Source organism: Numenius arquata, chromosome 10 (genome assembly GCF_964106895.1).
Source record: "Numenius arquata chromosome 10, bNumArq3.hap1.1, whole genome shotgun sequence".
Lineage (NCBI taxonomy): Eukaryota > Metazoa > Chordata > Aves > Charadriiformes > Scolopacidae > Numenius > Numenius arquata.
Window position 1 is genome coordinate 45,927,583 of NC_133585.1, and position 112,831 is coordinate 46,040,413.

General features: G+C 43.5%; 2 protein-coding genes across 2 annotated transcripts; one reads left to right on the forward strand and one right to left on the reverse strand.

Annotated features, from left to right (window-relative positions):
* Positions 1-29,891: 29,891 nt before the first annotated feature.
* On the reverse strand, positions 29,892-57,316 carry CHIC2 (cysteine rich hydrophobic domain 2). Its single transcript, XM_074154823.1, has 6 exons — positions 57,198-57,316; positions 47,153-47,207; positions 46,858-47,013; positions 34,742-34,798; positions 34,516-34,575; positions 29,892-31,830 (listed from the first exon to the last, which is right to left on the reverse strand). Exons 1-6 carry the CDS (start codon positions 57,314-57,316, stop codon positions 31,780-31,782), a joined length of 498 nt encoding a protein of 165 aa, XP_074010924.1. The 3' UTR covers positions 29,892-31,779.
* Positions 57,317-75,216: 17,900 nt separating this feature from the next.
* Positions 75,217-76,221, forward strand: GSX2 (GS homeobox 2). The gene is made up of 2 exons (XM_074155092.1): positions 75,217-75,703; positions 75,881-76,221. Exons 1-2 carry the CDS (start codon positions 75,217-75,219, stop codon positions 76,219-76,221), a joined length of 828 nt encoding a protein of 275 aa, XP_074011193.1.
* The last annotated feature ends 36,610 nt before the right edge of the window (positions 76,222-112,831 follow it).

A 112,831-nucleotide genomic window follows, 5' to 3' on the forward strand; every position in this document is an offset into this window, starting at 1 on the left:
GCTTGTCCCCTAAAAACATTGGAGACAGTAACGGCAGCATCACATATTTCACTGAGGTCTCCATGAACTTTGAACTGCAGAACTCAGGACCAGCACCTCCATTTCACACATGAGCAAGACTGAAGCACACAGAGGTTTCAGCCCATGTTATTAAGCAGGTTTTATACTGACTCAAGATAAGCATGCAAGCTTGAGGTACCTAGGATCTCCTTGGCCTCATTTCATACCAAGATCAAAGTCCAGGCAGCCTCAAGTATATTTTTTTCCTAAGTGGTTTTTCAGCTCCTCCAAGAGCTTGACAAAACAAAATGGAAACAAACTCTCAAAAAAGTGAGCTTCAACTTCACATTTGAGCCACGAGCAGAGACACAAGCAGAGTTCAAAGTTTGTCCGCATGGTGAAAGAAAGGGATATGAACCAGGCTTCAGGGGTGAGAAGATTTCACTACACCATCACCATGCTCTTTAGGAACCAGCGAGCTACTATCAGACATCTTTCCTATCCAAAAATGAACTATGTTGCCTTGTGACCTTTGATCAGAAGGGTACCTTTGGAGGGGGTAGCCTGCTGCAGTGCTATTAGGAAGATGAAACCTGCCCCCCAGCCCATGCCAGACCCACATTTAGGAGGATGCAATGGACTGTGCCTTCAGGTGGTGTAAATTGGTATTGCTGCGTGGAAGCCAGGAGAGTCACCTTACACCACCCAAGGGTCTGACCTGTTCATTAAAAGGTGATTACACGCACTGCCAGTGTTTAGCAGAGCAGCTATACATGTTTTCTACTAAAAGCATGCTTGTTATTTTTCCCTAGAAGATCATTGCTTTCAACTTTAGACCTTCCTAATCCCTTGACAGATGCTTTAACCACAAGTTTGCTTTCATGCCGCAAGACATGCAAGTGACCACCAATTTCAGCTTCGTCCCCAGAGTTTACATTATGGGCTGTTTGCCCACATTGGAAAGAGCGCCTGACATCAGGATTAAATCAACTTCAAGGACTTCAGTAGCTGGCAAGTCAGCTGTGCTGACTGCTTCTCCACCAGTTTGTCAGATCTGGCTGAAACCCTACCCTCTCCCCCTTATGGATTGTATCCTGCCCAGAGGTATGCCTGCAAGGTGTCTGTTTTTTAAACCTTGAGCACTAGTTATCTAATGTTGGAAGACACGAAGTAAAGAATGGATTAGTCCTAAGCATTTGGATGAAGAAATCCCACATTGTTTAATTTTTTCTTAGCTTCCCAGGACAAAAAAAAAAAAAAAATCAAGTCCATGTTAGGGAAAGACAAGCTAATTCCATATGAAAATAGGCCTTCACTTCCAAAAGAGAGAACTGCTTTGCTACTGAGTAGCTACAGGGCTAACATCATTGCTTTACAGACTTTAGGTATTGCACAGCTATAGGTTACAATGATAGTGAATACCATCCAACCCATTATACTTAGAGGAGATCAGTAAATTGATAAGCAAGCACCAAAAGAGCTGATAAAAGGATAAACGCTGAGCAACTGTTCATCAGACGGTTTCCATTCCAATGCTCCAAGGGTACTTAAAGCAGTACTTTGGCCACGTGCAATCCTAAAAGTCAGGTGTTACACTGAAGCTCTGGAGATGGGCTGGACTTGGACATAACTTTGCAAAAACTCACCAGCTATAGCACAGGGAAAAAAATGCAACAGTACCTCACTTCAGTGCAAAAGAATATATTTAAATTTAGAGAGATAAATAAAAGCTAGAAGAACTGGGATGTGGAAACACATGTTTTGCAAATAAATCACACTTCCTTCACTTACAAGACTTTTGTTTGTGTCTGTGGATGAACTCAGAGATACAGACACTGCTTTTTTAATGAAAGGGTTTATTTGGGAAGAGATTTTGTAATCAAGATTAGCTATTTAAGATCCATAAATCAAAGGATTCCCCACAACATCAAGTCCAGAATGGCTAATTTCAGAGTATGTAGTCTTTTGAAATAGCATCTCCTCATAGCACTTAGCATCTAGACGTATCAAAGCATTAAACTGCTCTAGTTAACCTTGGGCACCTCCTGCTTCGCAATGGTGGCCCAAGAAGAGAGCTCAAGCCAGAATGATGACAGGTGGAGTATGTCCCAGAACAGTGTGTTCTGTGCCACTGTGGGCATTAATGTTAAATTCCATTATAGACAAAAAATCTGGGTTCTCTCAGGGGGCGCTGAGGGTTTTCAGCCTCATAGGAGAGATACCAAAGACTCCAACATGACACTAAGCCAAGCGATATCCAGAAAACTCAGCACCTCTTAGTTTTCAATCCCCAGGGTGACAAGATGACTGGGGCAGAGATGAAAAGCCAGAATCCAGAAGGGCCTGTTCATCATTGCACAGAGCCTTCTCTCAGATAAAAGTTGGTGGAAAAATTCAGCTGTATTGAAACAAATAGCACATCTCCCACAATTTCACTGCTGTTCTTCCACACAAACACATGGGCTCCTTACAAGCGTTTTGATCGCAAACTACTGCACGCTGCCTCCTTTGCAGCAGATAATTTGTACGTTTGTTCTCTAGAAATCCATCCTGGTTCTACATGAGCAACATTACCTGCTAAGAGCAGTTACCTGAATCAGTTTAGAGAACTGCAAAAAGCAGGTCTAGGAGAAAGTGCACATTGTCTACCATACTATCTCCTTTTTCTGTGGAGCTGAGAGGACAGCTGCCTGTCATTACAGTGCACCCCAGGTAGCGCTGAGCTGCCAAAGAGCCCAGAGCCAGCCAAGGATTAGCAGACAAACAGAATTCATGCACCTGGGAGTCATGCAGCTAGATGTGACATCTTTGCAGGATACGATACTTAAATCTCATTTGCAAGGAAACAAAAACAAACAGAAATTACTTAATGTCATTGTAATTATGATAAGTATTGGAATAATTTTGCAGTTTTGTGACTAGATTAAGTGGCAGTAGTTTTCATTTAATTGCAGTAATCTGTTGAAGGACTTATACAACTGTCATAAATGTAGTGCTCTCCATTGCATGCTTAAAGTGTTCCTGAATAATACAGGATCAATACCATGTTAAGCGACCGGAACCCTGATGGCTCCAGCTACGTATAATGTGGATGGCATATAGGACTTAATGATCTCGTGTGCCCTGTGTAATATAAAACATTAATTTCCTTCACTGATACCCTTCTAAAAGCAAAGTTTTTGCTAGAAAGCCCTTTCCTTCTCCCACCACTGCATTTGTGCCTCACAGGCATGCTCTCATGAGCTGCTGAAAGTTTCTCCACTCCTGGACCAGTGTGTGCTGGGGTGATGCCTGATGCCACCCCCTTCTGTCCCACCCTGTGTGGGGAGGAGGACTGGACAGCAGCCACCACAGGGAGCTGAGCTGTGCTCCAGGCAACTCCCTCACCCTATTCCCATAGACCCCATCGAGTTCCAACCCCCCTGCCACGGGCAGGGACACCTCCCACTAGACCAGGCTGCTCAAAGGCTCATCCAGCCTCACCTTGAACACCTCCAGGGATGGGGCATGCACAACTTCCCTGGGCAACCTGTTCCAGTGTCTCACCACCCTCACAGTCAAGAATTTCTTCCTGATATCTAATCTAAATCTCCCCTCTTTCAGTTTAAAACTGTTATCTCTCATCCTATCACTACACTCCCTGATAAAGAGTCCCTCCCCATCTCTCCTGTAGGCCCCCTTTAGGTACTGGAAGGGGCTATAAGGTCTCACTGGAGAGAGAGGAGAGGTGCGTATTTTCCTAAACATGACATCTGCCCTCCCATCCCCTTCTTACTCCATAACCTGACAGATGTCCCATCTGCTCACACCTATTTTATGTGATAGTTGAAAAGAGAAATATTCCAGAGAACACAGTTCTGGAGTTGAGTGGATCAGCTAAATCAGAGGCAACCACCTCCCTACTATGGGGGTGGGAGACCTTGAGGTCATATGCACATAGGGGGTAACAGCAGCAGAGGGCTGCAGCCCATTAAAAGTGCATTCACATCTATCGGCCTTCCCTGGAAACTCAAACAAGTAAAATGAGTGGTAGCAATTCACAAGGCTTCATCAGTCCCATAAGGATGTAACAAGCAGCCTCCTCTCTTCATGAATCCCTAGTGTTCCATCCGTTTCCAGTTTTCTTGCCCAGACAAAATACTGAAAAAACAGAAAACTTGAGTCTAAAAATAACTGTTTCCCAGTCTCTTAATCCTGCTAAGCAATTTCCCAACTGTAACCTCCTCTTCTTTATGCAGTGTAGCATGACTAAAGCAAATGCACGCCAGTGTTCACAGATAAAACAAACAAAACCCCCATACTTTTATTCTGAAGTCAGACTTAGTTTCAGTGTAACACAGTTACAGTGTACAACTTTCCCCATGTACCTTTTGCTTAGCTCTTAAAACCAGAAATAACCACAAATCAATGAAAGTAATCATTGCCTGAATGCTTTATAAAGTGAGTTTTTTCCCAATGAAATAATACAGAAGTCAAAATAGATGACTCTTCATTCTGAATAGAGATTGTACAATAAAACCACTGTATCAGTTTTTCTTTTCACCATTTTCAAAGTATAATCGCAAGCCATACCATCAATCGTTAGATAAAAGCCCTCACACACGTAGGCTTTCAGTAACTCCCCCCTTCCTCCCCCTCCCGCTTCCTTGGTTTCACTTTGTAAAATCTCTCTCAGGAAGCCTTGCGGGAGCAGAAGATTGACATAAATCTCAAACTCATTAGAAATCAGCTCAAGCAGTGATTATAGGGTGCTGATGTGCCCACTATCTTTCTATTCATTTTTCCATTTCCAGCAACCAGCCACCTCTTGCACGATGCCTTCGGGAAAGAGCTCCAGACTGCGCCAGTCACTCTGTTTGCATACAGCACTGATGAAGCCAAGATTCACCTTTTCTGAACCCATCACTCCTCTGCACTATTCCATCACAGAAACAATCTGGAGTAAAAGCTCCCTCTGGGAAAAAAAAAAAACAAACACCAAAACAAACCAAAAGCTGCACAGGCTTCTTTAAGTTAAGTAGTAAGTTTGATGGTAAATAAAGGATCGTCTTTCTGAAATTATTCATGCAATAAAATATAGAAACAGTTGTAAAAGTAGGCATGAAAATACAAGCCTTTTGCCCTCTCAGGACAAATGCACTTCTTGCCTCATTTCCTAACGTCTGAGGAATTCTGAATATTTTTCTGTGCATTCTGAGATGTTAGAGAGTGAATATATTGGAGGTGGCTTATGAACAGGCAACTGTGGCACTCTCCCGGCACGTGGGATACGCAGATTTCAACCTGTCCTATACATAAGGGGTTTGAAACTCTGTTTCCAGACACTTACTCGAGCTTGTAAGATGAAATTAGAAAGCTGTGATGATGCTATTAGAGCATCCTACAGGTGGGATATCAACAGCAGTCCAGAAGCAGTGCAAGTAGCCTTGGGAAAATGAGTAGCCTACAAAGGGAGGACATCATACAGAAGAAAACACGTAGCCAGAGGAGAGGTCACAGATGCCTTGCAGTTTGGAGAAATAGGTGGCAATTTGCATTATTCTCCCACCCATGCCTAGTTTCTTATATTGTTTCTGCGACCATAAAACTGCTTAGTGTGGATTTTCAAGGACTCTCAGTACACACCCGGTCAGGGAGAGACATGCGAGGCAGCCTGAAGTAAGCTGAGGTAGTGGCAGCTGACAAGCCACCACAATGCAACATCCTGATGGGACAGGTACCTGGGCCGCTGTGTTTAAACCCATAGTGCCCTCCTACAGCCCATGCCATGGTGGACACCTCCAAGGATTGACACTAACCAAGACCAAAACCTTCATTGACTTGGAGTCACTTCCTGCTGATTCCTGATCTGGTAACCCTTGTCTCCCCTCTCCCATCCTGCTTTTGTAATTGCATCCACAGTGGATGCTGGTCCCCTTCTAAAGCAGTTAAAAAGTCAAAATCTTTAGTCCTGAAGCTGTTTAGGAAGAATATCATGGCAACTGCAATCCTGGATGTCCTTCCACTAACTTTAGATGGCTTTCCAGCACACTAACTCGCTTCATGCTACTAGGCAGGAAACATCTGTTTCTCTTTGCTCAATCAAGTTTTCCTTATAAAGTGGCCCTGAATGTGCAGTCCTGGGTCAGTTTGGACATATAATAGCAGATGAGATATTTTTAATGTATTATATAAGTTGGAAGTGAATTATACTGGAATAACTTCAGGAGGTCCACCTAGAAATGGTTCTCCTAACACACATGGAAGTAATTTATTTCAAAAATAGGAGAATCTGAGTACATTTGCACGGTTTGTTGTTTTTTTTCTGAAGGGTCTTTTTCTGCCTAGTATTCCCAAGTAGGCGTTTACCTAAGAATTACTCACTGGTCAGATGCACACTGTGCTTGAGAGCACAACTACTCATGTTTTGATACTGGAGATTAATTCCCTTTTCTCCCCAGTGGAGAATTTGCCTAACATATACAGAGGCATACATCTGGAGAAAGGAAACCTTTTACTTCAAGCAATGTGGGTCACATAAATGCATGGACAGTAGACGACAAGTTGCACTAGGTATCCCTCTAGATTACTTTACCCTGTGCTTATAAGTAAGACTAATGTATAATCACTACTTTTCGCTGTGTTGACACTCATTGGGTAGTTTCAAAGAGTATAAAACAAGACCATTAAAACATACTTTAAAAAGTAACTTTTAGGACCTTAAACTAGCTAGAGTCTTTAAAAATTATCAACTAGAAGAGAAACTTGAGCGCTAAATTATGCTGTGACCTAGATATATATATATGTATCTATACACTGCAGTGAAATTTCCATTGGTTTGCATCAACTTAAATACATAAATGACCACCTTATGTTTAAATGATCCAGAACTGAAAGTGTTTCTTTCATAGATTTAATTCATAGATAACACCCATTTACCCACTGAAGAGTTCCTTTTCCTTTATCTTTTAAAAGCATCACAAAGCAGCGAGTTCACAGACAGCGACTAAAGATGCTACCAGACTCTGTTCACAATTATTGGGCAAAACAAAGACATATTTTTAGGGATGTGAAAGTCAAAAAGATGCCATCCTAAAATCAGTCAGTACATACTCCTTATTTCCCTCTAATAAAGGAAGCTGAGGCACCTGCCCACACAGCCAGTCAAAACATTTCTGGACCAACATACAAAATCAGATAGTTGCTATCATTTCCAGAAACACCTCAGCTTACACAAGTGCTGATCTCAAAAAAGTTTCTAGAACGAAAAGGTATCAATAAGCCAGTGCAACAAGTGTCAGGAGTTCAATACCAATTTTGTGTTCCATTGTGTAAAGAAGAGAAGACAAATTTCACAGTCAAAAGCTACTGAGAATTGAGGCATCTGCAGAAAATGTTTCTTTTTAAGGCCATATAAGTCCATGCACAGAAAACTGGCAGAAATCACTTAGAGTCAGTAGAATTATTTCTTACTATTCAGTATTTAAGGTAAAATACTCGTATGTAAGCAATCTTGTGACTTCCTGTACAAACATGCATTTTGCCCTTCTTTTTTTTTAGGGCAACCCACCAATACACAGAGGTATTAAGAGAAAAAAAAAAAAAAAAACACAAAAACAAACACCCACAAAACAAGAGACTCCAGGCATTTTAAGGAAAAAAAAATAAATTCTTTCTTCCCTTATTAGAATTTCTCAATAAACTCACTGCATTTCACTTTCAGGGTTAATTTTCCAAACTGGTGGAATTAGCAGTCAGCTGACCTTGTTGTGGTATTTGAACCCATGGCCATCTCCATACTATCAATGCCATAAAAGCTAACTGTATCGAAGACCTTTTAGTTAACACACAAATGGGGGCACCAGGTCTCTAATGCACCTTTCTGATTTCCTCTGATCCTTTTTGTTCATGACTGAGCATGGCATATGGGTCTTCCACAAAACTGCCCATGGCAGCTCTTTATTTTGGTATTCAGTAACTCCCCCAAACCAAAGCCATTTCTCAGGGCATGCTTAGCTCTGCTGTATTCACCCAAACACTGTGCCTCTAAGAACAGTTAACTCCTACAATTAAATGTGCCCTACTTAAAAAATAAAAAAGAAAACAAGGACAGGAGAAAACCAGAAGTCCAATATCAAAGGTGCACAGCTAATTCTCCCCTGCTTCACGCCGGTGAACCACAGGAGCTTTGCTCTTTGCAGTTCTCCCACTTCCCACCCCCAAGGCAGGCAGACACCACCTGCAAGAGGGCAGGCCTGCAGTTCTGTTGATTCAGAGGGCATCCAGGTGTAACAGCACCCTAACTGCACTTTGTTACCCCCAAAAAGCTCTACCCATGGCTCTTGCACAACAACCTCCCTGGGATCTAGGCTTCCGGGAGAGCTGGGAAGCCTGTCTACAGATGAACGTTAACTTATCTTTATTTTTACAAAGCTGAGCAGCCAAAGACAGCAGCTGCAGATGTACGTGTAGTTCTGGATAAGCAAAGATTCTTCACATAACCAGCTCCGCAGCATCCCCTGTCCTGGCCAAGATTTACGCTGAACTAGGACACAGAGCCACACAACAGATTTGTCCACACTCTAAATCAGCAGAGCACAAGCCATTTCTCATACAGAATCATTTAGAAGCTTTAACGTGCCCATTGCATTCAATCTGTATTTAGTGTCTTGAATTTTGATCCAGGGGACCCTAGCCTCCCTCCAGCGCATGGGACACGCTTTCTAGCAGTGCAGCAGAACCCCACGCTAAAAGCTGCTGTTGTGAGATAAGTGCAAGACCAAAGACAGTGTTAGAGTCAAAGCTACCAAATACTGCTGGCAACACTGGATTTTGTCTCTACTCTAAAGTCCTGACATGAAATAAGATTTCACACTGAACTGCTTAAAGTATTTTTAAAAAGTATTCTGAGTGAGGACAAAGTAGAAAATAAACAGTATGCAATCATAAATCACTAGAGAGCGCCACAGCAAGTGTGCAGTTGGAAGATAAATTACAGCCATACAGGCAATTTTAAGTCAATCTTCTGACTGCTTGGCTCTGCAGTTTTAATGTAGCTCTTTCAACTCACATTTACCACAACTTAAACCACATAAAATATATTGATAATCAAGCAGCAATTCTTCTAGTTTTATTCAGATAGACTTCAGTTGTGACCAAAAGCTTGCTAAATCAAGCTGAAGTAATAAAAACGTTTGCAAGTTACCCTCCTAAATGGATGTGCCATATGTGTCTGATTACTAGTTAGCATATACGCCTTACAATAAAACCCAGCCCTTAACCTGTACCTTTTCTGCTGCAGAGGTGATGAATCCCTTCCCGCTTTCTGAAAAAGAAGTGATGCTTTGGGCCAAGGTATTTTCACATCGCCCACATCAGTGAGACACTCATTGCTTTGCCAGTAGGTATCAGCATACAAGGTCAGAAACCAAGGCCAGAGGAGAATGCAAAGCCACCCCTACCACCAGCCATTTAAAACCTCAGCCCATCCCTGAAACAGCTGTAGAAATGCCGGTAATTACCTCAGAAACGAGAAGCAGCTGTGATCAGTTCCCCGATTCATCTTTACAAAGCAAACAAGAAGGACGGTCTTTGGGTTTTATATAGTGAAGTGGGGTTGGGGGGAGAGCAAGTGATGCTGGAGGAAGGTGTAGAGTTAAAAGGCTGTCAGTGTGATAGTTGGACAAACTGTCTAACTGAAGGGTCAGGGGAGAGTCTCCTCAGTTAAAAAAAAAAAAAAAAAGTCTGTTATCACAGCAGAAGATACTGAATTGGGTGTATGAGCCAGGCATGGTTTCTTTGGGAAACACCAGCAAGAGCCTGGTGATAGTCATGACTGCAGAAAGCCAGTCTGGAGGTGAATCTGCTTATTTTGTTTATTCTATCTGCTTCTTCCAGGGGCCCCTGCAGATGGGGGGGATAAGAAAAGATCAGAGGAATTTTTTCTACCTGCCCTTTATCTTCCCAGCACAGAGTCATATATCTGTAGCTGCCATGTGTATGGCTAATAATGGAGCTTAGAAGAAAGGGAATGGGTTGAGATGAAAAGAATCACTTAGCAAGGTATTATGAATGTTCATCATCTTCTTGGTCTGTTTCTTGGCTATGTGCGGGCAGTGACCTTGCCTGTATAATGACCTGTTTGCAAGTTTGTCACTGGAAAGATCGTTTGTACAGAGACCATTTATACATGTATACTTCTGTAGGGTGGCTGACCAGGTAATTGTAAAACCACTGCAAGCTCATGGCACTACGATCTATACAGAACCATATGATACTGTAGTCATATGTATGCAGATAACAGCAGAATTGCCCTTTAAAAAGTAAGAAGTACTTTTCCTTTTATTTTGTGGACTATTCTGCATGACCGTTATTCTTTGCTAGTGGTAGCTATGCTTTCAGCATCTTTATTGTGGCTACACTTTCACAAGGAGAATTAATCTTATGGAACCGTTTAACAAAGCAGATGACATGAAGGTGCTCTCTTAAGGGAGAAGACAAGTCATTTCCTGTTCCACATAAAATGAATAGGGGTAAAATAATACCATGGCCAAGAGACAGAAAGAATCAAGTCTCAGTTTGTATGCATGAGTCACGATTCGTTCTTAGGGTGATGAATGGAGCAGTACACTTCCCGATGTGTAAGTCTTCTCTCCATGTACTTGGTTTTGCATCATTTGTAGAGTCAAAACAATTAAAAAGTACTTCACCCTCATGCTCCCTGTAGGAATTCAGATGCTCAAGTAACTCTATCCTTTCTGGAACACATTAGTTTCACAACAGGTAAGCAGGAAGTGAAGACATGGAGTAATCCATGAAGCAATGCAACACTTCTCATTGCTGGATGGGATACATGGCCCTGGTTTGAAATAAAAATATTCCACCTTTCTGTCCAAAACTATTTTCTCAAATGTTGTAAATGTACACTTGCAAGAGTTAAAGGAGGCATCTCCAGAAAGAGTTTCAAACAGCTCACAGCAATTATGTAGTGCTTACTAGGAAGAGGAAGCTGAAGATCCTATGAACTGTTATGGGTAAATATCCCATCTTTCGTCTCCATAGAGTATTCCTCATTTCCACCAGGCAAAGAAAGAACATCCATCTGTAAATACATCCTATAAAATCATGCCATAATTGATGCTCTTTAACTACTATCAGCTGTAAAGACACAGGGAAGTACATGCGAATCTGACCGAGTGTCTTCATTTAAAACGGAACTGTCAGACCCAGGTCATTTGGTCCTTTATGGAAGAAGATGAACTTAGGAGATCTATTTTCCATTCTTTGGCCTGATACAGCTGTTAGTGCTGTTGCTAAAAGCCGGTATTCATCTTTGAAGATAAGCTGCCCACATGTCTTTCTGGGGTTAGCCAGATGGTCGCAGCGCACTCCTGCTGCACAACTGCAGTGTTAGTACAGGCTGAGTGGAACTAATGAGTGGAAGCGTGGGTGGGACGCTCAATGGCTTAAACATTTGTTTCTTTTCTCTTCTTTAGATGATACTGGTGGTCCATGCAGGCTAAGCAACCTTTAGCGTCAACTAAGGTTGTAGGTGTAGGATTCGCACATCTTTTTCTTAATGTGTGGATGCTAATGAGAGCTTGCCTCATTGCACATCACCATCAGACATGCCATATTCATAACCACAGCTAAAAGTATATTTTGTACTTCGCACAAAAGTAAAAGCATGCTAAGATTTCTCATACAGCTACTATTAACATGTTTACAAAGTTACTCTAGAGGTTAGATACTTTCCCAGACAGTATTCCAAAACACCATTTGACAAGGATATACTGAATATTGATTAAAAGTAGCCCTGCATTTAAAACTTAAAAGCTATATCTTATTGGTTAGCCTGCCAATGCAGTTAGACAAGAACCCTGCACTACTTGGAACATTACAGATTCATATCTGATTTTCGCTGTAATTGGTACTTCATCGCTACTTTTTATTGTGCTTAATGATGCTGTCAACAGCCTGAGAGACAGCAATAGTGAAGGGAACGCAAGAGCTCTCCCGGGAGGGCAAGAGCGCAGAACCCCAGCAGTGAAATAAGTGAACAAGAGCCCAAACAATCCAGTTGTTTTCTGTTGGAGGCAAGCTAAAACCGACACATCCAAAGAAAACAAACCCAAACTTTCTGTTCCTCCAGCAATCTGCCTTGTCTATTCGAAATCTGTTCACACTACACAAAGCTTCATAAAGAGAAAAAAAGTCTTCTTTAACCCCAATAGAGGTCCATTAATTCTATCAAAAAAAGTTGTCTCTTTCTGGGTGATTTTTAGACCTGTATAAATCACTATCTTAAACACTTTACAACTTTAGTCATCTTTTCACCCTAGCACTTCAAAACAGCATCCCACAAACTACCAACTTATATCAATATAGAAATACGTACTTAGGAGATACTTTGCAATCATTCATATTTCATTTATTATACTAAAAATTAAACTATAACTAAAATCATATGCCCTTCACTTTGCTAGGTATTTTGTACTCTTCCACTATTTCTCTTTTAAACTTTGTCAACACTAAGAAAAAATAAGGAGGCTTAGACTGATTTCCTAGGGAAATGAACCATGTACAGTCACAGCAGATCTACCTTGGCTTATAGCCTGAACCACAAGGGTTATTATATTCTTCATTGCCACTCATAACTTTCAGCTTATGTTCTCCAGAGTCAAATTCCTGAGCTAGACACCATAGTTCCTGCAGAAAATAACGTAACACATTGTAAAGGGAGAGTTAGGAGTGCCTGAATGGGACTTGCAACCACCAGCACGCTGGCTGGAGAGAAGCTGAAGAGAAGACCCTGGTAACACCAGAGAGAGGAGTATGGATGCAGTTCAGCTCTCTGAGACATGGGCTCTTCCTTGCAGCTTGAGTTCAGCTCCTCTCTCTGAGGCTGAGATTCTCAGCCTGGAAATCCTCCTCTAGACACTGGCACCTGGGCAACGTTTCTCATTTCAAGTCTGGCAGAAGAAAAGCAGTGGGATGCAGCTCTTCTTTCCTCCCCCAAGGACACAGATGCAGTCTTATGGCTTAAGTTGATTTCTGAGAAGTAGTTTTCCACTTCCATTCCACTCTCTCAGCATGCATGCTCACCTTCCATGTACAAAACCTGACTTATCAGAGCTGAGACTGTTTCCTAACATTCCTTCTTCCTTGCCACTACCCAAGCTCATGGAGCACAGAGTGAACCCATTTGCCTCGGTTACTTTTTGTTTCCTACGGCCCCGAAAAGGAACCTCATAAGTGTGTGTTGTCACCTTCAACTACTGTAGCAACAGCAGCATTCATTATCAGTACTGTTCATTAGTAAACTGCAAGTAATGTTAGTCTTTTGTCTGTTGCCAAACTCTTTTATTCAGCATGAAGAATATGGCAAAAGCCTGTCTTACATTTACATAAACAGCAACTCCATTTTACTCTTTGGTTGTTTTTTTTTTCTCTAGAGCCAAAATAACCTTCCAAACTGTTCCCATTGTTGACAGGAGGAGGAAAGTAACTCTTTAAACCTTCAAACCCAGTATTTTTCTAAGGTTTTCAGTCTTGAGTGAATAGTACTGAAATGTTTAGTATATAACAAAGCAATCACAAGTACAAAGACCAGCAGCTTCAAAAAAAATCAAATCTGTCTATATGAAACGTTTTTGTCTTAGTTTGGATAATGAAAACCAATCACAAGTCATTGCAGTGAAGCACCCATTCTTCAAATTCTTGGTAGGGTGTCAATATGGGAGACCAGAGAAGTCAGGGTGTCACCATAAAGCAGGAAGCATCTGCCTCCACTGTCTACCGGTATAAGGTTTCCTGATGACCGTGGAGGTCGGCAGGTCTGCTCATGAAGGCCTTGGAAGATACAGACCCTGTGGTCAGTAAAGCAGCACAGATTGAAAACCTGAGATACAGTAGTAGGTTTTTACATAGTTTCTTATGATTTCTGTTGAAGTTCCCAATTTTTAGAAGAAAACTTCAGTGAATTAGTCCTACTGGTATCATGTTGATATCAGAGGCTTTATAGCATGAATCATTTTGGGAGTTGGACTAGATGATCTTTATGGTCCCTTCCAACTCTAAAAAATTCAGTGAAATTCAGTGAAATTTCCATCCTGAGAAGCTAAGTAGTATTGAGTCTTAGTTATTCTAGGTACTAACAGCATTTATTAGTAGCTTGACATGCAGCTAGCTTAGAGTCTTGCTCATAAAATATCTGTAACCAACTATCAAGCTTATCTGTAGTCTGTTAAAACAAGCGAAATTAGATGCCTATAAAAACCCTCAGACATTATACGGTGTTTCCAAGCCACATTACTGATGATAATCAGCAGCTGTGATGCAGAAGGCATCTTTTTTGGCAATTACTCCTCAGACTGGACTCTGGAGTCAGCAGAGGCTCGAATGCGAATGATGAACCGCACAGCAGCCGCTTGTGTGCCTGGACCCCAGGGAAGGGCGGGCACAGCCCCGACTTTCAAACGAGGACATATAAACAGAGCCAAGATGCTGAAAGCCATCATTATGAAGCCCCGAGACAAAATGAAACAACAACAACAAACAGTTGGGTAACCTTTTTGAAGTGGATGTGCTCCTCTTTCACTGTTTTCTGAATCTGCTTAAATTTTGATTGGCTTTAGATTTGAAAGCAATTGGCAGGCGGTCAAAATTTAAAATTGATGAAGTACAATTGGTCTGTTCATGCAACGCTTGGAAAAGAAAATAATGATCTTTCAGACAAAAATGTTCTGAGGAAGCTAAGCCACCATGTCAACAGATAAGAAAGCAAACAGTGGTACTGAAATGGCTGGAGCAAATGGTATTTAAAAGAAGGATTTGTCCTGCAGGAGTTGTGGCAAATTCAGAGGGCTCTGTACTTGGTGATCTTTAGGATATCCTTTTATGCTTCCAGGACATGCTGGCAGCATAGCAAGGTCCAGGGGGTCATACCCAATTTGTATTAATTGCGTTAGTCCAGAGGGGTGACCTGAAAAACTGCAGTTCATAGCATGAAGGAATGACATGCCCCATATATTGATCCAAGAGCTAAAAAATGTCAGTCCCATGTAGCACAGTTTAGAAAGATGCCCCGAAACAACAACAACAAAAAAGCCCATAAAACACTGTTCAGGTACCTTTGACCTGCATACAAATTCAAGGTGGCATACAAAATATATGCAAGGTAGCCTCTCCTTGGCAAGATGTGGGGTGGTGCTGTATCATTTTGTGTCTATCACTTACTCTCCTCCCTGACCAAAAAACAGTGCACGTGAACAGGACGGAATGCTGGGTCCTGGCTCAGCAAAGTACCTGGTCTCTTAATGCCCCCCCGGCTCCCAAGACCAGCCCGTGAGATGTTAGGAGTCTGATGAGACTCCTGACTTCTGCAATTCTGGGACTTGGATGTGAATGTCGAGTTTGATCTACCTTTGCACCTGTATGTCTGGGTGACACGCCATTGTTTGTTGATTCAAGATCAGAGAAAAGTGTGAGACACAGAAAAACTGAGGGTTTGTAACAGTGTCAACTCAAACTGTGACCTACCTCAGGATTTGGAAAACTACTGCCTTCAACAAAAAGTCAACAAGATTTGGCAATCAGTGGGACCAGCAGGTAAATTTAGATTGGATATAAGGAAGAAACTCTTCACTGTGAGGGTGGTGAGACACTGGAACAGATTGCCCAGGGAAGCTGTGGATGCCCCATCCCTGAAGGTGTTCAAGGCCAGGCTGGATGGGGCTTTGAGCAACCTGGTCTAGGGGGAGATTGAAACTAGGTCATCTTCAAGGTCCCCTCCAACTCTAACCATTCTATGGTTCTGTGATTCTTTTCATGACGGCGAATTAATACTGCGGTACCTTAGGAAGAAGGGTTTGGGACATATGGTTCCATCTCTTCAGCAAATCTAGGCCTCTTTATTGGCATCTGTTAGATAACATATATGTAATTCCCAGAGTAAAAATGGCAATAATAGCTTCATTTCCCTTCCCTGCCAAGAAGTGCTGTTACAGGTAGAGAACTTAAATGTATAAGCCTACCCCAGAGGAATCAACCTTTCTTTTGGTCAGCCAAGCAGCAGCTCGCAGGGGCACCAGCTGGTGTGCTGAGGTAAAGACTGGCCTTTTTCTAGGCAGGAAAGTAGGAGCAGGGAGGGGATTAAGTAAAGGATCTATTCTTATGGGTTTACCAGTTGTCTGCTGGAGCCGTTTGAAGAAGTTGGGGCAGTAAAGGGAGGGCAGCAGGCAGTGTGTGGAGCTAGGGAGGTGATAGAAAAGCTGTAACTAATAGGCACCTTTTCATCTTTCTTGCTCTATTTTCTTTCCAGTGGTGCTCAGATAGGGGACAAATCTTCCCATAAACAGTAATCCTTTAGAAAATGCTCAAGTACGGCTATTACTTAACTTCCTGATTAGTAGCAGTCACCACCTGCTACTTCTGCTCCTCATTGTCCAGCATAATGGAAGTGTTCACTTCCCTGGCTGTGAAAAGGTAATGGGAGGGGAGTCCCTCTTCTCTGCGGTGGCAAAAAGAGCAGCATTCCCTCCTTTTCTCCTGTAACTAATCCCAGACCACATTTATCCAAGAAAACAAAATTCTATTTCTGCTGACAAATAGCTGGATAAGGCAGGTTATGAATCCTAAAAAAAAAACCCAAAAACCAAAAAACAAAACCAAACCCACAAAAGTAATCATTCTGATCTCTTTGAACTAAATGAAGAAGGGTTCCTGCTGCAGGGCATTTTTATTACCTGACCATGGCTTTGAGATCCCAGAAAGCACTAAGCAAAGGCAATATATTCAATATTTTTGACACCTCAAACATGCAGAGACTTCTGTTTTCTTCAAACCTTCCTAGCTGAAGCTGCCAAGAGAGCTGCACATGTTGCCTTGAAAGACAGCTGTTAAAATAGTCTCCTTTGATCAAAATTCTTCCATGTTTATAGCTAGTGCAAGATAAAGTATTATAGGATTTTCTTAGCATGGACTGAAAATCATAAAAAGAGTGAAACTTGCAAAACCCGAAAAGTGCATTTGTCATGAGCGGGCATAACTTTTGAAATGTCAGTTAAAAGGAGACAACCCATGAATAGACTATGAGGATTTTCAGACTTTCTATTTCCCTAAAGTCCTCTTTTGTTTTACACTGGGAGTGGTGGTGTCTCTTCCTAGGGAAGCACAGGCAGGCAGTAGATTAGTCCTTATTTAGATGGTAAGTTCCAGCCTATTTGAATTGTATTAAGCATTCTCCTTACTTCTGTGGGATTTGTCATAAATCTTGAGTAAATATACTTAGCGCAATCTCAAAGACTGAAGTTTTGATTTCTCAGAGGGCTCAAATCTTTAAGCCTTAAAACTTCTCTTGTTTAAGAGAGATAAAGCAAAAGAATCTACTTGTCAAAACAAACACGGGGCAAAAAACCCTCAGTACAACCCTAGACATTATCTCAATGGGAAGTGGCACTCATTCGGGGCTTTTCGGTAGCATTCTTTGCCCAGGAGTGAAATCTATTATAGGAATTAGTACTGCCCCTTAAAATGGTAGCATCACTAAGAAGCAAATGAATCCTACTCTCTTTCCCTCTGTTTTCCTATCCATTCTCCTTCTTCTAAACAGTATTCAAAGGTTTCTTCAAAGGTCTTCATCCTATCTTTGTTGCCATGGTCTCTCACGGAGTTGAAACAACATTTTCAAAACTAATGCCTGCTCTAAATGCATTGTTGTTGGGATGCTGAGTCAGTTCTCTGCTGGCCAGGGTGAAAGAAAAAGAATCTTTGAAAATCAGTTTTAACATTCAACTAACCTGAATGGGGAAAAGCAAGACATCTCTATACGCTGCTAGACAGACGCAAAACTTTTCAGGGGCGAGACGCCTTGTATTTTGGGAAGAAAACCAAATCATCTTGAGGTTTTTGTGTCAGCCATGCTGGTTTTACTCTTTCTTTTTATTCATACCAGACCTGAGAAAGACAATCCCTTCTCAGAAGGGGGAAAAAAAAAAAAAAGCCACAGAAGAATCCTGTTGATTAACACACACCTCCCCCCCAACTAAATCCTTGCTGGGGGGGTGACAGAGGATGCTTGGTATGCATTAGCAGTGACAGGCAGGGCTAGCTTTGGCACGGCTGAAACGAGTAGGGGGAAGTGATGAAGAAGCACCATTATTTCTAAGGGAACTAACAAGATATCTTGCTTGTATTCGGCTTTTCTGTTTGCCTCTCTTGTTTAACTACTTGCACCTTCTTTGGAACAAGGTCCGTCTCTAATACACATATTTGCACAGCACAGAGGAAAACAAGCTTACCATCCTAATTTGAACTTTTAAGCTTTACTATATAAATAAGAACATCTATTTGCTATGCAAATTAGAGCACCGCACACTTCATACATATATTCCAAGACAAGATCTTTGCCACAGACTTGGTTACATCAACTTTAAATTTATTTTGGCTGCCTGGCTTCAATTTTTTTATAGATCCTTTGAACATCTGTCCTTAGCCTGTGGTCTGGCATGGCATGCTAAATCCTGTATATTTGTTCATTATTCCTAGGGGAGATTTTTGCATGAAAATTCTGTTGGTATAATTGTATGCCTCAGCTAGAAAAACTCCATTCATCTGTCTGCAGCAAATTTTACCTTTATGAAACAGATGATGACTTTGCCAGAGACTTTCTGGACATTGTAGCAACTGAAGGCTTTACAGCCTACATTTGTAATATGGGTCATAAACTGAATTGAAGCGGGGAGGGGGGGGTAACTTAGATCATTACAGTGCTTTTGAAAACAACCCTTCAACTTCAGGAGAAAAAATACCAGTTTAATGGGGAAAGATGTTTGCAGCAGCTTATTAAGGGTAAAATGCAGCCTGCCCTGATACTTGTACCTCCCCATGTCAGGGAATTCAGGCTGTGAATGAAGAAAAGCTCAACAAGGATCTGAAAACACAGCTGAAGAGCATGTTGTGGGTCTCATCCTCTGAGATAGTTAGGGGACTGAATATTGGAAGTGTTTCGGGGTGGCAGGATGAAGAAAAGAAGAGTAAAATGGGGCAAGAGCTCTTCCTCTAGCTTAAAACCCACGCAAGTGTGAAAGTGTGTTGCTCAATGGGAGCGATAAGGAGCTTCCAATTTTTCATCCTATAGGATGACGATGGATACACTGAAACAGAGCTGGTGATTGTGGGGTTTAGCTGTTCCCAAAGCTGTCCACATTTTAGGTTTAAAGCTGCTCCTAAAGAGACTGTGCACAGTCTGTGCGTTGTGTGTATACTCCTGCTCCCTTTTTTGCCCTTTTCCCTGTGACCACCTCACCTTCTCTCCCCCCCCCCCCCCCCCCCCATTTTAATTCACATAACTCTCGCCTTTTCACCTCTAAATCCTTTCCCTCCTGGTCTTGGGAATTTCCTGTTTTACTTTTTTTTCTGTACTATTTGTCTTCCTTTGCTCATAATAGCCAAGAACAGACTAGAAAGGGGGAGCAAGAAACTTTTGGGAGGGTGGAATTTAGGAGAAAATGGAAAAATAATGTTTAGTGAAAATGAGCTCCACCCTCCCAAAGCTTTCTTGTTCCCCTTTTCTAGTCTGTTCTTGGCTTTGGTCTTTAACACTGTTTACACACTGTTGCTAGGGCTTCCATGGTCTTTCTAAGGTTTCCTCTACTTATTTCCATTCTCTGATCAGCTGTATCAACCCATCAATACTATAGCCTCATCTACCGTGCACCCTTCTTCCTAACCAATCTGCCTCATCATCTGAAATCCATTTCTCCAACTGACTCCTTTTTTGGATACCAGTGCTACACATCTGCATTTATCTTTTGACTTTCCACTGCTCGGATCCTTCCACGTTCATTTATTTTCTGTCCAATAAGCACCTCCTCTAACAAGTAAATTCTTGGAGCTCCTCGCTATATATTTCATTATCCTCATCATCTTCCTAAATGGGTTGCCCTTTTTTTTTTAGCTTTTTGGCCCACTTGACCAAAACCTCCCTCTTTTCCATACCCAATACAATGGCATCAGAGATCCCGATGACAAGAATGAAATGGAGAACGCTCTCCCTGCTTGCCAGCTTGGGCTTCCCCTGCCTCTTCCTTGTAGCCTGTGGACTTTCTATGGAAATTGTATTTTCCCTAGGGAGCAGTCAGTGGGATTCACACAGAGGAGAACAGAGGCTCTTGTGCTGCCTGCTGGATGCTCGGCAGCCACGGGCTCTCACTCCCAATGGGTCCCACCAGAGGAGGAAGAGCTCTCACCCTCATCCCCATTCGTACAACGCGGCTGGCTCCATCCTCCTCTTCTCTTCAAGCAGAAAGCAGGGCAGGATTTGGCCCCAAATCAAAGACCTCACCGGTGTGTCCTACGAGTTAGCTGGAGTGTCTGTCTCCGCTGGGGAAGGGCTAAGAGCTAGAATAGCAAGGGTATTTCAGGTCAGGCCTGAGGCGAATTAGCAGACAAGTTGTGAAGCTTACACAACATGTGGCCACATTATGTGTGGCTCCAGTCAGCGCTAATAGCCTGTCATTGAGCTCCATGTTTAAACAATTTGAGCAAACAGCAAACACAGAAGATGGGAGGAGGGAAGGAAAAAAAAAAAAAAGGCCTTCGAGGAATAAGAAAGATCAGGCTACTCAGTACATTTGGCAAGCAAATATTGCAGCGGTGGGGACAGCAGAGTATCTACTAGGTAGAGACGTGACCCAGTTCCTACTGTGCAAAAGTAACATAATACAAAACTAAAAATATACGACTTGTCCAATTTTAAAATTCACTCAGCCAGCAATTTTTAAGACCTACAACCTATTGTTGGTTTAGGCTGTGTCTGATCATGTGAATTATCTAAGAGGAAAAAAAAAAAAGCCATGGTTTTGGTTTAGCAGCAAGGAAACCAAAAAAAAAAAAGGGGGGGGGGGGAGGAGGAAAAAGAAAAGCAAATTTTAGTAACAACAGAGAGTAAAATTCAACCACATCCATATTAATAACGTTGATACTAGTGTTGGGAAGTAAATATAAAAACATTTTAAAATAGAAGAACTTTGAAACCATACTGCATTGTTTAGTATGAAAATAATAGCCTTCCGAGCCAGTACTATTAGAGAACGTATTTAATCCAGTGCAGAATTGGCTATGAAACCGTCCACTCTACCATGGGAATGCTTAGCTCAGTATCTGGTAGGTTGCCAGCCATTTAAAATGTTTTTGTGTTGGTTTAATGATTGTTCCCATGAGCACTGACGGTAAGGGTTGACATTAATTAAAATACTAAGTCATCAGAGCTTGCATTGTGGGGAGAAGGAGAATGGGCTGGATCCAATTGTCTTCAAGGTTTCTTTGGCCTTCCACATTTTTCTCTTAGATGCACCATACATGCCAAGTATCCTCATAGCCGAGGTATAACAATGTAAACAGACTGCCCCCACAAATATAAAGTAATCTTTTTAGGTTTTCCACACACTTTCATTTAACTGATTAGAGGACACTCATTAAAATCAGCTAATCATGTAATGTGGGTTGTGTTCTGAATGCTAAGCAAAATGCCTAAATGAAAGAGGATTTTAAAACACTGTCTGCCTCTCTTAATTTATTTCTACTGTATACTCAATGGCACACAATACAGTAGGAATTCTGGGCCTTATCCTCATTAACCTCAAAACTCATTATCTCATATAAAAACAGGCCCCTTCCGCAAAGTGTGTTGGAAAAAGTATGAAAAAAGCATATTAAAGATAATGTGTTTGGGCACATGCTCTCGAAACAGGATGGAGGATTTTTCTTAGAACTGTGGAGTTAATACAGAATAGCACAAAATCCTGGGTGAGACCCCGATCTAAAATGAGCTTTGCAAAATTTGGATAGGAGAGCTATCCTCACGCATTTCTCTCTTCTTTTATTAAGTAACTACTCAAGATTGAGGTCTTCAAAGGCACACAAATAGGAATAAGTCACGTAATACCTGGAGTCCTCAGAAGGTCATGGAGAGAACAAGTAGAGAGGCTGAGCTTTTCTACTCCAGCCCGAGTTCCCATCCCACTGGCAGGGATTAAGACTGCGGAGCGCGGCAGTGCCAGAAGGGAAGTTCATGCTATATATAATGTGACCAATAGCTTAAGAATGAAGACCTCTGGCTTGGACAACACGGAGAAGCAAGCCAAGCCTACACAAATGAGACATTTTTGCAGTAAGCAATACACCACATAAAGCAGACTGCCGGTCTGGATGCAAAAGGCAGAGCAACTCTTTTTATTTCAAAACCCATCTGCTCCTTCAGATCCCGAGTCAGGCGATGCTGAGACTTTGGGTCACCCTCCCCGTGTCAGGGGAAAGCCAAAACCTAGACGAGGTGCCTGAAGTGACTGCCCCAGCTGCTTCGCTAGCACGTGGCTCGCAGCGGGGGCTGTGTAAGAGCACTCCTCATCTCTCAATACCCGCAGCGCAACCACCAAGGTGCTCGGCAAGCACAGGCATCGCTCGGCAAAGGCCCCTTTACCTTGCTTGCAGATGCAGACACAGGCCTTCTCCGTGCCCTCCCCATGTCAAGCAGGTCCCGACGGCAGGGGTTCGGCTCACCACAGGCAGAAGATTTGTGTGCCGGCAAATGTCGGAAGATGGGAACGCTCTTCGGCTTTTTGGTGCGAATGTTCTTTGAGTAATCTTTTAATATAAAAAAAAAAAAATCTACGAGGTCTTTTGAGTCCTTCAGGAGCTCCTTTGTGTAAGTCGGAAGAGCGAGAGCAGCCAAGGGAGGTCCTTGCCCATGTACGTGAGGGCAGGAGGCCTGATGTCCTCCTGAGGCTTGTCTGTGAACACGGGGTTAAAAAGCCTGGGGTGTTTTTGAATTATTTCCTTTATTTTAAAGTGTTATTTTCTTTTTTTTGTTTGGTGGGGTCAGGGGGTTGGTTGGTTGGTTGTTTTTATAGCGCAGGCAGACCCAGGGGGAGCAGGCAGTGCCTGGGCAGCCCCACCACCCCCTCCTCAAGGGCACCATGAAGATGAAGCAGCCGAGCACGGGCTCTGGGCACAGCCTGGCCATGGCGGAACCTCGACAGAGCAGGTCACCCCGCATCACCCCAGGGTGCTGTGGAGGGGGTCCATGACTGTAAGACACAGGGACGGCCGACGGTGAGCCTCGGAGGTGGCACAGGCACTCAGGTCACCACGGTGGAGGCCGAGGCCACGTTTCTGCTGCTCTGCGGAGCTTTCCCTCCTGGTCCCCTGGGCTGAAAGGGGTAATCCGGGGAGCCGGAGTGGGTGGTCCGGGCGGACGGAGGCGCGGGCTATCCCCGCTGTCCCCACGCCAGCCCGGGCCCGCTCCCGCAGCTGGGCCCAAGGCGGCCCGCAGACCGCTCTCGGCACATTTCTTCATTTCTCACTTGAGTGCCCTTCTTTAGTTCCCTTTCAACTGCCCACTTTATATCGGCTTCATTACACCACCGCTCCATTTGTAATGTAAATCGGGAAACTCAGGGAAGTTTTTCTTTTGGCCTTGTCTGCGGAAGAATACCGAGAGGTATTCAAAACGTATTAACACAAATCAATGGCACCAATAAAAGCAAAATCTCCTTAGCAACATAATCTTGATTGCAAAAGGAGAACTGAGAGCATTTAGCAGAACAGTGGCCCACATGGAATACGCATTTGTCTAGAAGAATGCAGCACAAAGCCTAAAAGAGAGATGCTGAAAAAATCCAAAATTAACTCACACTGAACAGTTACTCTTTTTTTCAAAAGTACACAATTGGCTACATTAAATCTATCGTGCGCTTTTCTGCTCAGCAACATTGTATCATACCGCTTTTTGCAAGCCCAAATTACAACAGCCCCCCGAAGGCTTCACCGCCTGGACCAGCAGCACCCTCCCCTTCCCCACACGGGCACGTATAACACACACACACATATATATAGTTATATATTATACACACACACACACGTTATAAAGAGGCTGTTAATCTTTCCACGGAGCTGTAAGATGTTTCAGGCACAGGAGAGCAGCTGGCTGATGAGAATCGAGACCGTCCTGGGGGCGCAGGATGGGTTCCTGCTCCCCAAGTTCGGGTTATCCAAGCATCTCGCATCTGACCGCCTTAAAAACACACCCCTTACACAGACGGGAACCATTCCTGTCTGAATAAACGGAGTCTGCCCTCACTAGATGGAAAGTATTCCTTCTTTGAGAGCGCTAGTGTATAAAAAAAAAAAAAAAAAACCACACACAACCATACACAAACAGCTTCAACATTACTATTCAACCCTAGCGGTAATACATATAATAAATCCTACGACCATTAGGGCTTGAAAAGCCTAAAGAACTCCAAACGCGGACTTAACGAAAAGCCCATTTGAAACGCTTAAGGCAGGCAACACCTCTAACGTCGGTAACTCCAGTCTTAGTCCCACCTAAATTACCCCAAACCATTTTCTATTTTTTTATATATATATATTATTTTTTTTTCCTAATTTAGACAAAAAGTATCAACTAGAAGTTAGAAGAGACCACTGTATGGCAAGGCAAAAGTTTCTGGGGTTGTTCTTTCTTTTTCTTCCTCTCCCTGCCACCCTCCCCCCCCCCAACATATTGGATAGATGAAAAACGGTAAGGCTGAGTAGATCGGTTAACAATTATTTTATTAGTTTATAATACATACAACTTAAGAAATGCTTTAAAAAAATTTATATTGGAGTCCATTCCAATTCTGGGTCAGGTCAGGAAAAAACAATGCTGATGTATTAAATAATATTCTATAATTCAACAATAGATTAACTTCAGTAATTTAGCAGACATGGTTAAATACTCTTAAATATGCATATATACAATTGTGCAGCCTCAAAAAAGAAAGTCCTTTTCTTCCTATCTTCTCCTCCCAAAGCCATGCGCCCTGTGAACACAGTACTGGCCTCTCAGCTTTCAGTCTCTCACCCAGACTTCAAATATTTGAAGAGGAATGTTACAATAGTGGAAATCACAGCAACCCTATCTTCTAAACTCTGTATGAGAGGAGATGCCCAACAGGCAAAATTATCATCAAGCCTCTTTATAGCAGCTTCCTTAAAATCCAGTTCCAGCTTAAATTATTGCTTACGCGTTTTCTGCCTGAAATAGATTTATAACACAGTCCAAGAAATTTTATTTTTTTTTTTTTTTTTAACTTTGCCTTCTTGAAAGATAACATCCCTTCAGTGACTTATTTACCGTTACTGCTTGGTACGTTTAACAGGTTTTTCCTAAGCACACACAATCCGATGCAATTCTCTGCAAATTCTTTTAAAGCAACATGAATTACACAGGGCTAATTTAGCACACAGCATTTAGGCACTGTTTTGTAATTTACTGTTCTATTTAAAATTTATGTTTGGAACTAGTTTTGTATTCTGATTTGCCATATCCAGTCTTGTATGGAAACAAGAACCCGAGTGACACTTTTCAGATCAGGAACTACTCTGCATTCCTTATTATCTCACTGAACTCAACCGCTCATTGACAATATTGAGTATGCACAGAGCATATCCTAACAAGCTGGAAAGCCTGTTGCAAGCACAGAAGGATCAGAGATAACCATTTAGAGTGAACGAGTGAGATATTTCTATTGCTACGATGAAATCAGTTTAAACACAGCGCTACTAAAAATATCACTTATACTGCATCAGGATATCTGACTTTTTAAAAAATATCTAAACGTGATTTTAAAAAAATTAAAACTTTAAATACTGTAACAGAAAAAAAACTCTTCAGCTAACTAGTTTTCAACACAAGCAAAGTAACTTTCAATGACGAAGTTAAAAACAAGGAAGTGGTGAGAGAAGGAAAGCACATGTTTCAATGAACACTATAAAATCTACTATCTGCCCTCCAAAAGTGAGCATTTGTCAATGGTTCCCTTCTCCATAAAAGCTACAACTAACTACAGAAAGTCTATCTCACTTACCTGAACTTAAAATTATCCTAACTAGATCCCACTCCTGGGCCTTAGATATACTGTCACATAACAGGAGCTGCCTGGACAAGTCAAGAATTTTCTTTGGAAACAATGAGCCATGCATTACAGGCTCCAGCTTAGGAAAAGACTGTTCTGTACTCGCTGCAGAGCTCTCCTCAGCGATTCCGTTTTGGTCTGGATATTTTAAACTAGGAGATGCTGAGTTTAGAAGGAAGCTTAGCTCCAATCTGCATAATAGCAGAATTGTCTATTAATCAGGGTATAACCAAAACAAATTAACAACACATGTTTAAAAAAAAAGATGTAATAGAAATCAAGACAGTCTACATAATTACTGGATTGCTAGCTTTTACTCAACTTTCATTATTCAATACCATTTTATATAGTTCAAAACTATTTTCCATCACACTCGAATAATTCCAAACCTAATCCTCTCAATCTTTTGGGTGTTGCTTCTCCTAATTCCTATGTTTCATCCTTTGTCTCACAAAATCTTTCCTAATAGTCTGTTGCATTCTGAGGAGTCAAGCATTTATGAATCTTCTTTTAAGAAACTAAATTTTAACAAAATATTAATGAGTTAAAGCATGAGAATTTTTTTAATGCTATCTTCCATGAAAACAATAAAATTTCATTTCATGTATTACCTAGGTGTCATGTGGTGGAGATAAACACACCAGCACAACTGTCAACATAGGAAGTTTCATGCAAGGAGTCTTTTTTTTTATTTATTTATTTTTCAAAAATAGCCTCTAATTCAGCCCATGCTGTCTGAAACACCAGTGTGCAAAAAGATGGAAGTTCAAAAATTAATGAACTGTAAAATACCGTTACCAACAAAACAACCCAAATGTATATCTGTAACTAATGAAGAATAAATGCGTGGTGTTTTCAGCAGTGAAAGTTTTTGCTTCTAGAGCACTTCTCCCCTTGAGACTTTCCCACTTCCTTAAGAATGATACTGTTTTCTCATTACACCAGTACTCCCTGATTCACCCAACCTACAGAGAGAACTTCACAAAGAATAAACACAGGAATTAAGAAGGTAGCACCGCTAGAAATAATGACTCTATCCAAATCAGCAAAAAAATTAATTTATCCTTATCCAACATACTTTGACATTCAGCAGCCTAATAATACAGGGTAAAGGGAGCTCTCATAGCTGTATATTGATAACATTCATAATGGTCATGCATATTACAATCAAAAGTTTTCTAGGGTGCCGTTTGCAAAGTAAGCCTTCATGCAGATAGGCATTCAGCTCATTAACTCCATTTTCATATTTCCTATTAGTCCCTGAGAAGTTACTATTTCTACCTACAATATGGCTATTAAAGGCATTGTAACGATCATACACTTAGCTGTTTGTGATGGAAATGCAATGTGGCTTTACGGAGAAGCAGCACAGAAATTACAGCAAATTAGCGGTGATGAATACAGATCTTATTTCCAAAATGCTTTCTTTTCATAAGCAAGGTTGCTGAAGAGGAACATAAATGATTTTAGTCACGGATACAAAACTAGCCAGCGCCACTTACCCTTAATAAGTCGCTACTATGAATCCAAGACATTTGGGGCTCCACGACCTCTCTAATTGAGCATTTCCTTTACATAAAATCATCTGGATTTTGACCTAATGTAGGGTCATCATGATCCTTCTTTTAATTACTCAACAGCAGTGCTGGGAGAACTTAAAAGAACCAGGGATTTTCTTTGCTTAACAAGTCTTTTGCCTCTTCAATTAAAGTGATCTCTTTAAATTGTTCAGAATTCAAATGGGGTTTTTTGGTGGACAATTTGCATTATTGCCAGCTGCTCAAAAACCATAAGCTTGGGCTCCCAAAACAAGGGGACTGATTTAAAATTAAGACCTTGGGGTGGGGGGTGGAGAGAAGGGAATAAAGACAAGTGCTTTTTCTTTGCCTTCTGGCTTCTGAGCAGTTACAGATTGCATTTTAAAGCTCTTCTCTACAACCTTCAGGGCTAAATAATGACTTTTATAAAAAAAAAACACAGAAAAAACACACCTGACTTTTAAGTAAGGTTATATCTCAGAGAGAGAATGTTACATTTAAACACCAGAGAGAATGTTACATTTAAACACCATGGCCTTGAGATTTACCAAAATAAAGTATCATTTAACAAATTGGTTCAGAGATTATAATTTACATCTAAGTACTGTAAAAAGTTTTTACAATCTACTCGGTTTTGAGGACCATGGGAAATTGTAGATTTCCCATGGACATTTTTGGATTTGCATACATAATTTATTACAACGATTCTTACTGAGCTATTACAAAAAGTTTACTGACTTCGTGTTAACCTATCTCCACAAACATTTTAATTTCTGGAGAAGTTTGCCAATCTCAGAATAAGCTTCAAATCACAGCTGTTTAACAACAGATGAGCTCTACAGAATTCTTCGTGTAGGGTCAGACAGAAAGTCTTTTTCCCCTCAGGACTTATGTCTTCCTACCACTAAAAAGATTAAAAATAATTGATTTTGATTATATTACAGTAACAAAGAAATCTTTATTGGCCAGCTAAAGCCCACTACACCTAAAAATACTAATTAGCCTTCACAGGGAATCATGGGTGCATTTACCATTAGTTTTTCAGGCTAAAGGTGAAACAGACATAATTAGCATCATTTGTTAAATGATGACTATCAAGTGGGTACCTAACTCTTACTATTCGAGGCAAATTTAAAATAGATAAGATTACTTGTAGGAATTGCTGAGTTGCAAGAAGCTGAACAGATTAGTACAATGTAATATTTATTTTAACAAAGAGTAGGCTGTGTCCTGAAGTCTGATTAGAGTTTCTGGCCTGCTCAAACTATTGCAACTTTGCCAATTAGACAAAAAAGAGGCAACGTATGTCTTCTCACTAGCACACAAAATAAATAGATTCAGTATTTTAGAAACAACATCAAAGGAAAATCCTGATGACTGCTGCGGGCATTAAACAGTTGATTAAAGTTCCTGCCATGTTCAATTTCTATCATTATAATTAATGAATTGAAAGGGATTGCATGAAAATGTTTTATAACATTCTTACTAGGTTAGTGTACTACTTCATCAGGAGAATAACACTTTTGAGCAAGACTCATCTATATATAAAACCAGTTTTTCAAGCCTCCTAGTTGCATTTTAAATCAGAGATATTGTTTTAAAAAAAGATCAGAAATGCTTTAAGACGCAATTAGTCTGGCCTCCTTGCTAAGGGATTTAACTTTTTATTGCTCGCAGCTCTACTTTGGACCCTAATAGAATTCTGAGAGAGAAAGTCATAGTTAAAGTACAGAAATGCCTGCCAGCCAAGTAGATGACAGCCAATGCACCTGAAAGTAGACAAGATCTTAACTAGCACTACCACTTATGTGGAAGCCTTACTAATGAGATACTCTTTCTAAGCCCATGAGCCACGTGTTCTAGCACACATCACACTCAAATTAGCTCTACTGTAGGTAGGTTTGGGTGCTGCTGGCAAGGTAGTCGTGGTGTCACAGAATGTGGTGTGGGAAGTTTGGGTAGTAAACTAAGATAAATGGCTCACGCTGAATGCGGTGCTGCTATGAACTTAGCGCAAACCATATCCAAACCTATCCCTCCACACTAACGAACAACCGGTGGGAAACTGCATCCGTGACACGAACCTATCTATACAGTCAACTGAGAATTTTGATAGTAAAATCTAGGCCTTGTATGATTCAATATTAATTTCATTAAAACTGACATTTGAAGAAATCAACATATATTTCAGGTCATCAGTATTTATCACCAGTTACCATTTCTGTTCAGCTCCAACCTCTCCCCTGCACATCCAGCCTCCACAACTCAGCTGACATCAGTGTTGGCTTCTGGCTGCCCTCACAGCCTGAAACTGGTCTGAGATTACAACTAATACTTCTGAGTGACAGGGGGAGTGCTGCAGACCCAGATTTGTACTAAAGAAGAGGTTGAAATTGATTTTTTTTTTTTTTTTAAATTATAACCAGGTACTTTGGAGAGAAACTGTTGTGGGACCCAGAGGACTGGGGCAGCACAAAACTGGTATATGTTAATTAAAAAATCATATTCTGTCAAGTCAAAGAAACATGCTTGTAGGCTTGCATGAAAAGCATAGCTGAGCTATTTTCAAAATAAACAGCAGGAATCCACAGACAAAAGCTGAGCAAAGGATGAGTTTTGGGAACAGATACAGAAGGCTTAGATTTAAGAAAACTTAAAACTTTCTAGACCACTCCCACTATCAACAATTTAGGAATATAACAGAGAATATTTTACAGAGAATAAATATTTTGAAGACATAGAAAAATAGTTCACAGCATCAAGGTACCTGTATTATATTACCTTGAAATAAAACTTGTATTTAAAAGATTAGAAAGAAGATTATTCTTGTAGTGGTATCAACTTTTCATTCATACAAATATTAAGCAGAGTATATCTGTTTTTTTTTTCTTATATTCACATTATTGCTTGCTACCACAACTGTACAAGGAACATATTCTTAACTTACATTAATGTTCATGTACAGTAATTTTAGATACCTAAAGCAAATTTAAAAGTATGATTGAGTTGCAATTAAAAAAAAACCCAACAGCTATGTGTGAAGATATGTACAACTAAGATATAACTACAAGAAACAAAATACAACTGGCCTGACCCAAGCATAAATCATATCCAGTTAAAAAAAAAGTCTTATACTTGTGCAGAAAATAACCTTTGTAAACCAAAATGAGTAGAAGCAAGGGTGCAATAAATAATTACCTAACACATTTAAACTTACACTGTTGCCCAGTGTACCCTGCTTTAATTATTTTTAATACATGGTATCTGCATTTGCATCTGGAACTGTAATGTTCAAGATTTCTTCAGTAACTTTTTTCTGCTTATGTGGCTTTAAAACAAAACAAAAAACACAAAAAAAACCCTGATAGGTCCTCTTGGACAATAAGTTTTAGTAAAACAAGTCCTTCTGCACCCCTGTGTACAGGATCTGGTAAACAGTAGGAATAAAGCTGATACATGGCATTAGCCTGAATTAAAATAGCTACATTATAAACAGCAATACTAACATATTTTTGTGATCTTGAGTTCTACTAACCAGATGCATGCAATTCTCTCAGTGATTCTTCTAGTCTGAGTAAAATAATTCTATTTTGCTGCCTTTATTTTTTTAACCCTTAAATTAGAATGTTTTTCAGAACCAGCTGACAGGACTTCTTCATGAAAAGCACAGACTTCTACTAATGCAATGACATTTGGTTTCCAAGAAAGCACAGTTTCAAAAAGAACTTTATCTCCTTCTTTTGTTGGAAGAGGCTAGCCAATATCCCAAAAAGAAATAAAAATATTTACAATTGACTAGTCACTGACAAAAGTTTAGGAAGATCTTAGAAGGTACTTCAGCATGTAAATGAGTGATTAAAAGGACTTACACAACGTACAGTCAATCAGTTGTGTCATTTTGGGATAAAAAAATACCTGCTCACTTATAGACCATTTTCAGCTGTGTATTTATAGTAATATATATATGTACACACACGCGCGCACACATATAAAAGACTCTTTGAAAATCAAGATACATTAATAAACAGAAGTAGTAAAAGTAACAATAACTTAAGTAGTAGTTAACATTTGTGTGAAATGACTTCGTAGACTTTGACCAAATGCACTTAGAACATGCTCTTATTTAAAAAAAAAAGAAAAACAACATAACAAAACAACAAAAAAAAAAACCCGAACAAAAAAGAATGAAAACACCACAAGATTCTGTAGAACCAATGCTATGTCACCACCAGGAGAGCACCAAGCAAGGCACCATTGGAAAGACAACATACTTGAATAAGTCTCTATAAATAAATCAAATGCTAATCTGGTCGAAAAATCGGTGTCTTTGGTAAAAATTCTATAAGGATGACCTGTATAAAAAGAAAACAAATACATATTAAATGGAAGATGTTAGCAATTCTATTGTCTATCACAATGGTAATTCACATGTCTTTTTTTTTTTTTGTTTAAGTACATCAAATTGTGATAAAAAAAAAAAACCACAGTGCTTTTCTTTAGCAGGAGATCATTAGAAAAGTCATGTTTAATATAATGGTTTTAGGGTAGAAAACCAAAACTCTTAAAGAATCAAATTTAATTGGTTTGCCTACCAACACCTAACACATCTAAACAAAATGAAATAAGCTACTACGTAATTATTCTTGAACATAATTCATTTATTAGGAAAAAATACGAGTGATAAACGTATTCATTAAAAAACAAAACAGAAGGCACAATGTATGCAGCGTCAATTTTCAATTACACATGCAATTCTCTTTATTTCAAAATTGTTTCCACTTAATATGGGATTTTAAATCACTTTTATAATCCAAAACAACTTGTATAGAGAGGTGTGTCAACCTTTGTAAAGTTCCCATATCTAACAAATCTGCAAGCAGTTAACAGGAAACTTGACTAATGCTTTTGCATGTTTATTCTGAAGGTCCCAATTAAAATTTCTAATATGTGTTTCTGAGCTCTGTACAGAGGGTAGGGTACACTCCAGAATACAATCCAAGTACTTATCCTACTTTAAATAGAAAGCTTAAAGAAAATGTTCACTTGTGCACTTTATTTCTTCGGAGTGACAGTCATAATACAGCAGCATGATTGTATTCATAAACAAATGCACCTGGTAACACAACTATGGACTTTATGTGTAAGGAGAGCTTGCCTTTCTAAGTAGTTATTGCTCAAAATCCATTGATCACTGACATAAGTCAACCACTGGATGCTTCAGAGATACCAGGGCTTCTGATATTCAGGCAAAGTTTCAAAAAGGGAGCAAAAAAGTAAAGCTGGAACATTGTGTTTATGCCAAAGGTGTAAGACTATCTTGTCTTCATTTAATTTACTTATTTATTTAATTTAGCATCTACAGCAGTGGATTTAGAACCTCAAATTGGCAAAGAACCAAGTTTGGGGTACAAGAGTCTTTTAATTCACTTGTTTTGAAAAAAATTGAGAATAAATGTTTATTATTTAAAATTAAATCATTAAAATGACATTAAGGGTAGCTTTTAAGAGACTGGCAAATCAATTCACTGCAAATGAGAAAATGGTACAGAGAAGTTCTGTAAAAACGTTCACATTAAATATATCCAGAAATATATTAGATGTTTCACAAATTGAAAATAAAATATTCTATCTTTATCCTGTAAAACTAGACACCCATGCTTACACATTATTAACGCAAACAGGTCAAATGATTTTAAATTTTATTTAGAAGAATGAATGTTCATCTGTAAATGTTGCTGGCCAATGGTATTTACAAAACTAGCATTGTATGTGTTTGTATCAATTGAATCTGCAAAACATTGGACCTGACAATGTTTTCCTGTAGAAAAACAAAATTTTCACTGAAATAAAATCACCTTCATTTAGGTAAAGCTCAAATCTACTTTCTGAAATTTGTTTTATTCAATTTTCAATTACATCTTGTATATTTAGCCAAAAAAAAAAAAAAAAAAAAAGTAGAATAGATGTTACCAAAAGTCTACTTATTCAGTGAACTGAAAAGAGCCATTCTGTAAAAAATGCATTTTAAAGATCTTATGTTTCAGGCTAGAAATAAGATGTGATGTAGAAACAGGAAAAAGGGGAAGACTAAAGGAAAAAGAGCCTTTTAGTATGATTTCCAACTATTTAATCACTTTTAAAATTCTTTCATGCATGATAGCTTTTTTGTTTCAAAGAACAGACTAAGTACCATGTAATGAAAGATCACTGATAAGTTAGAACTAATAGAGTAGATATTTCTCAAAAGCTAATATTTATTTTTAAAAAGTTAACCTTTCCTAGAGCATTAAAAGAAGTTACGCAAATTCTATTGTTTCTTACATTTTAGCAGCTTAATTTCATCCTATTCTATGTGCCTCCAAGATATTTTGAAAATAAAAACAGTACCAAAAAAGAAGGTTGCAAGCTAAACAGATTGAAATCCCACACTGGACATCATTCATTTTAAATCACGTATAACTTCTCACTGTATATTTCCAAGAAGGATTTAGTTCAATCTTTGACTGAGATTCCGTAAGTTAAAACTCCAGAGACTGACTTAAAAATATTTTAGTGACACCAATTGCAGATAAAGATACTTTCAAGACAGTTGAGGTAAGGGGCAGTTAAAATCTAAAAAGGCTAAAGGTTTCTTAAGCTCCAACAGCTTAGTTGAAAGGTCTTCTTCCATACTTTTAGACTTGATTAGCATTATATAAAACAGCCATATCTGACTTGCTGCGTAACCAAAGTTGTGGTTATTCTTTATACAGCATCTAAAATTTCACACTCCATCAGCACATGTTCAAGCTATTTTATCTTGGCAATTAATTTATTATTTTTCAGAACACAGTGAAGCCTTGTTTTCAAGTCATTCATAACTTTATAAATCAGTCCTGCACATGAAACCATGCATCTGTGAACCGTAGAAAATCCTTGCACTCAGGCGATTAAGCTCCTGACACCTTTACTGATTAATAATCATGAAAAGAATAAGATCAGAAGCAAAATAAATGATCATTTAATAGAGAAACTCACAAAACAGCCCTTTAACTTACATATTCCATCATGTTATTCGTTTCACATTTCCTTTTGCTTAGTCTCCAATGCAAGCACAGCTAGACAAGGAGGAAAGAAAAAGAAGAAAAATGAGCTGTATTTTATTGCAGCACACAGACTAGCCCATTTGTCCACCTTTCATATTTTTCGTTCAACAAAAGCATCTGTTTCCATACTGTGCAATTCAAACTCCAACAGTACGAAGCTGCTCCCTGCGGCACTCACCTTGTGGTATAACCTATTGTTTTCCCATTCTAATAACTTCTCAATCGATCTTCGTGTCTGGAAGACAAATGAGAAAGAATTTTACTCTTGACTGGTTTTAGAAAAACTTTGTTTTGCAGCTGCTTTTGTGTGAAAAGGAGAGAGGTACAGGACAGTGACTGAGTACAGGGTGGTCTGTGGTACTATCAAAACTTCTCTGGTATTAAATAGTAACTCGAACAGAAACAACTTTTTTATGACACCCAAATAACTATCTTCAACCACTTTGGAACAAAAACTGTTTGGATATATGCTTTCGGGTTCTTATAGCAGTTATAAGTTTAAAACCACAGAAATTTTGAAGGGATTTAAGTATAAAAGCAGGAGCACTGCTCCCCCAGTACCAGTGCTCCAAACACACTGCTTCTAAGAAGGTCGGCATCTAAACTGACAAAGGTTGCGAATTATTTTGCAATGCTGTAGGTCAAGTACAAGTACACAATACTCTAAACGAGAGATAAATTTTTTGCTACTTTTATATCCAGATTTTAGAGACTGAAAAACAAATGCAGAAAGTTACAGTAAATTGCACAAGTGAATATTACTAAATCTGTGATTTGTATAAAGAGCAAACCCAATATTTGGCATTCTAAAGCAGTTTTACTGCCTATTTTTTCCACGCTTGATCCTTCAGATAGAGAATCCTAAAAGCTGTTCTGCCCAGCTTTTTACGATTATGCATGCTAGTATTAAAGGACATTCTGTGCTGTAAAGTTTCACAGCATTCTGAATATAATTATTCAGTTATATTTACATTTGAGAAATACATTCTGACGTTTATGGTCATTTGACTGCCAGAATATATACTGCTTAGCTCTAAATGGGATTTGCTACTGACTATGAATAAAAAGAGGATAATTCATGGTGCCAGGTGTTAAGATGAGACCAACAGAGCTGCAGGTGCAAAAGGATGGAGCAATGACAAGGATCAAATACAACCTAGTGCAGCTGCAGCTTCCTTACAAGGCAGAGAGGGGTGAGGGGAAGGGATGAGAAAGCATCTTGCTGTTATTACTACAAAATACAAATACTGTAAATGAACCTTAGCAAATCAAACTAAATGCTGTCACGAAAACAAGAATGTCTAGGAAAAAATAAAAATTCGACAACAAACTATTCCTTTCGCACCAAATACTAACATCTCGGCTTTCAAACATCGGTTTCTCTCTGCTTTAATACCGAAGCGCTTGTGGGGAAACACATCTAAGCATGTACCGTGGTCACATGATTAAAATTAGATCATTGCTATCTATGAGTAATCATTACACTGAATTTTTACCATGTTTTATTTTAAAAAGCACAAGTCAAAAAATTATCAGAAGGTGGATGTACCAGTGACTAATTTATCACATCAACTGGGAATTGAGTATTTTTGGGGTTATTGTTATTATTATGTTTTTAAAGACAGTGCCCTTTAACAATAATCAGTAGACCTCACTTGTTTCTTTGTAAAGATAGCCTTTTAGAGTCTGCTCTCCTTTTAAATGAAAATAGGGCAGCAGTTATGGTCACACTTTTGTTAATTTAGTTGCCAGTCAGCTCCAAATCAAAAGAAAATAAGGCTGCAGAGTGTAATTAACATTCAGTTCAGTCGTTTTGTCCCTTGTCTAGCCCCCAAGCTTTGTTAAAATTGCCATCTGAATGCTGAAGGCTGTAGGGAAATCGATTTGATTCTAATCGCACCATGAAAAGAACATGATCTAACTGCTTTCAGCCCTCCGTAAATCTGTACTAGGTCTTTAGCACAATGCAACTTCCAATTTAAAAAGCACTGAATGTCTCGTCAATGACTTTGTGAAGAAAAAAGAACAAGGAGCAGACATAAAAATTCCAATAGTTGTTTAAGCATTAAAGTTCATTTGCATCACAGCAAACCTGAAAAGGGCTGACCTCTCAAACCGCCTCTCAGGTCTATGAAGTTGTAGCCTTGACAAGCTCACATTGACAGAGCTCATTGACTCTGAAAGGCTACTCTATCAATGGTGAAAAATGGCAATAGGTTCTACTCTGAGCAGGCATCTGCCTGCCCACCCGCTGCTAAACCAATGGCAAAACCGATTCAAAACCTGAATCTACCTTGTAATCTTCCTTTTCCAGGACCTTTTAATAATAGATTAAGATCACTATACAATTTAATTTCATTGTTTGCCCCAAAGAGTGTGAAAAACATCCCAAGCTTTTCAAATTCCAATAAAATTACATATATATTACAATACATACACATAAATAAGAAATTGATAGGCAGTTATGCACTATTAATTGGTTTCTTTAAATAAGAAGCCAGTTTAAAGTCACTTGACTAGCGTGAGATAATAACACACGCAGCCTCGAGACCATGATTATTTATGTTGCCAGACCCTTAAATGCAATCCTTCCCGTAGTATAATTTGGGATAGTCATAGCTCCCAACTCACACCACGTTATTAATACAGAAATGTTAATGAAAAAAAGACTGTAAAATATTTCTGCAAACCTCAGAGCTGGGAATAAAAAGAAATGAATTAAACAGCATCACACAATTCACTATAGTAAGTTTTCTTCCTACTTGACAGGTGAAAAAAAGCACTTGCACGTGCAGCTTAATTAATCACTGCTCTTGACATCTCAATGATTTACAGTGAGGAGCAGGTGAGGATATACAAAACCAGAAAGGAACACTTGATTTGAGTGTAGCATTTCCAGCACACTAGGATGACAAGCTTATATATTCTATCAATGGTGTACAGAAAAACCCATACAGCAAATTATTTGTTAGCCACAACAAAAGCACAAATTAAGTGGAAGAGAGACTAGCTTATTAGGAAGATTTAATACTATCCAGCTTTTACATTTTTTTTTTTTTCTTAAAAAACCCAATCCAATATTCGAGCAAAGCTAAATCTGCAATTCAAGTACACTTTTAGCATACCAATGATAAGAAAGTATACTTTGTAACATACTCTGTGAAAAAAGCAGAATTTTGTGAAACAGATCTCTTCAACCAACTATCTAGATGCAATGTTTAATGAAACATTCCTCTAAGATAACTGATTTTTTAAAGATATTCATATTTGACAGTGTCTTTGAAAAATGAGACTACCAAATAAGCCCAGCTCTATGCTTTCACCAATGCTTATTGCTCCCAATTAAGTAAAATAAAGTTTTGCCCTTAAATGTGGAAGAAAAAAAAAATAGGAAGACCAAGTATGAACTTTTCATGCAGAAACAAGGCAATAGTGACTACAAATAGTGTGTTACTACCTGAGTTACCAACTGCAAGATCTGTTGTGTCTTTGCAGCACCTATGAAGTCAGGTTCCAATTCCAGATGGGGACGGGAAGGCTGTTGCAGCCACAGGGCTCTCTCTTGCAGTGCCTGACCCGGAACACGCAGGCTACGCTAAACCCTACTCGTGAATGGGCCAAAACCCCCTCAACCCCTGCTATAAATCAGTGAATGACTGCTACAATATTAAACAAAAGGATCTTGCATGACTCCCAAAACGGTGCTAATTTGAGTACCTCCCTTTGTCTTTATTTAAGCAGGGAAACAACATGGACAGTAACAACAGGATCCTCCGCTATCAATTTTATTCGTAGTTGTCTGGAAACAACAGAGGGATCCCCAACTTACATGCATTTGATCTTTGAATTCTCATCTGAAAACTCCAAAACATATGTAAATGTAGTGTAACATTAGTCCAGTAAATATTACGTGGAATTTTCAAATTACTTCATACAAAACTTTATCACAATCAAGTATTAATAATTTTGAGTATCGCCCTGAAAAAAAAAATACACTTTATGCTAAAATTTCAAAATACAAGTAGAGCAATTTAAGCAGATTTTCTTGATTCTCATTCGGTTAGAATTTGTATTATATCCAGAAAGGTGAAGGATCCTATCAGAAGTCTGAACTACACCATCTCACTCAAAGAGAGGAATGATAGAAGGAGACATTCCTGTTCATTCTCCAAACAAAAATATTCCTGACTACAAAATTTATACCCAAGTAATTTAGTTATCAATGCAAACAATGAAATACAAAGTTAGAAGATAACCGAGTCGCACAACTGCATGTTCACTTTCAACATGCCAGACCATCCCCCAAGACAATTTTGAGGCCCATGTTGGTGGCGTGAAAACGCCAAAGCTGTACTCAGAACATGCCTAACTGTATTACAGGTATCTTTATCTGTGCTGAGAGAGTCCCCACCTTGAACAGTGCATCACAAATAAACCCTTTAGGAACTGTAAATTGCTACTATTCCCATCTTACTGAGGAATTCTCTATTTGTGAAAGCCAAAGATGATCAAGGTGAAACTTGGGTTGATTTCAGATCCTGACATCCTGGAATACCTGCTTCAGCATGTACAGTAGTTTGGAAAGGGGTTTTTTCAACCACATAGGTGTATCTTGCATCATCTTTCCTACTAGTACCTAAGATATTTCTAGTTAGAGACTATTTTAAGGGTGCTCATCCCAGAAGCCACTGCAGCATCCATGCAAGAAAGTGAGTGAAACCCATACTATATGGTTTGAAGAATATCTGGAAATAAATGTAGCATTCTGGTGCTTTTCGTACGATCTTGAAATAACTGGCTTGTCCAATGTGATTACTGTTGCTGCAGCTCAGCAGTACAAATTATAAAGCATCAATTCCTTTCTGGGCAGAAAGTGAGCCCAGACCAAAGCACAGATCAAAGTTCCTGATCAGGCAAAGAGGAATATAATCAGCAGAATTCCAGAGCAGAAGAACTGAAAGCATCAAGTTGACCTCAGGTAATTTCACGTTCTAAAAGATAAGCCCAAGGATATTGTCCCCTATCCTCACATGATCCATAAACTGACCTAATTTGTATGGGTCTCAAGCCTGGGTTGGTATATCACAGAGAGATGAATTTAAAGCTTAATGAATCAAATCATTAAAAGCTTAATGAATCAAAATAATGAATGGAATTTGCATGCTTTCTGCAAAGGTCTCTTCCACCTCATTGTCTGCTGATATAAAGAGGAGAGCAACATTATCTGGCATTACTGCATGTAACAGGTTTTAACATCTAAGCCAAAGGCCATTCCTATGACACTCTGGTCATCTTGATTCTCAAACTCCCAGACTGTTTAAGAAAGCACTAAAGCTGTGAAACGTGGAAAATGGAGAAGGTGTACAGAAACATACACCCCCTGTACATTATCCAGGAGTACAATGGAGAACATCTTGTAGTATTATCAGTTAATATGTAGGTGATAGAAACATGTGGCAGAGAGAAATTATGAAATTCCTAAAAGTTGATTACAAAAGTCTTCTATAAATTTCCTCTCAAATATAGACAATCCAAAAGACTCAAGATGCTAACACCTCTGGATATTTCAGCTGTCCTCTAAGAGCTAAGTCACCAAAAAAGTGCAACTAGCTACTTCCCATAATGAGATGACAGCAACTAGAGCCAATCATTGTGGAAAAGTCATACTATGGAGAAGCCCTGTAGAAGAAATGGTCTTGACTTTGTTAAAATTAACACGCTTCCCTTGAGAAGGCCTAATTGGAGATGTGGCAAAACACACTTCACAGGCAGACAGATGTTGAACTGATCCACGAAGCATTAGGATTTTAACCAATGTTGTTACTTCAATTTGTAAATAAAGATTTTTCACTCTTTCATTCTAGGACTAAATTCTAGCTCTGATTCTCTGTCATTATAAGGAAACAAAAACCACGAAGCTCTGTTTCCTCCAAACAAATTATTCAAATCTGACCATGACAATCTAAAGCATCCACCTCCTGCTGAAAGACATTCTCACAGAAAGGGCCACAGAAAATGAACACGTAAAATGGAATTGACCGTAACAGGGACGAAAACAGGATTGAAACTCTACCAAATAACTCATCTGGTGTCATCCGCTGTGGGAAATTACAAACTGAATGTGGATTAAAACTCCACCTTCTCTTTTAAGGTTATAGAGATGTTAATTTGGGTCTCTGACATTTATTTCCAAAATATCCAGTAGTATGCCATGGAACATAGTTCCAGGCCAGTGCAGGTGGAGAAACTAAAGAATCTCAGGTTACATCTCTATTAGGAAATGAACCTGTGCCCAGAAACATTCCCATTCACTTGAAGCCAGCTGGCAGGGAACAGCTTACATCTCTATCAGTCAGTTTTCATAACCTCCGAACCACACGTAGTGCCTGGAGCATTCTGATAATGCCTAGGAATTGTTACACAATACAGACCCCGAGCCTGCCAGGGACCTCTCTCAGAGTACAAATTATAAAGCACCAACTCCTAGGAACACTCCCAGGTTTAATTTATTAGAATGTATGAAGCCTTTGACTCCTGCTGTTAGGAGTGCCTAAGGGCAGGGGCCAAGAACAGAAGAGGAGCTACATGGCCAGAAAGACCGAAAGGCAGCACATCTTAACAAAATCACTCTAGAAGGCTCTGATAAAATCCAAGGCTTCACTATTGTGAATGATGAAGAGAATGACACCCTCTGACAGGGACAGCTTCTGCAGTGCCTTGCCCAGCTAGGACTGAACTAGAAAATGACACAATCCCAAATAAGTTGATCCGGTAGCTAGTTAACCAATTTAGAAAAAATAAATCTGGCTACTTAAAATATTTTCCATCACCATCATGATTATTGTTCCAAATTCAGCAATTTATTCCAAAAGTCAGCAAAAAACCTTTATGTGGAAGAAAATGAAAAGTAACTGGTATGTTTGGTATGGGAAAAGACTTATCAACTCCTTTAGTCCCCTCTTTTGTAGAAGAGCTGCCCCTCTCGTCCTCCCAACTGTTTTGTCAGCAGTCATGTTTGGTTTTTTGTGAAATAACAAATTACTTGATTTATGTACAGTGCCTGAGTTACTGAGAGTGCTCTGCGCACATAGAAAATAATGTTTTACGCTGGTTTGCTTAATAAAGTGAAAAAGTGAATACATCCCAGAGCAAGACCACTTTGAAAAAAAGCAAGAGAAGAGGCACAGAAGTGTCACTACCTCACACTTGCCAGCAGCCCATTCTAGTTTTATGTTTGTTTTACTGTAACAAAGACAAGCAAGTTATTGTTCAGTTAAGTGCTTTCTACTTATTTTCATTTTATCATATGAATTTCAGATAATTTTGCATTCTAATTCTTTCCTCAACAGTATTTGCATATGCTCCCTATTTGGCATTATTTGCAAGTTGCTAAAGATTGAATCCTAAAAATGACCCTTCCTAACCCGATTTCCAAATCTGACAGCAAGCTAGACCATGCTTAGCATGCTTTCAAAGCAGCTCTATGCGAATTTCAACTAGTTCACATTTGTTTCTCCAGAAACCTGTCAAATTGGACATGAAAATCAATACAAAAAGCAATACTAAAACCAAACCACTGCATTGCCTATGGCTTCCTCTATATACCTTAGCCATCACAATGGAAAAGGCACTATAATACAGAAACATTAGTCCTACATGTATTATTTTGATTAATATTAGAATGTTCAGAGATGCCATTCCAAATACAAATGCAATTTGTAATTAAATTAAATTTTAAATGGCATTTAGAACATTCACCATGGAAACAAAATATATATGCTGCATTTAAGATCAATATAAAACCTATTATTAAGGATACATGAAAACACAAATTTAACTTTAGATTACATATTTTTAAAATACTAAAGTATTTGCATTTGGCCTATGAAGAAAAATATTTTGTGATTTACTTATATTTGTAAGTATTGTTCATGCCCATCTTCTTCCCTGCCTGCCCCAAGAAGGTTTGCAAATTAAAAGAGATGGCAGAACTATCTGCTCCCACACCTCGTTATGCACCAACTCACTACTCTACCCTTTAGGAAAGGGCATGAAAACCTGATAAACCTTTACAGGATGCTCTGAAGGAAACAAAATCTGATTTCAGAGATAGAAAAAAAAATAATTACAGAGCTATACATATGATGATTTCACATTTATAGTGCTCTCCAAGCTTTGCCACTTTTAAGTTCAGTATGTGGAGGACTTAATGACTCTTCTTACCAAAATTATAGTGAACAATTTTTAAAGAAAAATACACCAGGTCTGAATCTTCTGATTCTTTTAAAGTTCTCATTTCATAGCTAGTACTAAAACAAGGGATGATTTTGAAGATCTCTGAATATATTTTAAGACAATGGTCAAGAATTCATATTTGGTACATAGAAGCTCTACTTTAAGAAGTTTTCCTAAGCTGACTAGAGTCAATAGAGAGATCACACGTGTTCTGGTTAGGATAAACATAATAAATACATTACAATTTTAAAGATCTTTCCAAGCTGAATTACAGTGTAATTTGTCACAACAGAGGCTTCAAAAACAAGGCACCTTCAGTCATTGCCTTGAGGAACTGCTTGCAAAAGCATTATGTTATTAGAGTATCTCCAGTGCCAAGTCCCCGGCAGATAGGCAGAGGGGGAAAAAATACATATTTCCGTCTGTTTTGAAAATAAGTGTAACATGTTCATAGCTTCAATAAACTGAGCTAGTGTATTTTAACATCAGTATCATCCACTGACAAGCAAGACTACTGCATTTAAGGAAATTCATTCCAGCTCCTCCACCACATATTTAATTTAATCAATATCTTTGGAAGTTGTAATTAGCTTATGTTTATACAGCACTCTGAAGATGTAAACTGCTACATAAGTGACAACTAATGACAAGGCTTAAGCAGCATTCATCAGCTTTGTGTGAATTCACAAACAAACAAGTAGCTCTTGAAAGTATTAAGTACAGATCGCTCTTAAATATCTCATTCTATTCATTTTAAGAGATTGCCCATGAACCTTCTGAAACATGCAATTTACATGTACAATAGCAGCTTTTAAGAAATCCAGTGGTACTGCAATTCTATCATAGCTTTCATTGTTAATGTTTCTGTTGAAATTATTTATCCTATTTACACGTCAGGAACTACAGCATTTAGTTAATACTGAAAATGAGTGTCAATTCATTTGAAAGAGTGGCTTCAAATGGGCACCTCAGCCTGTAGTGCTTTTTGAATTATAATTCACTATGTCATTCTTTTTATTTAAAGAACAATAACTTACAGACTTAATGTTCATTTGTACAATCTGGAACTTGTCCCAGAAAGGATGGTACAATCTATGAGTAAAACTGCTGAAGATCACAGACGATACAGATCTGCAAATGAGGGACTGTATTTCCTGTAATTTTCTTGCAGCTTTTATTCATTAAAATCGAATCAAGACTACATAAAAGGAGAGAGGCAATAAGATATCGAATCAAATTAAACATTTATTCTACTAGTGAAGAGTAGCAGGCTTTTTCTCAAATACCTCAATGCAAAAGAAGAAAGGAAACAATACTGTACAAAGACTTCCAAAACTAGCACTGAACAAAGCACTGAAAAGAAAAATACAGTGAAGGGAAGCTTTCATTGCATGGAAATGCATTAAAGTGATATAATTAACAATTAAGCTCACAAATGTCTGTGATTTAATAAATTCCCAGTTTGAAGCACCTGCAGATTCAAGGAGGCAAACCAATAACTTATTTTTACACTGCACAAAAATAAGCATATATTCCCACTGCACACAAACTTTCACTAAGTGTCTGTAACTTCAAAAATCATATTTACATTTGTGGTAACATTCCGTTAGAATTAAAAAAGTGAATGAAAAGCAGTAAAAATAAAGAATACAGAGAAAGATTAAGAGAATTATTGTAACTTAACAAACTCTGAAGCTGCAGCTTTCATTTTGTCTAAATGAACCTTAAAAAAGCCTTCTCTGAAAAAGAGCTGCAAAGTATACCAGCAATTTAAGAGCATGGTAGATTGATTCAGCCTCATTAAAACAGGTATATCTTAATTGGTCACTGAGAAAAAAATTACTCTTCTGTATTAAAAGTAACTGTATAGTTGAAACTACTTTTTTATTTAATAAAAGGCCTAACATGAGAAACACTCTCACTTGTTAGCTCACTGTATATGCAATTCAACAACTCAAATTTGTTAGTCTTCTCTTTCAATAGAAAAGGGCAAAGATGAAGGCTGGTACATTTTTATTGTGTGATTAAAACATGTTCTACACAAATTTCAGTTCTACACAGGAGCACTCCCATTCCGCTTTAGGAAATCAAACTCTCTAATTACATGGTCTCGGGAGTCTTTTGTGATCACTGCAGCAAAGGATGCCAGTTCCCAGTAACTGTCCTTTCCCTAGGAATCACTTAGGACAGGGCTGAATTAGCAAAGCTCTCTGAACAACACTTCTCAGACACGTGCAGGTACTGTAAAAACCAGTAATTTTTTATTTATTGTCCACGTGTTGTACTTGTTTTACATTATGAGCATCAGTGGGAAAGAATCCATGGTATCAAAAAGCCGAAAGGAAGACACAGGCACATGTCATCCTGAACCCCTATTTCCTCAAGAAGTGAATCCTGGCTCTTGTGACTCTACCTATGGCTACAGCCTGGCCAGTGAAAGGAGATCTGAAGTAGTCAAAGTATAGAAGATCATTTGATCAACACAACCCTCTTCCAAGACACAGTACAGTCAGAGATGAGCAGTAAAAGAGTTCAAACGTGATTACTTCACACTGACGACATTAGTCTGCCTTGTATCAGCGAATCTGTGGCACCAGCAGCATCAGCCCCTACCACGTTGCATCCTGCTATCATTTCCTGCTACAACAGCACACTATGTGAGAAAAATGGGTCAGACTAAAGAGCATCAGAAGCTTTCTCCTTTAGAAGTTAAACATGAACATGAGCAATACAAGATTTCCTTGTGTTTGTAATGAACAGAGCTAGGCCTAGAACGGTGAAGGTATTCTCTGCAAGCTAGTTAAGCCACCAACTTATCTTTTGAAGCAACCAGCAAATTATGATTTCTTGGAACAGACTTTCAGGATATGGATATACAATCATGCTACAGGACGCTTACTACTTTGTGACAGCTTAAAGACAGAACACCTAGGGTTTGATATAATTCATGCTGACACCGACATTTTATTTGTTTTTCTCCATGGACTCCAACATTACCAGGAGACTTTTCTACCTTATTTTGTATACAATTAAAACAAGCCTTAAATTATTTCTCAAAGGGACTAAGCATTAAGATCTTAACACAGGAAGTTAGATGCTACAAAAATGCATACAGGTTTTGTTATGATCAGGGTTTATCCTATAAATATTTCTTTTAGAATACATTGATTTACTGAACCCGTAAAATGAGGACTTTGATAAAGGAAATAATGACGATATTCAGTGTACTGTAAATAATTTGTAGCATTAAGAGGTATTACACAAGAGAGAATATACACAAGCCTAGCCATAAAATGGAAAGGTGAACAGTAATAACAGTGAGGAGAGGATGGGGAGGCACACAGACTTCTTGCAAAGCAGTGAAATAGGACTAGCCAAAGAATTTTTAAGCACGTGAAAACAGAAGAGATGGGAAGGTAGCCTAACTAACTGCATTGAGGGAAGGGAAGTGAAAAATAGGCATATGCAATGAGCTTCTGTTGTGAACAATACACTAAATGCAAAGTTTACACAGACAAAACACTACTTTCTAGTTCTTAATGTAAAATATATATATATATATATCTTGCTCAACTACAGCTTGGAAGGAAAATCCAAAAATAAAATCAATTATCTTTTTAAAAACTGCTTTTTAAACAAAAACATAAGGTTATTTGGGCTACAGTGTAATCAGAAGCTCCACAAAACAAACTCCCACTCAGTCACTGCCAAATATTGATAATCCCAAACAGTGTATCACAGAGAAGATGCAGCTATTAAAAAAGTACGTTGAAAGTTACTTCAATAATAATAATAATAAGTGCTGTAGAGTACATGGTTCTAGCAGAGATGTTCAGCTATACTACCACTCAGTGAGTTATAAGCTCAAAGTTCTGACTGGTATCTGTTGCAAGTTTAACTAGTATGACAGGAAACGGCTATCAAAATGCATGAAATCAGACTGATTTAGGTAAATTCTAGTACATTTTTAAAAGGCAGGGGGTGGGGGGGAGGATAAAACAGACCAGAAAACAAACCTAGTACAACTCTATCAAAAATTATATGAATAGTTCAACTTACTCTTTTACTGAGGCAGATAACTGGCCACATACTACAACCTAAAGTGCAGCAGCAGCAAAGGCATCCACATAGTAGCCATCGTACATTAACTGGAAGGTTCTTCTTAAGACAACTGTTAACTCTACTGATGCTGGCTTTAAATTCTTCGGGTGCAACCTACAAGGGGAAAAACAACACAAAACAAACTACTACCACAGCAGTGAGATTTATTATTCTTACAATGGACTGCATGTGGAACTCATTTTTGTAATAAAATCTTAACTCTAATACCAGATTCCTATGCACAGATACTCACCTTTCCAGTTAAAGAGGAAGGAAATTCTGCTTCAAATTTGTTGCTTAGTCCAAACCTGAAAAAACAAAATGATACCAGAATTATAAATTGGAACCTCATAAAAAACACCTTGTAACATTCTGGTTCATAACAGAAAGGCATTACTTTCAGGGAAAAAAATAGTTGCTATTAAAAGTAATTCCTAAAGTTATCCTAACAGACAAAAGTAGATCGCTCTACACTGTTTGAAATCCACCCTGCTTATACACTCTTAAATTTCTGAGGATACTATTGAGTCTTCCACAAACTCAGCAAAATCTTTATAAGCAATAGCGCAAGTGTGAAAAGTGAAGAGAAGTACTTAAGGGGAGAGAGGAAGTAAGTTAATGCCACAGTCTGAAATACCACCATCCCCTTCCTCCACCAGTACAGATCCATCTTGAAGAAAAGCTCATCCAGTGCTATTCCCCTCAGGCTATGCTAAATAGCTGCTCTAAACATAATCAATACCAGCTTGTTTATTCAGAAAAAAGTACACTAGTAAGTTTCAGAACACAAAATGCTACTAACAAAACATGATTTAAATGCTAATTTGAAAGAAACATACCAATTGCAAACATAAAGCTATGAAGGCATTTGAGATGGGCTGGAGTTACTGATGATTCTGGGTTTCAGAAGATCTAAAGATTAGAAGAGTTTTGCCTTGTCTATAAAAAAAAATTGTTTTCTATCTTACAGTTGGCTGGTTGGGTTCAGGAATGGATGAACCTCAAAGAAAATCTGAATATTTTCTGGCATCCAGTCTGGGCAATAACTTCTAATAGGGACTATATGGTCTAACAAAAGCCATTAATAACTGGCTATGAATTCGGTAAACAGAAGTCAGGATAAAATTTCATTTGTCATTAATAATCTTATGAATATAAACCAAAGCAGTCCTACTATTGGATACTATAAACAACACAAATCAGAAGTTAAACTGCTCAAGACTTGAATATTGGCAGCAAGATCTATCACACAGAGCTCAGTTGAGTGCAGAAAAGCTTACCTGAGCCTTGACTGTTGAAGAATTTAGAGACATAATTTGCTTTGACAGTATGTTTATTGAGCAGCTAAGCATTTCTCAGTGTTGGTTTATTTTTTCTTACTGAACTGAATGATCTGCATGCCAATAGAGAACTCTGTCCAAGCAATCAAATGGGCAGTTAAGTGCTGTACCAATGGTGAGCCACTGTGGACAGACCTCACAATACGCAGTGGACAAAAGGTGGCAGATGAGCTTCTGTGTAGATAAATAAGAGGTGTTGAACCTTGGGAAAGCTAAGCTATGCTTATGTGAGACTCAACTACAGTTTGGCAACTACAGCTCACAAGAGAGATCTTTTATCGCCACTCATTATTTTCTTAAACACCAGCTCAACACAAGCAGCAGCTGCCAGAAACAGCAATAAAATGCTGGGCACCACTAGGAAGGTGATTAAGAACCAACACAGAGGGCACCATTTTCCTTCTCCATAAAACCCTCATATATCCCCATATTGAGTACTGGGTACAGTTCTGGCATCCCCATTTCATGGAGGACAGGGAAGGAGTTAAGAGAAATCAGAGAAAATGAAGAGTAATATAATTAAGGGGCTAAAGCAGCTGCTTTAGGCAAGTAATCAGGCTGACACTAACTTGGAAAAGTGGCTGAAGGAGGCAGATGATCAAAGTGCAAAGATTCAGGAAGGCTGTGGATAAGGTGAATGATTAACTGCTACTCACCAAAGCCCACAACAGAGGGCACTCACTGAAACTAGTAGGAGATTGGTTTAAAACAGATAAAAGAAAGCGCTTCTTTAAGCTGTAAGTAACAAACTTCTGGGTTTGTTTCCACTTGAGGTCAGTGACACAGACTACGCCAACAGATTTGAAGAAATATTGTGCTCTTTTTTAAAAAGATTAGGAAGGAGCACTCTGGCAACTACTGACCTGTCAGCCTCATCTCTGTGCCTGGGAAGATCATGGAACAGATCCTCCTAGAAGCTCTGCTAAGGCACATGAAGGACAGGGAGGTGATTCAAGACAGCCAGCACAGCTTCACCAAGGGCAAGTCCTGCCTGACCAAACTAGTGGCCTTCTATGACGGAGAGACTACATCAGGGGACAAAGGCAGAGCTGTGGATGTTGTCTATCTGGACCTCTAAGGTCTCTGCCATGGTCCCCCATAACATCCTTCTCTCTAAATTAGAGACATATGAGTTTGATAGGTGGACTGTCCAGTCGATGAGGAATTGGTTGGATTGTCACATCCAGAGAGTAGTGGTCAACGGCTCAATGTCCAGACGGAGTTCAGTGACAAGCAGTGTCCCTCAGGGGACCGCAGTGGGACCAGTACTGTTCAATATTTTCATCAATGACAGACAGTGGGATTGAGTGCATCCTCAGCAAGTTTGCAGATAACACAACTGAGAGACAGGATACCATCCAGCGGGACCTGGACAAGTTTGAGAAGTGGGCCCATGTGAACCTCATGAGGATCAACAAGGCTAAGTGCAGCGTCCTGCACCTGGGTCAGGGCAATCCCCAGTATCAATACAGGCTGGAGGATGAAGGGGTTGAGAGCAGCCCTGCCAAGAAGGACTTGGGCATACTGGTGGATGAGAAGCTCAGTATGAGCCAGCAATGTGTGCTCACAGCCTGGAAAGCCAACCTCATCCTGGGCTGCATCAAAATCAGCATGGCCAGCAGGTCAAGGGAGGCAATTCTGCCCCTCTACTCCACTCTGGTGAGACCCCACCTGGAGTACTGCATCCAGCTCTGAAGCCCTCAATGCAGGAAGGACACGGACCTGTTGGAGTGGATCCAGAGGAGGCCACAAAAATTATAAGAGAGCTGGAGCACCTCTCCTATGAGGAGAGGCTGAGAGAATTGGGGTTATTCAGCCTGAAGAAGTGAAGGCTCCAGCTAGACCTTATTGGGGCCTTTCAGTACTTAAAGGAGGCTCAAAAGAAAGATGGGGACAAACTTTTTAGCAGGGCCTGTAGTGATAGGAAAAGGGGTAACTGTTTTAAACTGAAAGAGGGTAGATTTAGACCTGATATAAGGAAGAAATTTTCTATACTGAGGATGGTCAAACCCTGGCCCAAGTTGCCCAGAGAGGTGGTAGATGCCCCATCTCTGGAAACATTCAAGGTCAGGTTGGACAGGGCTCTGAGCAACGTGATCTAGTTGAAGATGTCCCTGCACATTGCAGGGGGGATGGACTAGATGGTCTTTAAAAGGCCATTCCAACCGAAACTATTCTATAGCTCTAAGAGAGATTACACAAGTTCCCTGACAAACAGATGCTAAAGGGAAGACGATGTTGAAACGTACATCACCTCGCACAACCACAGATGCCAGAGTACAAGGAGAATGGACACCAGGAACAGCTAGACTTGCATGCAACCCATAAGTAGCAGTGCCTGTTGCCACAGTTTGCAACAGCACACTGGGCTAGATAGTTTATGAATTTGATGCTGTAGGTGATTTTTACATGTGGTCTTAAGGAAAAGTAAACAAGTCATCTCCCTATCATTGACTGCAGGCAGTAGAACCATAGAAACACACAATGATTTGCGTTGGAAAGGACTGTCAAAGATCACCTAGTCCAAACACCCTGACATGAGCAGGAACATCTTCCACTAGATCAGGCTGGTCAGTGCCCTTTCCAACCGGACCACACTTCCAATTCCAACGACATCCTGGCTTGTATTAGAAATAGCATAACCAGCAGAAGCAGGGAGGTGATTGTGCCCCTGTACTCAGCACTGGTGAGGCCACACCTGGAGTATTGTGTCCAGTTTTGGGCACTTCAATACAAGAGAGATATCGAGGTGCTGGAGCGAGTGCAGAGGAGGGCAACGAAGCTGGTGAAGGGCCTGGAAAACAAATCATATGAAGAGCGGTTGAAGGAGCTGGGACTGTTTAGTTTGAGGAAGAGGAGGCTGAGGGGAGACCTCATCACTCTCTACAACTACTTGAAAGGACACTGTAGAGAGGTTGGTGCTGGTCTCTTCACACAGGTAACTAATGACAGAACGAGAGGGAATGGCTTCAAGCTCCAACAGGGTAGGTTTAGACTGAACATTAGGAAAGAATGTTTCACAGAAAGAGTGGTCGGGCATTGGAATAGGCTGCCCAGGGAGGTGGTTGAGTCACCATCCCTGGATGTGTTTAAGAGACATTTAGATGTGGTGTTGAGGGATATGATATAGGGGAGAACTTTGTAGTGTAGGGTAGATGGTTGGACTCGATGATCCCAAGGGTCTCTTCCAACCTGGACGATTCTATGATTCAATAACGGGGCATCCACAACTTCTTTTGGGCAATCTGTTCCAGTGTTTCACCACTTTCATCATAAAAAATTCCTCCCTTATATCCACTCTAAATGTACTCCCTTTCTGTTTAAAACCACTGCCCCTTGTCCTGTCACTACAGGCCCTAGTAAAAAGTCATTCTTCATCTTTCTTATAAGCCTCCTTTATATATTGAAAGGCTGCAATAAGGTCCCCCCTATGGAGCTTACTTACACATAAGTTACCTAGCATAGTTAAGTATTTGTAATTAGAATAGTAGCTCTGCAACTCCTACAAATCCCTCAAAACTGGTGAAGTAACAAATGAAAATTGTTAACCAGAGAAATGTATGGCAAGTTTACCAGTTCAATACAGAACAAAGAACACCCATACTTATTGGAAACGTATTTCTACCATTGAAAAAATCTGTGGAATACTCCACGACAGGAGGACCATCCACCTTTCCCCCCAACTCCTGAGTAAAACCAAGTACTAAGGCAAAAGTTATGTAAATGTCAGAAAGAAGTGTCATGCCCTGACAGCTAAGCTACTTAAAATTGCCAGTAGGTTGAAGTGGGAACCAAAGCCTGAAAAAATCCCTTGCATCCTTATACATTTCATAAGCAGCCAAGCCTAGAGAAGGACTCCAAGCTCAAGACACACAGCTGCTATCAGAAGTCTCAAAAATAAAAGGTAACAATACCTTACTATATAATTAATTCATCAAATTAACACCAGAGACAGATGTCTAAAAGGGACATCTCTTCAAAGAATAATCTTTGTGTACTTGATGCTTCAACATCCTTAAGAGATTTACGACAAATAATGGAATTAAACATAAATTTGAGCAATAAGTGAGTGGCCAACTACAAGGCTAGTTCTGTCCAAAACAGCTCTTGGTGCAAGAGCTAAAACAAAGCTGAGCCCCAGACCAAGAGAATTTCAACTGTCCCTCTACCCAGAATACTAAGGAAGTCCTTCACTCTGAGGCATGAGCAGGTAAGGCAAAGGCAGAAGGAAGTCTCCCTGCTCTCAGTTAAGTCACAGAAAGATGTAAACAAAGAATCATAGAATTGCCTGGGTTAGAAGGGACCTTTCAGATCGAGTCCAACCATAACCTAACACTGGCAAAACCCATCACTAAACCATATTGCTAAGCACAATGTCTACCCGTCTTTTAAATACTGCCAGGGGTGCTGATTCTACCACTTCCCTGGGCAGCCTGTTCCAAATGCTTGATAACCCTTTTAGTGTAAAAATTTTTCCTAATACCCAATCTAAACCTCCCCTGGCACAACTTGAGGCCATTTCCTCTTGTCCTATCACCAGTTGCTTGGGAGAAGGGACTGACCCCCACCTCTCTACAACCTCCTTTCAGGTAGCTGTAGAGAGCGAGAAGGTCTCCCCTCAGCCTCCTCCTCTCCAGGCTGAACAACCCCAGCTCCCTCAGCCGCTCCTCATAATACTTATTCTCCAGACCCCTCACCAGCAGCTTCGCTGCCCTTCTCTGGACCCGCTCTAGCCCCTCAATGTCTTTCTTGTAGTGAGGGGCCCAAAACTGGTCACAGGACTTGAGGTGGGGCCTCACCGGTGCCTAAAACAGGGGGGAGATCACTGCCCTAGTCCTGCTAGCCACGCTATTCCTGATACAATATATAATATTGCTCACAATAATGAGTGTAATGCTCAGTCTCATGCTGAAGGTTGGCTGGGAAATCAGCAGGACAGAAATCCTGTGAATCCACGATCCAAAAGTATTCAAATGTTGACATCTGCATCAAACACAACAAATATTTATGGAGGCTGCAAAAGCCATGTCTGACAGATACCTGCAACAGCAAAGCTCTAGAGGTATCTGAATTTACAAACACACTGAGGCATAGTGAGGCACAGAAACTTCTGACCAATACAGTTGCACTTTGGTGAAGTTATAAGCAAATGAGACCGAGAGTCCCTACTCAAGGCTTGTGGCAATGTTCAATACGTGGTGGGGTAGCAAAACTGAAACATCAAAGCTAACTCAACCAACTACCAACATCATTCTGAACTTCCCATAATACAGTTTTGCCAGCATACACAGGTAGTAAAAAAGGGTGACTACATACATTAAAAGCTTTGGTACATAATTATGGGATCTCAGTATTATCACTCTTGACTGCATACTGCAATTTGGAAACTAAAAGATTAGAAACTCCACAGAACACTACTACACGTTCACTGTAAAGACACAACAGCTCTGACAAAAGCAGCAAGACGTGTCTTAAAAATCAAACACTGGAGATCAATATTTTGGAGATGCATTTCCTTAGACAGCTGTCCTCATAGAACACTAGATTTCCTTTGTACAATACTTCATCTTCAGTGACACGTACTCTTCTCTGCTTGCTCTATGCCTTTCCCATTCTACATCATGTCTTCAACAGATCCATGCTCACCTCATGCATGAGTACTTTCTTTAACCTTCCTGGCACCTGAAAAAATGTTTCTTGAACATGACCCTGCCTGAAAGGCTCGGCTGAGTTCCTGCCCTTGTGTACAGTGAGGAAAGAAACAGTGAGAGGTGGAAACTTCAAAGCATAGAAGTTTACAGTATAGGACACTGCCAACCTGCAACCTTTCCTCAGTCTGCAGCTCAGATCTTCCTAAAACATAGAACCGACACACACACACACACACTGTGCTCTTTCTCTTTGTCCTCTCATAGGGACACTAAACCATTTTTTCATTGCTCTCAACCGGGCTCTTTAGTTCCACATGTTCACAACCCTTACAAAGTAAATACGTATTCCACAAATCTTAAGGCTCTTCATCCATAATTCTTACCCAGCTGTTTTCACTCCTATGTCCTTGATACAGAGTAAGGTTCAAAAGCACATAAGCAGACTTAAGTTAATATTAAAAAAAAAATGAACTGGGTGAAAATATGTTTTGTGAGGTTTTTTCCCCCTCCAAAGTTATCTTGCATCAACACACGAGGCACTAAGATGACAAACAGCACAGAAAGAAATTCACTAGCACATCACAACAGCTCTCCACCACTCAGGCACTACAAAAGACTAATAAATCCAGTATTACTTGCTAACACAGTCTGATATATATAAGGCATATATGTCTCAAGTGGTCAAGGAACAGGAAAGCCCAGGAAAACAGTCACTAAAAAATACAATCAGACAACCTACCACAAACGTTCCTTCATGATTTTAAACTCATCATGTACCTCTCTTTCTGACCTAATATGATTTTAGAAAAGAATAGGACATAACTTGGACTTTCAATTCAGCTCTAAGTAAAGTTCTGTATTTTCTCAGCTTTCAAGTTTCTTGCCAGTAGACGAGATCACCTCAAGTAATCAGAGACCAGGTCAAATATTATTCCTGACTACCAAACTCTGTTGGTGTGAAAATAGTTTAACTGACTATTTTTTAAAAAATGTTTTAAAAGGGAGGTTTAGAATTGTGTGCAGCATGCTCTGAACAGCGAGTTTAAGAAGAAAACTCTTAGTGCTAAACAAAAGTCCCACACCCTGGAAAGGCAAGGCCTTTGTATGTTTTATTTGGATAATATTTACCTGCTTTCCTTTAATCACTTTCAACTACACAGCTTAGAAAGGACTCTCAAACACTTCCACTGTCTGTTGGATGAAATCAGGTAATAGTAAATGCCTTTCTGACATCAATCTGTAGTCATGGAAATGACATATTTCAAACTCAACATTATGACTCCTATGTAAGATCAGAGAGGATATGACAATAGACTATGAAAACAGAGCTTCTGTTTAAATACACACAGCAGAAGCAATCAGCAACTCTTTAAACTGCAGAGCCAGACACAGATCAATCCAGTATTTGCTTAACTGCTAATAATTTTTGTCAGACCTTCAAAATGCATACATGCTTTTATACCAGGCCAGAGTAATTAATTTTATACATAGGACTTGACTTATTCCTTAAATCCACCAAGTGAATGTTCTGGCAGTGATCTAACTTTTAATAATAAGCTTCTCAATCAACGACAAAAAAAGCAAGTTATAGGCTGTACAAAGGCAAAAGTAGCTGATGCTGTTCATTGAACTGTTCACACCTGGTGCGATAAAGCAAGCAGATGAAGATCAGTTGCCTAATTTTGGAGGTACATGTTCATATTTCATTGCTCATCCAAAACCTGAAGAACAAATATTTTAAGGAAGATCTTACAGTAATAATGAGCTAGTGACCATTAATGAACAATTAATGAGGCAATCATTCTTCTTCGACCACAATGCCCTTACTAGTCACAGACACACTACGCAAGCTTCCTCACAATTCCACTAACGGGCCTTGATCTTGTCTTGCACAACTTACCTTCCCATATTGGAGAAGAAACAACTGTTTGCCTCTATTTCAGTTCTTTATACTTTTGCATTTGCCAATATGAGAACTGTCTAATTGTGGTTTTGATGTGCTTACCAGAAACAGGCTAAGACTACCGGTTTATTTTCAGAGAGCAACTTTTGTTCACAATAAAGAGTCATATGCTGAACACTTTGGCTACATGCTTCTGCTCCTTCATGGGGCCTTCTCAGCCTCCTGCCCATCCATGTCCTTCCAACCGTCTCTCAGTCTATCGTGTCTTACTTCCCATTTTTAACCAGACAGCAAACTGCACTGTCCGGTTGTTAGTATTACTTAATGCCAACCAAATGTTAAAGCAGTGATGTACCAAAGCGCCACAAAACTACTCGAAATTTAGCCCCGGATTTCTGGGCAGGTCAGTACAGTTTGTGGGACTCACAGAATGGTAGGGCTTGGAAGGGACCTTCGGACATCATCTAGTCCAAACCCCTGCCAAAGCAAGAGAAGCAACAGACCTCAATAGACTCAGAGCAATAGACCACAACACCCTCAAACTTTCATGCTTCTATTGCAAGCCTAGTCCTGCTGAACAGCAAATACTAAAAAAAAAAAAAAAAAAAAAAAAATTTGTACTGCTGCGTTTTGTCTCCAGGTTGATATTTCAGCCTCTGAAACCGTACATCACAACTGACAACCACTACACTTCAGCAGAGCACGCCTGACAGAACTGACTGAAGGAAAGATACCTTCATCTGTTACATTATTGAGAAGCGCTACACTAAATCACGGTCGCTTGCTGCTGAATTGTTAGAGACACCAAACATTCACATAACAAAACTCACAGTCACTCCCATGCTAAGCACAGTGAAACAGCACGCACACAATCAGCAACACAATCACAACTTAACATGATTTTACATGTACCTATCTGACTCACGGAGGCCTTTCCTTTCTTAAAAGCCCTCAGAGCTATATTAGCGACCACACTTTAAATGGAAGCGGGCATCGGATACATAAACAACCCTCAGCAACAGCCCGGCCGGTCATGTGCTGGCACATACTGTTATACACAAGCACCTTACTTCCTGACAGCTCATCCCTTTGGATAAATACTTCACATTCCTCTGCCAGTCACAGCCCAACTCAGCCTTGTTTCCCCACCGCCTCCTTACAGCTTTGCACCGCTGGCGACTCCCAGCCGGCACCCAGCCTCCCGGGGGGGGGCGGCCAGCAGAGCCCTCTCGCCGGGGGAAGGTGGGGACGAGCACCGGCCCGCTGCTCCCCTCGCCCACCCCAGGCTGTGACCGCCACCTGGGCTGTCCCCGGCCGCAGCCACCCCCGGCCCGCCGCCGCCCGGGCCTCCTCCTCCTCCTCCACCGCCCGCCCCGGCCGCGCAGGCCCCGCCGCGGCCCTTACACGGTGACATGGCCGGAGCCGCGCACCACCACCGGGTCGGGAGAATACTTGAGGAGCTGCTCCTCCAGCGCCCGCTCCTCGTCCTCCTCCTCCTCGTAGATCTCGTCAAAGTCCGCCATGGCCAGGCCCGGGCGGCCGCTGAGAGAAAGGGGAGCCGGGGTGACGCGACGGGGGGGGGGGGGGAGGGGGAGAGCCGGCCGGCCGCGAGAGGCCGGCAGGAGGGGGCCGTCGGGGACGCCCCGGAGCCGGGTCGGGTGGCGGAGCGGCGGCGGCCGAGGCGGCGGCGGCGGCTCCGGGCGAGGAAGCGCCCGTCACCCTCCGCGGAGGGAGGGAGGGGGCGAGGGGCGGGGCAGGAACAACAACAACAACATCCGGCCGCCGGCAACGCCACGCCCACTCGCCACGCCCACCCCGCGCGGGGAGGGGAGGGGCGGGGCGGGGAGAGGCGGGGCGCGTGGCCGCCTCAGCATCAGGCGGCGGGGGCGATCGGTAGCCACAGTAGGGCACTGGGTCGCCCTCGGCCTTGTTGGTGCCTTGAAAAGGTTGTGGTTTTTTTTTTTTTATGTTTCTTCGACCCGGGTGTGTGTTTTTCTCTCTTTTTAGCGCCTTTTTGGCCATCCCTGAAAACAAGCCAGGGCTTGGGGGGGCCTGCTTCTGGCTGAGGGGTTGCCCGCTGGGCCCTCTGGGGTGTGTGAGGGGTGTGTGAGGGAAGTGGCTTCTAACCAGGGGGGGCCTGCTTCTGGCTGAGGGGTTGCCCGCTGGGCCCTCTGGGGTGTGTGAGGGGTGTGTGAGGGAAGTGGCTTCTAACCAGGGCTGGCCAGTTCTGGTGAGGGCCAATGCCAGATGTTCACCTCTTCATGGGTGCTGTCGGTGTCCAGTAGACTTTCAGCCCCCCCGTGGAAAGCACCACTCCAAGACCATTGTTCGCATGGGGCGCTGAACAAACACTGTGAAATTGGAGGGGAACGGCCCCTTTTAGGACTATAGATACAAAAGCTGACCAGAAAACCTTAAAAATCAACGGGACTGTTGACTATAACTATGAAAGCTAACGAAAAAAAAACTTAAAAGTCAGTGGGACTCTCGACTATAGCTACGAAAGCTAACCAGAGAACCCTAAAAATCAATGGGACTGTTGCCTATAGCAATGAAAGCGAACTAAAAAACCCTAAAAATCAGTGGGACTCTTGACTATAGCTACAAAAGCTGACCAGAAAACCCTAAAAATCAACAGGACTCTCGACAATAGATAGGAAAGCTGACCAGAAAACCCTAAAAATAAATGGGACTCTCAACTATAGGCATGAAACTTAACCAGAAAAACCTAAAAAACCAATGGGACTCTTTGTTCTCTCTCTGCAGTTTTGGTATCTCTCATCACCAAAACCTAAAGCAAAGGCTGGAAAATGCAGGTGCGAGCGTAACGGCCTTAGCAACGGGTAGGGCCACTGGCTGTTGTGACAATGGGGGAAGGCAGCGCTGGCGTGGGATTTAGAAGTAGCAGAGTGACATTTTGAAAAGGAAGAGCAGATTTTTTTCATATTTGATAGAGTGAACCGGTGGACCATGCACTCATAGCGGTATTTATAGATACTGGCAGTTACGGTGACATGGAAGACTTCTCAAGAAACTGGGGCTGGACCTGCTTTTCATGAGTGTGAAGGGAATTCTACATTCCCCTTTCCTCAGCACTCTACTCCGTAAAGCTTAATTACAATAGCCCCTTTCTCATATTAAAAGTCTTCACTCCTAGACCATTTTAATTCTGAAAACTGCAGTTCTGTTTTGCTGTCTAGTTACAGTATATGTACTGATCAGCTTATTTCTGAAGGATTACGTTGCCGCTTAATCTCCATTACTCATAAAGATCCTGGTGGTGTATTTCTCAGAAATAAAGTCTGTACAATAAAGATGGGAGGGTACTTACTGCTCTGTGTAAAACCAGGACAGAAGCAGTGTAGTTGTATGATACTCCATGGCACTATCTTTGCCATAAAGGAAGAAAAGCCGTGTCGTTTACTGTCACATTGGAAAATTAAGTATTTCTGTGTCATAAGCTACTTGTAACAGCTTTCATTTCCCAAAGAACAGAATTCTACAGAATAACACAGAATTCCCCTGAGTAATAGTTGGCTTTCATACTAGTGTGCTTACATGTGGTTTTTTCACCTAGCTACTGTTCTTGCATATGTCTCACACTCAGAAATTGCATTCGGCGGGAGTGATGACTCATTGCTTCTGTCTAACAGCCCTGAAATTGAGAAAATGGACCAAATTTAATACCAGCAAAAGCAAGAGGAAGCCCACTGGTTTCGGCGAAGCGATGCCTCCTTGTGCTGGCTCGCTCTACAGACAGATTTGGTAACCTGTTTGTTTGCAGATGACTGCTTCACAGGAGCAGCCAGTGCTGTGCGGCACCACGCTTGAAACCTTGGAAGTGTCGCTGAAGGGCTGGACTCACCTACTTCACGCTTGGATCCTTGTAGCCGTGCTGCAGGGCCAGCTCACCTGCTGGAGGTCCTAGATGCCTGTGCTGCGTGGCATGACAAGCTTCATTAACTCTCTTGATGGGTTTGAGCTACGACAGGGAGAAAGTAAGTCCCAGGGCCCTCGATTAGTTCACCTCGTTAGGTGTGCATCACTTGCCTAACCTGTTCTGTAGTCTGCTGTTTCCAGCTGTTCAGTGTGTGGTAACCATTAGCAGATGAAGAGCTGTGGCAGATATTTCATAGAATCATAGAATTGTCTACGTTGGAAGGGACCTTTAAGATCATCTAGTCCAACCATCAACATAACTCTGACAAAAACAAAAAAACACATCTCCAAACCATGTCACTGAGCCCTATGTCAACCCATCTTTTGAATGCCTGCAGGGATGGTGCCTCAACCACTTCCCTGGGCAGCCCATTCCAAGGCTTAATAACACTTTCAGTGTAAAAAATTTTCCTAATATCCAACCTGATTGTGGTTGTACTCGATGATCTCAAAGGTCCCTTCCAACCAAGAAGATTCTGTGATTCTGAACATCCCCTGGTGCAACTTGAGGCCATTTCCTCTTCTCCTATCACCTGTGACTTGGGAGAAGAGACCGACCCCCACCTCGCTACAACTTCCTTCCTGGTAGTTGTAGAGAGCAAGAAGGTCTCCCCCTCAGCCTCCTTTTCTCCAGGATGAACACCCCCAGCTCCCTCAGCCGCTTCTCATAATACTTGCTCTCCAGACCCCTCACCAGCTTCATTGCTCTTCTCTTGACCCACTCCAGCACCTCAATGTCTTTTTTGTGGTAAGGGACCCAAAACTGGACACAGGACTCAAGGTGGGGCCTCACCAGTGCCCAGTACAGGGGGACGATCACCTCCCGAGTCCTACTCACCACACTGTTCCTGATACAGGCCAAGATGCTGTTGGCCTTCTTGGCCACCTGGGCACACTGGTGGCAAATTGAGCTGAAGTGTTACGTTTCGAGGTTGAGATGCCCGTGATGTTTCAGCCTGTGTTCTCTAGCACCTGATGGGCTCAAAGCACTGTGGCTGACTGCAGTGGGGAGTGCAAGGCCCTTTGCCGGGTCGGGCTTCTGGGACAGGCACTAAACCCAAAGTACACACAGCTAGCAGCCACCCATGAAAAATTCAGTTTAAGTAACATTTTCATCATCTCCCCTGGGCACCGCTAGAATCTTGGGGTTTAGGCAGAAATTAACTGCCTTAATCTTGGGATTGTAGTGTTTCTCTGTCTCATTTACGAACACCTACTAGTCTCAGCAGTGCTGGACCACCCTTAGAAGCCTCCCCATTTGTGCCGTTGACATCCTACCACACACTGAAGAAGGTCTTACCGTGGGCTTCTCTCCTCAGTTTCAGAAGAGGCATGCGAGTAGTCACTCCTCCTCCACTGCTGTCACCTCGCTGTCCACGCGCCAGACCCCCCACCAGCCACACATTCCCAAGTCTGTGCCTTCACATCACCGCATTTGCTTGTGATTCTTTTGATGTGTACTGGGACCCGAAATGGTGGGGCACATCTCCGGATCACAGTGCATTGTCCTTTCTCTGGGAACAGCCAGGGTAATGCCAGGCTTGTCCTGATTGTATTTTTAAGCCACTTACTCTCTTTATATCTAAATAAAAGAGAGTGGGGCTTAAAGTCCAGCTCCATCTTGAAAGAGCGCTGTGCTGTTGTTCAGATGGGAGTGCCCTCCCCAGTGAATGTGTTTGCTCCATCTAACAGTTCAGTGTTGGAGAACTGTGCCACACACAAGTCTTTCTGACTGAGTGTGGTTGCCCACCAAAGCCACTCTATCACTTCCCTCCTCAGCTGGACACGGAGGGAGAAGATATAACTAAAGGCTTGCTGGTTAAGATAAGGACAGGGAGATCACTCAGCAATTACCATCACAGGCAAAACAGACTCGATTTGGGGAAAAGTTTTCATTTATTTAATAATATTGATAATGAATTTAATATTAAATAATAATATTTAATAAAGCTGATAATAAATTTAATTTATTATCAATCCAATCAGAGTAGGGTAGTGAGAAATAAAAATTAAATCTTAAAACACCTTCCCCCTATCCTACCCCTCCTTTCTTCCCAGGCTTAACTTCATTCCCAATTTTCTCTATCTCCTCTCCCCAAGTGGCGCAGGGGAACAGGGAATGGGGGTTGCAGTCAGTTCATCACACGTTGTCTCTGCTGCTCCTTCCTCCTCAGGGGGAGGACTCCTCACAATCTTCCCCTGCTCCAGGTCCCTCCCACAGGAGACAGTTCTCCACGAACTGCTCCACTGTGGACACCCTCTCTGCAGAGCTGCTCTCCAGCAGGTCAGCCCCCAACCTGTACTGGTGCACGGGGTTATTCCTCCTGAGTGCAGGACCCTACACTTGCCCTTGTTGAAATTCATCAGGTTCCTCTCCACCCAATTCTCCAGCCTGTCCAGGTCTCTCTGTATGGCAGCACAGCCTTCTGCTGTGTCAGCCACTCCTCCCAGTTTGGTGTCATCAACAAACTTGCTGAAGCGCCCTCTTTTTCTCTTTTGCCACCTGCTTTATTTATTTTCCTCTCCTTTGTTGTTTGTCCCTCTCCATTCTCTGTGCGTTTCTTTCCCATTTCCCCCTTTGCAGTTGCTTCTTTCCTCTGCTTCCTTCTAATATCTTCCCCGTTGTCACGTGCCTTGTTCCTCCCACACTCTTTGGCTTGTTTCTCCCTGTCTTTTCCTTTGTTAATCAGTATGTTGTTGGACTTCTGAAGGAAACTTTCACACAACACGGCATGAAAGAACAAGCAGCAGGTGCAGGAGTAACCTTGTTCTTTGAACTCCTACCACCACTTGACAGCAAAGCAAAGCTGGCAGGAACAGCTTCTCTATTTTTTTTCCCTGATTAATTAAGAGAAGAAAGGTAATAAGAAAGAAAGCAAGGATGGGTGGTGATAGCAAGGGAGGAGGGCAGGAAGGGGAGATTAGGAAGGTAGAGAAGCCAGAGATAGGAAGATAGAAATAGTAGGCTATGAGTTACATTCACTGACACCACAGAGGGAGTTTAGCAAAGCTACAGGACTGTAACAGCTCCAGGATGTGCTTTACTTCTTCTGCCTCAAGATCTCCCTCTCACATCAGTCTCTTCGCATGCCCCAGAGCCTCTCATCTCTGGGTTGGCCCCTCTGTCTTGCATAAATGTCCCATTGCTCTCAACAAGCCTGACCAAAGTGGTACAGATAATGTAAACATTCTTGCTCATGGTATCAGTCACCACTACCCTTTGAGTTTCATCAAAACGAAACCTAAAAATGAGATTTTAGTTATGGTATTGCAGGAGAGTGGAAAGGCGAAGCCTGGAATGGGTAGGTAGCTACAAAGAACACAGCAGCAAAGAACACATTTCTCTGACCAGTTTCATTGGGTTGTTTCTTGCTGATTAACTGATTATTTTGCAAAATCTCCGTAAAACCACAGGTAAACCAACCAAAGTTTTCTGTGTGAAAAGCAAAGGGAAGTCTTGACGCCCAATCATTACAGTAAGTCAGAGTTTTGTTCTTGACTTTATGATCAGTTAACTCTTAAAAAGATATGGTGAATAGCTCCAATTCACTTTATGTTTTTAATAGCCTTTTTTCCTCCTGTTAAGCAATTTATTTTGTTTTCCTTTCGGTCCAGCTTCCTATATTGTATTTACATGGGTTTAATGAGGAGAGTTCAAAAGATATCTCTATACAGAAAATAGTATTTCTGAAAGAGACTCTGTAAGCCATAAATAAAGTACAGAAAACATAGATCTCATATAAAGAGAAAAGCAGATACTTCCTTTTCAGAATTTTCTTAACATACAACAAAATGAAGAATAGAGTCCTTGTAGTTTCAGTCTGTTAAAACTGTGGACGGGTGCAGTTGGATACTCCTACTCTTTCAATGACCACATGACAACACGTTATTGAAGGCAGAATCTCCTAATCCAGAAAAGAATTTGTGATATGCTCGACTTAAACACTACTTGTGTTCCACATAACCTGCAGCCAGGATAAAGTCCTGGACGTTTTTAGACATGACATTGGGGTTTTTTTCTTGTCTTCAGTAGGACTCACTTTCATGGTAAATATGTACGGTCACTTGTTTCTTCCCTTCCCAGCAATAAGAGAGTCTAATATGGCATAATCCTTGCTCCTTTTTTTTTTTTTTTTGTAATCTCATAAATTAAACAAAACCACACAAGAAGTCTCCTTTTTTAATTTTGTATGAGATAGATGTAGCCTTGAAATTGATGGGGGGTTCTATGCTGCAAGTACAAAAGTCCACTAAAAACAAACATATGACAGTCTTATAAACATAAAAACAGAACAGCAAGTTCTAGGTTTTTAGGGCATTCTTAAAATGGCAAATGTACAATATCAAACCTTTCTTCAGAAAATCACCTTTAAGAACAGGAAATGCTGAAAATAGTATCAAGGAATGCTGTGAGCCCAATTCTCTGCTGTGTCTATTCGAGGTACAGATGTTAGTAGCTGGGTAAAGCCATAATGGACCCCTCTCCTAAAAAAAACCCACAAGACAAACAAGAAAGCCAGTGACAAATCTAGGGCTGTTCTAGCTGCTGTTGGAATGAACAATCATACCCCCCTGAACACCAGCAGGGATTTTAATTTCATGTATTTATTTTGATTTGTTTCTTTGTTTTTCCATCCCTTGATGCCTCACCTCATAGTTTATATTTGTTTTGAGGACAGTTATTTTTCTCTTGGTAAATATGACTGAATTCCTAAGATGTTTACTCACCATCTTAACTAAACAGTGGGTGACTACTTAACTATTGCAACTGAACTGCAAATCTCAAAGTCACCATAATAAGAAGAAGCCTTTATTTGAAGAAAATGTTAAAAATCAGGTTTACTAATCTGTTGTTAAGATAAAATGCCTTCGTGTAACCTATTTTAGAGAATTAGATAATGCCTCTGTCCATTTTAGCTTGAGAATAGAAAGTGCCAGAGTTTTTATCCTGCTTAAAGGCAAATACCCTCTGCTATGCCACCCACATGTACCCAATCTGTCGGAAAAACAGAACTATGTATTCCTTTAGGATTGAGAACATAATTCTTTGCCTGTCAGATTATTCTGACAAATTACATTATAATTACTTCCTCATTAATTACTGTGACAAATGTTGATCTAAAGAGAACAGGGAAGGATGTCTTTCATTTAAAATCATCAAAACATGAACAGCTGAGATTTCCTCTGAAGACTTTAACGTTCCTTAATATTTGGGTATGCTAACATGTTCATTCCCATTGCATAGAAGCAAAGAGAGATTTCTAGTACATGTCTCTTTCAGATATAACAGTTTCATTTCCTTTTGAACATTTTAAAATAACATCTTTTCTTGTTGCAAGGAAATATTTTTCTCTCTGGTGGAGTGAGACGTGATCCATAATAGGTCTAACAGCATGAAAAAATAGATGCTCTTGTTCTAAGAAGTTGTTTAAAGTGACAAACATACTTACAGTGGTATACAACTACATTCCTGGAGTATGATGTCCTCAAGGAACGTTAAGAACAAATAGCAGCTCCAACCTCTGTGATAAAGCATGAGAGATGGGAATACTTAGCAATCTGAAAGGAAACTTCCTTTCCTTTCAAAGCAAGAAAGAGATTGGGAAGGAATTACCTCTATTCAGGATCCGGTTCTCTCTTTAAGCTCATTTTTGGCTGCTGTCAATCTTGCCCTGAGCATCGGGCCTGACACAGTAGAGTGAAAATCTGTGCATTATCCCATCACCATATGAATGCTACAGTTTTTTGATGCATCTGTGAAAAAGCATCAGAAGAAAGAATTGCTCACATGATTCAAAGTCACTTTGTGATCAGATTCGTAAATCTTGTTGCAGCCTGGAGTAGAGCTGTTTTCTCTCCTCAAAGAGACTAACAATTCCAGCCTGCAGCAGAGAGTGAAATCAGTTAAATTTGGGTAACTGATCTGTTTGTACACAATGCACAACTTGTACCAGAATATCCTTGTGAGCAAGAGAATAACCTGATTAAACTCTTGCCCACAAAGGAATGGGGAAGCTGCATTAGGTTTGCTTTGCCCCAGGAGTTATTAAAGTGCAGTCAGACTCTCTGGAATTCTACAAGATTCCAAAAGGTAGGAGACGTTGGGTCAAATCCCAGTTCTGCAGCTTTCTTGCTCTGGGACCGTGGACAAAATGGATTGTTTAAATCTATACACCTTTTCCCATAGTGGGTGAATTACTGGCAGGACTCTCATTGACTGGGAAGCTCCCAGGGTTTTTCCCACTGGGCGATACCTTAACACACAAGTGTTGTTTCCATGTGTGCATCTAGGAAGTGTGATCATGGCTTTTATTTTTATTTCTTTGGTACCCTTGAAAGACCTTTTGTAGCTCTGGAGAATGAGCTGACCTCTTTTGTTCCCCTAGCCTGAAAAAGGTCATATTTTGTTTAACTAACCTTTGAAAACACCAGGCCAAATTCTACTCCCACTGCACCATTCAAAATAGCTGCAGCGTAACTCTGTCTTACAGCTCTGTAACTGAGAACAATATTTTTACCCAAACCTTTCCATCTTCTGACTTGTAACAAGTCAATGTCTCAGTATGCCTGAGGGTGCAGACGGTCATACCTCTTATACACTATAGGGTTAATTGTATTCCAGATGTATAGGTGCTTTAATGGGAATATTAGTTCTTTGGTGCAGCTGCAGTGTGACAGAGAGAACCTGCTAAAGTGGAGACACTTCAGTCTGAGCTGCTCTTCAAGCATTGGACTCCTTTTTTGGCTGATGTTTTTTCACCTGGTCAATGTACAATAGTAATTATATTTCATTTGCACTTTAAAATTGTGACTTATACCTTCGTAGTTACATCTTCTGGCAGTTTAGGTTCCAATACTTCTTCCTTCTCCAGAAGCTTTGCACTGTATTCTTTTTTTTCCATTTCAATGTCTTTCCTTTTCACTAGAATAGTGCTTTGAACCTTATAAACTAATTTTCAGGACTTCTGTCATTCTTTTTCCATTAGATTTTGGCATAGCTTCAACACTACAGCAAACTAAATAAACTTTGAACTAATATACTTACACAAGATCGTAAAATATGTGAAATTACTTTGTTTCTATGATTTTTCAAAGAGAAAGCTGTATACAAGGTTGGACAATGTATTCATTACAAATAAGAAGAGGCAGGGTATGCGAAACTTTTGCATATAGTTTTAGTAAAAATTTTCATTTTGGTTCCATTTTGACATGCTCATGTTGTGTGCTTCTTTAACATGTTATTTTCTTCCAAGCAAAGCAAGAGGTAGGATACCTCTCGACTGTACTTCACTGAGACTCTGCTTCCTGAAACTTTTGGGTTTGTTCCTTTATTTTAAATTGAGGTCACAAATACATATAAAAGGATGAAATTGAAAAAGGACTGCTTCCAGCCACAGGCATTAGAGATTTGTTTTCACATAACAGCTGCTTGGACAGAGCGAAGACCGTGTTGTGAAGAGACGAAGAAAGGAGATGGTAGGTTTCTTTCTCATAGAGGCTTCCAGATCATATAAAAATCAGACCGATGTTTGTCCTGACTTCTGAAAAAAACACCATTTTGGCACCCATGGTTTTTGTATTCCATTATCTTAACAGCAAATGTAAAAAGGAAAAAAAAATGCACCGTCTGCTCTGTGGACCCTAGTTTCTAGGAATACCAATCCAGCATCTTTCTTAGAAAATACATTCCCTCAAATTATCAACAACTTAATTTTAAATCAGTACTATGTCAAAATGGATATTAAGCAGCCTTTGTGTGTGTCTTCAGAAAAAAAATCCCATAACTTCAGGCACGCTTACATACCAGTCAGAAATGCGTCAAGAGTTCTCTTAAAACTACTTCCATTTCATATTCCCATTGGTAAATCCCACAATGGGTTTCAGAGCTTCATTTCTCACATACTTAGAAGCTCTTTTTTATTTCCAGGCTATATTTCTGCATGGCCAGAGTGTATCCATCTGTTTTTGTGGCGATATTCTTCTTTAGATGGAATAACTCTTCTCTCTCATGGATATTTACCTCAATGGTATAAGCAACAGCCGTGTTGCCTCTCTGAGTCTTCTCTTCTCACAAGAGTCCATGTTCCTCTAATGCTATGCTCCTACTGCTGTTCTCTGGATCTGCCCTGATTTAGTCTTTTCTGAGATGGAGGTGAAAAGCTGTTGTCTATCCCCCAGACAAGGTTTCCCCTTGCACAATGGCTTTAGCATTTCCATATTCTTAGTGGAATGACCTTGCCTGTTCCACTCTGTAATCGCATTCACCTGTTGCCCGACCGGCCACAGTGATGCTTCATAAACACGGATCCGTGTGCCTCAGTCACAATGTCACCTTCAGCCATGGAGCTCCTAGCTTATATTGGGTTTGTTGTTGCACTTATGTACTCCTCAAAGAATCCACTTCTTCCAGTATGGCACTCCAGTCTCCGCAGATCCTGACTTCACTTCTTTCCTGTGAATAGGGTAGTCCTTATTGGCTGTGCCAAGAAAACAAATTAAACTAAGTAATTCAACTGCCTCTGAGACTTATCCTTGAGGAACTCCATGATTAACTGTATCCCCCTCTGCTTCCTGAGTCTGCAGGAGTAGTGTCATCTCTCCTTTAGCAAGTTGTTGGGGATGTTCAGCCTGGAGAAGAGAAGGCACCAGGGAAACCTTATAACGGCCTTCCAGTACCTGAAGGGAGCTACAGAAGAGATGGGGAGGGACTCTTTATCAGGGAGTGAAGCGATAGGATGAGGGGTAATGGTTTTTAAACTGAAAGAGGAGAGATTTAGATTTGATATCAGGAAGAAATTCTTTACCGTGAGGGTGGTGAGACACTGGAACAGGTTGCCCAGAGAAGCTGTGGATGTCCCATCCCTGGAGGTGTTCAAGGCCAGGCTGGATGGGGCTTTGAGCAGCCTGGTCTAGTGGGAGGTGTCCCTGCCCATGGCAGGGGGTTGGAACTAGATGGTCTTTAAGGTCCCTTCCAACTCTAACCATTCTATGATTCTATGAAGTTCCTTCATCACTTTGTAGTTCTTGGGCTATCCCACATCCATACTTTCATTCCAGGAAAAAGGATAGAAATGATAATCCATTTTAGGCTGGATGAGGTGAACTCAAAATTCCTACCATATTCAGACTGTGAAACAGGAAGCTCCCAAATTCAAAAGACTGCTTTTTGATCATGTCAAGAAGAATGCTTCAACCTAAGCATGACCCCTAAGGATCAAAATGCATGAGGGTTAAATTTCAAGGACAGAAGTTAAAAAGGATGTTTAACATCATTACACAGAATCTCATGTTCTTTGCTGGATTGGTGCCTGTATTACTACAAAGGGTCACTCTTGTATTGATTTGTGATACATCGATGTAAAAATAAAACTGGTCACGGCTGGCAGGCTCCAGAGCCCACAGCAGCATTTTGAAACCTTATTCTGACTCACATGAGCTTGGGGTTTCATCTCCACCTCCCACCATAAACCTCCAGTGAGGCTGTTGCAGAGGTTTAGCCTTATCCCCATTGAAGATGCACCATCACAGCTTTCCCTCGTACACGCCACCTGTAGCAGCTAACAATTCTAGCTGCTAGAGCTCTAAGCAAAGGTCGACAATGAAACCGGGGCCCCGACTTCCTGGAGTGTCTGGCCTGATATTGCACCATGTCTGCAGAGTATGAGGGACATGGCAAAGCCAGGCTCAGAGAAACACCGGGCAAGACTGCGGATAACAATAATCTCACTGGGTATTTTCTCCTCCGGCTCCTCCACATGATCTCTTGTAGGAGGACAGTGCGAAAACACCAGTGTAGACTTCACTACAGTGAGAAGGTGCAAACAAGAAGCTTCCTTTGCATCCAGACAGTGGAGGGAACCCATCAAGGAGCCAACGCTCTTTTTAAGAGGGTTGAAGAGGGAGAGAATTAAGGCTTACACCCACGTATTTAAGTACAGATCTTATTCACTTAGGAATCAGGTCTGTAGAAGAACCTTCTTCTTAGGAAGAACCTTGCAAAGTGCGTAATGAAAGTTCCCACCCTAATTAATAATAAAAAAGCAGTAGCAGAATAAGGCCTGCTGGTTGTTCATCACATTAAGGACAGTTATCACGGTAGAACTGCAGGTGAAGGTAGAAGACACAGGGTCAGGCCATAAAGGCAGGGAGCAGGCTGAAGGCTGCTGCCAGGACTTTTTTTGAGGCACTCAAATATGAGTGATCGCAGCTGCCCTGAAGGACTTGCGTAGAAATTTAGATCTAATCGGGTGCAAAACACTGAGCAAAAAGCATCAACAAGGTGAAGCGGGAGCGGGGTCATCTCCCCAAGGGCTGCAAGGGGCTGAAGGAAAGGGCAGGTTTCTCCTGCACCAGAACTCCACAACCCACATCTCAGGAAAGGGGGCTCCTCTGTGCGGGGCGGGGGGCTCCGCAGGTCTCAGGCAAAAACCCCATTTCCTCGCAAACGGCCTGGTTTCCCGGGAGGGGGCGGAGGGGGGGGGGGGGGGGCTGCCGTGTCAAGTTGCCAAGTCAAGGTGGGGTTAATTTATGACCGGGGACGGGGGCAAAGGAAATCTCCCACGGAGGGGAAGGTCACGGGGGAGCTGCATCTGCGGGGAGTGGGGGGAGAAGCAAGGTCCCCCCTCCTCAGTCCGCAGCCAGCCCACAAACTCTGGGGAGAGCCCGCTGGCCACCGCCGGGCTGCGGGCAGGTCTCCGGGGGAGGATCTCCTCGCCTCTACCCGCCGGGACCGACGAGACGGGCAGAGTTGAAGAGGGGTGGTGGGGTCTTTTCCCGGTCCCCCCGGGGCAGCGAGGAGCCGGGCAGGCCACACTACGCGCTCCCGTCCCCAAGGCACGGCTCCCACCTCCGGCGTGGCGGTCGGTCGCCGGCCCCTGCCCTTAATGAGATGCTTTGAAATCCACCCCCACCTCGAAAAAAACAAATAAATAAAGCTAATTTTAATGTTACATCCCTATCTCTGGAGGAGCGCGGTTTTCTGGCGGCGGCGACGTCGCTTGTTTAAACAATCCGCAGCGGAGCCCCCCTGAAAGGAGGGGGGCACTGCACCCTTCTTGCTGAATGCCCTTCTTAGTGCACATAACGCCAAGGGCCTTTTGATGTCGCACAATGCGTGTTACGCCCCAAGATTGTCTCTTTGGACAGATCTACAACGCTCGGCTTCATGTTTGGAAGTTAAATGGACAGCGAGGTTGTTGAAACTCCCACGCTTTAAGCGAAGCTCAGACAACTCGGGACATTCGCCCCTCGCTTGCCAGGAGTGAAAGAGGCAGGGGTGGAGGGAAGGGGCTGCTGGTTTAATCCGTCCTCCGAGGCAAAAAAGAAGGCGGGGGGGGGGGGGGGGGGGGGGGAGGAGGAAAGCAACCCAGCCCAAACTTTTCCTCTCTTTTCTTTTCTTTTCTTTTTACTTTCTTTGGCAGCCTTAAAAAAAAAAAAAAAAAAAAAAAAAAAAAAGAGCTATGTGCAAAGCGTGCGCCCTGCGTAGGTAGCTTGTGTCTCGGAGGCGCTGGCAATGTTGCTGCTCCATGAAATCAAAATTTATGATTATTCAAATGTTGGGGACTGTGAAAAGAGAGGAAGAAAGAGAGAAAATTAATATTGCAGCTGTTCTTCTGATTAATGAGAGATAATTGCTCATGAAAAGTCACCCCTGTGGCATTTTGTTGTCTCCTGGATCTTTGTTCTTTTCCACTATTATTGAGGACTTTCTTGAAGACTAAGCGGTTCTTTTCAATTTTTGGTATTCAGAAAGTGTTGCTTGGTTACAGATAATGGAGAAATCTCGGGCTATATTGGGTAAGATGTGCCACAGACAGCAATATCACAATGCCACTTTCAGAAAAGGATGGATACAAGTTAACGATGCGCTTTCAATAAAACATTAATAGACTTGTTCACGCTTTTATAATGACCCCCTTAATGGGAGCTGGGGGCAAGTCCTGTCTTTTGCTTGCCTTCACTTCACAAAAACCCTCCTTCGAGATCGCCGATCGCTTTGGAAACTAATAGGAAATCAATGTTAGATTAGCGAATAAATGCGATTACAGCGCAGGAGCCCGCGGCCCCTCGCTTACCCACGCAGGGCTTTATTTTGGGGGGGGGGGGGGACACACGACACTTTCCCTCCTGGGGACTGACCCAGCCCGGGGCGCCTCCTGCCCAGCCCCACCGCATCTCATCCCGCCGGGATGTTTGCGACCACGGCCGCTCTGTAGAGGGTGTTTTGGTGGGTTTTTTGGGGGGTTTGTTATTTTTTTTCCTTGCTGGTCGATACGCGTCCCCGGGCTGGGCTGGGGCGCTTTCCACGGAGGCAGCTCCTCCCGTGAACTCGGCGGAGATGCTTTCTGCGGGCGGGCACGCACGGCTTTTTCTTCTGCCGGGAGCTGCGGGGGTTGGGGGAGGGAAGGGAAAGGAAAGGGTTGCTTTTGTCATTTAAGCCGTGAATCTCTTCTACATAAAGGTGTTAGAGACATCTGGAAGAAAAGAGGGACCAGCACCCAGTCCTGCGCTCGGCGGACCAGGGGAGCGGCTCTGATGTTCTTTTTGAACTGCTCCACTTTCAAAAGGGGGCAATTTCGTTACATTCTCATTTGTTACACTGTCTTGAACTAAAGGCAGACAAAGCTATACTCTGTCACCCCGAGCAGAATGAAGGGAATCAAAGGATTTTCCCTTAAAAGGACTAATTTTCTCCTTGAATTATGAAAGTAATGGCTAGGTAACAGCCTGTGCTCTGTACCCAACTGCTTAATACCTTCTAAATCCTTCCACGTGGCTCTCCCAGTCGTAGCAATTAGAGCTCATTATAGGCTCATAAGAGCTCTCATTTCGGGGATTACTTAATGGACAATGAAATTTTATCGGACAGAATTATTGAAAAATAAAATTGTAACGAGGCCGATGTGATGTGGGCGCACGCCTTACATCATTCCGCCTGGTTTGGGATATCTTTGCTTTCAAATGACTTCTTTTCTTCCTCTGGCTTTCAGGGGTGGGTTTTGCTTTGTGGTTTTTATTTTTTTTTTCCTCCTCTCTTTTATCACTGCACTTGGTTTATTATAACGATTACAAATTGCAATTTTGATCCGACTCTTGCTCTGTCTGCTTTCCCTTACGACAACCCCCTCCCCAGATCCAACCTATCAGTGCAGACAGTTTTTTTCCACCGAGACCGATGGTAGGGTTGTTTTTATTATTATCCTTTTTCAGAAGAGCCTCTCGTACAGGAAAATAAAATCAAAAGAAAGAAGACGCGGAGATGAATTTAAATCTCCGCCGGATGAACCGTACTGTAAACGGGGAGAGCGAGGCAAAATCCCATGCCTGGGCACTGTGACCGTGATTGAAGTCTGACCGGCCCCACCGGAGCTCAGGAGGCAGAGTCTCCCCGCCCGGGGGTGGAGGGACACCGTCGCATCCCGGAGCCCGCCGTCCCCAGCGCCCCGGCGGCGGGGCGGGCAGCGCTCCTGGGTCCCGCCGCTGCCCGGTGCTCCGGGGCCTCGACTGAGCCCTCGGCAGCAGTTTGGGGGGAAAAAAAAAAAAGAAGTAGGTGAGGTGGGAGCCGACCCGCCTAAACCCCGCGAGTCCCTAATTGTTGTCACAAGACGCGGGATTAGCGCATTGCTGGAATAGCTGTCTGTTTACACTCCGGAGCCCCGCCGGCCGGTAAACACTTTCTAATTGAATTCTAATCACATTCAAATAGCTCCATAACCAGCCTCAGCTGCAATTCATAAAACTTTAATTGCCATCCATAAATCCTCAGATCGCCGAGTGCGGAGTGTCCCTAAAAACACCGGTGAACAGTGGCCGTCGGGGAGATGGCGGGTTGGGGACAGGGGAGCAGGGCTGGGGTCGAGCCTGCCCCTGCTCGGGGAGGGGGAACAGGCTGGGGACTAGGACGGGACAACAGGGCGAGACCTGGCCCCTCTCTTAACAAGGCTGGAGTTGCACCGTTGAGCGTCGCTGGTCCCAGGGGCGAGGAAATGCCCTTTCCACCAGAAGACGGGCAGCAATTTCATTTTCCTGGGTTTTAGCAGCAGGAGAGCGGGTGTGCGGCAGGGCCGGTAGGATGCCCGCGTCCCGGTCCGGCCCTCGTGAGCGATAACCGCCTCTAAAGACGTTAAGGCTATTGATTCACCCCCTACCCCTCTGCTCAGCCCCCGGGAATCAGGCGTAGTCTGTGTTTTCTGCTTTAGAGCACAATTGTCGCTTCCCTTTCCCAAGTCAAGTGGGATGGGATCCGTCGTCAGTTTTAAACGCCGCTTCGCATCTGCCAAACGAGAACGCGATCGCCCTTCTCTTAACGATAAGTCTCTTCTTAAACTCCCATAAAACAGGTCATTGGAAAATCGTGTAATATGCTGCAAAAACCTTGGCTTTTTAATGCAATCTGAAATGCTCCGGAGCCACCGACCGTATTTAGCTGTTTATCCAATTTTACTTTTGAATGATTGCTTCAGCAAACTTGGTGGAGATCAAAGAATCCCCCCCCTGACACGTTCGCCTTTCATTAGCGCTGGGCGCTGAGGTCCTGAAGCCGTCGGGGAAGTTCGCTTGGAAGTTTTCCGTTTATGATACCGTTTGGCTGAGGAGCGTCCAGATATTTGAAGGCTTTGTCCGTTGGAGTAATTGCCAATTTGGCAAGATTCACTGAGGGTGAAAAGGGCGAGGGGAAAAAAAAAAAAAAAAAAAAAAGATAAAAAGATATAAACCCCAACCCACCTGACGACGTGCATGTGTGCGCACAGACACACGCACTATCCCTAACTTTATGTCTCTGTCTCTATCTGTGACCCTGGCTCCCCTGGTGCGGAAAGGGCCTCCTGGAGGAGTCCTGGACCGGACCCTGGAAAGGTGCTGGCCCCACGCCTCCCTGGGAGTCACGGCCCCTTGGATGATACTTTACTCGGGGGAAACGGAGGGGCCGGCGTTGACCCTCTTGTTTCAGCGCATCACCTGCTCCCCTCTCCCCTTCCCTCCCTCCTCGAGGAAAACTCCCGAGCAGAAATTCCCTCCGACTGATTTTAACATCCCCCCCCCGCCCCCCGAGTGTGTTGACAGGGGGCTGTGCCTAGGCAGCCCGGGGCAGGCTCCCCCTCCCCGGCTTCTCCGCTCCTATAATTTATCTGGGGCGGAGGCGAAGGACTGAAGTCATCGGGCAGCGAGCGAGCACGCACACTTTGGGGGCCCCCCCGCTTGGCTTTCCCCCCCCCCCCCGGCAGCCTCTCCTGCCGGCCTGGGAAGCCGGGGAGATTTAGATCTGCGAGGCTTTCAGCCATCACGTGTTTAAATAGTTGATATAAAACCCCGGCGCAGGGGATCCAGGCGGGGGGACTTTAAGACCAGCCCTCTCCAGGGACCCTTTTGTTCAGCTCTCAAACATAAGCACCTTCTCGCCTCGCCAGGACTTCAGTGGCAACTTGGCCAAGCAGGAAAAACCCGACTTTGGGAGAGCCGCCCCCGGCTTCGGCAGCCCTCCGAAATGTCCCGCTCTTTCTATGTCGACTCCTTAATCATCAAAGACTCCTCGAGGCCGGCTCCCTCCCTGCCTGAGCATCACCACGGCCAGGACTTCTTCATCCCTCTCAGCATGCCTTCCCCCCTCGTCATGTCGGTGTCGGGCCCGGGCTGCCCGTCCCGTAAGAGCGGCTCTTTCTGCGTCTGCCCGCTCTGTGTCACCTCGCACCTCCACTCCTCCCGCGGCGGCGGCGGGGGCGGCGGCGGCGGGGGCGGCGGGGCCATCCCCTTACTCAAGAGCCAGTTCCCCGCCGCCGCCGGCGAGGCCCAGTGCTGCCCGCGGGCCGGACACCCTCACCCCCCGCCGCAGCACCCGCCGCCCGCCGCCTCCGTCCCCGCCGCCGCCGCCGCTGCCGCCGCCGCCCTGGGGCACCCGGCGCACCACCCCCCTGCCTGCGCCGCCACCGCCTACAGCGTCAGCGACCACCGGAGGTTTCACTGCCTCGGCATGGGTAGGAGCCGGGGAAGGGGGGCAACGGGTGATGGGGTTCCCCCGAGGGTGTCCCGGGGCGGAAAGCTGCGGGAGAAGCTCTTTTCTCCCTCTCTTCTCTCTCTCTTTTTTTTTTTTTTTTTTTTTTTTCCTTTCCTTTCCCCCGTCCCACTGAAGTTCTTGCTTCTCTCCCGTCCAGGAGGGTCCGATTCCAGCCAAATTCAAAACGGGAAAAGGATGAGGACAGCTTTCACCAGCACCCAGCTCTTGGAGCTGGAGAGGGAATTCTCCTCCAACATGTACCTGTCCCGGCTGCGGAGGATCGAGATAGCCACCTACCTGAACCTCTCCGAGAAGCAAGTGAAAATCTGGTTCCAAAACAGGAGGGTGAAGCACAAGAAAGAAGGCAAAGGCGCCCAGCGAAACTCGCACGGGGGCTGCAAGTGCAGCACCGGCCAGGGGCATTACCCCAGGTCGGAGGACGAAGAGTCTCTGTCCCCTTCATCGGCCACCGAGGACAAAGAGATCTCCCCGTTATGAGCCCGGCCCGGAGCACCGGGGCCCGGCCGGGAGCGGGGTGGCGGCACGGCGGCTCACCTGGCACGGCTGCCCCGGGGACAGGAGCCCGCCGACCGGGAACGGGCTGGCCCTCGCCTGGGCGGGAGGTTCATTTCCATCCCTTCGCAGTAATAGAGACAGATATATGAATATATATATATTTTTAAATTTTTTTTTTTTTTTTGGAATGTAACTCTTTTAGTCGTGAGAGTTCCAACTAAAACGTTATTTATGTAACCCCAGGAGCGGGCACCTGCTCTTCCTAACCTGTAACACGGGACTGGACTCGCACGGCCCTGGGTGCCTCCCCCCGCTTTCCCCCCTCCTCCCCCCCCCCCGGGTTAGTTTAAAGGAAAAAAAAAAAAAAAAAAAGGCAAATTTGGAGCCGAAAGACTAAACGTTAAAAAACTGAAAAGCAAACAAAAACCTGTTGGGCTGCAAAGCTCCTGGACGAACTTCTTGACAAAAATAAGGAAAGAAAGAAAGAAAGATGGGTCGTTTGGGTTTGGGACGGCGGTTTGTTTGTGAATAGTCTTATATAAAATTTATATTTATATTTATTTAAATAAATGCCATCAGACGAGAATTGAATTTTTCTCTTCTCCCTCCCCCCTCTCCCCCCCGAGTGCCAGCCTAGTCCAAGCAGCGAAGGTGGACTGGCTGGGGCAGGGTGCGTTTCTCCGCAATCCTTTGTACGGTGAAAGCATTGGTGTGTATGTGTCAGACCTCCGTAAAGACTAGAAATAAATACCATCGGCTACTAACCCGACGGTGTTTTCTGTTCCCCTGCGACTCGGGCCGGCTGGGGGGCGGAGGAGGGTGGGGGGAGCGGAATGCAAATGAAGTCGCTTTTCTGAGCCCAGCAGCTTTGTGTTATTTTCCAGCCCTCGCCGCGGCTGACAGCTTTCTCCCGTCTGCTCGCCCGGTGGCAACCGCGCCGGGGACTCCCGGCTGCCGCTGGCCCGGGGCCGCCGCTCCGGGGCCAAATCCTGCCTCTGCCTTGGGCGGTCCGTCCTGAGCTCCTTGCAGGGGGCTGCTGAGGAGTGGGATGGAGCTGGAGCTGGTCAGTCTCAAATGAGCCTCTTTAGAGCTTTTTTTCCCAGTTTCTGCACTCCTGCCAGACAGCATCTGAGCGGAGCCTCTCGCGCAGCCTGTTATTCCCTGCTCACACCTTTTCCTTGGGTGGGTTTCCCACTAACCCCACCTACACTTTTGACTCCAGCCCCCGAAACTATTGCAAAGCTTTTTTGGGTAAATAATTCCCTGAGCAGCCCCTACATTTCTTGTGTTTGATCCTTAACCTCGGAGCCTGGGCTCGGAGGCATGTCTCCAATTTCTCTTGCCTGCTCTGCTTCTAATCAGAAAACAAGTAATAAGCCGACTTGGGGTTCCTGTTGCCATGTGAATAACCCCGGCACCCGGGATGCTGGAGGGAGCTGCAGCCCCAGCGCAGTGACACTCCCGCTGCTCGCTTGTCTTGGAGAAGAGACCAGGTACATGGGCAGGTCTAGGGTAGGATGGAGGGGGCCTGATGTGGGCACAGCTCCCCCCAGCCTGGACGAGCTGCAGGGCTTTGGAGGAGAGGCAGTGCCCAGCACACCTGCAGTGTGACAGGAGGGGGAAGGAATGGCAGGACTGAAGTTTCTAGCCTGGAGCTGGAAAACAAGTACAAAATCTCACTCTTCCATTTCACAACCGTCTCGCTGCCTCAGCTGAGGGCCTGCACAGAGGGCCAGCAGCCCACATCCCAGCTGGGTGGGTTGGGGATGTCGGCAGTCCCCTCACTTGCCAGGCTGGGGAGACCAGAGCACCAAAGGCTCATGAGCCTCGTGACTTCTTCCCGGGGGACCTCTTCCCAGGCTGTTGGGACTGCCTCCTCTTGCCCTAGAATCTGCTGTGGTGGGCTCTGGAAACGGTTGTTCCTCTGCTCCAGTTGACCTGTGTTTAGCTTGCTCTACTGGGTCTTTTCCAACCCAGAAACTCTGGGAGGAGACTTTAACACCACAGAAGGTCTTGCCCACCCTCTCAGCCGTGTCACCCCCTTACAGAAGGGAGGCAACAGGCCTGCAGCAGGCTGGGAAGGCAAAACTGTGCTGGGCGGGTAGTCGGGTGGGAGGGGGTGGAGGGAGAGAAAGCATCATGCTCTTTCAAATCTAATCTGGGAATATTGCAGAACTCAAAGATACTTCAAATCTGCAAAGATATTTCTTGATAGAGTGTATCTGTTCTCAGTGTAACTCTGTGGAAATACGCAGCTCGGTGAATAAATGGGTATTTCCCTCCGCTTCTAGAATTCACCTCCTCCAGAGATACAAGAGAAGGGAACTCTTCATTGCAGTATTAAAAAAATTCTTAAAAATAAAAGGAAAAATGAAATTAGTTGCTATTTCTTGTAGTGATCAATGTTTGCATGTATCTTTCAAGGGCTGAAGGGAAGTAGTGACACATTATCGCACGCAAGCTATACTGCCAAGACAGTTGTTGTCATCACCAGATTTCTCTTTATTTTAAAGTAAATTCTCCGTGTTAAAAATATTGTAAAAGAGAAACGATGTGGTGATTTGCCCCAACGTACCTCAGAAGGCTGGCACAACGCTCACCATGAACCTAGCACAGGGAGTCCAAGCCAGTGTGACAGGAGCACTGCTGGAAGTTGTGTGTACCCTAACTTCCAGTGAACGTTTTGTAGAGTTTGTAAGTGGTGTAGGTGTTTGTAAGTGGTGTAGGTGTTTGTAAGTGGTTTGTAGGTGTTGTAAGTGGAGCATTCAACAGTTAGGAAAAAAAAAATTCCTAGGTAAATTTAATTAATTCACTTTGTGGCCTGACATTATAATATAATATGATGGGGATTTTCTTCCTTTTTTTTTTTTTTTCTTCCTCTTTCTAGCCTTTAGTTTTATTTTTTTCTCCCACAAAGTGCAGAAAGTGTGGGTTTTTGTCCCCCACTCATTCAGGGCCCAAGACAGGCAGTGTTCAGTTCCCTATTTAATATTCTTCCTATCATCGGTTTTCTAAGGAAATATGGATTGTGCAGTCGCTCTGCTTCTCTGTCTGCCACTTACCATCATCTGCTCATAACTCTTAAACCCTGTGGTCAATGCCAATCAGCCGGCTGACATGATAGCTCCGAGAGGGTCTCCAAGATGTCGAGTTCCTATGAGTTCTACGGAGCTCAAGAGCAGGCTAGGGGGGGACAAACCCAGGAGATACCTCGGCTGCCACCATCCAGTCTGGTAGGAATCAGGTAACCCGTAACTGGGGGGCAGCAGGATGTCTTTTACCCAACAGCCTGCTGGAAGAGGATGTCTACAGGGGGAACAAGATGGTATCATGGAGGCAGACCTTGAGGCAAAGGGCATGGTCAGCAACAGGCAGGGAACAGAAGCTATAGAGGAGGCTGAAGGGCCTGGGGGACATGGGACAACACACAAGATAACAGCTTTTTCCTTTTATCATTCAGTGTGAGCCCAAGCCTTACTTGTTGCAAGTGCAGTGAGTAAGAAATAAATGCTACCCTCTTATTTTTCTTTGGTACTTGTCACGACGATGTTTGAGACCACTGGAAACATGACAGCGTTTATCTTTATCCCTCCCGTGGGAGCAATAAATCCCCTTCTCTTTAGAGGTCGAGAACGGAGCCTCGGAGAGGTTCAGACCGCTGCTGCGGCATTACCCTCCCACCGTGAGGCTCCATGCAACTCCCCAGTCTTATTCCCGTTTTTGAGACCGGATATGTCGCAGGCACAGTCCCGACATACTCCAGCTGCTGCAGCTGCACTGACTGCGCGTTGTCCGCCAGATGTGCCCGGCTCCGGGCAGTCAGGGAAAGAGGAGCATGTGGCAGCGACCGCTGCTGCTGGAGCCACTCTCCTTGGCATCACTCGAGGGCAGAGGAGCCGTCGGTTCCCCGGGCATCACTCGAGGGCAGAGGAACCGTCGGTTCCCCGGGGTGGCGGTTTCAGGCGGCGGTGTGTGCGCGGGGTGGTTTTCAGGTACGGGACAGCTTTGCAAACACAGCATTCCTTCAAGGAAGCTTCCCCCTCTCCTTTAGACATTTATTTGCTTCCTTCAATTCGATTTAACTCTTTCTAATTAAAAAACTCGGAGGAGGAAAACATCCCTCTGGAAGGGTCTCCCTGATCTAGGTCTGCACGGCCGACATCAGACCCCACGGCACCGACCTCTCTGGTGGCGAGCCCCTTCTTTGAACCTGCAACCGTGCTTTGGTGGGACCTGTTTGCCCAAGGGCAGCGCCGGCTGAAGGCATCACTCTCTCCCGCCTGCTCTCTCCAGTCCTGCCTTGGAGTGTCCCCCCCGGCCGCTGCTGAAGCTTTTCCCCGCTGTCGGAGCTCTTAACGCGATGCCCATCACCGGCGTCTCGCACCTCCGCCTCGGATTTGGGGCAGCGCAGCCCTCGGTGGCAGCTCCCTTCTCCCGCCCGCCGTGTGGCTGGGGACAGAAGGATCAGGCCCACTCATGAGTCTCTGTCCCGTCTACAGGGACAAAAGGACCGGGAAGGAGCGAGTCCGGTTGCCACCGCCCCGGGAACCCGGCGAGCATCCCTGTCCCCAGCCCGGGGGGGGCGGGCAGGGCGGGAAGCCCTCCCCTCCTGGGTCCGGGGTCTGAAGCATGCAGTCCTTTGGGGGAAAAAAAAGCAAAAAACCCAAAGAGAATTATTATTATTATTATTATTATTATTATTACTATTTTAAAGTCGTTGCGGCTGCTCGAAGAGGATCCGGGTTAATTGTGCAGGGTTTGGGTACGAGCATCCCGCAGCCTCCGGCGGCCGAACCGGCTGTGGGTCCGGGGGAGACCCCCCCCCGGAGCGGGTTTGCAGCCCGGTGCTGGGGGTCTCCGGTGGGTCCCCGGTCCTGGGAAAGGGGAAAGGCGTGGGCCGGGGCAGCTGCCCCGGGGTGGAGGGGGAATCCCGCATGACAGAGGAATAACAACCCCTCCGAATCCCATGTGCCACCCGGGAAAACCTCGGGGCGTGTGTCCGCGCTGCAGCGCGCTCAGCCCCGGACGTGAAAGCGCCGATTTCACGCAGGATCTGCTCCGCGCCCCTCTCCGCCCCCCCTCCGCGCCTTCCAGCCGGCCCTTCCGCGCCTCCCCCCCTTCCTCCCCTCCCCGCCCCGACCCGACCCCAGCCAGCCTCTCCGGGGGGAATTTAAGCTCTTGGAAGCGAACCCAAAGAGATCGGAAGCGTGTGCTGTGTGCTCTGGAAAAATAACTAGTTTCAGATTAATGAAGGAGTGACAATTTCAAGGCTAACGTTGGCACTGCCCAAGCCAGAGCGTGGGGAGCTCGCCAGGCTTTGCTTTATATTGTCTACTTTTCTGAAGAGCAGACAAAGATGGATAGAGAGACATTGAAAAGCAGGAGGCGTATTTCAAACAGTTCAATAAAGAGGGTTGTCACTTAAAGACAAGAACCATAGTGCTTTGATGACTTTGTATTAGCCTCACCGTTTCAAATAAGTGACTCGGCTCTCTTTGCGGAATTCACCGAGTTTTAGTAGATGACACGTCGGTGAAGCCGCTTTAGACAGGAACGAGGGCTTGTAACTGCGGGGCAAAACTCCTCTTCGGGCGGGTTTTGCAAAGAAGATTGCCGACCCGGGGCTGTTTTTTCTTTCCGTCCTCAAACCAAGGGACCTCGGTTTACAATTTACGCGGAACCACTGTGAGAAAGGGAGAAAACGCTTCAGCTCCGTCTGAACGTAAAGAAAGCGGCGGGGAGATCTCGGAACGCCGGGGAGAACCGCTGCCTCCCGGCAGATCCCGGCAATACGAGGGCGCTCCTTTTTAAATCGCTTTTTTTTTTTTTTTAATGCCCTCGTTGAAAGCACCGACACGGGGTGTCGAAAATAAAGTTGTATATAATCCCCCCGGCAGCTCTCACGCTTGTCCTCACCCTCGTGGGGGCAGGCTCCCACGCGCGGCCACGTCGAATATATATATATATATATGTATATTTTAAGATGGGGACCCCCGACCGCTGCAGCCCCCAGGCTTTGAAGGCACAGCGAAAGGGCTTCACTGTGGGTTTGAGCGAACCATTTAGTCACTGTTTCATTAGGCACTATTTGAACCTTGCAACATGTGGTAATTTCTGGGGCAAGCTGAAAAGGGGGGATTATGTAGGAGGGACACAAGGAAATTAGCTAACGGTTAATTTAACTCGTTTTCTGGTAGAATTTTCGATACATTCCTAATTGACTGAGGAGGCAGGTGAAGTCTTCAGTTCCAGGCAGACTCATTCACGGTGAGAATAAATGGCTCTTTTTCAACTCACACTGCTCACAATATATCATCAGGGAAAAGACATGCAATGAATATGTTGATTTTTTTTTTTTTTAATTATTATTAATGGAATTACACCCTGCTACGCAGGTGTGAGGGTAAAAACCTATACTGCGATGAAATCAGATTAACAATGAAACGAGAATTTTATTAGCTTTCTATGTCACATAGACCTGGATTTAAACTGTCAAAACAAGAAACAAGAGGGAGAAAAAAGATACTCTGAAGGCAACGGTGCCAATCAACGGGCAGAAGTAGTAGCTTGCTATCCAAATAATAATTAGCTGTAATTCATGGTGAATATCCACACCCCACACTCTACGCTATTTATATCATATAGAGAATGTATGATTAGCCTGTAATGGCAAATCTCTTTTGAGTCCGGGGTTTGCCAATTAACCCTAATCACCCCGATTTGCTATGAAACGGCAACATTTGTTCATAAGGTCCGAGTTTTAATAAAACATTAGATAGTGTCAGAAAATAAATAAATAAATAAATCTGACTGAGAGACTCTTGCCCTGTTTGCAAGGGGAAGGGGCCCAGACAGGTCGGAGTGTCCCGAGGGCGTTTGAGAGCAGCCTGGGGAGCTTCAGAACAGGAGCTGTGACCCTGCACCGGGCACCAGGAGATGGTGGGTTGGAGGTGACCCTGCATTGAGGGACAGTGGGTTGGAGGTGACATTGCACTGAGGGACAGTGGGTTGGAGGTGACCCTGCACCAGGGGGTGGTGGGTTGGAGGTGACCCTGCACCGGGCAGCCATAGCAGTGGCACTACCTGGGCGGCGTGTGGCAAGGTGATGGGCGCAGCCGGGCAGGGCCCACGGCCAGGGGAGCCCGCCACGTCTGCCAAGGGCCCCTTTGTAACCTGCTATAGAAAATGGAGGTATTCTGCATGACAAAGCCCAATTAAGCTGGCTATTCAGGACCTCTGCAGCTGGTAGCCCATTGGGAGAGTGGGAGGAAACGCGAATATATTAATTATGCGAAGGGGCGGTGAAAAATACCAACAACCGGAGTTCTGGGTTGGGTGTTGGGTATGTTTGTTTGGTTTTTACTGTGTCAGCCCCGTTATTTATGTATGTATTTGGTGGCAGGGGCGGTGGGAGGAGAAGGGGGGCACAAGCCCCAGCCCCCCAGCAGCATCCCCTCTGTCCTCGGGGTGTCTGCAAAGAGCAGCGAGGGAGGCTGCCTGCCAGGCTGCAGGAGAGGGCTACAGGCTCTGGTAAAGCTGTCATTTAATATACTAGCAAAGCTGTCGGTTTTCTCTAAGAATTCTCGCTCTCTTTATTTTTTGTCACTCAACAGGGGTCAACTGTCAGCCTGCCAAAGGGCTTTCACAAGCCGAGGGGCATGAAACCCCAGGGCAGGCTGAAGGCCAGCCAAAGAAGAGAAAGTACTGGAGATCTAATGTTGAGATTGACCCAAACAATCCATGTGCTTTTCAGTTTTACCTTCCCAAGCCAACAGACCATTATATATGCATGGGTATAGTCGGTATGTAAAACATAATTTAAGACTCCAAAATCCAAAGTGTCTGAGAAATATCTTGTGTGACATAGTCATCTTACTCTAAGTAATCCAGCTCTTAAAACAGCAGATGAGTTTTAGTTCAGATGAATGTGCCACTGCACACAGAACTGTGCTTGGGATCATGCAGTCTTCAATCCCGGTCACGAATGTATGGACGTGACCACAGAGGTTTCCCTTTCCTTCTTTATAAGGATGTAACGATAGAAAAAAATTCAAGCTGTTTTTATACTATGAGTGCTCCCAATCTTCTCAAAATAGCATGAAGCTTAGGCAAGAACGCGGTCAACCACACACATAGAAGATGCAAATAGCATTGAGCCAAGTGTACTTGGTATAAGACATGTGCAAACAAAACAAACAAGCAAACATTTGAACAAAAACTTGGTATTCTAATTCTACCACCATTATCCCATTCTTCTAGAATAGTTGTCAGAGCGGTCATGGCCTCATATTCTCAGTGTTGCTACAGAAAAACAAGTAGACAATCTCAGTCTAGGTACTTTTAAGGAGGGATACATTGCTTTTTGTTTCAATTCACCTGAAAGACCAGTCCTGGATTTTGATGCATACTCTGGCGTCGATAGACAGGGATCCTTTGGTGACTTTCATTAAACTAGTAATAGAAAAGACACCACAAAGTCTTTAGACATGTGAGTGACTCAACTGAGTACAGGAGAACTGTGTTGGCGAGATAATCTTGCTTGTGTAAAAACTGAAATACCTCTGAGGGGGGAGGCAGGGTAGTAGCAGAAGAAATTGCTGTTTGATGGCAACAGCATCAATTTTCATGTTGTTGTCATCATTTTCACCTGTTCCCATAGTTTTGTTTTGAGATTGCATTATTATTTTTTTTTTAATTCAGTCAAATGAAAGATGGATTTTAATGAGTTAATGATCAGCCATCAGGAGTTCCTTTTTTTTTTTTTTGTTTCAGCAGGACCTGCCAATTTTTCACAGGCAAAGGATACCAGCTCTAAAATCATTATATTAAAATGCTGCTGCCATTAAGAAAAGATCACAAGACAGAAGTTTCGGGGTTTTTTTTGATATTGCCCATTTTCTCTAGATAAAAACATTTTTTCAAGATCTGATTTGTCTTTTATAATTAATGCTAGACTGAGTGGGCTTAGGCAATGTATGTTTTAATAGACTGTGGCAGCTCAGTCTGCTGGGTTTTCAGCAAAAGTTATCAAATTGCAGTAAAGTTGTCAAAGTTTTTTTCTCTTTCCCAGTTTTTATTAAATGTGAGTAAGTGACTGCATGCACAGAAAGTAGCTCTCAAGTTTTTGTTTTTTCTTTGGCAAAGGTAAAATTCCAAATGTATGTCCTACTATACTAGGCTGCCTCAGCAATGGATTGCCTCTTGAGACAATTTCCCACTTTGTGATAAAATGAGCAGATCTTTTTATCTTCATAACTAACTTTCAGAATGAGTTTAAGCTAGAAATTAGAGAAATAACTCAGACCTTATGGGATAGCTGCCCTTATAGGCGAGCATGAGAAGAAAGAAAACTCCAGTTAGTTGAAAGCCTTTTGCAAAACAGGCACTGAGTCCTTCAAACACCTTGATTCAGGAGTTGATGCTTTGGGAAGTATTTGGGAACCAGACTGAGATTGTTACCTTGATTCTTGGAGGGCTTCTTTATCACATATACTATCATTATAGGTAATAGGGGCAGCAGATGCACGTCTCCATGGGGTAGGAGGGCTGACCTCGGTATTTCACTGAATTTCACTGAATTTTTTTAGAGTTGGAAGGGACCGTATAGATCATCTAGTCCAACTCCCCTGCTGAAGCAGGATTGCTTAGAGAATAGCAGCACTGATGCTGCTGAGATTGGAGCAGCAGTGCTGAGTGAAGCTCACCACCCTGAAGGCACCTTCCATTGTGCCCATCAGAAAAGCAAAAGGGATGATGCTACTTTCAGCATCGAGGAAAACCCCGTGGAAGTAAATGAAAGTGAATCCTGAGAAGCACAGGCTGCCAGGACAATGTGTATCAGCCTTGTTTATGCTGGAGTCTCATGAAAGAAGCCAGTGCTGTTGCTGGAAAAGATAGCCTTTGCCTCCTGTCATTCCCTGCCTCTTCTTCTCTGGGCTGTCCCGTCCTTTGCACTTGTTTCTTTCTGGTGGAAACTTCTGCCCTTGCCTTCATCTCATTTCTTGAGAAGTACACAAAACCAGAGGATGTGATCCTGTTTACAGCCCTGAACCTGCATGGGAGGAGGGAACATCAGTGTATCCTTAAGACTCCTACTCCTTTCTAATCGACGTTGGCTAATAGATCCCAAAATTACAGGGGAGCTGAGTGGGTGGGACAAGCTTGAGAGTCGGACAGAGGGACGGACAGGCAGATTGCTCTCATAAATTTAATCTCTTTAGAAAATGAGGTTTACAGTATCAGCTGCTGGCAGAAACTGCATTCCCATAGCTGTTAGGTCAAAGTTGAGATCGTTTGAAAAAAAAATCTTCAGTGTAAAATGCAGCCTTTGAAAGAGGTTTTTTCCGGAGGAAGACTTCTACCGTGCTTGAGGTACGGGAATATCAGCAGGAACACGCTGTGCCTGAAGCCATAAAGCTGATATACTCTGAGGGGTCCTTTGCCCCTAGGAACTAGGGGGTTCTGACCTGCAAAGAAAAGACTTGCATAAAACTGCAGGAAGAGGAGAGAGTAAACATAGTGCACGCTTAGAGCAAAGGACAGCACAGATCTGCTGTTTTCATAACTGTTTTTTCCCTTGTTACTCTTGTGTTTAGTTCTTCCCATAACTCTAAAGAGAAGTGGAAGTTATCCACCGCTTTTTTCCTTATATTAGTGTTTTCTCCCCTGAGGCGAGCTCAAGGGCGTACGAAGAAAATTGACATCTGAAATTAAAAAGCAATTTCTGTGTAAAAAGTAAACAGGAGATACAAATGTTTGAAAGCTCTTTCTGTTTTACCTTAGTTTAGAACCGTCAGCTTCAGCTTCCCCAGGCTCTGCAGCCAGCCGCAGTCCTGGCCCAGCATGTCCCGCTCTGTGTCCTCACCTTGGCCTTCCCATTTCATCTTATTCAGGCTTCAGCTTATCTTGAGGGAATTTGGGAATCTGCTAGGTCATATTTTGCAGAGATTTTTTATTTGTTATTTTTTTTGCATAGGAAAGCAGGGTGTATTATACCCCAGTCTTTCTACTGTATAACACTGTCTTCCACAGAACTAACAACGCACAAACAACTTGTTTTGCTGGATTTGGGGTATTCCCTTTTTCTGTTTTGGGGGTCGTTTAGGAATGAGATAAGGAAGCACTTGCTTCCCTTTTTCCTTCTAACATCTTTACCCTTTGGAAGCGAGCAGAATGATATTGGATACCGGTTTATAGTTAATTTGTTGGGTTTATACACATGCTTTCTATTAAACACGTAAGTGCATGCGCAGTTCTTTCTACACACTGAAAGGAGCTATAGAAATTCATAGGAAATTGTGTGTTTTAAAAGATTGTTTACACATAAAAATGGTATTCATTTGCAAAAAGGCGTGTTTTTGGCAGGGGACGCTGGCAAACCTACAGAATTAACAGCTCTGGGGATGGGCGACATCCAGGCCTGAGACAAGGAGTGAAAGAAGACATGGTCCAGCCAACTCCCAGAGGGACTGTGGTGGGGACTGCAGTCTTCGGAACAATTTGCTCCAAGAGGGAATTTGAACTAATGCCATCTAATGGAGAGTGGGAACCACTGCAGCAGATGAGAGGATTGAAGTTTGGGGTCAGTTCAGGGGAGCTGGGTTGTGTTTCCCCCCAGGGCCCTCTTTGGAAGGTATGGTGAAGGCAAAAGATGAAAGTTGAAAAGAGAAAGTGGAGAACAAAAGTTTTCCCTACGAAAAGGAGTATTTTGATTCATTGGCGATTTTACTGTTCAAGTTGCCAGACTTTTATATAAAAGGGGGAACAGGAATGACCATCAAATCAAAGAGGGGATGGGGATTTCAAAACTCCATTCTTATTGTAGCCGGAGGAGAAAATGGCACAACATGAATCCATTCTAGGGACAATGATTGTAAATGAGAATGGGAATGGCACAGAGGTAACCCGTTCCAGTCCTAACAAGGTACGCTTGTGTGGTCCTAACACGCTTTGGCTCTTTATTTTGTGCAATTTGCCAGTTTCTTTGCTAGAACGACTGCATGCTCATAGCCCTGGAGCACTGCATTAGCAAATACTTTTTCATCTTTGAAGAACAGAAGTTTCCACTTGAATTATATTAATGCTAATCAATATATATCTTTGAACTGTTTTATAGCATCATGAAAGTGATGTTACGGTGACTAAGGCAATACTTGCTGTATCAGCCTATTCCAGCCACTTAGAGCACTCCAAAAAGCAGATTTTTTTTGTCTAAGATGAGCTGTGCTTATTCTCAGCCAAAAAGGTCAAGGGACAAGCATTTTAGACAGTGTGCCCAGCTCAGATACCGTCAAACACAACTGGACCCAAAGCCAAGCCTTAGAGTGTCTGTGGAAGAATGTATTTGCACGTGCGAAGCAGGATGTATACGTAAACGGGAGTTTGCTCACAGACACTAAATAGCTGGAGCAGAAAACAACATTAAAATGTTGCTTTATTTGTTTTAGAAAATGAAGCAGGCTGGTGATGATTTTTCTGGGCCACATCGTGCTGTTAGCCATTTCCCACTCCCCTGGGAAAGCACTGGGAAGGCTTTGCTGGTTTGTAGGTACAGCTTGCTGGGTTGGTATCCAGCTAGCAGAGAAGCGGGGCAGGAATTCAGGAGTGAATGACAGCAAGTGTCAAACAGTCCCCCCTCCTGGGGAATGTTAGAGAGCTGCTAAGTCTTAAAGCCAAAGTCGGAGTAGGGCTGGAGCAGGACAGAGTAACTATGGGCCAGGAGGAACGCCAGGTCTCTCCAGTCAGGTGATCCTCTAACTCTTCATGGTACATTTTTTGTAGAACATTCGAATTTGTTAACAGAATTTGTTAAAAGCTGTTCAAAAGATGGATGAGCCTTATATATACTTATACACTTGGTGCCTTATTAGAATACTCAGGAAATCCCAGCGTTATGTGTCGATTAGCAAACGACGACTTTGAGAAATACTTCTAGGGGAAAATATACCCAGGCTAAGTTTATAATGTATTTTACATTGTCTTTAGTAAAAGATTCATACTACAGATAAGAAGGTGGGATGGGTGACGGCTTCACATTTAGGGCTTAATTAGATTTTCCATCTAACACAATAAATATTTGTATAATTCATGCCAGAGGAATTATCTATTTTCCCTCATTTGCATTTTTCAATACTTTCTGGTACTTAATAATCTAAAAATGCTGTCTTTTTTAGGACCCTATTGTCCTTCTGTGATTGTGGTATTTGGAAAGCACCCACCATGTATGTATAGTCAGTGATCTCATCTTAAATTTATTATCAGTATTCTGAATAAAAGGAATAGATTTTGAACAAAAGGAGTAGACTCGAAGTGCTATGCACTGAAATAAATGCAACCGCTTATTTGAATGGGTCATAACACATTCATGCATCTCAGCAATATGAAAGCAAAATGATTTTCCAGACACATTGGTTATAAAATGGCAGGAGGTGCTAATTTGTGGTCTAAATGAAATTGATTTGCTCTGAAGATTTATATTCCAGTGCAAATCTGAAGAGACTGGTGATAGATACCTGCCGGAAAAGGAACTAATGTTTTTATAGAGCCACTGCAGGGTGTCATCAGCAATAGTTCTCTGCTAAAAACGAATGGAAAGCTCTCACTGCCTTTACACTGCTTTAGGTGATTTCATTTATTTATTTAAGTTTCTGAGTTTCTAACCATAGCAGAAAGTACTGTTTTTCAGAGCTTTCCCTGACCTGTTTCTTAGAGAACAATTATTGACATTCCTTGTTCTTACGTTGAGTGAGAAGGATGAAAATAATGAACCACTGAGTAGAGATTGTTGGACAAAGACCAGATTTTGGAAACCCTGTTAGTATATATTACTCACCACTCAAGATTAGCCCATAGGTAGGAGTCCTGGTGGGTGCTGGTGCCTTTGTCTATACCCTTCAGCCATCTCCACTTTTGTATTCAACAGATTGCCATTCCAGTCTTCCACATCTTCCTATAAGTTACCTAAAAAGTTTGGAAGAAGTGGTGTCTGACTTCGAGAAATGCCTACTCTTTTAGAGTATGGTTTTCTGAAATCAGTGACAAAATACTCTTTGATTTCATTGACAGCTGGGTCAGTCCCTAAGGTAATAGACTGACATAAGAACTTTCCACATATAAAACCTAGATTGCAGTATAACACAAGACAGTTATTCCTATGATATTTTTCTATGCATTCAACCACACATTGTTCCTCAAACACCTACATTTTCAAACAAAAAAAATTAATGTACTTTTTGAAACGCTCAGCAAGAGAATTTTTTTTGTTGAATTACCACGCACGTTAGGTTTTACTATCATTTTGAGGCCATCAGACTGTGGGCTTTGAGATCCAGGAACATTACCAAAGCCTTACTGCAATCTGGAAAGATAAACATATTTCTGGTATTCAGCGTGAAAACCTGCAGCCTTTGCTCTGAAGATGGTGAGGCACTATAACAAATGGCTTTTTATTCTAAAAAAGGAAATGCAAATACACTTTTAGATTGTAAGGTACCTTGGGTGGAAATGTCATTGTTATCTGGTTTTGGTTTTGTGTTGGTTTTTTTTCAAGCTGAAGTTCGTACACACTTTATTTTCTGTTAATACTGAGTGGTCATAATTAAAACATACATTTGAAAACAATTTCACTGTAAGCACGACAACCCAAAGAAAAATAGAATAACATGTAAAAAACTACAGGCTTGAGTGACTTCAGCACAGTTATTTTCCTCCATGGACTGTATCCCAGCCTGCTTAAATAAATTCTTAGACTGGATGCCTGAAGCAAAGCAAAATGAACCCTCACGGGCCGGAAGAAAATGAAAGTACAAGAATTGGCCATGCTATATATTTTACAGGGTGTCAGAGCTTCCCGTTGCTTCACATTGACTCAGACTGCAGAAATGTGAGAACTGTCAAAGACAAGACAACCTCCTACCCTCTGTTCTAGACAATGATTACAAAACGTAAGTATTCCTCAGCATTTACATACATTCATCTTTGTTTTTTGTTTTTTTTAGTCCTGAAATCATGCATACAACATTGTGAAGGGACTACTTTTATTTTTTCAGGTGACTGGAATAACCAGCAGCGTGTTCAAATTCTTTGAGAAACGTGATGATTGTACTGCATAGAGGATTTCAGCTTGAGATACTCAAAAGAGAGTCAGAAACACACACTTCACTATAAGCAAACACTTCTCTTGCTTGGAGCACAAAGAGCCGTCTTGTTTATAGTGTTTCAAGTGAACCATTTTAGAGGTACTGTAGCGGGTTTACAAGAGGAGTTGACAGTGCTATTGTTAATCCCACTCATCAGTGCACAGGGATTTCCCCTTGGGAACCAAGTCCAAGAAGCCTTTGAATCAGAAGACTTTCTTATTTGATGACTTCTTTACAGACCTGATTCTGCTTCCACTTCTACAGTAGCCCACATTAGCTAAAGGCATCGCAGGCATGGGCTCCAAAGAGAAATCTTGCAAATACTTTACAACAGGAGGGAACAGTAGATTGATGCTCTTAGTATTTTGCGCCCATTGATTCGTCTCTCATCACTATGGCTATACACTGGAAACATACCCAGGCTTTTAATTAGAGAATTCAATATCGTTTAAGCACACTTGAAAGGTTAGGTATGTGATCAAGTGTTTTCCTGAATCACTCTCTGGAGACACCTCTCTCTTTCCATGCACGCAGAGGCAATTAGCTCAGCCTGGGTACCTGCATATAGATGGCTAGAGCTGGCTGCTCTAAGTTCCTTCTTGGTGGATATAGCTCTAAAATTAGGTTGGACAGTTTCCCATTTCCAGATCCCATATATCAAGCTCCATCAGCCAGTGTCTTCCTCTCCAGGTCTGACTCGCAGCGTAAAAACCTCATTCAAACTGGCATTAGACCCTTCTGGGCAAGTTCTGCTGCTCTTTATGTTACAGCTCTGAAGGTTGCAGCAAGTGCCTTCTGCTTACAGGTTTGTCTGCCCCCTCATTTGTTTTTTCACTACTAAATCTGGGAGAAAAACAATTGTGGATCTATTCCCTGACAGTTCAGAAACTTTCCTGTCTTTAAGAGGGTCATACAATGGCATAGATGAGATTTTCCTACATTTTCCTAGATTTTTCCTGCTTTACTTGTGCACAGAGTAGTGGTGTAGTAAAAGGTGGGAGGGCTTTCAGGTGGTTTTTAATGTTGGTCTAATTTCCAGTCCTGCCCTCTCCTCAATTAGTATCTTCATCTTCACCTCTGCTTCTGAACTTTTTACGGTTCTTCCTGGGGAAGGTTGTTTCTTAGAGTGAGTAGTAACCTTTCAAAGGGGCTTTATTTTAAATCAGGGGATCTAACAGAGGAAATCCGAAATACCTTTGACTTAGGAATGGCAATTATGGGCAAATGCATAGGCGGTGTAGGCTACTAACTTGACATTAGTCCCTTGATAGACAAGAAATGAAACCCACTGGCGAGCAAACGTGGCGTAAATGGGGTCAAGCCCCTTGTTCCTCCCATTTCCTCCATCCCCATCCAACCTGTGCCACGGCTGCCAGAGCACGGGGTGTGTTTCAGAGTGAGCTCATAGAGTGGCTCGTGCCGGGTTGCTGTACAGCAGGTTTGTGATGGAAGAGCAGTGGATGGGATTTTCTCCTCTCCCAACCATGGAGTCTCCTCATCATGGAGCTGCTGAGAGAATGGTCCTGCTGCAGTCCTGGTAAAGACTGGGCCAGAACGAAAAAGGTCTGATTTATATCTATTTTTGACAGCTTTATAAGAGAAGAAGAGAGGGTAGCACCAGAATGATATAATATTAGTAACTACACGTTAACTTCTGTGAGGTTTTCTCTAGAAGCACCTTTGCACATGATACAGAGTAGTTCCAGATGGAGGTAGCACACACAGTGTAACATGTTAAATGCGCTTTTATTAATGACATTACTTCTTTATACTAATGTTGACCTCAGTTTCAGGTCATGTTTATAAGTTTCTGTGTTGGGCCCAGAGTTACTCTGCTAGTATATTTTCCAAACTGGGAGGATTTCTTGGCATTCTTTCCTTCCTCTTCCTAAACACTGCTAATTCATGGAGAGCTTCTGCAGTACCACAAGGCTGGGAAACCCATGTCGTACACTAGAAATTGGGGCTGGGATGATGAAAAAACCTTTCTTTTAATGGAGGAAAAAGACTGATGTCTTTTTAAATGGAAAAGAAACTATATTTTAAAATGCCAAACACACATATGTATACATATATATTTTTTTTTTTTCAAGTACGTATAATACATCTGAATAAAATTAATATGAACAGGTGTTTAGTTTGAGAAGTCTCTCAAGGGAATAGAAATTTCCTGGAGTAGTTTACATTAAATGACAGGTAACATACACCTACTTCATTCCCTTACTTGATTCTCCTCTCACACTTAAGGCGTGCAGTGATGTATTGTTAGTCCAACTGGAATGTTCCTGATTTGGACCTATGTGGGCAAGAGTGGGACCTCTTTATGTTGAGCCGATGAACATTTTGTTAATCTGCTCAGGAAAATATTTTGACTGATGAGAGAAAACGCCTATAATACAGCACTCAATATGTTCTGTTGGCATTGCTGTCATTTAAAACAGTGGGTGAAATTTGACAACACAAATTCCTCATATCTTTTCCCAGGAAAGTCAAAATCTTTGTTGATTTCAGTGGTGCAGAATCTGTCCTATCAAGAAAGTAATGAAGTAATGTCATTCCCAGAGGGCTTAGCCCATTTTCAGATTTATGGGGTTACCTCCCCTACAGTTTGATTTAAAATATTGTTATAATGGGCTGTGTGAAGCTTCCAAATGATTCATTATTAAAGTAATACTGCTTTTTGCAGTAAAATGACCAACTGTTATTTCCATTCCTCCAAAGTTCTTAAGAGTTATAGCCTCTTCCTGGCATAATTTGGAAAACAGTGCTGGTTCGCTCCACTTTCTAAGCAGCTTTAAAGCATGATGGGAAAATGTTACATGCCACATCTCCTTTCAGCAAAATTACCACTGCTGCCTTTTGGTATTTAGAAAGTGCACCACTAGTGACAATCCTTCAATCATAGTCTTTTTTCTTTCATAGAAACATAATCAACTGTGTCAAGAGGGAATAAGACTTGATGAAACTGAAGTCTGGGAAAAATGTTATCCTACCATGTTGGTATTTGTGTGCTTATAATGATAGGAAAGTTTTTCTGCTTTGACGCCAATAGCAGGTGGAGCAATACCATTCTCCTTCTACATTTGCTTTCTCTCCTGGAAGAATTAAAGTGTGGCAAAAGAAATCAGTAAAGGATTTTTCTGTTTTCCTTTGTTCCTGTTCTACATGCTTTTGATGCCTGTTTATCAATACCATGGTGAATCTCAAGCTACTGCAGCTCTGCTCAAGGGCAAAACAGTTGTGTTGGTGTCTGAGAGCCTGGGTTACAGAAAGCTGCAAGCATTGGCCGGAATAAGATATTCAGGAGGACTTGGTGCACTGGTTTTATGAGAGACAAAGGCACAGACATTTTTAGACAACAGACCATGGTAATACTTCTGGGCAATACTCTTTGGGGTAAATTCTTTGGTGGCAGATGGGTGGTGGAATACATCCTGGCACAGTTGCTTGTCCTTGCCCTCCCACCACCTCCCTACCGCTTGCATCTGTCCATGGCACTGCTCCCACAAATCCTTTCCCTTTTTATAGTCAACAGAGATGAACCGGGTTAACTCAATTGGTTTAAATAAGAGATTTTTGTTAACTGGAGCCATTTTGTAAGAAACATGTCAGGGAGCAGTCCCATGAGCAGCTGAGCGGGTAGGACAGAAACTGGTGGAGTCTCCATGTGGGGATGGCTGCAAGGAGCAGAGGAGATGAGAAGCTCTAAAAGCCAAGCTGCTATGATGCTAACAAACCCTGTTGCTCAGCAGGTCTTATTAGCCTGGGCACGGTGCCATGCAGCTGAGGGACAATGTGCAGCCAGCAGTGGCTCTGGGATCTCTCTAGCATGCCCCGCTGCGTAGCGTAGACGTCTACTTTGTGTTTTCTTCAGACCATTCATGCTACAACTGTTTTTAAGAGGCTGAAAAAGCCTCAGACTTGACAAGATGCACAGAGTTGAAGTCCAAAATGAAACTATTAGCTCATCAAATGTGGGCTCCCATATATCTCAGGATATTAAATTTCACCTATTTATTTTTTTGCAGGCTGGAACTGATCCAAAGCCTACTGCAGCCTCTGGACTTATTCCAGCAAATTCAATGGGTTCTGATTCAGGCTTTGAATCAAGCCTTAACTTTATACATTTTTGATTATTGAAAGGACTCTAATCCCCTCCTGCCTCTATGTGTGCTGATACAGAGACCTCATTTTCCATTGGTTAACACTGGAATTTGTCACTCTGCAGGAAACATGCAACATTTTTAATCGATGCAGTCAACCAGTGTATTTTTTCTAATAGATTTTGTGGGTATGTTAGTGGAGCCATGTGACAGAGACTCGGGACACAGTCGACGTAAATGATCTCTAAAACTCAATGAGCTGTGAGCATAGAAACAGAAGTATCATCCTTCAGCTTCAAAACATAGGTCTCTGACCCCTGAGTCACAGATGATGTCTCCAGAGATGTGGGTCTCCAGAGATGTGGGTCACACACCCACACAGGTGGAACAGCATCCCTGTCCAGGTACATACTCCCAAAGCTTTGCGAAAACAGTATCTGGCTGATTGCTAGAATAAAGAAAAGCAGGCATTTCCTTTACAACATTCACAAAAATAGCAATGGAAAGCAGAAAGTCTGGTCCGAGGGAAAACATTTTTTGTTTCTGGAAGCAGCAGAGAAGAAGGGGAGATGGAGAGGTGACAAGGTAAACTCCCACAGAGAGGGTGGCGTTTGCCCTGTGAACCTGAGCAAGCAGAAGAAAATATTTCGCTCCACCTGGGGGAAACCTCTGTTCTGTGTCTCTCAGCAACCGGGAGGCAACAAGTACACAGGAGGGAGAGGAGGTTGGCACAGCCCCAGCCCCTATATACAATTATTTGAAGAGACTTAGATGTGAGTGCTGAAGAGAGAGAAACCCCCCCGAGAGCGAACAATGATGGCAGCTACGTACAGAGTTACTTAAGAAATACCCACAAACTTTGTTCCCTGTATCATTTCAAAAAGAAAATAGAACCGGTGTGTTGAAAGAAGAGTGCAAAGGTTAATCGTTTTACAGATACAAATAACATGAGGTCCAGATCGCTCTGCAAATACAGCTTCCAGCTACGCCTGACTCAATTTACTCGTGGCAGCGTAATAAGACTATTCAGCACATCGCCAAGGTATTTTGCGGTGGGCTGTCATCTCCAGCCAACTTCTGAAGGCTTGTGCGCTGAGAAGGGAGACTTCACAAACCCATGCACTGACAACGTGCGGAGCTGCTCTCGGAGGAGCCTGCCAGGTCTCACTGAAGTTAACAGGTTGCCGTCTTGGTTCCAGTCCCAGTCTTTTTTTTCTGTCTCCTTCCTCAGCATTTTAATTCAATCCTGGGGAGAAGCTGTAGCTACCAGCTAATTACTACAAGCTTCAGAAAGGAGTAATCTTTCTGATGACCTGCCCAGTAAACTAGAAAATCCTGAGCAAATACTCAGCTTCTAACAAGCCAATTAATGAATTATCAGTACAATTAATAGTTTCCTTTTACTTAGGACCTTTAAACATCATAATAGAGAGATTTATTCCTCTCTGCACGGCAGCGGTTCATGGAATGTCATAATTCAGCACTAATTCTCAGCATGGGCAAATCTCTGCCTTTTCTGCATATCCAAAAGCTCTGGAAAATCAGACTGCAGTTTCTGCAGCCACCAGCAAGGGAAGAACCGATGTGTATATAGCAGAGGTCGCTGGTGAGGGAGATGCCTTCTCCCCATAACAGGAGCCATTGGTTCATAGGCTGGTTCTCCAAGGTGGGGATGGGATACAGCAGTTTCAGTGTCCACTTGCCTTTACTGTCCCGTTCTTCCAGCAAAATAAATGCTTTTCAGGATTATATGGAGCCTGGTCCTCTGAGACTAGGGCCATGAGGGGTCTCTCACCTCCCAGCTGAAGGTAGGTACAGCTCTCTCCTCACCGCTCTCGGGCTGCTGCAGGGCTCCTGGTGACCAGCGCACTATTTTAGAGGGCTATCTCTAACCTCATCACTCCAGTGCTTGGAAGCTTTTTGATTACCTGCCTAAATATGTGCATGACCAATATATATTTCTTTACTGTTATTTTCTTTTTAACTTTTATTTCCAATATTAACTTTTTATATTAACTTTTATTTTCAATATCTGTTAACCCATTCATTCTTCTTAAATAGGTCTTCTGCCTGCTAGTGTTTACTTTGTTCACACATTTACAGAACATTTATACTTCTTCAGTCTTCTGTTTTCCTGGCTGATATAGCCAAGGTCTTTAGATGTCTTCTTGTCCTCCCACTTTCAAGGTAGCCCTTCTCCTGTACCTAGGATTTACCTTTCCTGGTTATGATTGACTGCAGCTGTACACGATATTTCAGCTGAGATCTTACCCAGCGCCTTGTACGATGGCAGAGCCCTGATATTGGCTGGTACTTGCTGCAATAAAAAGTAAATGACAAAATACTAAGAGCAAACATACCATTGTTGGAAGCAAACCCAAGTGTGAAGGCAAGATGTAGAGAAATTAAGAAATTTGCTAGAAAAAAAAGTATGTCTGCTCATGTAAGTGCATAAAAAAGAACAATAATAAATTGTTTCTGTATGTAGCTTACTCATGTTTCCCTATGTTTTATTTTTCCATCATTTATTCTAGCCAGTAAATCAAGCAGCTTTTGACACTTCCTGGATTAGTTAGAGGAGGAAAGAACAGATTATGGTAACCTCCCTCCAGAAAAGGTGTCTTGTAAAGTTATCTACAACCTCCCCCCTTCCTGAAATGCTGCGATGCCCTTCTCTTCTGAGAAAAAACCATCTGTGCTAAGGGATGAAAGCACAGGAGAAGCATTGCACAACGTTGCTAGTTTATGGGAATCTGTTTATGGGAATAAAACAGTGCTCTCAAAATCAAAGTTTAAGGTGACACTGCCACTTGAAATTTGGTCTGTGCCTGCAAAATAGGTAATTATCAAAGTGGCAAGTAATATATAATATACTAAACAAAAGTCGCACGTTTTTTCTCTCTTATGAGGGAGCTATTCAGATTTGATTTGATTTGATTTTTTTTTTTTCTAAAAAGACCCTTGTGAAAATATAAACCTCAAAGATTAGGAAAACAAACTAGTAAGAAAAAATAATGTGGTGAAAATATTTCAAAGGCATTTCAAAAGAAATCCTCGAGATAGCATTTCAAAACTCTGCTATCGGGACTTGATTTTTTCAAAGTTGTTCTCCAAGAGGAATCGTAACAACCTGATAATGATCAAAGTTTGTAATGAAGCAAATTTAATGCCATGATACAACTTCTTGATCTATGTCCCCACACTCTTTAGAAAAATGAATGACCTCTGCATCTGAAAATCCTTTTGTTATGAGCATAGGAGATGAAAGATCTCTCTAAAATGATATTTTTCTGTTCAAGGCAGTTGTGAAATAAAGTAAAAATCAACGTAAATATTGTGTGTAGTCACATTCTTCTAAGTTTTTCTTGTATGAATGTTATCTGCTTTACTGAAAATACTGCATACCGCATTTTCTTGAGGCACCATACCGTACACTTATCAATATTTGAATAAAATTATGGGTTTTTTCAAACTCTCCTGTCTTTTGATGTACTGTGGGAACACTTAGGGTTACAGTCCCTCTGCCTGTTGAGCCCATACCCAGCCACATCACCTCTAACCAGATGATCCTGGTGGGAGAAGGAGGAGCTGGAAAGGAGCTGTTTGCATTTCTTTGGTCCTGGCCCTGTTTTTCACCACTCTCTGTTCTCAAAATTGTTTAGAGAAGTCTTGGATCCCTATGTTGACCAAACCCATAACAATCTCCTTCTCTCTTGGGCGTGTATCCCCTGACTTGGTTCAGAACTGCACTAAGCATCCACAAAGGAGCAAGCATCGACCTGCCTTGCTCTTCACCCAATTTTTCTCCATCCTTGGCCCAGTAAATGGGAACACGCTTCCGTCTGAAGACAGACAGACGGAGGAAGAGTCTCAGGATGTGGCTGTCTGTTGCAACAGCTTGAGAGCGAGCCAGCATGACTGCATCGTTGCACGAAGTAGTAAACAAGCCCAACTGCAGTATGGAGTTGAGATAACCCGGGTGTTCAGTGTCAGCTCTCGAGCTGGAGAGAGTCACCATGAATGGGGACATTTGTCATTCTTCCTCTTTTTCGTTTTTTTTTTTTTTTTTTTTTTTTTCCTATATGCGCTGGAAAAACAAGGGAAAAAGGAAACTCAAAGAAATGTGGAAGATGAGAACCTTACTATGTTTTAAATACATTTTTCTAGTTTACTATTTGGGTCTTCTTAATTTCATCAAAAAAGAAAAGATTTCTTGGAGAAAAAAAAACCCCAGAACTCCCACAAACGTTTGTTAAAAATTTCCAGCAAAAAGCAGTGACCTGCTTTGGCTATTTGAAACATTTTCATTTATGTTAGTAGCTGCCCAAAGCCCATTTGGAGCAGTGATTTTGAACTGTTTGCCACAGGGGCATTTTGGATGGAAGACACCCTACTCACTGTCCTGAGTTGCTTCTATAGTGATGTTGAAAGAGAACCTCTGACATGAGGTGATGTATGTGGGTTTTGACCAACTGCTTGCGGAGTCCCTGATCAATTCTTATGCAGTTAGCACAAGATAATTTTTTTTAAAAATGTTTGGGAAAGAGCAATGCTTGCCAAAACATGCTATTGTGTCTAATTAATTATTTTTCAAGTCCAAAAGCTACCATACTACCTCTGAGCAATATCACTTGTTGCTGACTAAGTAAATCCCTCAGCAACTTCAGAAAATATTTAGCAAAATACTTAGCGTGTTACATCTTTGTTGTAAGGGGTTTTTTATTATCCTACACCAGTGTAAACCAGGGCAAGTCCCCCCCGCACACACACACTTCAACGTGCTTGATTATTTGTTCAGCTGCACCAGTCCTGTGTTCCTGGGACGCCACCATCAGCAGAATTTGGTGAGAGGAGGGGGAAGCAGGCAGGGTGGTGGTTTACCAGCATACAGCAGGCATAGGCGTCCTAACAAATTCAGGATTTTTATTGACCCAACTGTCCCCAGGATCAGGATTTCCAAATTTTAATAGCTGTTTGGTGATTGCAGAAGCCTCTTTATCTGCATCCTTCCTCTGCACGATAGCAGTAAATCCAGCATCTCCACCAGATGCAGTGTATCACCTCTTTGAAGAGCGTCAGACGTTGCTGGTGAGATGCTCTCTGCACTTGCAGAACATCAGCCTGGGCTCCCTGCAGGGAGCGAGGGACTGGCAAGGTGACATCTGCCAAGTTCGGAAGCTGGGGTCAGAGAATTTCTACAAATTTTTGGGAGTTTGTATGCTAAACGGGTAGGATGCCCACTACCTGTGCACAGAAAGCAGAATAATGGAAGACACTACAGAGATGAAGAAAAGAACTGAAAGCAGCCCTAGCCGGGCTATGGAAGGATTTCTTGAAGCTCTGAATCTGCTTCATAAGACCTACTCCCCTACAGGGTCACGAGCTGGTGTGTTAGCCTGGCTCCAGATAGCAAAGGATCTGGCCCCATCACTCTGCGCGTTGCCACTGAGGGGCCTCTGGGCAGCCTGTGTGTCCCACCAGCTCTGTCCCACCAGCTGTGTCCCACCAGCTCTGCACACAGTGGAATCCCATTGTGTTTCTTCCAGAGGCGCCTCTAAATCCCCAGGGACAGGAGCCGATTTTGGACGGCGTGCAAGAGCGCTTGAAATGCCTGCGTAGAGCCGGCTGCTCTGCTGTGAGGGGTTGAGGAATCTAAGCAAACGGTCAACTTCTTGAGATTTAGGAAACAGTCTGGTATTTAGGCTAGAGTAAAAGCAAATGTTCCCTGCAAGAGCAGATGAGGATGCTGTGTTTCGCTTCCTGGAATTTAGGGCTGGCAGAGACAGATTCCTTTTAATTCATATCATATCAAGGTCTTCTGCACATTCCTTCTGAATGGGAGACGCTGGAAGTGGAAAGTTGGCTCTGCTTTTTATGTGTTTCCAAAACAAAGTCCGTTCGGTGGTATTCTTAACATAGATTGAATGAGTGAAATGAAAACGCTAGAAACTTTTCTTAGAACCCCACCTTTAGGGTACTGATTTTTCTGAAAGATACCTAACAAACCCTTGTAAGTACAGCTTGTTACATATAAAGTTGTCCTCATGGATTTTCCATTTTACCACTTTGATTTTCCAACAAGTGAAAAGCATCACAGGTAATGGCCACAACTTCAGAGAAAACAGGCTCATCCTCTTGGTCCAGTTCTTTTCTCACTAACACAATGCTGTAACTTTGTGGATTTCAACAGTTACCCCTCCTTTACACCAGCGAAGTCACTGCACCTGCGAAGTGACTGGTCTGTTTTTCCTGTACAACTGGCACCACACACAAGCTGATGCGTTGGACTGTAAGTCTCCTGGGCTGTAACTCTCTGACAGCTTTATCATGTGTAGTATACGTGGGCCCAAAGGTTTCCACCCTAATATGAACAGAAACGGTAGGCAGTCTAAACTTGCACCTCTGTAGCCTTGTCGATGTTTTACTGAATTCCTAAGCGCATAATTAACTTAAATCCAAGCAAAAGGATGGAAGCCTCTGCCTATACTTTCTCCACAGGCTTAGCTGCTCCTTCTACCCTGAATTTTCCCTGCCCCAGACAAACTCATGCTCCTAATGTGGACCTAACCACTATGTCTGCTCTAATCATCAGCAGAAACACTCATCCTACTGGAGAATTTAAGGACTGACATCAAAAAGCCTGGAGGCCTGTTACCACCACCATAAAGACTAGGAGGGTGCAATCTCTGCCTGTACCCTCTGCATGCAGCATTTCTTCCACTGTGGTCGGGTTCAGGTTCCAGATCTCAGCATAATCCCTGGATTCAGGAGACAACAGACTGTGCTCGGGTCCTTCCCGACAGATGCCAGCTTTGGAGATGTCAGGCCACAGGATCCCTCTGGCATCAGGAACACTCCACTAGGTGTTGGGAGTGGGCAAAGCTTCAGGTGGTAATGAACAGAGGAGCAAGGCAGGGTGGATTTTTACCATTTTATCATTAATGATCCCATTTTACTTCACCGCGCAGAGGAAACTCAGTCCCTCTTCCCACAAAAGATGTGAAACAGTGGCATTGCAGTCTGCTGGGGAGGAATCGTAGGTGTCTGACAGCACCCAAACTTACCATGTCTCAGCTCTGCCTCCACTATTAACCTGAAGACTGGAAAAAACATAAATATCAAATTGCTTCTTGGCTATTTTAGAGCTTCTGTACAATTCTGTAAAGGCCAAAAGAGCTGGGACTCTTTAGCCTGGAGAAGAGAAGGCTGAGGGGAGACCTTATCAATGCTTATAAGTATCTAAAGGGTGGTTTGAGGGAGGATGGAGCCAGACTCTTTTCGGTGCTTCCCAGTGACAGGATGAGGGGCAACGGGCACAAGCTGGAGCACAGGAAGATCCATTCAAATATGAGGAAGAACTTCTTTATGGTGAGGGTGACAGAGCACTGGAACAGGCTGCCCAGGGAGGTTGTGGAGTCCCCTTCTTTGGAGATTTTCAAGACCCACCTGGATGCAGTCCTGAGTAATGTGCTCTGGGCAATCCTGCTTTGGCAGGGGAGTTGGACTAGATGATCTCTAGAAGGTCCCTTGCAACTCCAACAATTCCGTGATTCCATGATAATTCCTCTTCCTTCCTCCTTCTTTCCTGTGGTTCCCAGAGCTGAACCCTTCTGATGCTCCAGGGCTGGAGCCACAAGGATGCTCTTTTACAAGCTCCAAAGCCAAAAAGACATGATGAGGAAAAAGTGGCCTTCCAAGCAGCCCATGGCCCCTGTGTTTGGTGACTGCCTGCCTTCCACCTGTGTTCTGCCTTGAGGACTGCCAGGTTGTTCCCAGGGCATGCCAGCAAGTGTCCTGCCGCTCTGGCCAAATCTGCAGGCTCAATGCATTGTGGGACTGGTCCTCAGGCCTCCCCAGGAAATGGTAGAGACCCTAGCCCAGAGGGGTTAGTCACTACATTGCCATATCAATCTACTGCATTCAAGCTCTGACATCAGGATGACCTCAGATCTCTCTCAGTGCTGATCCCTTACCAAAGAAAGCCACAGTGACGGGATAGTTTGGATTCACCACCTGCTCTCAGAATCCAAACAGAGTCAAAACAGTCACTCCCAGCACGTGTTAGCATCTGTGGAGGTCTGAAAGCTTTTGTCCCTGAGGGACACCTCACCACAGCCTACTTTGGGTTTGACTTTTGTGACGTCTCCTTTCTACTGTGGCTTCTGGAGGCACTGCAGGAGCTGCAGAGCTGGCGAAGCGGTGGAGCTGGGCGGAGGGAGCCTGTGGTGCCTGTGCTTGCAGCCGCCACTCGTTATATTTTTGCTTCTGGGTGGGAAGCCAGCAGTTGGTTTTAATCCCAATTTGAATGCGTCTCTCAGAGTCTGGCTCTCTTCTTGTGTAACACTGCGACGCTGAGATATTCTGGGACACTTACTAACCATGGCAGAGATGCATTCCTGGAGACTGGAGCGAGGTGTTTTTCAGTGCTGGGCCACATGTTTGAGTGATTCCAGCTGGGAAACCCACTTTCTCTGGTGGTCTGGTGGAGCTCAGGTTTGCTGACCTTCATAAAACTGTGCCACCCACTGCAGTAAGACCCCCCTCCATGCCACACACAGCCTCCTGTGCACCCCATTGACCTGGGACTTCACCCTTGTTACTCCTGCATTTGGGAAGGCAGAGCAGTTTAGAGGCAAGGATGGCAGCGAGGAGAAGGGAGGAAACGAAGCTGCCCATGAATGGCAGCAGGCTCATTGTGGAATCTTTGAGGGATCCAGCGTGGTTTTTTGAAAGCAAATTTGTTACATTCTTAATTCCAAGTAATCCCTGCCACTGAAATGGGATGCAAACGACCTCTGCTGTGATCCTGCTTCTCTCCTACTCTTCAAAATAATTGAGGGGAGATACTTACACAAGGTGACTGCCAACTTGAGTTCTTCTTGTCCCCTTGTCTCCATTCAGATGCTAATAAATGGTTTAAACCAATGTTTGTGATTCACAGGCCTAAAGCAAAGCCAGGCAGAAGGTCTGTAGACAGTACCGGAGCTAGCTATTTTTAACTCTCCTTCTTTCCTGAGTCAATATTGGGATAGGCAGCAATGAAAAAAGCCAACATACGGAGAAGGAATTTGAAGCTGGGAGAGCTTCAGAAGCTGTCAGAACAAGCAGCCCCACAGGGCAAAGGGCAGCGGAGGGCCACTGGCAGGTGCTAAGTGGGCTGGGGCACCATTTGTCTCCCAGGAAAAAAAAAAAGCACTCGATTCTTCAGATATTTACAATGGCTTCTGTCCACTCAAACTGTCTAACTACCTATATATTTTAACCTCCCGTAAGCAGAACTGCATGCCTCTGACTTCCCTCTTAACGGCAGAGGCCGCAGTTATACTTCCAAGTGCTGTTTTGATCAGCCCCCGGCTGTACAGCTGCTGATGTTTCGGGAGTAAAGCATTTCCTCAAACCCTTCATCTTGTCAAGTTGACTAAATCCTAGTATGTTTTGGAAAAGGATAATCAGAGCAGGCTTCATAGCTTCATTCAGACCACTGGAGACTCTGCTTGCAGCTTCCTTAATGAGAGGTTCCCAATGAAGTTTCAGAGAGGCATGGATTTAAATACCTTTTTTTTTTAATAGTAGTTTAAAACACATTGGGAGAAAAATAACTGAGAAGAGAAAATAGAAGTTCAGTGATGGATAGGAATTGCAAGAATTTATTTGGATTTACTTTGGCTCTACAAATGTTTTCTCTTGTCACAAAGAGAGAGGAAAAGGAAATTCTGTATTCTCTTGACAATGAGAAGAGCACGATTCTATTCCCTTTGACTACGAAAATAGAAAATACGGGTAAAGTGACCTGTTCCTACTCTATTCCTTCTTTGTGGTGTCCTTGACTGATGGACAAAGGGAGTCAGAAAGAGCACTGTTCTGATCTGGGCATTTTTTGTATCCTTACCACTATTCCTTCAGCACTTGGCCTGTTGATGTGGGACAAAGGAAGCAAAACATTGAGGGGAATAGGGACCAGGAAGGTGAGGGATTATCCCATGATTCCCTTTCTCTGAAAAAAAACTCAAATAGGTAAAATCAGAATGGGCCCCATCTTCCTGGCTCTTGCAGTACTGGTCCTTTCAGAGCTCTCCCACGTTTGCTTCCTGCATCCCTCTGAGGCACCAGCGCCAGGTGGAGGAAGGGTGGTGGATAAGCTCATTGCAGCGGGAGGTTGGGGCATGACGTGTGTCTCACTGCTCCCTAACTCCACAAACCTGCTCTACAAACAGCTTAAAAGATTGCTCTGTGAAAGAGTTTGTTTCACCATGATGTCTTTGTTCACCGATTCAACAGGGTCCTCTAGCAAAAAGAGAGCGGACAAGGCTTGATATTCCTGTACTTGCGAAACAGCAAACAAGATTTGACTCCTCCTACATCCCAACCCCACTTAAAAAGACCGAAACATGTTTTCCAAGTCTGTATTCTTCATACACCACAAGGAATCAAAGAGAGGTGCAGCTGATTCTTATTTTTCCCCTCTTTTCCTACACACCCTGAAGAAAGACCTGATTAACCTGTGGTGAAAATCTGGGACCACTCAAGAGAATGAAATTTTGTCTGGGCCCTGGAAAAAACTGGCCAGCATCTTCTCACCAACTGCAATCAAATTATGCTGAAATAGTTTATATTAGTGATGTGGGCCTAACAAATGAAGTGATATTGGACACAGAAACTACTAAAGGACGTCTTGTTGTCTGATTCATGGGAGCTAGAAAAAGGTCTAGTAATTTATGGGTCTTCGGTTTTTCAGTGTTCCTTTAGGGACCCCTTTCAGAGTTTGCTTCCCAGAGATACTAAACAACTGCCCTCTGAAAATTGCTCCTTCTCCGTGTGTTGAGTTTAGCAGTCAGATAACGAGTTTTGCACCATGAAAAAAAACCCCATTGACAACTAAGGTATAAATTCAGGTTCGTTGCAATGCCTGTGTTGTGGCTAGAACAGTGAAATTCATGACTTCACCAGCAAGAAGCAGCTTGCTACTGCCACAGCAGCAACCTTCATTTTAATGGAATTTTTTTGTTTGTTGTTATTTGGACAATGTCCTGCCACATGATAAGTTTCAGTACAGAACATGTTTTAAACACAGTTGGTCATCAAGGGTTAACTTGGTTGGTGGAACCGAAGTGAAAGTTTTAAAATACTGCTGCCATGGAGAACAAATGCCTTCAAAGCGCCTATAGCATATGCTATTTAAAAGAGCACTGAACCAATGTTCTGGTTTGAATTATTTTTCTTCACAGTACTTCTCTAACTTCACTGCCAAAGAAAAGACTTCCCGAGCCAATTTTTAATCTTAATTATACCAGATTCAATCTGGAATATTTCCCTTGAAGTTAGTTACACCAGATTTACACGAAGCAGAATCTGGCCCAGTTTCCACATTAGAGTTTTTCTCAAAAGATAATTTAGGTTAAAAAGCAGAGTAGCTGACTAAACCAGCCAGCAGCCCAAGGATCAACACTTACCTACATGCTGCTGTATCCCCTGTTCTTGAGCAGTGCCAGAGCGTCCCTGTCTGAGCTAAGCCTGCAGAACTAGATGAGGTACAGACTGAAACCTGGTCACCTCAGGCAAAAAGAAAAGCCCAAGTAGTCTTTTGTAGAAGTGACAGAAAAGAGAGAAAATTTCCCCTGAGTTCTCAGTGTGTCGGTCTCCCCTGTTTCTCAAATGAAGGAAGAAAACTGAACGTGTGGGGTTCAGCTACTGGCACTCTTGGAATGGCTGTAGGTGCAATTGGCGCCTGCTTGGTTTCTTCCGTCACAGATTAGGGGTATAGAACTAACCTCACTCTTGTGTTTGAGTACGGGAAACACACAGCACTGCAAGAAGAACGGCAATGTGCTTCACGCCTCCTGCCAACGCACCTCCAGCGCAATCTTGGTAAATAAAAGTGAAATGAATGACTGAATTCAATGACTAAGAGGAATGACTAAATTGGTTTCCAGGTCTGGAGCTCTCTGCTGACCGTGTCAACATGGATGCTGGTTCTTGCAATTCCTAATAGTGGATTAGGGGTTGACCTGTTTTGGAAATTATTGGGTGAAACTTGTAACCTCCACTGTCTCCACAGAAACCCCAATTCTGCAAGCTCTTAGGAGGCATTGATGGCTTTCCCTTCTCTTTATCATTGGGGTGGGGGAGACCCATGCTCAGAATCTCTCCATGCCACAGAGGTAGAAGGATAGTGTTTTGTTTGTGTTTTGTGATGTTATTTTGGAGCATCAAACATCCAAGGAGGAGAGGGATCGCTTTAGAAAGCTGATTACAATTCAGATACATTGGCCATAGCTCCAGTTATTCTACAGCAAATCATCCCCAAGGGATGTATTGTTAATCACTAGGCATCAGAAGAAAACCTGTTGGGGGATGAAGCAGAAAAAAGACATCCCGTGTCTGGAGCTTGGGCAATTCAGGGATAGACAGACATATTGGGTCTCTGGAGTTTGGCACCTGGTGATGCTCAGCCTACCTTGGCTCTTCTGTGCCCATGGGAGGGATGTATGGTGGACGTGGTCAGCCCAGGTACGTGTAGGGACTGATGTTGACACAGAACAGGGCTGGCCCATGCCCATCCTGTCAAGGGTGGCCATGACCACTATGTCCAGGGAGGGCTCCACATTAGTCATCTCCCCCATGCAGATCTCAGGGCTGGGTCCCTGAGCGCAGCAGCCCGAGGGGGCAAAGCTGGTATTAATAGCAAATAGACACAGAACCAAAGCAGCCTGGTCTGGCTGTGTTTTTGTCCTGCTGTAATCCATTAATTGCTGCAGCTTGAAAGAACAAAGGCAAAGATAATGGTCTCGGGAGTTATGAACCGAAATCAAACCTGGGCTGAATCAGCAGAGGAGGCCCTTCGATTTCAGAAGGAAAACTTCTCATCTGGGGCACGGGAGGAATTGCTCTTCTCTGCTTTACTTGCAGCAAGCCACATCCCCCGAGCTGCTGAGCCCGGCCCGCGGCAGCCCGGGGCCGTGGAGGGCTGGACCTGCAGGGATGAAGCCCTCAGAATCTCGGGGATGGGAGGAGGGCCCCGCTTCACCATCCTCTCCAAACCCTCTCCATCCCTTAATTAACAACAGAGACTCCAAAGGCTGGCGGGGTTTGCGGTGCCCCGGCTGGGCTGGGCTCGCTCCTCCCGCGGGCTCCGGTGCCCTCTAGTGTCGCGGGCGGCGGCGGGCATCGCCGGAGACCCCCGCACCGAGAGCGGCTCTGCATCCCCGCGCCCCGTCGGGGCGGCGGCGGCGGCGGGGCGCGGGGCTCCCCGCCCCGGAGAGCTGGGGGGGCCGGGGCAGAGCGGAGGGCGGAGTAAGGCGCCGGTGAAGGGCCAGCTGGAGGAATAACCCGTCTTCCCCCCCTCGCCTTCTGGGCCACCTTACCTCACCCCTAAACCCGGTTTGGGCTGCTTCTGGACCAGAGCGGCCCGTTTATTCTGTCCCAGTCAAAAAGTCATGGCGGGAGCAGAAGGAAAAACGGAGTCTGGGGTTTTTTTTGTTGTTGTTGTTTGTTGGGGGTTTTTTTGTTTGTTTGTTTTGTTGTTTTTTTTTCAAAGAATAAAGCTTCCACGGCTGTTTTGGCATCGTTTAACGTCAAGAGCCAAATGCAACAATGAAAGCAAAACAGCTCGACGTGGCGGCAGCAGTGGCCTCAGTGGGAAAAAGACGGGCACGGGGGAACTACCTTAGCCGGGAATGTGGGGAATCAAAATAAAGGTTGGGGAGGGCAGGCTGGGCAAAGTTAATTTCTTTTGTCTGGCTCCCTGCTCTCCCGGTGACACGGGATCCTTGCTATTCAGAGCCAAATCATGTTGAGCAAACAAAATGAGGGAATCTGGTGTTGTGAAAAGAGGGAGAGACAAAAAACCCGAACCTGGTAGGAGTGTAAATGCACACAGGGCCGTCCTGCGGACAGTGCGCATCTCCCAGTGGTTCTCGGGGGGACTGATGGTCCCCTGACTTGCTCCCCTTCTGTCTCAGGAAGCCCTCACCGCTGTGTTCTCCTTCCTCCACCATAGATGCAAGCACAGATTTATAGCGACAAGCGATGAGAGACCGCTCCACTTTCTTCCCCTCTCAGGCATTTGAGGGGTCTCTGCTCCAGGCTGGAGCTCCTCTTCACCACGCAGGGGGTCCTGCTCCAAAGGGGTGAACAGGCTGCGGCTGACCCCCGCACCGTGCAGCGCTGCAACGTGGAGAACCATAATCAAACCCAGACCTGCCTTCCCAAAGAGACAAAAGGCTGCGGGGCCCGAGCCGGGGGACCCCTCCTCACCCACCCCCCCCTCGCAGGAGGCTGCTCGGACCCGTCATGAGCCACCTATTAGGCTAATAGCCCCAGCCAGCTAAAGGCTGCCCGGCTCACCCTTGGGAGAGAGCCGCAGGAAAGGGTTCATTACTTGCAGCAAATTGGGACTCCTCCCGGGTGGGGGGACGCTGAGCGGGGCGGCTCGCAGGCTCCCCTGCCCCCCTGGAAGCCTCAGAGAGCGGAGCGGGCCGCCCTGAAGAACCCGCCCCGTCGGTGCCCGCTGCCTGGACCCACCGGCGCTGCGGGCCCGGGGAGGGACCCCCCCACCCCGGAGCATAAACAGGCGAGAGCGTCTCTAGCCCGGGCGCCGCAGTTTTGTTTAAGATGCGCGGTTCCCATCTGTTGCCGCATAAACACAGGCTAGCGGGATGCCTTATGCTCCAGCCCTTCGGGGGAGGGGAAGGCGGGAGGAGAGGAGGGGGGAGCGCAGTGGTAAAAATCCCCCCACCCCCTGCCTGTCCTCTCCCTAACCCCGAGTCCCCCGCGCCTCCCTGGACGGGACCCCCCTGCGCCACACGGGGCGGGGGGTAGAGCTCAGGACCCCTCCTGGAGGGTTTATTTTATCTACGGGGGACCAATCCACAGGCACGGCCGGCGCTTCGGGGTCGCCCCACTTAGCGTGGGGAAGAGGGAAGCCACGTCGGGGAAAGTGTCGCGCCTCCTCTAGGCGACGGGACACCGCCGTCCCGGTCCCCGCAGCGCCCGGCTGGTCTGGCAAGCAGCTTTGCCAGTCCCCCAGTTTGCAATTTTTATTTTTCGCTGGGTCTTGTGAGATCCCACGTGGAAGCCGTTAACGACCGCTCGATAATGATCATGACAAAGGCATTATTCAAATGAGGCAGGTAATTGCAACCAGAAGGCGCCTCCTCCCCTTTCCTTTTGCTCCTTTCTTTTCTTTGCAAGAGTAACTCTCGCATTACATCCCATCCTGGCGGTTGCTTCGCCGGGAATCACCTCCGCCGTTAAACCGGACACGGTAAATCCCGGCAGGGCCGGGCGGGATCCCCTCGGAGCTCTCGGGCAGTTGTTTGCCGCCGATCTGAACGGCGCATCTTCGCGGGGCTTGAATCTACAGCTCCGACTCGAGTCACGCTAGGGCTTTTCCGTCCCCAAATTAAGGGGTGCAGACTACTGGAAGCGCTCGCCCTCCCCCCCAGGCAGACAGTTCCAGGGTGCAGTGTTTTTTATTTTTTCCTGGGTTATTTTTTTGGTTACTGTTGTGGGGCTTTTTTTTTTTTTTTTTTTAGCCATGCTTTTGACTCACTGGGAGCCTGTTGTTTATTCACAAGCATTACGGTATCCTGTTAGCATTCCGACCAGGGGCTGCTCGCAGATCTGACTCCGATGATTTCCTGGAGGAACATGTGGAAGCAATAGCGGGGTTGTGCACTCACCCCAGCCGAGGATGCGCTAGCGGAGGGCGGGCAAAGGGCCGGGAGCCACCGCCGGGGACCCGGCGAGCCGGGCCGGGGCACCTCAGCCTGAGCCCGCTTTTCACGGGAGTCGCTTCTCCTTTCTGCCCCCCGTTCCCTTCGGGGCATCTTCTCTTCAGAGGCTTAATTCTCCTTCGCTTAGGAAAGAGAAAAAAACCCACCGGATCCTGGCGCTGGAGTTTGAGGACAAACTTTTCTTTTGTTTAATACTAAAAGGAAAAAAGAGGTGTGGGGAAGAGGAGGGCCAGGCTGGGGAGGGAAGGAAGCGGGAGAAGCCCCGGGGCGCAGCTCTCTGGCCGGTGCCCTCCCCAGGAGGCGGGTAGGCAGGGAAGCAGGCAGGGAAGCAGGCAGGGCCTCCCGCTCCGCTCCTTTCCTGGGGCTGCAGTGCCCCCTCTCCCGCGGCCGCCGCATCGCCCCTTCCCGCACGGAGCCTGCAGCAGAAGGGGTTGCGAGGGCAGCTCCCCGCCGCCTCCCCCGGCCACCCCCTTATCTCCTACAGATAGCGACGGCCAACAAAGCAAGAGATACCCCGGTGCTGGCTCCCCGGCGGGGATCAAAGCTCCGGCTGGAGCGTGTTCAAACAGGAGGGACTCGGACGTGCGCTGCCCTCGCCTCCGCAGGCACCTCCGCCCCCCGCCGCGCCCCCCTGGCTCGGTTATTACTGGGGTTTGTTTGCGCTGGGCAAAGCAAAGGCAGAGGGGCAGAGAAGAGCTTTCCCGGTCCCGTCGGAGCAGCGGGGTCTGGGAGGGCTGGCTCCGGGCGAAGGTTACCTTTCGTTGTGTCTTTCATTCATAAATGTTAAGGGATTCGTCTCTCCCCCTCTCTCCCAGTGCCTCCTGCTCCTGGCTGGCTCACGGCCGTCCATCCAGCTCTCTTAGCCCAAGCTCAAGCTCAGCCGTGTACAAAAGACACGAGGAACCCGCAAATTCGTTTCCAGCTCAAACTCCCCGTCCATAAACTCACACTGTGACCGTGGACACCGAGCCGAGCCACCGTCCTGGAGGGTCTGAGGAGGGAAGGCTCATTCATGAAATTGGGAGCTCTCGGAGTTTTCCTGAAAGTTTTTGGTTTTTTTTTTTTGGGGGGGGGGTTGGTTGTATTTTTATTTATTTATTTTTATTTTCTCCCCCTGCCGTGCAAAACTCCCCTCTTCCCTCTTTCCTCCCCCTCGCCCCTGCCATATGGCTAACCTCCCCCCTCCCCTGCGAGGCTGGTGAAATCTGGAGGCAGAGACTGGCCCCCCTGCCTGCGTAAGAGCCTCCCGCCGGCGCGCCCGCCTCCGGCCGCGGGGCTGGGGGCGCCGGGCGAGCCAGGGCGGCTCTTATTCTGAAGGGGCCGGAGGGGGGCTTCATTTCCTGACAGCTATTTACTTAAAGCAAATGATTAGTTTTGGAAGGATGGACTATAACATTGAATCAATTACGGGACGCGGTTTGTGAGACCATTACAGTCGGATCGGGAGGGAGGGCGAGCGGGAGGGAAAGAGCGCGGCGGAGCGGGGAAAGTCACAAAAGACGTGGACATATTTTGGATATTTTACAATCTGCAGGATTGGGGCTGCGGATTATAAAGGAGAAGGTAAGAGGTGAGGGGCAGTTTCCCCACCTTTTTCTTTTTTTCACCTTTTCTCCCG

Bases quoted from the DNA above. Each gene is read 5' to 3' on its own strand.
- CHIC2 (XM_074154823.1), bottom strand. From the start codon at position 57,316: ATGGCGGACTTTGACGAGATCTACGAGGAGGAGGAGGACGAGGAGCGG. The intron at 47,208-57,197 runs GTAAGGGCCGCG...TTGTTTTTTCAG, and splicing joins GGCTCCGGCCATGTCACCGT to GTTTGGACTAAGCAACAAAT. The intron at 34,799-46,857 runs GTAAGTTGAACT...TTTGTCTTCCAG, and splicing joins TTATCTGCCTCAGTAAAAGA to ACACGAAGATCGATTGAGAA.
- GSX2 (XM_074155092.1), top strand. From the start codon at position 75,217: ATGTCCCGCTCTTTCTATGTCGACTCCTTAATCATCAAAGACTCCTCG. The intron at 75,704-75,880 runs GTAGGAGCCGGG...TCTCCCGTCCAG, and splicing joins GTTTCACTGCCTCGGCATGG to GAGGGTCCGATTCCAGCCAA.